This window comes from Tachysurus fulvidraco, chromosome 1, assembly GCF_022655615.1.
Source record: "Tachysurus fulvidraco isolate hzauxx_2018 chromosome 1, HZAU_PFXX_2.0, whole genome shotgun sequence".
Classification (NCBI taxonomy): Eukaryota; Metazoa; Chordata; class Actinopteri; order Siluriformes; family Bagridae; genus Tachysurus; species Tachysurus fulvidraco.
The window spans coordinates 28,916,362-29,038,257 of record NC_062518.1 but is presented as its reverse complement, the minus strand read 5'-3'; the positions used below and the strand labels follow the sequence as shown (position 1 = coordinate 29,038,257).

General features: G+C 36.4%; 5 protein-coding genes, 2 long non-coding RNA genes and 1 pseudogene across 22 annotated transcripts in view; 6 read left to right on the top strand and 2 right to left on the bottom strand.

Annotated features, from left to right (window-relative positions):
* Positions 1–954: 954 nt before the first annotated feature.
* LOC113657367 lies at positions 955–2,859 on the bottom strand (annotated as a pseudogene).
* Positions 2,860–5,282: 2,423 nt separating this feature from the next.
* Positions 5,283–9,355, top strand: LOC113657542. Its single transcript, XM_027169470.2, has 6 exons — positions 5,283–5,352; positions 5,487–5,852; positions 6,367–6,405; positions 6,826–6,936; positions 7,069–7,100; positions 8,847–9,355. The coding sequence occupies exons 1-6, from the start codon at positions 5,304–5,306 to the stop codon at positions 8,967–8,969; spliced, it is 720 nt and encodes a 239-aa protein (XP_027025271.1). The 5' UTR covers positions 5,283–5,303; the 3' UTR covers positions 8,970–9,355.
* A 1,582-nt stretch (positions 9,356–10,937) lies between these two features.
* On the top strand, positions 10,938–12,180 carry LOC113657578. 2 transcript variants are annotated; one of them, XR_003444187.2, is made up of 3 exons: positions 10,938–11,352; positions 11,468–11,522; positions 11,766–12,180. It is a non-coding gene; the product is annotated as an uncharacterized LOC113657578 (long non-coding RNA). The 2 variants fall into 2 exon arrangements; XR_007144404.1 differs by having other exon boundaries at positions 11,657–12,180.
* Positions 12,181–15,538: 3,358 nt separating this feature from the next.
* Positions 15,539–49,564, top strand: pde5ab (phosphodiesterase 5A, cGMP-specific, b). Of its 5 annotated transcripts, none has more exons than XM_047817502.1 (21): positions 15,539–15,708; positions 29,862–30,480; positions 32,344–32,433; positions 32,530–32,601; positions 32,752–32,841; positions 32,944–33,081; positions 36,109–36,176; positions 38,051–38,168; positions 38,300–38,384; positions 39,412–39,587; positions 40,318–40,377; positions 41,693–41,839; positions 43,749–43,874; positions 44,350–44,444; positions 44,580–44,667; positions 45,085–45,185; positions 45,485–45,562; positions 45,753–45,816; positions 46,899–46,973; positions 47,080–47,163; positions 47,280–49,564. In XM_047817502.1, exons 1-21 carry the CDS (start codon positions 15,704–15,706, stop codon positions 47,400–47,402), a joined length of 2,502 nt encoding a protein of 833 aa, XP_047673458.1. In that variant the 5' UTR covers positions 15,539–15,703; the 3' UTR covers positions 47,403–49,564. The 5 variants fall into 5 exon arrangements, with proteins under 5 accessions (XP_047673458.1, XP_047673466.1, XP_047673452.1 ...); XM_047817510.1 differs by lacking the exon at positions 15,539–15,708 and adding an exon at positions 25,192–25,338; XM_047817496.1 differs by lacking the exon at positions 15,539–15,708 and adding an exon at positions 27,701–27,989 and having other exon boundaries at positions 40,318–40,368.
* Positions 49,565–49,891: 327 nt separating this feature from the next.
* On the bottom strand, positions 49,892–52,645 carry mad2l1 (MAD2 mitotic arrest deficient-like 1 (yeast)). Its single transcript, XM_027169300.2, has 5 exons — positions 52,471–52,645; positions 51,788–51,934; positions 51,454–51,574; positions 50,982–51,085; positions 49,892–50,206 (listed from the first exon to the last, which is right to left on the bottom strand). The coding sequence occupies exons 1-5, from the start codon at positions 52,532–52,534 to the stop codon at positions 50,034–50,036; spliced, it is 609 nt and encodes a 202-aa protein (XP_027025101.1). The 5' UTR covers positions 52,535–52,645; the 3' UTR covers positions 49,892–50,033.
* Positions 52,646–52,650: 5 nt separating this feature from the next.
* Positions 52,651–73,339, top strand: LOC125145346. The gene is made up of 4 exons (XR_007143711.1): positions 52,651–53,487; positions 57,510–57,515; positions 63,232–63,235; positions 73,329–73,339. It is a non-coding gene; the product is annotated as an uncharacterized LOC125145346 (long non-coding RNA).
* An 8,083-nt stretch (positions 73,340–81,422) lies between these two features.
* arsj (arylsulfatase family, member J) lies at positions 81,423–93,536 on the top strand. Its single transcript, XM_027169067.2, has 2 exons — positions 81,423–82,167; positions 91,453–93,536. Exons 1-2 carry the CDS (start codon positions 81,875–81,877, stop codon positions 92,852–92,854), a joined length of 1,695 nt encoding a protein of 564 aa, XP_027024868.2. The 5' UTR covers positions 81,423–81,874; the 3' UTR covers positions 92,855–93,536.
* Positions 93,537–103,011: 9,475 nt separating this feature from the next.
* Positions 103,012–121,896, top strand: part of camk2d1 (calcium/calmodulin-dependent protein kinase (CaM kinase) II delta 1) — a 71,984-nt gene continuing 53,099 nt past the window's right edge. For 7 of the 11 annotated variants that reach the window (XM_027169194.2, XM_027169191.2, XM_027169189.2 and 4 more), the window contains exons 1-2: positions 103,012–103,345; positions 106,596–106,690. In XM_027169194.2, the coding sequence (XP_027024995.1) occupies positions 103,284–103,345; positions 106,596–106,690 (157 nt within the window). In that variant the 5' untranslated portion in view covers positions 103,012–103,283. The remainder of the gene's footprint in view (positions 103,346–106,595; positions 106,691–121,896) is intronic. The other 4 variants (XM_027169196.2, XM_027169193.2, XM_027169199.2 and 1 more) reach the window with 3 other exon arrangements.

Sequence of the window (121,896 nt, the reverse complement as noted above, 5' to 3'; positions counted from 1 at the left end):
GCATGTAGTCACTTGCTATGGCACACAAGCTTCCATTTGCAGACTGATTTGTCAGGCAAGTCAATGCCACTGACCTCAATTTTTTAATCTTTGACAAAAGGGACCATGACTAAATCTTGACCAAAATATTTGAAATCCTGTTCTTTACAAAAATAAATTTGTTGCATGCTGCAGTACTTGACCTGTTTTGTGGCAGAATGTCTACAAGTGTAAGATACAATGCAAGCATCTTGTGTTTTTTCTTGCCAGATCTAAGTAGGTTTACAAGTAACTTGTGGGAAGAAAATACCAATAAATACTATGTATTTGGCTTGAAAATGACTTATAAATATTTTATTATTATAAAACAATTAAAAACAAAATAGATTGCTCTGTTATCACTGGGAATTTTATCATAAGGCAGTAAAATAACACAATTTGTACAAACTGGATCAACGAGGATCCAGTTAATTTTTTTATTTTATTTAACACACAGCTATAAAAAAAAGTGATAAACACATATACAGTGCTTGAGTTGTAAAAGCACTATGCCCACTTTCTAGATTTATTTTTTTCCCAAATTTGATTTCATTATAACATCTGGATCTCTAAATATTAATAGATTCCTGCACTTTGTGTAATACACATTAAGATAAAATCATACAACACATTGTTGTTGTTGCTGTTGTTTTTTTAATCGGCAGCTTTATTTCAAGTTTTGTCTCAGAAGCTTCCTCTTATATTTACAAGCACTAGACAGCCACTATCTCTGGAAAATTGTCGTGAGTGTGTGAGTGAATGAGAGTGTGTATGTGCCCTGCGATGGGTTGGCACTCCGTCCAGGGTGTATCCTGCCTTGATGCCCGATGACGCCTGAGATAGGCACAGGCTCCCCGTGACCCGAGGTAGTTCGGATAAAGCGGTAGAAAATGAGTGAGAGTGAGTGAGGAGACAGCCACTCATGGAAAAATAAAATTCAATGAAAATATATTTTATTGGGTACCATAAGTTGTTGTGGAAATGTTACATTAAATAAGTCTAAAGACAGATAACACAGAAACAATGTAATTGCTAATAAAAAGGTATTTTTTTGTAATAAATTTTGTTGACAATGAGCAAATACACATGAACATTGAACATTTAAACATCCACTGAGAAATTAATCACTATTACTATTAAACAGACATTCTCTTTTTCTGTTTGGGCAAGTGTTTTTCTTCCAAGTCTTTTTATATGAAGATGCTGCTTTTCTGGCCATACAAGTGTATATCATAATCACAATAACACAACACAAAAGAACAGAAGATCTTATGACAGAAAAGAGAACCAACATGTGAATGTTTTCAGAGCAACCCTGACCTGAAAAAGAGTCGAAGAAACAATAAAAACAGGTTTTAATTTAAAATGACAAATTGTACTTCAATTGTTTTGAAGAAAAAGCACAAAAATCCCACCTGATATGTTCACATCCATCTGAGTTCCATTTCCAAACAGGATCTCTCCACACGCAGCTACAGCGCAGTAATATGTTCCAGCATCGGCGAGACTGAGGTTTGTCTTGGAGAGACTGTAAACACACGTCTGTGTAGGAGAATTATCTGTAGGATTCTTCTTACACAAACCATTGCTGTCTTCATTAGTGTAGATGATCCCTGGCTGAGATTTTCCGGAGTTATATTTGAACCAGTAGACACTATATTTTCCAGCACAGCGATCCGCAGTAACAAAACAGTTCAGAGTCACAGAGGCTCCGAGATTAGTAAGTCCTAGCACAGGTTGCTGTAGCACAGAAAGACTATGCATCTGTGAAGCTAAAAAAAATTTTGTCAGTGAAACATCAATTTTTACTGGATAAATTACAACCATTATTATATTATTAAATTATTTGAAAACCAACAGAAAACATGTGTAATATGTTTATCTTCATTCTATCAGATATTATTTTAGGAATGATTTTAAAAATGGACTTATTTACCACATTTGTCAAAAGCCCTAATTAAAATTAAAATTTTATTGGTCACATACACAATCATACACACTGTGACATGTAGTGAAATGGTTTTTATAACTGTCAGTGTAAAAATTGAGTCAAAATAGTGTCAAAATGTCAAAAGGAAAATAAAATAAAAATAACTGAAATTAACTGTACAGAACATGGGGAAAAGAACTTCGATCAAATAGCTTCACAATGAGTTTTCCCCCCATATTAGTATATTTGCAAATGCATTTAACATGAATCAATCAATTAACCATCATTACCTTGTACTACCAGCTCAGTTCCTTCCCCAAACTCCACTATGTTGGAATGAGCACTTCCACAGTAATATATAGCTGAGTCAGAGAACTGTATCTCTTTTATTTCCAAATGAGTTAAGCCTTTCTCGTTCACCATGTTAAAACGAGCATTGTCCTGGAATTCATGATGAAATGTAGCCTTTTCATCATATTTGTAGAAATTGGAAATGAGTATAGGCTTTTGACCAAGTTTGTGCTTGTACCATGAGAAATGCATGGCCATTTCACTTTGGTAAGGACAAGTAATGTTTACACTGTCTCCTTCATTAGCAAAAATAAGATTGTCATGTGACTGAAAATCTGTTTGTGTTTTGACAAGATCTGAAAAACACACACATACAAAACAAATGACTTGTTAATTACATTTTATGATATGATATGATTTATATAATTTATAAATAATAAGAACTTACGAACTGGACAAAGGAATAAAATTAATCCAACTGTCAGCATTTTTCAGTTTCTTCATATAGTTTTTTGTGACTTCTGAAGAAATGAAGAAAATGTCTTAGATAAACAAAATGTTGTGGGAGGATATGCTAAAAGTAAGTGAGTCTTATATAGAGGTACTATTTGTGCTAGTTGTGGTTTTGGCCCTTCATATATGTGGTAACATGACCTTCTTGTGTTCCAAGTAAATTTCACACATGCATCATAGCAGATGTGTGAAACAAGTTAACGGTATGTGTGAAACAAGTACAGTTAACGTCAGCTGTTGTATGCTTCTGTGTATCTTCTAAGTTTCTCTTTCCTTTTTAGGTTTCTATTTAAAATAACTGCAAATAAAAAAATGTAAATTAAAAACCAGAAAAATAGATATTTTAAGTATATAGATTACTACACCTGTACCATTTAAAAAAAAATGCAAACAAGCAAGAACAATACTGTTAGATTTCATTTGATTTTATACATATGGAGATAGAATAAAATGAAACAAATTCCTGAATATCTAAGTTAATGTTCATGAGACTCGTTATGGGATGTGGTAGCTCAAATTTAGGCACACTTTTACTTTTTCATATATATTTTTGATGCTATTTAGATGATCTATCACCAAGGCAAAAAGTGTAGTAATATAATCAACCATCCAATGAGTAGTTCAGCACCTTAGACACTAAGCTCCCACACCAAGCTGTGATGCACTGTGTGTTTCTTCGCTCCCCACAGCTTTAGAGAGCCTTGGGTGTCCATGAACCTGTCACCAGTTCACCATTTGTCATTCCTTGGACTATTTTTGATACATGCTCTAACCAGTCATATAGCCATTACAGTTTGCCAATTCAGATAACTCAGGCTCTTACACTGTTTTCTTATACCATTTTTAGCCTGCAAAAGATCAATTTTGTGAACTGACCATTCAAGTTCAGCCTAATGTATACCACCTCTTTACAGGTGCCATTGTAACAAGATAATCAAGGTGATTTGCTTCGCCAGTCAGTGGTTTTATTTTTATGGCTGATCAGCATATATGGTAACTTGACCATCTGGTATTCGAAGTGTGATCTCCAGGTCTGCTAAATGGAACTAAAACATAGACATTTTACAGAAGACACCTGAAAGTACCTGAACAATTACATTAAACATCGCTGTGTAAAATTTAGATGATCAACATACCAACACCAACAACTTGGAAGAGTCTAGCCTCTAAGACTGAACGGTTTAACCACCATAATAATAAGACAGCAACAGCAGCACTGACTACTTTATTTAGATGGCCAGTATTCTTATCTGGGAGCAGATTGAGTATGCTCAGTTGAAGTAAGAACAATGTAAGAGCTTCAGAGACAGCCTCAAGAATACCCACTGAGGATTTCAACTCAAGATTCATCAGTATTAACAACTCGTAAGAAAATAGAGCCACATTTTATGAGCAGAAAATCTGCAATGCCCCAGCGACAGCAGCTGGTTCATAGGAGCTGATATTCAACAGACATCAGCTACAGTGTATCCACCACTCATACCTGTACACAGTGATCCAGAAAATGCAAATCATCAGACTCTAGCACCACCTGCAGACCAACCAATAGTTGACAATGGGGCAATTTTCCAATATGAAAAAGTCTTCCCAGTCATACCAGTCATGAACTGATTTTGCACGAAATTTAGTACTAAAGTCTCTGCTGGTTGTCTTTTGATGCAAAATCTAACTAGCACTGGAGACAAAGTATGTTAATCAAAGCTAATGGAGCACAGACTAGCTAGAAGGCAAAATTAACACCTTTTCGATGATTGCAAATCTTACAATATTTTCATTATATTTCTGTTGATGTCACAACCAATTTGTTCATCATCGCACTATTAAGAGATTTGTGCCACAGATAGGTTCGTGCAGATAAAAGCACATTGAGGAAGATTTCTGCCAGATCCATGCATCGGATCAAGAGAACAGCTGCTAAAATAGCATTACATATCAGCAAACATATTTGAAGCTGCTGGTGCCTCTGGAGTCCCACGGACATCAAGGTGTAGAGTCCTCCTGAGTCTTGAAACTGTGCTGACTGTTATTTACATCAATTATTTAGGTAAATGAGAAAAACTTCATTTGCATAATAATTTGGAACAGGGTGTATATGCACATATACTGTTATATTTAGCTAATATAACAGCATTTAAAATGGTTGTAACTCTGATTAAGATGATACCAGTTAGTGTATCACTAAACATATCAGTCCTGTTGAATCAGTACTCCACAGACTCCCTATGGTCTGTACTTAAATCTACATCAATGTTAAAAGCACATTTAAATGCTATGCACTAGGTTACAGCAATATATTTAAATTTTATAAATATACAAATTTTATATTTTGTTTCATACCCAAAACACATGCACAAACAATAAAAGATAAACTCAAGATATCAGATAAAAATAAAATACACTCTTAAAATCAACTGAAAAATTGCCCAGGAGAGCATGACACATTGGCCCAATCACATAACTGGTACAAAAATCCCCGCCCCTGTATTTTAAATCAGGTTTAACTTTGCAATTTTTTTCCACCAGACAACAAGCCAGTTCTCTTAAACTCACAATGCATATGACTCAATTATTATATTCAACCTTTCTGCTCTTGACTCTGTGTGAGTATGAAACTATTGTTCAATTAAAAATGGCATTAATATTATTTATAAGATATGTATAAGATTTTGACTAAATATACATATATATTTTGATATTCCTTGATAATAAAAGGAATTCAATTTGAATATTTTAGGTGGATTTGTCAGTGGATATGCGATCTTACAGCCACATTCTTCAGTGAGGATACAGTTAGGATCCGCCACAACTTTGCACTGCCATTTCCACTCAGAAGGCTACTGTGCATTACTTTGGTTAAAAGTTCCTCTTCAAGGAGCTCCTGTCCATATAGCTAATGTACATTCACAGAGATGTGATATGAAAATGTTTGGGGAATTTAGAAATAATTCCAGAGTCAGAGTTATTTTGAACGGAAGGAACTTCAGCTTGTCATTTTTGCGTACGGAAATTACGGATGTTGCAAAATACATTTGTGGAATTCAATGTTATGATCACATACAGTTTGGAAATGGGAGTAAGCTGATTGTTGAAGAAACAGCTGGTGAGTTTGAATCAATACAGGAATCTGTGAAAGCTTATCATTCTCTTTAATCTGATTAAATGTATTATTATATTTAAGTATGTGAATAAAGAAATTATTAAAATTTAGCATGTAATGCCAGAGTAAAGACAAAAAAAATTAAATAAATGTTCCAATAATCTTTAGATAAAAATATGATTTCAGCCATTAGACTGACGATTTAAGCTTGCACAGAGGCTATAAACATAAATATTAAATGTGTCTCAGCTGGTTTTATATATAATAAAAGCACATAAATAAAATTATATAAGAACTAAATGAGTATTAATCATTTTTACTATTAAACAAAGCCTGAATTTAACATTTCAAATATTGTGTGCCTGTGTGCCTGTGTGTGTGTGTGTGTGTGTGTGTGTGTGTGTGTGTGTGTGTGTGTGTGTGTGTGTGTGTGTGTGTGTGTGTGTGTGTGTGTGTGTGTGTGTGTGTCTGAGAACATGTAAAAAATATAGTGTACATTGTTGTTGATTTTTTTCAGGAATTGAGCCAACACTTCCAGCTGAAAATGAAGAAAACAGTGAGTATGGTCTGATGTTTTTTTTTATAAACAAAAGCTAAACAAATTGTTAATTGTACAGTATGTAAATCAATACCAGGACAAGTGTTCACATAAAGGAGTAAAAATAAAGGAGTTCCATATTTCTTGTGCATAAATGCATTATTATTCATTTCATTGGTATATGGCTGCAGTGGTTGTCTATTTTTGAATTTGAAGTGAAATATTTATCATTAATTTTATTATGTGCTGTTGTTTTTGTACTTAATGAACAGTTATGTAGAAATTCACAACTATTAGCAATTTGCATGAACTTCTGAACAGACTTCCAAAAAATCTATTATCAAGCCATGCTGTTGAGTTTCACCTTTTAATGTAGCATATTAACATTTTTTAAAAAGGTTCTTGTTATTCTTATACTTCTTTTTCTTTTGTTTTTAGTAAAACGGTGCATTTATTACTATGCCGTGCCAGTACTATCAGCGACAAATGTGGCATTAATTGTAATCACAATTGCTCTCATTTATCGCCTAATAAAAAAGAAAAAATCAGGTAAGAATGAGAATGTACAACTATTGAGATAGAAAAGAATGAACAACATTTTTTCAAAATTATTTCTATCAATATTAATAATAAGCCCAGCTTCCTGGATGAAGAGATTTTGGCTGAATTGTTATTTTTCAGATAAAAAACCAATCCATGGTGAAGATAAAAGGGTACGTAGTATTTAATTATATACTGTATTACATGAACAATATTAAGCATTCAAAGACAATTTCCAAGCTACACCAACTGGCTTGATTTGATTCGGTTAATGGGCTTTATTTTAGTCAAGTTAATTGATCGTTAATGTTGCACACCTAATTGAATGGTCAAGTTCACTTGCAAACATAAAAAGTTTTAAATACTTCATTAATTAATAGTTAATGTTGCACACCTATTGAATGGTCAAGTTAAGCCACAAGGTTCATTACATTTTCAAAAGTTAAGATGAATGCTCTCTTATATCTGAGAGATGTAAGTTTGTAAAAAAAAATTTCTGGTGTGAAGTTTAAATGAAAGAGGTTTAATCTTGAGCATGAGACATATTTGTGCACATTATACTTAACACAGTGTATTGCTTATTTGGTTATTAATATGTTATTAGTCAGTTGTATACCATGTTGTCACCTAGTTGATATTTTTGTGCCCAGAAATAAAGCTCGTGAAGGGTTGGTGCGGTGGGGGGTGGGGGTGGGGGTGGGGGGGGCTGCAAGGGTTTGACATTTGAAATTTACAAAAGTGCTTACCTTCACAAACACTGACCCACTTTAGTCCACAAGTTATAAGTGGAAATTTCCTACACCAAGGGTTGAATGTCCAGTCTCATTTCTTGTAGTTGTGGCCACTTAACCTAGTTACTGAATAAGCATATAGACATTACAATGTCACTTACGCAAGATGTTAGGATGTTATTCGTTCATCTTCAAAGTGCAATCCTCAGAGCAGTTGTTGCAAGAAATAAATACAAGTTCTAAAGGTTTATAATTTATACAAGTTATAAATTCTCAAGGTTTAAAGCCAATACATGTATTATATATATGTATAGAAATGTATACATATATGTATTCAATGTATACATTATGTATTCAACTACATAAATATATATTTATACATGTATAAATCGTGTCTTATAAAACACTGCAACTTTCCGCTGAATACAATTTTACATTTATGCTTCAATAAACTTTTTATTGTTACATTTTATGTTGTGAAACATTTGTGGCAGAAGGTAGTTCCTGTTCTCACACCTGCTCAAGTGTAGATTGATGTTTAAGAACCTAGACAGTGTAAAAGTCAACTATTCAAAAGAGTTTTCAGTGGTGGAAAATCTAACGCTTTCATAAATGTCACCCAACAGGAAACTAATTATAACACATTCAAACAATAATACAGTATTAGAACAAGTACATTAGTCAAAGTTTAATGTCATGCGTATACATAGTGCTTAAATATCTATATACAGTACAGTATACATATGGATACTTTGTACATTCAGCCAGTGCAAAAAAGGTTGAAAACAGTGTTTGAGGATATACAAATGGATGATATTAATTACAACTGCTGTTATAGAAGATTAATCACCAACCTTAACTGATCAGACTGAAGAATTTAACAGCACTGTAACTTGCTATCTATATATATTAATTAATACTAAATATTTTTTAGCCAAAATATTTTTTAAGACAAAATATGTCATACCTGCACTTACTGTAGATGATTTTATTATTGTTGTTTTTGATGTTCTTGTGGTGGTGGTGGATAACATAGTGGTGGTGGTGGTGTGTTGGTGTTTTTGCTTGTATTATTATTTATTCTTGTGTATGTTTGCCCTACGATAATGAAAATGAGGCTCATAATCACATTTATTGACTAAAAATAATAATGAGAATAATCAAAAAATGTCTCTTTCATTTACACAGAATACAGATGATGTGATCTACAGTAATCTAACATTCTCAAGCAACTTAGATTATATCCCAGTAAGACCACAAAGACTAAGAAGAACCAGCGAGGAAGTCGTATATCAGGCTTTGAAAATCTGAACGAGAAATCACTTCCCCCCCTTAACTAATCACTAATCAATCATTCCATTATTTATATTCTGTATGTTAAATGAATTTGAATTTGAATTGATAAATCAATTACACATTATATAAGTAAATTGATAAATCAATTACATTATATAAGTAATAAACATTCATCTTCAAAAAGCCAAGCTGACTTTTCACATTTATCAGCATGAATTGCATTACAACATAGAAACAAAATGTTTAGTTATGTGTTAATAATTGGTTATCTTTGTTCTACTGTGTCTATTTGTATATTAGCTCAAGATTTTAACTAATATTTTTTGTTATTTTATTTGAAGGAAAGTGGTGATGTGTGCTTTTTAATGACTATGTTATCACTGTATATATCTTATTTTATACTGCATGTATTTTCTTCTTCCTTGTTTCTGCAATAAAACTATTGCATACACTTTTTGTTAAGATTGTACATGAGAAAAATAATATCACCAAAACATATGGAGGCCAAAGTCTCCTCATTTTTTATTTTATTTATTTTTTGTGAAAGTAGAATAATTTTACAAGGAATCATTTTCATGAATGTATAATGAAATAATTTATCACTGCATCATATCTAGTTTTTGCTCTGATCACCTGAAAGTCTGTCTGGGGAATTAACTATATCCCCATAATTAATTTAATCTCACAAGACTGTTACAGTCATAAATGTCATGAAACATTTTACAAAGACCAACTCTTTAGAAACATCTTTTTTGCTCTTTATGTCTACAACAATATGGAATCTCCAGTGGCCTATTTTACAAACAACACTCAGTATTTCATGCTCACTTCTACAAGACTACAATTCCAGTAATGGCCAGTAAAGATCTGTAATGTCTGTTTATCAGGAAAAAATGCATCACTGAGCTACACGTGTTGTTCCATTTTATGATCAAATTCCTTTGGTCTTGTCGAATTGCCACCAAATTATTCCAACCACATATAAATGGATCCAGGCTGTTGGAAACAAACACACACACACACACACACACACACACACACACACACACACACACACACACACACATACACACACAGGGATGCTTTTGCAAATTGCATGGCAGTTTTATTAAGACAATTGTATAAAGACAATTTACAAACACATCATTTATGGCTATGAAAACATGAAAAACTAGTGAAGATAAAAAGCCTGAGGTAAAACACTGAATTCAGTCACACTAGATCAAAGGTATTCAACTAAAATTTAAAGAGGTCCAGTAAGAGAAAATTTCTTGAAGCAAAGGTCCGGAAGATCATAATGTCTTACTAGTTAGTGTAATATATTTAAGTAGCCTAGTAGTTGTTTCAACATCAGCAAGCAATCAATACCTGACTGTCAAATGAAATAAATTCAGTACAATTCAAAAACCTTTTGACAATATTTATTGTCACGTAACATAGAACTGAACATATGTATGATTGTAGATATGTAGAGCCAAGCATGATATAGGGCTACTTTCCTCAGACCTGGGAAAGCTGTCTCGGAGACGCTGTCTTCAGATTTGAGTGGATATGTTTGTTCAAAACCTTTATGTTTTGTCTCATGGCGTTTCACATTGCCACTTTTAATAAGTGCCACGGTTTCTGAACATATGATACACACTGGTTTAGTGGGAAATGTGAACAGAAATGAGTCTGTCCATTCTGGAGTAAATGTCTCCACTTTTCTTTTTTTGGAGAGCGTCATTTGTTCTTTATTCTTTCTTTCTCCGTCTCACGCGTCTGTATTTCTCTCCCTTTCTCCGTCTCACTCGTCTGTTTCTCTCCCTTTCTCCGTCTCACTCGTCTGTTTCTCTCCCTTTCTCCGCCTCAGTCGTCTGTTTCTCTCCCTTTCTCCGTCTCACTCGTCTGTTTCTCTCCCTTTGTTTTCTACATGTACGGCTATCTTTCTTCCATGTGTAACTTTACTCTAATTCTCTCTCATCTGTCTTGCGCTGTTGAGTCGCAGTGTTTACTTCAGGAATGCACAGATTTGATTGGCTAAGTGGTATCACGTGGGATGACTTAACTCGCATGCAATTGGTCTGTGCGTTTCCACTACCACTATTGTAAAGCTTGCAAAAGCTGCGCCGGTTAAAATAGAAGCGTCCCGTCAAGTTTTAAATCATAACCTTTTGTTTTGGCTCTAGGTCCGGGTCCGTATTGCACAGCTTCTGGGTCCGGATCGCGGTCCTCCTGTTAGTGACCTATGCACTACATGAATGAGTTTGGGCAATTTAAAGAAAGAAAGAAAAAAAAAACCTATCATATCCATATATAGAATATATATAAAGTGAAAGAATAAATACATTGTCCAAATCCAATCCACATACATAAATGCACGTACACAGTGAACAAATTGCTGGGAGAATTGTTCAAGGTATTTAATTCAGAATTTAAAAGAATACTACCAGTCTTATGTCAATAAGGTTTTATTGTCATATCAACCATATAGCTGATGCAGTACATAGTGAAATGAGACAATGTTTCTCCAGCACCATGGCGCTACATAGAACAAAGGCAGAGCCATAAAGAACAACAGAAGGAGAGGTAGGTCTTTGGAGATAATTTAAAGACAGCCAGTGTCTCAGTTGTTCAGACATCTAAGTGAAGTTTATTCCACAGCTTATGTGTCGGAACAAAGAGTACTGATGTGTATAAATCTCTTTCTTGTTCAATGTGAGACGGTGGGAGCAGTCAAGCAGTGCTAGAAGATCAGGGGGAGCATGTTGCAGTATGGGACAATTTAGGAAAGACATTAATAACAGCCTACAACATGTGTCTTTGAATTAGGGGAGGAAACCAGAGTACCAGGAGAAAACCAACAAAGCAAAGAGAGATCAAGCATACAGGGCAAAGGCAGGAATCCAAACCGTAACCCTGGATTTGTGGGGCAAATATGCTAGCCTCTAAGCCTCCATTTACCCATTTAAGTAAAATGCAAACAGTTGGGTTGCAGATTGACAGTAATTTCAGAGCAGCTGAGAGCTGAAACACCGAGTGGTGGGCTGACGGTTTCAGAATATGTGGCTATTTCAGTATAGTCATGGATTAGATTTTTAGAGTTTTTGTAAAATAAATCTTAGTGGAATAAGCAGGAAATGTCTTCACTTCATTTAAATGTTGTATGTCTTTGTTCTGTAATATGTACTACTGATCAAGTTTTAGCACAGAAAAGCCTGCTATGGGAATTTATGCTGCTGTACTAATACACCAACAGCAGGAGGTGTGTAACACTAATAAATCTTACATTTATATTCACTATATGCATTATTGTGCCTGTAATTTTATCACACCTAGTAAAGCAAGAACACACAGGTCTTACTGTCATGCTATAACTACATAAAATCAAATTTTGCAAGATTTATGTTGTCAAATTGAAAAATCCATTACTTTATCAAAAGCTGAAGCTGAATATTTGAAGTCCCTGTGTGTAATATCCTCAAATTGCAATTTTCACCTTTAATTCTGATCACAATAATGTTTTTACCTTGTTACTGAACTGATGAAGTGGATCAGATGAGTTTTCAGCAACCAACATTACATAAAATGCAAAGTTCTGCTACCTTTTTAATGCTAGGATTATGTACTGTACTTTGTCAAGATTTGTGATGGGTTTGAGAACAATATACAAATTTATACAACTGAGTTTTTACGAAATATTCCCACAAGGTTGCTGCAACATTTTCAGTAGAAACATTATCAATGATTTGAATGATGGTCATCTGTGTCTAACTGGGAACATTGTGTGACAGTATTTTACTGTAAAAACATTGTAAAGCTGTACAGTATAAGAAACATTATTTTTATAATAATACTGTTTGTTGTGAAACATTCTCTTTGGATAAGACACGGAAAAGACATTGCTCCTCAGTTTATTTCAGTAATTTTTAAAATTTTTTAGAATCTTTACAAGTTTAGCCTAATTAAATCCCATGTGGGCTAAACCAAATGGAATAGCACATTTGCCTCAAACCTCTAGAGTCAGGAGCTTGATTAGAGTTTCCATGTTTGTCCAAAACTACATTTAAAATGTGTAGATGACTGTTTACAGGCAGAGAATAATAGAGAAAATGCATTTATTCAAAGATTTTCCGGACAAAACTGAGACCAACTTCAATATGCATGCAGCAACATGTTATAATGAAGCACTGAAGGTGATCTGCAGTGTACTGGAAAATTTCAGCATGTTCCAATTCAAACCATCATTACTCAAATTAGACACTATTTTTCCCCTGCAAAATTCCTGACAGCAATAAAATCTATCTTGGAGAGACAGGAGATTTAGAGATTTACCTGAAGGATTTTGATTGTTCTCCAAATCCTGCTCTTCTGTTGAATATGGAGTTTGACATATGAGGATCCCCAAATCCCATTTTAAGTCAAGAAATATATAAAGAAGGGTTTGAATATTTATAAAGAATAACCTTTAATACTCATTGATTCAAAGATGTTAAAATCTTCTCTATCATATGCATTTCTTTTAGTCTTTCAATACCCAGTTATCAAACCACTCTGTCTTATTTACCCATTTCCTGCACAGTAATAATAATATTTCTAATTAGTACATGGTGGTGTATATATGCAGTTAAGGGACATGTTCTCTTCATTTTCACATGATTCCTCTACATTCTATGGTCTGACCCAAAAACATATTACCCCTAGATTAAAAGTTTGTGCGTTTGTGTGTGCATGGTCCCATTTGATTAATTACTGTCCCATCTAGGGTATGTTCCTGTTCCACACCGAGCCTTCCTGGGATAGGCTTTGGATCCACTGTTACACTGACCAGAGTAAAGTGCTTACTGAAAAAATTATTACATATTCCCACCTAAATCAAATTATTTTTCTTTGAATTGTGTGTTTATTTATTTATCCACTGTATACATTATTTATCTGTCTCAAAATGCTTTATTTTGCATTTAAATTAAAATTTTAAATTCTAATTTTAAATCTCATAGCATCTCCAAACATGTCAACGTCATGGTTCATTACAGATTTTTCTGATTTTTGCACACAATATTTTTTTTACAACATATCCAGTTCCTGATGGATTTCAGTAAAAGTACCTCTGCTTGGTAGTGTTCCTTACGCACATAAACCATGATGAGAGTCAGTATAATCACATTATTATTCTAGAAATTTGTGTTATCACAAAGAGCAAATTCACATACTCATATCATTTTTACTTACATCTACATAACCTCCCACTTGTGCGCTTTATAAACTTACTGGATATTATCAATTTCTAAACAAATTAATAACTATATTATTATTTAAGTCTGATGTACCTTAGAATATACATTAATATAAACAGTTACATCACAAAAAATATTTTCACAAAGTCTGCTGCTTCAGTGTTTTTAGATCTTTCTGAGGTTTAATTACAAGCATTTTATAAGTGTCAAATTCTTTTATTAACAAATACATTAAGTTTATGCAAAAAGTCAATATTTGCAGTGTTGACCGTTCTTTTTCAATACCTATTTAATTTGCCCTCGCATGCTGTTAAGCCATGTCCTGACTGATAGCAGCACATTCTTGCATAATCAATGCTTGGAGTTTGTCAAAATTGGTGGGTTTTTGTTTCTCCACCCATGTCTTGAGGATTGATCAGACGTTCTCCATAGGATTAATGTCTGGGGAATTTTTCACCAAACATTTCTTGGATAGTTGGGAGTAGTTGCTCTCTGAGGATGTTTCTGTACTATCCTTCAGCCATGGCTGTGTTCTAAGGCAAAATTGTGAGTGAGCCCATGTAATAATATGTGAAATTACTGAAAACCACATTTTAATTTTCACATGTAAATCATCTAAGTTTCATGTGACATTTCAGCAAAGTTGACACCATGTTACATGACTACTACACTAGAATGATTCACTTGTTGAGACTTGCACTTGCCCATTAGTAGTCTCTTCCACTCTAACGAGCCATGTTTTATTATGCATAGGCTTATCATAAGGATTAAACTCTCTTGAGTTCATGGCCTAGCTGTTTTCTCCCAACATGTTTACATGTCTTGAACCCAAGAGTCTAGTTACCTTGAGGTGCTGTGCGCAGAGGGAGCCAAGAGTTTTTCCATCCTGGATACCAGTGGCCAACCTGCTTTAGAGTCCACTTACTGAGAGCTGTGTCATGTTTTCTTGACTTACAAGAAATCTGAATAAAATTATTTAAATAAAATGTGAATAATCCTTGGGAGGATCTTCCTAAAGTTTTTCTTTTTCTAAATATTAAATAAAAAGAAGTGTTGTTATTTTGTTTGAAATTTACTGCAGCATCTGAGAAATTCACTGTACAAAGACGCTTATGACAATAAATGTCTTCACACACGCACGCACGCACGCACGCACGCACGCACGCACGCACGCACGCACGCACACACACACACACACACACACACACACACACACACGATGCCTTAGGACAGAAAGAGTTCAAAGACCCTACACTAGGGGAGTTTACTTCTCTCTAATATCCCGTGAGTAATTCTGCAACTCTCCATCTCCTCCAGTCCCAAAAAAGGACATAAATAAAAGCCAGGCCAGCAGGAGCCTCTGTCAGAGAAGGGAAGTTTAAAGAAGAGAGAGCAAGAGAGAGAGAGAGAGAGAGAGAGAGAGAGAGAGAGAGAGAGAGAGAGAGAGAGAGAGAAATATTATAGAGAGGCAGAGATAACGTGTTTTATTGCAAACACTGTGCTTTCTGTGCAGCACTGATGTGAAAATTCATCATGGGGTAAGTCCAAAAAATGCGACTGCTACAGATTTGTTTTGGGTACCTGATAGTGTGATAGTGACGTGTGTGGGTGTTTGTGGGTGTGATTGTGCTTATGCCAATGTGGCTTACAGGAAGGAACAAAGGATATTCATGCAAAGGAAATCCACAGAATATGAAAAGCGGTCTTTCAGAAGATTGCTTCAGTGTTTTTTTTTTTTCTTCTTTTTTTGCAAAAGCAGTAATAAAAAAAAACTTAAGTTGGCCTGCTGCAATAACAGCCTGCTAGTTATTTTGCAGCATTATTTTAAAACATATATCTCTTGTATGTGAATGCTTACATGCAAGAGTATTTGTGTAACTTTGCGCACATCAACATTATCATAAAAAAGAACTCCAAACTCCCACGATAGCCAGCTTCACTCTAGGGAGGTCTAGGTCATGAGAGTGTTTACGTCTGACTTAGAAGAACATTCGTTCTAGTCTATTGCACTAGTTTGGCACATGTTAGCTTTGAGTACACACTACACTACTGCCAAAGCTTGTTATGTATCAGATGCTTTCCTGCACCGGAGCCTATATACTTATTACACAGTGTGCATGATCTTGCATTTAGATTGGACATGGAAGGAAAGTGTGTTTATTAATGACTGGATAAATATTGTGATATTTACACATAAAATCCAGATATCACAAGCATAAATTTAATAATCAAAATGTTTCTTCTTCTTCTTCTTCTTCTTCTTCTTCTTCTTCTTCTTCTTCTGTGTAAAGTTTTAGCTGGTATTTGAAATGTTTTGTCGTGTCCTTGATTTTGTCCTCAGCTTTTTTTAGCTTTATACAAATTAGTTAACTATCTTGCAGCAAGACTGTAGAATGTCAACTGCAGAATTATTGAAGGAATACTTGCATTTCCCTTCTTTGGTACCCTTATTAGATTGGGTAGGATGTAAGTGATGAAAGCAATGAATCAATGTCAGCTGACATGCTCTTGGTGTTTATATGTTGAATAGTTTGAGGGCTAAAACAGGTGGTATTGTTTAGTTTGTGCCCAGGGAAAAGACATATTATGAAGTATGAGGAATGGAGATCGCTCTTGATTGTGCTTAACTTAAGCAAGAACTTGAATATTGTTCAACTTTAACATGACGTTGTTTTTAAAACAGAAAAAGGTTAAAAAATGTGCATGTGCATAATTCATTAGTATGATATCTATAGGGATTTGCCAAATGTACTTTAAATCCAAACATATGATCATGTACATGGATATAAGAGGACTTTATTAAACAAAACATTTGTCATTAAAATAAAAAACCCATGCTATTTCTGTCACCATAGAGGATTAAAAGTTATTTGATGTTAAGTCATACGCTTTTCATCATCCGGACTTGAGAACTGTCCAGGAAGACAGCAAAAGTGAGGATGATGCATATCTTAGTCCCCTTAAGAAGATCTCATGCTTCCTTGTATTAGTATCTGGAGTACTTTTATGATAATAGTGGACATCTTAAGCTTTCAGTTCTTTTTTTTTGAGTCATTAATTCCCTTAAGGGGAAATATTCAAGTTCTCATGTTGATCTTTAATTTCCATTTCAGGATGTAAGCCATACCAAGATCTCGTTTCTAAAAATAACAGCGAGAATGTGGTGTGAAAGAAAAGAAAAGACAGACCTGAAAAAAATTCACAATTCCAAGATTTAGCATCATCATTCTCTGTTTGCATATGTATTTTGTTTTTTTTTCTATTATTTAATTGTGTTTAAGACAACATGATAGTAATACCATACATTGTCTGAAGCTGATGTCCTTTCTAGGGTGCAGCGAAGGCAATTAGTATACAGTACTGACACAAAGTAACCTACCACATGCACTTTAAATCTGAATCTGACAAGAGAAATTTGGGTTGTAAGTCTATCAAATACGGCATGAAGATATGGCATGAAGGTCCATGATAAATATAAATATGGGGGAAATATTGTTGTAGGTTTTTTAGGGTTGCTTAGAGAGAACTGTGTATAATTGCCTAAAAATAGTCCAAAAAATAAAGTAATCAGATGAACATTTATCAGTTCAACCCATTAATACTGCATGACAAGGAACAGACTGATGTTGAGATTTCTGGGGATTTGGGATTTCACTTAATGTAGGAATTTCAGGAATATGATGTAAGTGACATCAAGAGACACAGATCTGCTATGGCCTCTTTCTCTCATTCATCACCTAATTAGTGCACACAACAAAGCAATTGAGCCACCATACTCAATCTGGGCAACCAAATGCATTACTACTGCAAAGAATTGACTGGACATTTACTTTTGACATTCCGTCAAAACAGAAATGATTCACGTGAATTTCTGTAATAGCTTAAATATTAGTAGTGATTTGTAATTACTTGCTGATTGTGTAACTAAGCAATAAAGGTGACTGGAAGCAGAGAATTCCTTTTTACTTTAAACCACACACAATAGTAAAAAGCTCCTTGTACCCATTATTTATTGGGAATGGTACATTATTAATGGGTATATTTACATACCATGTTTCAAAATGCCACTTCTGACTGTGGGTTTTTTCTTCATATTTTGTCATTTCAAGTTAATTGAATTTGACTTACATGGATTTTTTTCATGTGTGTTTTACACAGTATATATTGAAGGCACAAACAATTTTTTATGAAACAAAGGTTTTTTTTCTTCTTCTCTCTACACTGACATTGATTAACTGGAAACATCTAGAACTTAGCATATAGAAATACATTTTATTATATATGTACATTTATTATAGGAACAGTGGGGTTGAATTTCTGTGTGTAGAGCAACTTAATGCTATGTTTAGCTTGCTGTGAGCAGGGTGATAGGAAAAGGAAGAGGTGTGAGCCCCCTGCTGGGCAAACAATTCAAACAATTCATCTTTACAATAACATTGCTTTTTGATGTTAGCAGTGAATGTAACTGGCAAATTTATATAATAACATTTAAACCTAGGTTGTCATTATTAACAGCCATTACCAACTACTGTGAAGTGTGACACAACAAATAAATTCAATACTGAATACAGTAAAAAGAAATAGTAAAAAATGTTAAAGTCTTTGCTATAGATTTTGCAAGGTAAAGTCTTGCCACAAGTATCTCAAATGGATTATGTTATTGTCTTTGATTTGTCCATTTCAGTACATTTGGGTTCCAGGTTTTGAGCCACTCCAATATGTAATATGCTTAGGGGATGTTGTTCTGTTGAACAGTGAACATCCACAGCAGGCTGAAGTGTTGTTGTCCTGTTGATGAAAAGCTTCCCCACATGATTCTACCACCACCATGCATCACTGTGGGGATTGTATTCTCAGGATGTTTAGCAGAGTCTCTAAAAAAAATGTATTGTGCAAAGGCTTAATTGTTCAGGGCTGGTCTCATTGGACAAGAGAACCTTTTACTTATGGTTGCATAAAGTCTCAGAAATGGCTTTTTGGATTTTGAAAGTCAGCTTAGTAGCTTTGCATTGTAGAATGTTATGTGCATTTGAGTTTTCTCTGGCTCCATCAGCATTATCTTTGTCTTCTTGGATGCTTCTCTAACTAATGCCCTCCTTACTGACTATTTGCAGAAAATCTCTAGGCAGAGCTGCTGCTCTATCATATTATTTCAACTTTTTAATAATAGATTTAACAGTGTTTTACATGCTGTTGATTTAAGTATGATGCTGTTGGTTTAAGTATGATCTCTGACACCTTTTCATGAACATTGAATATTTATACTGTTATCATAAGACACTTGCATTAAATCCATTCAGCTGTTTCTGACCTTTGATAGCATTATGCATCATCAGGGATAATTTGAGGTGTCACAGCATGGCAAGTATAAATCCAAGACAATGAATATAGCTTATTAATATTTGTAATGGGTTCTGAGTGTATTCTACTGATGCCCCTATAGTATTACTGTCATTTCACGTCGGATCAATGAGCAAGTGCTTGAATTTCGATGGATAGAAATTAGGCCACAAATGGTTACTTATGGTAGCTTGTGTATCTAGAATTATTTTTTATAATGGCTAATTTTAATCTTAACACTCCTGTTATTTTAATAATGGACATGCAGAAACGTGGGAGATTATGCTACAGTACAATACATACCATATTTTGATAAAACATACTATAAAATACTATAAAATACAATACACTGAGTGGCTACTTGATTAGATACAGCTATATAGTGTCAAAAATTAGCCATTTTTAAGGTATACTGTACATACATCCATAGGTAGTATTGTCTGTTGTTGTAAACAAAATAGCAGGTTCCCCCATCCATTACTAATACAATCAAATAAAGATCACATTTCTGATGAATTGTTGCTTCGAGGTCATACTCATACATGCATAAATAGCTTGTTCATGCTTATTCTTATTTTCTGTTACTTTAACAAATTAGATAATTTCACACATCCAATACTAGAAATGAGTTAGCAGCTAGCTTATAAATAAACATTTTTAGATCGATTATTAATAAAGCAAAACAATGTTCAGTGCACTTTTGAGCCGATTTACATTGAGTTCAGCAGTTCAATTATTAACAACTGGGAAACTCTCCTTATTTTGAAATGTTTTGTACTTTTTTAACATTACTCTGATATGTTCTGCACTCTTGTGTTGTCATGGCACAACTTGTAAAAAGTCCTGTGGTTTCCTCTTTGTGTGTGTGCGTTTTTGTGTGTGTGTGTGTGTGTGTGTGTGTGTGTGTGTGTGTGTGTGTGTGTGTGTGTGTGTGTGTGTGTGTATGTGTGTGTGTAAAGAACATGATGTGACAAAGCGATCAGGTTGCCTGAGGGAAATCAAGGCTGTACACACACACACACACACACACACACACACACACACACACACACACACACACACACACACACACACACACACACACACACACACACACACAGAGACACACACAAAAAACGAGTGTCTCTGTTTGTTCCACTGACTACACAGTTGGGCTATTTTCACTGTGTGAACAGGTTGCACTGAGGAATACACACTAAGCCCCTAGAGTTTATATACAGAGCAATAATCATCAGATGGAATATGTTGAGATAAGGAGAAAGGTGGAATGAGGGACAGGACTGTATTATTGCCAGACTGCTGTGTTTGCTGTCAGTGCTAATTTTGTCTAAAAGCAAATTTTATGCTTGACTTCTAAAAGCAACCAATAAACTGCAGGATAAGTGGTGGGTAAAAGGCTACAGAACTAAATTGCATTTAAAATACCTTATAAATTCACATTAATTCGAACTCAGATCAGTAATGGAAACTGTAATACACGACACATAATGGATGAACCATTTTGTGTTGGAAGAAAAAATCTAAGTATTAAAGGGTTCAATCAGAGTTTAAGCTCTGGTAACTACAATATACTCAGTCAGCTATGTGACTGAAAATAGCTACAGTTATTACCTTTGGTTGAGAGATGAGTTCCAGATGGACCCCCAATATGAGCATGAATCTGTTTATCCTGAATTACTGTTACTTGTTATATCTGCAAATGTGTAAATCCAGAGGGTCACTGAGAGGCTTTAATAAACATCTTTAATAAAAGACGGATTACATGGATTGTGTATTGCACTCGATTTGATACAAGTCCATTGCCATAGATAACAAAAGCAATGCACGCAAGCAAGGCATGCCTGTGAGTTATGGCTAAGTTGCTTTTGTTATGTAACAGCAGAAATGCATTTCTGGACTTTGCAACAGTTTATGTGTTTTAGCTCTTTATAATACTTTTTTAATAATGTTTTACAGCCTGCAAGATACTTTAACATGTGGTATAAAGCTGCATAGCATGTATCTACAAGAGGTCATGGGGAGGTAAATAATCAGTAGAGGAAGTGGATCTCTGGTTTTTACGACTTCTAAAGTTAACAAAAAGCTATCAATGCATTGCCAAATGTAATCATAGTTGTCTGCTAACAAGAACATAAAAACTATGTTGTGGACTGTATAAACATCAGTATTTATTCAGCTGCAGGCCAATTTATTTATATCAGCAAGTGCTCATAATTAGTAGTTTGCAAACTTTTACCAGAGTTGTGGCAACCCACAGCAGTGACCAGACAAGTCCTGGTTTCTAGGATTAGCCCAAAGGTAAACAGTGGTGTGTATAATTTCAACCATTTCACAGTAACAAAATCTTTTACATAGCATTGTACCACACAATACACACAAAGTGTCACATAAAATGCTTCTAGTCACTTGTTTAAAAAATGTGGACACTTTATTTATTTAATTAAATGAAAATTATATTAAACTAGTTAAATATTTTAGGAATCTTTTATTTAGTTCACAAAAACTTATGTACAGTGGCTATAACCTCAAGCTCATTAGTGAACTCTTTTAATAAAAATTATGGTCATTTTGTCCAGTATTTTGTATTAGGTATGTGCTGATGTTAGATTATCGAGATTACTCATCAATCCACTGTTTGTATTGCTTATCTGACATGGGTTCACAGGGAACCTGGAGTGTATCCAAGGGGTCTCAGGGCACTAATCAGGGGACACCATGGATGGGGTGCCAACTCATCACAGTTCACAATCACACCCACACACAGCCGGAGTACCTGCCAGAAGCCCAAAAGCTACTGGGGGAACAGGTTAACTCCACACAGGACAGGCGCTGGAATCAAACCCCCAACACTATACCCCACACCCCAAACCCCCAATCACCAAACACCATCCACCCACCACCACCACATACAAACACAATCTATATCTCTAATCAAATTCAAATTTTATTAGTCTCATACCAATTCATAAACAGTATGACATGCAATAAAATATTTTTACAACTGTCTGTGTTATAAATCAAGTCAAAATAAAAATAGCATCAAAATGGAATGTAAAAGTAAAATAAAAGAAATTAAATAAAATAAAATAACATAGAATGCTGTACAGAACAGAGCTATAATAAATATGATACAAAAATGGCATTTTAATACAATACAATGACCGATGATATGAATACGGTAATATGAATGTTCTGAGGTGCAAAGTGAATATATCTGAAGATCGAAATGTCTCAGGTGTCATCTATTAAGTACACAAAAGTAGTGTACATCATTATTAAAATGTTTATTAAAATGTTGGTATGTGCTTGGTTTATCTAATATTTAATATACCAAAATGTCAACTTTTAATATTGTATTTATACAGTAGTGTATATAATACTTTGTAAAATTCTTCTTTAAAGATTTTTATTTTTTATGCTAACTTTGTTAGGTTTTATGTTTATATTTCAGCATATGTTTTTATGTTAGTACTGTATAAAGAAGTCAACATATTCAAAACAAAAAATGGGCTGTCACAGATTGCCAGCAAAAACAGATGCAAGCATGACATTCAAAGTTTCCAGAAGCACTGTGACTGATGCTTAGAAAAACCTGTCCTAATGTCCTTATAAACATGTGCTAAATATACTTGAGACTAATGACACATTTTAAAGTTTCTCACGGGTTCTCATGGCAAATATTAACTTTTGATTAGTTTATTGCAGTTTACTGATCTTTATAGAAGTTTTTTTTGCAATTATTGTCATTATTTCTGAAGACATCTTGCTTTAAAGCTTTTCTTTATATTTGTATAACACTTTTGCAAGTACTTTGATTCCTCTTTTATCTCAAATATATTTGTCTTATGTGAATCACATGACTCACACAGATTTTAAAGGTTTTTACACGTTGTGCTTCAGAGATTCAAGAGGCTTCAGTTTTTCCATGTGCTTTTCTCACACGGATAATTCTATTTCATGTGATCACATATTGTTACCAAAAACCTTATAATAAACTTATGATCTTGTGTGTAATATATGTAATTTTTCCATAAGGCCTGGTTTTCTGGCATTAGTACACATTAGATTGCTCATAAAATATTTCATCCTGCATAAAGTATCATATAATCTAAACATGTCCTAGCAAAACAGGCCTGCTTGAAATTTATGCAGGATTTGACCGAGAGGAAAGTGATGAGGAGATTAAAGGAAATGTAGTGTTTTCTTTTGCTGCAGGTGTGCAGAGAAATGCAGATATCTTCCACCCCATGATCAAACGAGCCCATTTGCTCAGTGACCATTTACATTGTGCTTTTTAAGTACTAATCACCAATGCAAATGTATTAAAATCAATTTTGCATCAGAGCTTTTTCCTGCCAAGAAAAAGCTGTCTTGTGTTTGTAATCCATCACCCTTGAAGATGACAAAGAAAGTGCCCAAAAGTATAAAAGGCTCACCTACATGGACACTTAAATACACATGTATGGTCATAATCTTAGAGTATAAGATAATAACAGGTTATTCCTCATCTTTTGTTTGGTTACACTGTTATAGGATTCTACATAGAATTTAAGTGTTCTCCAGTGGGACAACTAAATAACCTTCATTATCCAATGAATGATCAAAGAACCTTTGAATTCTATGTAGAATCTTACAACAAAACCAAGAGTGTTAAAAAGGATTCCTTAGAAATCGAAAAAACGAGAATTCGATGAATTTTAAAGAACCCTGTTTTCTAAAAGTTATCTGTGCATGCATGATACAATACTTAAAAGTTATCTGTGCATGCATGATACAATACTTAAAAGTTATCTGTGCATGCATGATACAATACTTACAAATAGAAATAAATATTTCTCGTAAATCAGAACCTTTATGGGTTCCTTGTTTGGACAAGTAAAGAACTGTTAATGGTTCAAGTGGTACACATTTAGAACTATTTTGAAAGATTGAGCTTCAAAGTTTTATCAAATGAAATTTTTCTTTTTCTTTCCTTTTTTTAAGGATTCACCAACAATTTATACAGCATACATTTTTAAAATGTGTCTAAAGTAGCAATCAACATTTTTTTATCAGCTAAAATGTTTTCTTTTACCCTTGAATACTTGAATATGATTAAGTGTATATATTTGTTTGACTTATATTCAAGTATTTTGTTGTCTCCATAGTTCCACTTTAAATTGAATATAAAAAAAGTACCAAAGTTCCACAGTACCACAGTGCCAAAACTTTGTCAACCCTAAAGGGTAGATGGGCTGTTTGGGGTCAGCAGTCAGGTAAAAATCAAAGCTGGTACTCTCACTAGGACACTTCCTACACATCCTACCCTTAAGCCTTAAGATATAAACATCCTTGCACTTGAGCCAGTTGTAAGATGGTACTGCAGAAACCCTTCAAAACAGGGCAAGAAATTTTAGACTTGAAGGTAGAATGGTTGGATTTTCTTTCATGTACAGAAATATGAATACAGAAGCTCTATATATACACAAGCCATGAAGCCCCCACCCTGCCCCTGGTCTAAATTTGTATTTATTTCAAGTCATGCTGTCTGAAGTTTAGCAGGGATAGCTCTGTGTTTTCTCAAGTTCAGAGAGAAAAAAGGAGACAGATAGAGCGAAAGAAAGGAAGAGTGAGAGCACAGAAGTGTTTGTTACCCCCTCCCACACCAAACCTTACCTCCTTCTCTACTTCTCTACTTCCAAACACCACAGCATATCAGCCATACTGGCAAGCTGCTCGCTCAGGATATTGTCTTCTTTAATATATTTTCTCCAGAACAGGCAGCTTGTGACCCCTGTAATTATTTCCAAGGAGACATGATGCTACAGAAAATGAGGTGCCAGCTGGAGGTAACTGTATCTGGAAACGCATGCTTGAGGTTGGGGTATGCATGTCATGATTCAGAACAATAAACGGCCAATGCATGTAAAGTGCATGTTAAATTTGCACAATTATCCATATTACTAACTTGGAGGAATGAGTTTATATATTCCAATTGTAATTCATTCACCAACAAATTATGTTTAAGTAGTATCCTTATCTTGTATTTTCACTTCACTGGTTTCAGAAAAGCGGTTTAATATTACAATTATTTTGGAGATTCTCTTCCACTTTAATGCCTGCGAAGTGTAAAGATCAGATATCAGTTTATTATGTCTTTGTTATATAAAGGTTGTGGCATTGAGTAGTTTTCAAAATATTAAAGTTCCTTTTTAGGTCCACATGTTTATTGAAGGGATCATTTCGGAAAACAGCTAGAGGGCAGAGGGCCTGACCGAGGGTGTAAGAGCAGGCAGAAGCTAGTTAAATTTCTTCAGTGGAGCAGTGTTTGCATGAGTGGATTTGTCCGAGTCCTAGTTCTTCAGATAATAAGTAAACCAACGCAGCTGGTTACAAGAAGACACACATACTTCAGCAAATTTTATTATCATATAGAATATCTTGCACAATAGTCACTTTTACAGAGCATTTTTACTTCACGTAAACCCATTACACTCATGCCTTTAATCTTCCCTTCAGCCTAATCTTTATGTAAATTGTATCTTCCAGTAAAATGACCTTGTTGAATAATGCTCATTGCTGCACAAAGTGTGCACCAGATTTTTCCATTCAAGCATTGTGTATAGGGACTTCTCCTTTGCTGTTATCTTCCCTGGCTATGCCTCAGGACTGGGTTTACAATAGCACGTTGAAATGTTTAATCTAGTCCAGAGGGATTTATACAACAGAATAGAGCGTTGTTTGATTTGTGACTGAAAGGACACCGGAGAAGTTTAGTTTAGGTTAAAATGAGTGACTGTATCTGGACTGTGTTTCACTGCAGCGCCATGGCTTTCTTGTGCTCATGTATGCATGCAAATGTATCAGGTGAATTTGTGACGGATGTTGCATGGATGTTGTGGCCATCAACTCTGGTGGCAAGAAAGGAGATGGATGGATGGATGGATGGATGGATTGATGGATGGAACAGATTGGAAGGAGAGCGAGTAAGAGAGAGAGAGAGGGGGGGTGACCCCAAATTTATCCTCATCATGTTCTGACCTGTTTCTCAATGCAGTCATTAATCAGCAAAACTTTATAATGCATCCTGAAATATAAACGTTTACACACTTCACTGCATATTATTCCACCAATCTAATCACATTACCTAGATGTTCCCTATACTCCCAAAGAACCACAATTATCTTACTCCAATCAAGTAAATTTGGAATCACATTTGTGCCCAGGAGAGCACATATGTCTCCAAAGTTTCCCCTGTTCCCTCTAGGGAAAAGGAGGCACCATCTGCTTGTAAGGCTACACCACTGACTATAGATACTGGAGGCGGGGTAGCAGAATCAGGTTATTGAACACACTCACAGATAACATATGTCACTGATCTGGTTCCCTTTTTTGGTTTTCTTTTTAGTGCATGATTTTCTTGACAGTACAGTACTTCTTAAAGTCATTTAATAATATAACATTCCTGGAGAAAATGGTTGAAATTGTTGACTAAAAACCTCAGTGCAGTATGTGTTTGAAATGTAACTATAAAATAAATGGTGACTGTAATTAAACCACTAATCAACTTTATTTTGGTTGATTCAAATACATGCCCAGCCTGAGTAAAGACTGAATAGATACTCACTGTCATTATGTGTGATATTGTTCTTATTAAAGCTTTAAGCTGAATACCAGCTCCAAATATATCATTATTCATTTTTGTGTGATTCAGTTTTACAATGGATTCATATTGAATAGCTAAGTATTTTTGCAACATTTATTGTAACTATATATTGTGATCAATTCTGTGTACCAATAAATGGTATCAAAATACTTACTCGAACAACTCGCTTTACACAAAATTCATTCATGCATCCTCAGTATCAGTATCCTGATCATGGTCAGGACACTATCCTGGGAACACATGGTGTGATGTGTGAATACACCCTGGACGGGATATCAGTTCATTGCTTTTGTGATTTTTTTTTGTTTTGTTTTTAAATAATAGGATATAGTACTATACTCGTGATTGATTTCAAAGGTTCTAAAGGAATACAAGTGTGTGTATGGGGGGTTGAGTGTGTGTGTGTGTGTGTGTGTGTGTGTGTGTGTGTGTGTGTGTGTGTGTGTGTGTGTGTGTGTGTGTGTGTGTGTGTGTGTGTGTGTGTGTGTGTGTGTGTGTGTGTGTGTGTGTGTGAGAGAGAGAGAGAGAGAGAGAGAGAGAGAGATGCACGGAGGCGCGTGCGTATAGAGGTTAGTCACCTTGTGTTTGGGAGGCAGCAGCGTGCGCTTGCGATGTTGTCAAGTGCCAACGGTTGTTCAGCGGGTTTGTAACGCGTTAGCTTCGCCATTCCCATTCAGCCGGAGTCTCTGAAGCGAAGAGATCGCGTCCATGCTATTTAACGGCTGATTTTTAGCGCGACATGGAGGTGTTTCCTCCTGAAAGCGAAAGGATGGAGGCTTGGCTCGACGACAATCTGGACTTCGCTCACTCGTACTTCGTGCGAAAAGCGAACCGGTGAGTGAAGCAGCGACGTGGTGGTGTGTATCCACTTTGCAGTATTCGGTGTTCTTTTGTAAACTTATGGGTGCGGTAACTAATTTGCAGGTTTTAGATACGCGAGACTTAGATAAACTTAGATAAATCTTTAGACACCTGTGAGAAAATTTATTTGTGTTTGTGCTTTTTCTATTCCTAGTTTGTATTAGAAAACAAAACATGCAAAAATCCTTAATTAACCATCTGCCAATTAATTAATTAATGTATTAATATATTAATAAAGTATCTATCTATCTATCTATCTATCTATCTATCTATCTATCTATCTATCTATCTATCTATCTGCCTGGTTTATACAAATACGCTTTAGAAAACAAATAGAATAAACTGTACCTTTCCTTGTGGCTCGGTTGCTTCCTTTATTATTTCTTTTACCTTTAGTATGTATCTTTGTAAATAAATGTATTGCACCCTAATTATTTTTTTAAAGCCTTAAAACTACACTATATGTAGAAAAGATGTGCAATAGGTGGTTCCACCCTAGCAACCAGCAACTGTTTAGTTTAGTAACCATCTTTTGTTTACAGATCAGTGCGTGAAATCAGCGTTGTGCAGAAATGAACACTTGCACATCATGCATTGGTTTAGCACTGTTGTTAATTTCTGTGCTTTATTTCATGTGTTGTGAAAAAAAAACACACACAAAAAAGCTGGAAAAAGCTGCTGTCTAAAACGCCCAGTTACAATAAAAGTGACAGCATCTAATGTTCACTCATGTTTTATATTTGACTTTTTGATTCATTGTATAGTTCATATAATTAGTAGATTTCTAGTACAATAGCACATCTGCGTTATCTTGATATGGAGATACAACTGCAGAAAGAGTGAAGACTATTTACTGAAAGCAAAATCGGAGTTACTGGATTTGTTCAAATCCTTTTTTTTAAATATCATATCAACCCGCAACTCTTGTACTTGTGCAAGGTATACACTATCTACCCACACCACGCTCCATTGCCTGTTTGGTTCTGCTGTTCTCTCAGTTAATAAACTGTCGTGTGTGGGTTGTGCTCTCCTGCTCGAATGGTTGTTGTGCATCACCCATATGCAATACTCTAAAGCTTTACTTTTTTTTTCTTCACATTTGGGCTACTGTTGTGCTTGTAGCTTTACTGGATATCAAATTGTAAGATTCTCAATGCAGGATCAAGTCCAAGAACAAATCCATGGCTAGTCAGTCTCCATGTATTGACATGTTTTATGCATGGAGGGTGCAAGTGATGTTCTTCTAAGTGAGTCTATCGATTTAGCTCTACAGACCGAGGACACTTGCAAAGTCCATAGAGATTTCATTGACGTTCTCATTCTCTCTCTCTCTCTCTCTCTCTCTCTCTCTCTCTCTCTCTCTCTCTCTCTCTCTCTCTCTCTCTATCTCTCTTTCTCACACTGGATAACCTACATATACTGTCATTTGTAACTGGAATTAAGTCAATTTTATTTAGGTAGAATTAGATGATTAACTGCCAGCAGATTTACAGCACTGAGTTTTATAGCCTCTGGTGTTTTCCAGTTGACTTGCAGAAGTCAAGACATTCGGTTTTATATGAAAGCACAGGGACTTTGGACTTTAAGCACTTGAACAAAGGAGTGTTACTCTGTAAGAAACAGAACAAACCAATCACTTCAGGTTCTCCTCATTTTCATCAGTGCACAGCAAATGCTATTATGCAGTTGTGAATACAGTAGTATTTTAGGCTAAATCTTTACTGCTGAATACTGCATCATTAGTTGTAAAGAAGTGTTTCACAGAAACTAAAAATAATGGGTTTGAGTACACACAGAAAGAAAGTGTCTCAATCATTCTTATGACTTGTTTTTAATTGTTTGTAGGGAAATGGTCAACGCTTGGTTTGCTGAACGTGTGCATTCCATCCAGCCATCCCGTGAAGTGTCCAAGTCACTTACAGAGAGCTCCAAAATTCATCCAGAAACAAGTAGCTTGACTGCTTCAGGTTCCACAGATACCTCTTCACCCAGTCCAGTTCCTTCTACACCCACACGCAAGATATCTGCATCTGAGTTTGATCGGCCACTACGGCCTATTGTGGTAAAGGACGCAGAGGGCTCGCTCACCTTCCTCGGAGACACGGAGCGGGTGCCCATGCCACCTCCAGCTCCGTCACACAAGCTGGAACAGACAGGCGGGGACCGTTGCGCCCGTCTTCTTGAGCTTGTGCGTGATGTGTCCAGCCACTTAGACCTGACTGCGCTCTGCCATCGCATCTTTTTACACACACATGAGCTAATTGCTGCTGACCGCTACTCGCTGTTTTTGGTGTGTGAGGACAGCTCCAACCGAAAGTTCCTGGTTAGCCGACTGTTTGATGTTGCCGAAGGCTCCACACTTGAGGAAGCATCCAACAGTGGTATTCGCTTAGAGTGGAATAAAGGCATTGTGGGACATGTGGCAGCCACAGGCCAGCCATTAAACATTAAGAATGCCTACGAGGTAAGCCCACTTCAAACTTCTATATAAATTTCTTCCACTTAATAATTGTAGTGCAAAGAATTGTGATTTAATCACTATCACAATATTTGCATTATTCACTTAAATAATTATAACTGACAGCAATATTGACTCAGTGAGAATTAGCTTCTTTGTCAATGTTATGCTTCAGATTTTATTGACTTTGGTACTTTAAAGTGTCAGGGAACCATGAGTGCTTTCTAAACTGGGACCCTTTTACCTCTAAAATATACTTCCAACTATTGAAATAGTAATTTGTACAATAGTGTTCTTCTGGCTATTTATTGGTACAATAAAGCATTTTATTCCATATGATCTGGAAATCAATTCGGTTCATATAGCCAGTTAAATATATTACTTAAATATACTATTACTCACAGCAGTAATAAACTCATTGCATATTCCACTTTGAGAAACCCTGATGTACAAAGAATAATTAACTGATGAAATTCCAAGTTGTACAAAGCTACCCTGACTTATTCTGTTCCAGTCGGTCCAGGCTTTAAGAGCAGCGTAGAAGCCTTGCAGCCTCAAACAAGATACAAATGTGCTCAGTAGAATCTTAAACCATGCCTTATAATTCTCAGATCAGTCAGATATTTATCATGGTGTCCAAACATTTTACTTTTCTGCACACAGCTATTCATTCATATGTTTAAAATGCTTGATTGTAAATGGCAGTGATGTAAGAAATTACTAAGAAATGCTTTTTTTTTCTGATATGTTTAGGCTATAGAATATAGTGTTTATAATACATAACGTGAGAACTGATTTTCATTTCTTTTAAATAATAAAAAACAACACTTTATAAATGAATAACTGAGATATGTTATCAATGTTAGTCATTCTGGCAACACACTACCTTGAGTATGTGTGAGTGGATGTATTTAGCAATTTAAGGCATTTTTAAATCACATATCTCACATGTCAAGTGTCTCCTGATGATAACTGATCTGCTTGTGGTATTGACTTGCCTTGTTATGTGTCGTTTATGCTATATGTCTGTCTTGTCATATATGCCATAATGCCACCTGCCCTCTATTAACCTTTGACCCCTCCAACGTCTCACTGTATCTTTCTACACAAAACAGCTCTATTTAATTCCATGAGTTCCTCAAATGATCTGGAATTTTTGTGTAAATTATCTTCATAACTCTTAAATATATTCTGTGGTTATTATTACTGAAAACATATTGGTCTGAAAGTGAAGGTGCACTGTGTATAATAGTGTTATAGATATCATGTTCTTGGAATAATATAAACATTATCTGTTATGTTTACTTTATACATTGGTAGTTACGCAAGCCAGTTGCTAGCCAACAGTTTAAATGAGCTCATAGCTGGTATTTTTAGGCATTTATAATTTAGATAAATTGCAGCTCTGCCAACACCAAGTCTATGGAGAATCATATGAGAGTGAGACAGAGAGAGAGAGAGAGAGAGAGAGAGAGAGAGAGAGAGAGAGAGAGAGAGAGAGAGAAAGGAAGGAAGAGAGATTGAGAGAGAGAGAGAGAGAGAGAGAGAGAGAGAGAAAGGAAGGAAGAGAGATTGAGAGAGAGAGAGACAGAGAGAGAGAGAGAGAGAGCGAGAGAGCGATAGTACTTTATTAATGTTAATGAGTTGTTTGTCTGAGGCAGGACTAATCTTTTGCTTTAGAATTAAGACTGTGTTTTTGTATTGGCAGTAAAGCAATATATATTCAAGAGCAAAACTGTAATGTGGAAATTACAGACTTTACTGGATGGTGTTTATACAAGACACAAAGCCAACTAGTATAGATAAAAACAAACAATTTTAGATTTTTTTATTTTTACCAAAGTATCTAAAAACTTTTTTTTTGTCTAGGATCCTCGATTTAATGCAGAGGTGGACCAGATCACCGGCTACAAGACACATAGCATCTTGTGTATGCCCATAAAAAATCACAGAGATGAGGTTAGATCTAAAAATTTAAAGTGATATAGTACTTTTTAAGATTTTTAGTATTTCATCCTGTTTAAATTGCTCATACAGTGAATAACTTTTTCAAAGGTTGTTGGAGTGGCACAAGCAATCAATAAGAGGTGTGGAGTGAACAGCACCTTCACAGAACAAGATGAGAAGGTGAAAATTTGTGCGAATGTTTGCTTCCTTAATTAGTTGTAATAATGTTTATATGAAATGTCCCAAAATATTAGGACTGTTGTCATTTCTGTAGTTATGAATGCCATTTAACCCTAAACCAATACTTGTTATATTTGTATTCATACACAGGACTTTTCCTCCTACTTGGCATTTTCTGGGATTGTTCTACACAATGCACAGCTCTATGAGACATCGCAACTTGAGAACAGAAGGAATCGGGTATACCATTTAAATGAAATTAGCTGAAATATTTTTTAAAAGGTAGCTTTTATGCTCTTTGATGCTTATGATGTCACAATTCCAATCCACCTTGTGCTTTAGGTGTTGTTAGATTTGGCCAGTCTTATTTTCGAAGAGCAACAGTCTTTGGAGGTCCTGCTGAGGAAGATTGCAGCCACCATCTTGTCTTTCATGCAGGCTCAGGAATGCACTATATTCATTTCTGATGCTGAAACATCGGTCAGTGCAAAAATTCTAAAAAACTACATTTGTGGAGAATTGCTAATAGAAGTTGTATGGAATTGGAGACAATGAAGCTTATGAAAATGAAAATTGTTGTGCTACAGTTTTACACTCCTACCCAGACAAAGTAATACACAGTATTATACAGTAGTACTTAACAGATAAGTAGCTCTTTAATAGTACAAAAAGCAATCAAAATAAGCTAGGGAGAAATAGTAAACTGTAAAAAAGTGTCTAAAGTTATAAAGTGGCATATTGGGAGATATGTATTTTAGCAAGTAAAAATGATTATATTCTTTAAACAATTTAAACACTATATACAGTCCAAAATTAAATTAAAATAAAATTTGATTTGAAAATTGATGTAGTGGGAAATTGCACATACAGTACATACAGTACATAAACAGTTTTATATCAGTTCCATTTGTCCAGTTAGAGTGCAGTGTATTTGTGAGTAACAGATGATAAATTAAGTGTATGGTACATACAATCTTATCATGTACATGTCTAAACTTAACACAGTTTTAGACACTGGTCAGGTCTCTGTGGGCCTTTCTTGCTTCTTATACTTCAAGCCTAAAGCTAAAAATACCTGCCTCTTAGCTCCATTGAAAAGACTTGTCATTAAATGTCACAACCTATGAAATAGCATTATTGAAGCTATTATGTACCAATATAGCATCTGCTGAAAACGTTTCTACTGAATAAGTACCACATTCTATTAAATACATTATGCTACATTCATCTGATGTTAGACCCTATGTACAAAATAGTGTCCAGTTCTGTTTCAATACGAGAGGCAGTGCTGGGTATTTGGATTGAGTTGAGTCATGTGAGAAAGTTACAGTCTGTAAGCAACACTGGTTTCATTTATAGTAGAACCACAAGCAGAAACCAGCCTGAATTACTTCCTTATTCCACACTGCCAAAGAAGCAATTGCATGCAAAAACACACATAAACACAAGCAAAACAGTTGTTTCTATACAAAAACATGTAATGTTAATGTTAAAACATACTAAAAACCTAAAAATATTGCTACAGCATAGCAATAGGTACTAAGGTCATGCATTACATTAAAGGTTTTTAAGGAAACCTTTCTGAAAATACTGGTTGAATAGGTAAGTCTCTGTACAGAATACAGTAGGTTACTCATGTAATTAACCTGCTACATAAGGAAAACACTTTCAGCTTTGTATATGTTTTGTTAATATAGAAAAGAAACTGTCATAATACCAATCTTTACAAAAGCTTAAGCACTGCTAAGCATGGCACAAACTAAAATAAGTAGAAGTCAAAGTTCATTCATTCATTAATTTTCTACCGCTTATCCGAACTTCTCGGGTCACGGGGAGCCTGTGCCTACAGTATCTCAGGTGTCATCGGGCATCGAGGCACGATACACCCTAGACGGAGTGCCAACTCATCGCAGGGCACACATACACTCTCATTCACTCACGCAATCACACACTACAGACAATTTTCCAGAAATGCCAATCAACCTACCATGCATGTCTTTGGACCGTGGGAGGAAACCGGAGTACCCGGAGGAACCCCCCGAGGCACGGGGAGAACATGCAAACTCCACACACACAAGGCGGAGGTGGGAATCGAACCCCCAACTCTGGAGGTGTGAGGCGAACATGCTAACCACTAACCCACCATGCCCCCCAGAAGTCAAAGTTATTAAAAGTATTTTTTTATCATTGGTATTCTCTGTGTTGGAGAGTTATTGGGGTACTGCCAGAGTTAAGACTTAAAGCAGTCATGAAGACCTCAGCAGACCTGAAGCAGGTAATGTCTGTTGGTGGTTTTGCTTAGAGACATTGAAGCCAAACTTTTTTGGAGGTTTGAATAGAAGACAAGGTTTTTTAGATTCGGACAATAGAACATGATTTATTTTGATTATTGCAGTCTCAACTGTGTGTATATGCTGTTAATATCCAATTATATGTTTTTGATTCATGCAAAGTAAATAGTGTTTAATGTTCCACAGTGGGTTCAGATTTTAAAATGATTGGTTCTGTATGGTGAACTGGACATTTATTAGTTTAAAAGGAAAGTTATAGTGTACTTATTCTCGTTTTACAAGAAAACGTCTTGATGTTTATTAAATAATGCTTGTCAAAGTAGAGGGCAACATTTAGCATGATACCTGATTACGGTTGACATTTTCTTTCCTCTGTGGAGGTCTGTTTTCCTCTACAGTGGTCTCCTGTCGTGTTGACCAACTTACTAAGATGTTATTTGTTCGTTGGTAAGAAACCTACTTAAACAGACTGATGCACAAAAGCCCCCCAAATAAAAATCAGCAGTTTGACAGTTTTTGTAGGCCAATGGCACAGTATTGTACACTTTAAAAGAAGGTCCATCTTTTTTTTCTTCTCACCAGACAGTGATTTATAGTGAGTGTTACAGGCAGAGGTCAAAATGTGCTAAAATGGAAACATTATAAAATGAATTAGCATAGATTACTTCCTCTTACATTTAATCAGGATGGCACCCTGGTTTGTTTTATCTACTCTTCATGGTCTCTTTGAATTTGGAAAAGGCAGCTTTTTAGAAGTGAGTTCAGGTTTGCAGACAAGTCCCTATAAGGTAGTAACCCTGTGTCAAGGAATGCTGAAATAAACTGAACTTCTGGCAGAGCTGTTAGATAGTATATTACATTTGTTCCCTGTTTATTGTGGGGAGTCATTACAGGTTCTTCCGACATGTCTGCTTGACTAAAACCATTTGTCCATAGCCATGTTACAAAACCTTTTAAATGTTGAAAGTGAGAAACTTGAACCAGTCATTTATGTAGCTGCATAGATTCTATGGTAGAATCAGTATGGTATTTACACAGGTGAATAAATAATAGTATAATCTTAGGCCCTAATAAAAGAGATCTTTTATTAGGGCCTAATAGCATTAAAAGAAAAAAGCAACAGAGTTCACTGTCTTTCTCTCTTTAAAAGTTTGACCCAGGTTACCTTAGCAAATAGTGCTGTTAATGAATTCTATTTGTTCTTGATATGTCACAGAATGGATTCTCCAGTGTGTTCCACATGGAGTACGAAGAGCTAGCTGGATCTGTGGACTTTCCTAACAGGTAAAGAGAACACCTATGATTGTGTACTTATTTCTCTTCATGAAACCCACAACCCCCTCCTCTGAAAAGGTAATTTATAATATAGCATACTGAATTCACCAAATATGTGTACACTACCACGACACTGATACTGCAAACATACAGCACACACATGCCAAACCCTTGTGAAAAGAATAGATTATAATAACCAATATTTCACCCCATAGTTTATTTGTGTAATTTTTTCATTTAGAAACCATGGCATTTTTGTTTAAATGAAAATGTTCTGTGCAGAAACATTTCTTGACGGAACAGTATTAGACTGGTTAAAGTGCATGAGTTATTAAGTGCCTTTGACCGGTGCTTAATCAAACCTTTATTTAGGAAACCTGCTAAGGATTTTAGTGAAGAATGGAAAATGTTTGTGCTCCCAAACTGCACGTCAATGGCTGTTTTTAAACGAGGGAACTCCATAAAATCCGCAAGTTTATTTTGACAGATATTACTTAAACATGTGGCTAATAATCCACCATGGGAAATAAACAATGTGGTGATCGTTTATTAAGTGATGTAGTATGAAAATTCAAGTTGTTCCTCATTGAAAACGCAATAATTTTTAGAAAAAACGTAATGACAGCAGAATTTTTTGTTTGTTTGATTCAGTTGGTTTTTATTCAGACACATGTCTCAAACATAATATTTCAGATTTCAGAGAAACCAAGAAGCAGATTTAAATGTATTAGCCAATTTGTAAAGGACCCCACCAGAATTTTTGATTTGTTATTTCATTTACACTGACATAAAGAACAGATACAATATAAAAAGTTTGCTTTTGTAAAATTGTAGAAAAAAACAAAAACATTTAACAACTGATAAAAAAAACCTGGCTGCACAAATATGCATGCTCCTTGATACAGCACTAGTACTGCCTATAATTTTCATTTTGTGTGAGCACATAGTGCATCTTGATCTGGAAATTATATCATCATTGCAATGCATCCTTGCACCAGTTTAATTTGGTGATATCACTGTGTGATGCCCATTTTCTTCATCATTGTTGATGGTGCTCCATAGTACATATTATATTTTGGAAATTATTTTGTACCCCTCTCCTGAATATTACCTTTCAACATTTCTTCCCCTAAAATCTTTATTTGTTTGATCATTTGAATTTTGTTGGTTGATATATATCAATAAATCTTAGCTTTATGTTGTTGTTTACATAACAGAAACCTGCAGTTTTAACAGGGGTTCGTGGCTTTCTTCTTGTGGCCATTTACATTGAATAAATTACTTGTATTATTATTGCATATAGGATCGCAAATATCTACAATAAATTAAGGGCTAGGAAATCAGTATACAGTATGTCACATATACACATTAGTGAAAAATGTTGAATGGTGCCCGTGTTGGCTTCTTTTTTTACGATTTTTATACCTTTAAAAGTTTTTTTTAATGCTCCCAGTTAGAGTACCAAGCTTATGAAAGAATGCTTGTGTCAAATCTACAGTTATTTGGAGAACCATTTGTATAACTGATTGGAATGCTTCAGGGAAAGTTCTCATTACGAATTCCAGTAGCATAACAAGAACACATTTCATCCAGCTGCTTGCTTTTGGATGCTGTAACTTCCTGACTACATCATCAGTCAGACTATTTTTTTCACTGATTAAGCCTCTTCATGCCTTATGAACTTGCATGGTATAAATGCATGTTAGTCTATTGTCAGAAATTGCAGATTATAATTCTTGGCAGATCAGCTGACTCAGATATAGCTGTTTCAGTAAAGTATGTTGTAACAGGAGATCTTCATTCTAAATGATATTGTACTCCACAATGCTGTGTCAAAGTTGGTAAGTTGAAATCATTATGACAATGTTCTTTTTCTACTACAGAGACAGCGATGTAAGTAAGATCAACTACATGTATGCTCAGTATGTGAATAACACCATGGAGCCGCTGAACATTCCTGATGTCACAAACCTGATGTCAGTTCAGCAATTTCCTTGGACTGTGAGTAATCACAAGAAAAGATTCTTTGGAAAATGATAGAAATGGATGTTTCCATTCTGGGGTCAGAAGAGTCTAATTCACAGCTCACTTAAAAATGAACGAATCACTCTTAAAAATATCTCTTGTTGCAGAGTGAAAACCCAGACTCTCCAACCTTCCATGTGAAGAGTTTGTTGTGCACACCAATTAGGAATGGAAAGAAGGATAAAGTTATAGGTAAGTTTAATTTTGTGGCTTATTTAATTTAATCTGTCTAATGGACTATGGCTACTGGACAATTAATAATAAAAATATATTTTATACATGGTGCCTTGTGTGTTGTATGGTACAATAAAACATAATATGTTCTGTAAGAAACGTATGACCCAATTGAATATGAAATTCCAATTCTAAAATACTAAAACTATTATAACAGTCATATTCTCAAATTATTATTACATTCAGACCTCTGTTTCTCATGCTTTTTCAAGTGACACATGATTAACTAGCTTGAAAGACACCAACCTATTGGCCATCAAGTGAAACACACTTGAGCAATACAGCTCCTTCTAGAAGGCTCTGAATAGATTTTAATAGCCCTCATTTTCATTTCCTTGGAAATTTCTGTGGCTGCCCTGCTGTGAAAGATCTGTCTGCTACATTCACTATACTGACTGATTGTCTAATTACTCTTGTACCATTGAAATGGTGGGATATTTTAAGCAGCAAGTAGAAAGACATTTATCAGAGTTGATAAGTTGGAAGCAGAAATGTGTGCATTAGAATTGGACCCTGGACAGCCGGATGCATGTGTGTCGCTTGCCTGGAGTAGAGAAAGCACCAGGATGTACTATGAGAAGAAGGGCATCAAACTCTGGGGCTTCTCCACTCTGTAACTCTCCTGGAGGTGGGAAAGACAATGAAAGTGGCTCATCAGAATGCAATATTTGTTTCACATTGTACACAACACAAGATCATTTGGCATTATCACAATTGATCAAATGTTTGGCTCTAGCAGTCCAACAATGAATATTGACCCTGTGTAGCTTCTTACGAACAGTTTTGGTGTAAACATGTTAGACAAGATGCACAATTAATTCTGCATTGTGCTTAATTTCATGTTCTTTTTTTATACAATAAGGGTTAGCACAATCCAGACATCCCTTTCTGACAGCTTCCTTATGCTTCAACGGTTACTATTGTTGGATGTGGTTTGGTTTTCATGGTGCTTTCCATTTTAAGTCACTCTGGTGTTTTCACACAGGGGTTTGCCAGCTGGTCAACAAGATGGATGAATCTACAGGTGAGGTGAAGGCCTTTAATCGAAACGATGAGCAGTTTCTAGAGGCATTTGCTATCTTCTGTGGGCTCGGCATCCAGAACACTCAGATGTACGAGACTGTGGAGAGGGCCATGGCCAAGCAGGAAGTTACACTTGAGGTTTGTGCAAATGTCATTATTAGTTAGCATTAAAAGTAAAACAAACAAAAAATAAAAACGTACAAGCAGTAAAATCCAAAGGCTGTCCCAGCAAGGGTGAAAGAGGGAATGTTATAAACAGCTCCTTACTTTTATTTAATTATTTGTTTACTTACAACAAAGCATTTTATTTTACAGGGAAGATTACATCCTCCTACTGTGTAATATTATAATCTGATCATATACTCTCATTCACATTCAGCTCACTTAAGGCGCTATGCCTTTTTCTCTTATTGCACTGTTGCTTCTCCTCTGTTCCCTTCATTCTGGAGCTGTCAGAGTCAGAGGTACCTTGATGACAAGCACTCGCCTGCAGCTGACAAAATGGCGAGGCTGAATTTTAGACCTTCCCCTTTCAGTCCCAACACCATTCATTTTCTATTGTTTCTCTATTACTAATAATTTTTGCAGCAGCAGCAAAATATATCATCGTTGGCATCAACAGATGAAGAGGACAGTTTGACAGTTTAGTCAGACTGAACTCATTATTCAGGATAGTCAAAGGAAAACATGTGATTCTAAAGGCAGCAGGTCCAGTGTCATACAGTGTATACTCTGAAGAGAATTATGCTGAGATAAACATTTCTATAAATAAAATCAAATTAAACTACCTAAATTAACTTAAATCTGAATAAAAATTATGTAAATATGTGTGTGCTTCTATATGCATTGCTGTGTGTATGTTTCTCAGGTTCTATCTTATCATGCCTCCGCTGGAGAGGAGGAGACTCAGGCGCTCGAGGTAACAGCGGTAAATTACAATTTATTAATTTCCTTATAAATTTTCACTCTTACGTAGATTTATTTTCAGAACGTCTGCATTTATTCTTGTATCATTATAAAGTTTGTTATGCAAACTTTCTAATGATTATTTTCAGAAATATTTCTAACATTAATAATTAGCACAGTATTAAAAGATCACACCTTATTTATTTCTTTTTTTTTTAACTTCTGCTTGCGAAAGAGGTTTTCCACAATTTCAAAAAAAAATCCTCATTTCTGAGGGCTTGATGATAGCACCAGTCTCCCAAAATGAAAGCTGGGACACTTGACTTGTGTCACATGAGGAACTGTGAAAAATTATTATTATTATTTTTTTTTTTTGATTATTTTCTGCTAGAGCATTTGACTGATAATGTCAGCTTAGTCACCAAAATCCATCCTATATCAAGGTGTTATTTACATCTGTTCACTTGACAAGTTATTCTCTAAAACTAATGTCAGATTTAAAAAAAAAAAAGACCCTGCCAGCCATAGTTAACATGCTGAGAATTACATTAAAAAAAACCTCACACTTTCAGCAGATACATACAATTTGTTCCTACACACACTTTTTTATGTGGTGAAAATCTTAAACAAGATTTGGTACACTAAAATCTACAGTGCTGTATAGCCTATAACTAGAATAACATTTATTGTACACATCATTAATAAATAAGGAACACTGCTGGCTTTAGACACATTTGAATAAACATATTTGTATTAAAATTAGGCATCTACTGGTAACTTTGATGCTTTCGACCAAGTTTTGACAGGAATGTTGAACTCAAGATAAACAGGCTGCAGAACATTATAATCTTAAGTTTATTTTTTTTTTAACTTAAATGTTAGAGTAAATGTTAGTAGTATTGATAAGAATTCATAAAACCTCTTGTTCTTTAACTGAGGACTGACCACCTTTGCTTTGATTGTGCACAATTATGACTTGTTTTTCGTAATCGACATATCCACAGTCCTCAAATTTGGCTTATTCAATTCAGGGCTTGTGATAGAGTTTAGGCTTTTTCCAAGTCCTCTTTCTGGAATAGACAGAAATGCATTCAGCATTCAGAATGCTGGAGTAAAATGTCCATTAAAAGCACCATTTGTACTTACTGTACATTAAATGCTGAACTCATTGTTTATTAATGCTTTTGTTTGTCTATTTAAACAAACAAATGAGTTTGTTTACTGGCAGCAACATAATCTTAGAAAACTGTCATTTTAGTTTCAATGTGTTTTATTCAGAAAACCTTACAGGCATACATTTGTGTTAAGATGTCTGTTATGTACGTTTTTGTCCAAAGGCAGGCACTGTTCCTTCAGCTCAGTCTATGAGGCTACTAGACTTCAGCTTCAGTGACTTTGACCTGACTGATGCTGAGACTACCCAGGCCACTATTCGTATGTTTGTGGACCTCAAGCTTGTGCAAAACTTTCAGATGAAGTACAAGGTACATGACCATTAATGCAAACCACAGAATGAGTTGCAAATAATTATAAATATACTACGTAATACTAATATATCGATCAGTAGCATACATTCATAGCATTCAGCATATCTGAATGACTAGCAAAGTGTTGAATTTTTTTTTTGGTCAAGTATTAAAAGAATCCTGTCCATTCACTAAATGTCGGCACTGCTCTGGCTCAGAACAGAAAGTTAAAAACATAACCGCCTCCTTTAATTTAGTTTATCATTGCCAGATGAAGTCCATACCTCTGGCTATCTGAACACAGGTACTGTAAAAATGACTGTGTGGTCAAATGGCTCTCTAGAACAAACTCCTTTTATGGTGTTTGATGCCAGCAGAGGCGGCATACAGATGGGGCCAAAGACAGGCTTTTTATTGATTTCCTAGGCAGCGCTTACTCTGAGCTGCGTGAGGGAAAGCAGGCACACTTTAACCACTCTGGGATAGAAAACTCTGCTAACTGTAACTGATCACCCATATAGTTTACACACAGCAAATAAGAACTATACACAACTGTGATGTACTAACATTTATTGAGGTACTGAAATTATCAGCAAGCAACTAACCCACTTTCTGTCTGTTTAGTATGAAATGATCTATTTTGGATCTCTAACCCTCATTTTCTCTGTAATTTGGTCAACTTCTGATTCTTACCCACTAACTAGACATGTAATAGCCAGCCAACTGCATCTTATCTGCCCACTTCTGCCTACACACCTCACAGACAAATATGATTTATGAGTATCACTATGATCGAGGTAATTTCACCTACAGTAAAGAGACTGGCTCCAAAGATGGCTGTGTCATTGTCTACCTCATTAACTCATGATGCAACAGTAACATGCATTGCTCTTTTAGTATCTGTGACACTGCATATGTATTTTTATTCCTCACACTATGTGTAATATGGTGCATGTCTCTTATTTCTAAGATTGTATTTAGAATTAAATTAGTAAGTGGGAGTGTTGACCTCTACTGAGGGGATATTGTTTAGTAATGGAAGGAACTAATTTCCAAGTGGATGTGCCCTTCCGTTAGGAGGCTGTGCCAGAGGAATGTTTCCCTGTGGCTAAGGTTAAATTGAACTTCGATGCAGCAGGCCTGCATGGTTGGATGATATTGTGTCATAGATGTTGAACGACACTGGGTGAGGTTACATTTGTGTGGTTAAAACTTACCTTCAGTGCTTCACAGAGGGCTTGGGCAATGATTGGGGATTGGCAGTTTAGGATAATGGTCCTTATTTTCAAGAAAGCAGAACCACAAAAAATGAGAATCACACTCCAGGAAGATGGATATATATGATAGTTGAACTTAGGATTCAGGAGGAACAGTGTGGGTCCTGCCAGGCATTATATTTTACATTTTATATTATACACTAGTCTATATATTTTGCTATATAGGCCATTTTTGAGATGGCCTATAACCTTATAGACCTATGATTTGATATTTGCTGTTGGAAGTACTGTTGGGAGTATGGGGTATCTGGATTTCTACTTTGTGAGGTCTGGTCTCTCTTTGTAAACCAAGATTCTTTGTAGAAGCAACACACATTACAATCTTATTATATATAACCAGATGCCATGCTTTGTTTACAAAATTCTCTTTAATTCATACGGAAGGGAGTTGACAAATTTGTTCTGAAATGCATCCATGCTTGCTGTGTTGTGTTATTATTTTGCCTACTTTCTTATTGTCAGGGTTAAGACAAGCTCATGATGTAATTTAATTTTCAATTTTCTTGACAATTGAATTATAATAACTAGAAAATTCAATTTGTCTTATTCCGTTAAGGATGTACAGATAATCCAAGATCTACTGCCATAATATTTTATTACTGACTATTTCTTTTCTTTTTGTCTCTTGTTTCTGGGTCCTTCTTTTTTAGAGCCTCTGTCAGTGGATCCTGAGTGTGAAGAAGAACTACAGAAAGAATGTGGCCTACCATAACTGGCGACATGCTTTCAACACGTCTCAGTGCATGTTTGCCATTCTAAAATCTGGGAGGTTACAGGTCAGTACAGCTAACTGATGACCCAAACAAAAGGCCACGGGTAATTTCCTACTGAAGTTTAGTGTAGCATGAAACAAAGCACATACTGTGTATGAAACCCATTAACAGTGTTTATAAATAGGAACTAGGATGCAAATACTTGTTAGAGAAATGGAAAATACATAAAATTCTATGAATTTTTTTTCTTAGTTTTTAATACTTTTTGTTACTTTTTATTTTATGTAGTGAACTAACCTGATTAATGAAATCATGAAATGTAAAACTTTATTATTATTTTCTTAATAATAGAAAATATTTCAATTTATGTCCATTCAGCCTTGCATTTTAATTTAGATATTACTGTATTTGGAAACCTTTATGACCATAAAGAAGTACATTTAGTCATCAGGAAAAGGTTTCTGCTTCTGAATAGTAAAAAAAAACAAAACACTGATCTCACAAAAGTAAAGTAATGCTTCTATTTTAAAACTGGCAGAACAATCTAAATGATTTGGAGATATTAGCCATGATGATTGCGACTCTGTGTCACGATTTGGACCATAGAGGTGTCAACAACTCCTACATCAAGAGGTATGTTTGTATTATTTTTATTAGTGTCCAATTTATAATAAGCAGGACAGACTGTATGTTTCACAAGGGTATACAGAAACAGCACACAAAAGATAGAAAAACAAAGCACAATTACCGTCCTAATTATGTTGATAGGAGTGACCATCCTCTAGCCCAGCTCTACTGCCACTCCATTATGGAGCATCACCACTTTGACCAGTGCCTAATGATCCTCAACAGTCCAGTAAGTAGAAATTCTATATTGTTGTTAGAAAAAATGTATCATATTTAGTGCTAAAACTGTATCATATACAATTTGTTGTATCTTGACAGATACATTTATCCGAAATGAATGCTGTAGTGCTGTAGAAATTAGAACCCAGTTCATCATTGCAAAACATTTGGTTTAGGTGTATCATAAAGAACAAGACTGAGAAGTGATATTCTGACATTTTGGACATGTATTTTAAAGAGTTGTTGTGTTGGGACTTTCTTTGATTGAGTGATCTATATCTATCAAATTAATTAGTTAATTAATTTTAGAAATACATATAAATTTCTATTTAGGTTAAGAATGAATGAGAGCTTAAGAGTACTAAACGTGATTCAGTGTCTTGTTCCTATATTTTAGCATTAAAAGTTATCCATTCTGCTTTCTCAGGGCAGTCAAATACTAAGCGGTCTTTCACTGGATGAGTATAAAACTACACTGAAGATGATTGAAAAAGCAATCCTGGCCACTGATCTGGCCCTTTACATGAAGTATGTACCAGACATCAGTCATAGCTGAGATAATACAAAATTAAATCCTTATTAGTAGCCCATTTTAACACATCTAACCTGGTTTAGCACATATTCACATTTAGTCTATTACCTTGTTACATAATTCTGCAATAGAGGCTTATGTTTTGCTGATACCATACCAAAGCAGTGTTTTTGTTTTCTGTTGCTTACTTATCCAGCAAAACAACAATAAAAGGTGTCATTTAGCTGTGGGGTGGGGACAAGATGTAAATCACAGTTATCGTGCAATAACCATGGGGTTTTCCCTGTTACCCTAGGAAACGAACTGAGTTCTTTGAACTAACTAAGAACAACCAGTTTAATTGGGGGGATGAACATCACAGAGACTTGCTGAGGTGATTTGTATATACTGTATATATATATATATATATATATATATATATATATATATATATATATATATATATATATATATATATATATATAATACATATAAAAATACTGTATGTATATATACCTCATATACACACACACACACACAAACACACACACACACATAAACAGAGGGTTTTTTTTCCATTGCAGGTCCATGCTAATGACCGCATGTGATATTTCTGCCATTACCAAACCCTGGGCTGTACAAAAGAGGGTAAGAGCTAAATAAATCTGCAAACTTATGGCCATTGATTGCACATCCCTTCATGTCTTACACTACCTAACTCTTCCTCTTCTATCACTACTCATTCAATTTGTGTATCACTGTTTACAGTATAGGTAGAATTTAGTGGCCAACAATTAGACACTGCCAATAATACATATAAAACAGAATGGTGAATAGAGTCCAGATATCTTTTTCTTTCTTTTCTGTAAACAAATAGCAACAAAACATGTACAACATACTGTATACTGCGTGCCTTTATTTTGTGTATAAATAAGAGCTGAATTGTTTTGGGACACACTGTTTTAGAAGTCTTAGACATGAAAGAGAGCTGCTGACTTCCCAAAGATGATTATTTCCCAATAACAGCATGCCCTGAAGCGTTAGTTTTCCCATATAGAGTAGAAATTTGTGTAGGATTTTTTATAGTTGCATTTATTGTTATGCAAAACAAGCTCCTGCCTTCACATTATGATATACAGTATACTGTAATGTCAATAAACTGTCATCCCCAACCAGCTGCTTTCTCTATTTGAGAAAAAGATCTATCACTGACTTGTGTATCACTGACATCGGACATTGTTATTATAGAAGGCGCAAGATATAAGAATAAGTGCATTAACCTGAACCATGCAATCGTCATTATTGTTAAAGCTAAGCTGTTACCAACAATTAACCAACACTTCCCTGGAATAGGCATTAGAGTATTAGAGTATTAGAGGCTGATTGTGGAAAACCGATGGGAAGTCAAAAGATTATTTCATACAAACAGATAAAGAGAGATGTGTGTGCACATAAATTTAAAATGATTACATAAAATGGCTTATATGCTGTACTAAAATTTAAGCTTTGTAAAACACGTGTGAATGTGTGTTAAGTCCTTGTATGGACAGTGTGTACTCATAGTAGAATTGGAAATCACTAAAGATGGGGAGAAACAAGGTGTGAAATCTCAGTGATATAAGAGAAAGACAAAGAAGGGAAGTGATATTGGTTCAAAGGTGAAGGTTTCTCCCAAATGCTGATGTCTAGTTTGTTTTCAATTTAACACTCATTTCTGTTTGTCTTTGCAGATAGCTGAACTTGTTGCCACGGAATTCTTTGAGCAAGGGGACAAGGAAAGAGAAGAACTGAACATTGAACCTATTGTAAGTTCACTTCCTGCGCATTACATCACACTATCCGAACAGCAGGGCCATGTCAAGAGCAGCATCAGCTTTCACAACTTGTAAAGAGTGCCGTTGTCTCTAATAGGATCTGATGAACAGAGAGAAGCGTGATAAGATTCCCAGCATGCAAGTGTCTTTCATCGATGCCATTTGCACACAACTTTATGAGGTAAAAGGCTCAGCAATTTATCAGTCTTTATCTTAACTTATAGTTCTATCAAAAATAAGATGTTAGAATAATAGTTTGTAAAATAATATATGGTTATGATGTACGTGTGTTTTTAGACACTGGCCAGTATGTCAGATTTCTGCTCCCCCCTACTGGAAGGCTGCAGGGAAAACAGGCAGAATTGGAAGCTGCTTGCTGAACAGGCTGAGGAGGCGAGTTTACTGAATGGAGGACTTTAAATGGCTAATCCCTGTCAGCACAAGATTAAGTTTACCCCTTTCCCTTACCCCAGGTTCTTCTTCATACAACACAACACACCCTGAAGCATTAAGCAATGAATTCTTTCTAGCCACGATTCCTGCTATGAAGAGTTCACAAACCACTATGAGGCAAAATGTAATTTTACCTTTGGGATGTCGCTGAATCATATTGGTTCCATTACACTTTGGGGGGTGAGGAAACAAAATACTAAAGCAATATGGTCTAAAGTACAGACATGTTCTGAGTCATTTATGTGTAAAAAATCACAAGCTCTTGTTTCCGGTAAAGAAAGGGAGTGATGACAGTTATGTTTTATTTTTACATCTTGCTTTGGAAGTTAATATTTTTTGCCTGTCTAAGTGGGTAGTTGTGAGTAAAAGAGATATTACTTGCTTACGTTTTCAAGTAAACTTGGATTAAAAGAGCCGATTGGAAAACCAAAAGATGTGATCTTTTTGTAGTCAATCCAAACCCTGTATAGTATGCGAGGATATTTGCAGTATACAAAGTTTTATTTATTGTTTTAGTCCCATGTCAGGGTTTTCTGTAGCTCACTCAACAATATGAAGCAGAGGCACAAAGATAATAATTTATTAATCACAGTGCACCGAACAACCGAGGTAGTATACTTTAAAGGAACACACCCACTTCAGATATGTAGAAGAATGTCATTTTTTCCCCACATTGTTTTACTGTTTTCACTTGTCTTTCATATATATATTTATTAACTTTATATTGTGAGAATGTGGTTACTTAAAATGTAACTCTAAAATGTAATGAAGGAAAATACATATATTTAATTGTTCAAAAATATGTCCTTTATTTGAGTTTTCAGATGTCTTGGGTATATGAATGGCAAATGTTTACTGAAACAATTGAAAACAACTGATTCAAAGGCATCGATGATATCGATGATTAAGGCATATGGCATATTCCATTGAAAGCATGTCTATTCCTAAGCTTCATCTGTCAGGAATGTGCAAATATCAGCAGGTAATTTACTACCTGCCATTGTTGCGTTTTGTTAAAATGCATTTAATCTTCACAGTCTAATCTTCCTATCAGCCTAGTGAGTGGGAACGCTGTCAGCTGTGTTCAGCATTGTAGTTTTTTCTATTGCCCCAAATCTGATGTTTTTAACTTGTTCAAACTAGGGCAGCCAATTTAATTATGGTAATACAGTATTGTGCATTCTGAGATCAGCAATGACCAATCAGCCTGCAAGCATGAAAGATGAATAAAAGTACTTTAGCTCCTTATTTTGTCGACATGGTAATCACATACTGCCTTCAGTACACAATTAATTGAAAACACTGCCATTGGAACTGAATACCATTTTATTATGGTATTCAGTTCCAATGGCAGTGTTTTCAACTAATACAATATTAGTATGTATGATGCTCAGGTGTCCACATTCTTTCGACCTTATACTTTTTATATTTGTTATGGTACAGAAGGTCAGTGATTGTTTCACTACCTGCCATTGTTACAGAACGTATAGACTCCATGCATATGAGCGCTTGTTTTCATGTTTGTAGTGTTTCACCTCACTCTAAAACAGATGTTCTTCTCTAGTCATTCAGTCACACCAGTATTATAATTTCAAACCAGAGCTTACTAAACAAGAAGGAAATTCATAAGTGCTCTTACCAATTTTGTACACTTGAAGTAAATTAGTGTCTCTGAGTATGTTATTTTGGTGTACAATTTGAATGTATTGCTGTGTTTTGTAACCCTGCCAGATTGATGTCTATTCAGAAGCTTCACAGTAAAAGCAACACTTTGGTTCATTCTTATGCTTATCAGGTCAGCAGGTGTCAGGGAACCCAGGCTTTGATGTGTATAGAATGAACATTTCAAAGAGGACACATTTTAGCTGAACAACATTATTTCTTGATGACCTAATGCCGGCATAATTAGTATAAATGAATACGGACCTTATGGACAGTTACAAGATATATGCTATTAGGTCTGCTTTCATGAAAATGAAAAATAGACTAACTTAACGTGCAGAATTTCGAATTCGGAGCTTTACCAAATGTCTCAATTACTTCTCACAACTTATGCAAACTTAACACTACCTTTTTTTTTTAAACAGATGTCCAGGTTGCACAATAAAATGATCTAGAATTTTCATACATATGAAGTACCTCATTTTTGTAAATCTGTGTAGATTTTTGTGTCATTGTCAGTCATAAATAGGAATGGCTGTTGTAATGAAAATGTTCCCATTAAAGCTTTGAGGGCAAAAACAACCCTCTTTTTTGGAGAGGAACTACATAAAGATGCTAGCATTTTTATTTTTATTAAACAAAAGCAGCTGTCAGTAGGATGTGTGCTAGACAGAATGTATGTACTGGTATCTCTAATCTCATGCATGCTTTTAGGCTGTACTACAGCTTTGGTGCCACCTATTGGCTAGTGGACACATTGATTGTATCCGCAATGGTAAAAAGACTGAAAACTGTTAAACCAGAATTGTTCTTTTAATTTTGAGAGATACAGCCATAAAACCCTCAGCAAATGAGAGATCTGTTTTGGGGAACATGAAAACTATGTACAGAAAATAAACAGAGAAAGCAAAAGAGAGAGGACAGAAGAAAATATGGTTACATGGAGTTTGTCCTTTTGAAGGCCACCATACTGTTGACCTTATGGATGGATGTGGTGAATGAGCGAAGCCGAACCTCCTCCGATTGGTCAATAAGCTGTGGACCAGACTCCTCCCACTGCTCAGGGACCTCCAGATCCTTATCTGTATAGATCAGGAGGTCGAATGCACCTGTTGTCAGAGGGTGAAAAACATGAACAGTAGCACGGCTTTTATTTTCAAATTAGATTAATTTTATTTATTTGGGAAGAGAAAAAAAAAAATCACCCACAGCATGATTTATGAAATATTTGTTTAGTCACATTTAAGAATTAGCCAAATCTATAGTGAACACACTGCTGAAAGGATTGATTTAGTCTATAAGGCTTAGAATCTAATGTAATATCAAGCTATTGTTATTCCTTTGAATGCAAACTGCTGCCACATACTGTACGTAAGCACACAATTGTAAAGGATGTCTTCGCATTCTGTAGCATAAATTTCCCTTCACTGTAACATATGAGGTGGAAGCTCTGGACAGTCCTGAATAGAGCTCCGACATTAACCCCACTAAACACCTTTTGAATGAACCAAGGCACTGTCTCTATCACAAACCTAATCACTTGTCATTAATGCCTGATCTCAAAAATGCTGTTGTAGCTGAATGAACACAAATTCAAAATCTAGTGGAAAGTCTTCCCAGAATTGTTGAGTTTATTATAACAAAACACGAGAGACTAAATATGGAATAGGATATTCAGCCATCACATATGAGCGTTATGGTCAGGTGTCCATAAACATTGTTGTCATAACCTATACACTAGTCTGCTTGTTTATCATTGTTTTGTAAACATAGGCTAAATTTCAGCACTTACTCTTAAAAAGACATTACATTAAAAAGACTAATTTTAAGTATGATCTGGATAGTTTTCATACTCTTAAATGCTTTTAGCAGTGGTATACTTACAGGCTGTGTCCAGTAAAGGTAGGAAGGTGACTGTGGCTGTGATCTGCCTGATAACGGAGCGGATTTCCTCCTGGATGGCTTTCATTGACTTCTCTCTGGGAGCGCTGTAACACAGAACACAACTTACTACATACAAGAACATGAAGGAGCTAGAATTATATTTTTTAATACAAATTTGAAACTTAATTAAACTTCAAACTATTTTACCACAGACACCATATGCACATGTAGCCTTACTCCACTGATGCAATCAACACAGTAATGCAGACACATTATGATTTACATCATTCATGATATATTGTGTATTCCAGCCAAGACTTTGTGAAAGACCTGCATCTGCATACCTGTAACAATTTTTTTTTTTTAGATTTACCACACACATATATAAGGGGGAGGGGAAGGGTGGATGGCTTAAAGGTTTTTTTTTTTTTAAAGACACCGTGCTTTCAGATAAACCATTTCATGAGAATACCTGCTCTCCTTAGCGGTCTTGTCACACTCTATATCAAACTGCCATCTCTCCAGGACTTCATTTGTCTCAAGGCATGTGATCACCACCACCAGCTTTTGCACTGTGCAGTCAAACAACCACTCTGCAGGGGTAAACCATGTGCAGCAGTGAAGGATGTGTGAGAACACAAAAATAAAGAATAGAAGAAAAGGAAATTAAATGACACAACTGCTAATAATATATTAGAACAGAGGTCTGATGAAAGAAAACTACCTTGATTTCTATTTTAAAAATACTAGAACAGCTGTGTAATATCTTTGGTTTGTTCAAAACTGAAAAAAAAAAAACCCCAAACCTTTGAGTTGTGTCACCACGTCGGTGAGGTAGTTCTTCAGCTTGGGGTCTGTGGTGAGCTGGAGACTCATGTCATACTTGGTGACTCTGGTGAAGGTTTCTGCAGGATAAATGCCTCGCTGGTATAAAATGCTGTTGATCCCAAACGCTGCAAAAATAATACTCACAATTCAACCACAGCAGAATACCTGAACCACATCTATTTCACAAGCAAAGTACTAGATGTGCTTTAAAAAAAAAAAAAAAAAAAGACAGGAAATGAACGTGAATAATTAACTAAAATGTGTATGTCTAAATGTCAAAGCCATATTTCTCAAGTTCCATCAGCACAACTGCATCAACTGGAAATATTCCGTTTTCAAAGAGATGTAGCTGCGTCAATGGTTGATCTGGATGATCATCAGTACTCGATGCTTTACATGGACGAGTTAGCTAATGCTAATAACCATGGACAAGCTGGCTAACAGGGCGAATAAAAGCGCTATAGAAGCTAAGCGTTAGTCATACCAGGTTTAAAAGCTATTGTACACACACAAAAAAAACTCTTTCTGAATTGGGATAACGAAATAAATATATTTTCATTTAAGCTGGCCACGTGACTGTGAAATGCATAATCTACTACGTGCTAGGCAGCTAATATTCATCTAACTCAAAAATGAGCAATAACACATCATTTCCACTTACAGAAGAACTCAGCAACGAGCTCGGCACTTCCTTTCAAAGTAATTCCTTGCAAGGTTTTGGACATTTTGTCGTGTTTTTAACTCTGTTCAGGAATACGTATGTCGCCTTGAAGCTTCTCACTTGTTTTCTTTTTACCCGCCGCTCAGTTTGAATTCTGAGCGCGTTTGAACGTTTGCGCATGCGCACAATCAAAACAACGGCGCCGTGCTGATGACGTCAAACTTTTGAACGCGTTAAACCCCATAGATATATACACTAGAGATATTCAGCATGTCCTCGACCATCAGCATCGTCCAAGCCTTTACTGCCACTTTTTCACCGCATTTGCTGATGATTGCGACAGTTACTACACTATAGGTGGAATTTACAAGGAATCCCAGGATTGTGGCTCTTGGCAGTTCTGCTGTGGTACCTGTGATAATCGTTATTGCTGCTCAGATGCCTTCAGCAAAATTACTCTGATTAGCAGATTTCCAGTGTAGGGGTCTGAGCTTGATATCCAGGGGACTTACAGGCAGTGATATTGTGCTCTGAGCCCTTTTGACCTCAAACTTGGTTGATGTAATAAGTAAACTTTTTCTTTTTTTTTAATCTTTTGAAAATGCCTTACTTTTGGTAAATGTGGGTAGAGTGGGATACTTCTGATTCTGATAAGTGTTGCAAAAAGTGTGAAAAAGGAAAAAAATAAGGTGAGGTGATAGTATAGAAGTGTAACATGGAACATAAAGTGAGATGTAATTACACAGATTTACAATTCACATTCATAACACCAAAGGTTTAATTCTCTCTGTATTTTGGTGAATTTTACACACGTGTATAAAGCTAGGTCTGTTTTTTTCTTTTCTTTCTGCCATATATTTTTAAATGTTTTTCATGGCATCTTTGATGTTTTTCATGGCAACAAATGACACAATGTAGGAACAGACTTTTGTGGGTGGTAATGTGTTTTCATTTCACTCAGCCCGATTATTTATCAAGGCACGCAGCTCATGTCACAGCTTATCAGGAAAGAAGCTTGTGTAAACAGGAAAGAGCTGTACAACAACATTCTTCCACTTGAGTAAACTTCAAATGAACAATCGCCACTTCCCTTATAGCCTACTGCATGCAACACTGTTACAATGGTGTGACTACAAATGTTAATTTAAAAATTTAAATTGTATTGGTTTATTAAATATGATACACAAAGCAATTTGCAGGTGGAAACAAATGACAAATTTGAGAGGAACATAATGTGAACGTTAAATAGTTGAGGTGCCAAAAACTGTTCAATCTTTTATTTATTCTTTTCATGCAATACTTTTGCCAAATTAAATAAGTATAGTCACATAAACAAAAACAAAAAACGAAATTTGACTTTGATGCTGAACTGCTAACCTAACTGGTGACATCCTTCCAGGACTGTCAGCTGAATTAACCATTTAAAAAAAAAAAAAAGGTGTTTATTGTACCTGCAACTTGTCCATGACTGACGTCTCTGTTTATCACTTGGGAATCTACAAACAGATTCACTCACTCATTTTCTACCACTTATCCGAACTACCTCGGGTCACGGGGAGCCTGTGCCTATCTCAGGCGTCATCGGGCATCAAGGCAGGCAACCAACCCATCGCAGGGCACACACACACTCTCATTCACTCACGCAATCACACAATATGGACAACTTTCCAGAGATGCGAGGCACGGGGAGAACATGCAAACTCCACACACACAAGGCGGAGGCGGGAATCGAGCCCAAAACCCTGGAGGTGTGATGCGAAAGTGCTAACCACTAAGCCACCGTGCCCCCAAACAGATTCAGATTTTGATTAATTTATTTAATGCCATGTCAACAATCAAAGCTATTTTCATGGCAAAAATTCAATTACAAAAACACATATATTATATAAATACAATAAAAACAAAACAAATATAAACAGCAAGTCATATTATACTTTTTTTTTAAATCCAAAACCTTTTTAGGCATAATGTCATTAAATGTCACTTTACCTTCTGCTCTATGTTTATGTTCTGTAAAGCTGCTTTGAGACAATGTCTATTGTAAAAAGCGCTATACCAATAAAATTGAATTGAATTGAATTGAATTAAATATGTCCTTAAGTGAAGTCACCTGATAAAAGAGCATTCTGCTTGTGTTAAGTCCAGGACAGTCTAATAAAATATGTTTGACAGATAAGGGAATCTTACAGAACATACATAGAGTTGGGTCTTCACCTTTAAGCAAAAAAAGCATGGGTAAATTTTTAATGTCCTAATTAAGAGCTTCGGAATCTACAAACATTGTCGGTTTTCCTAATTGAAACAAACCAACGTAACCAGAAATATAATGTCGTAACATTCAATATCATAAAACACATTCTCACTTGTGAAATGTAATCCTTGCTGTCTGGTTTTTATATTTCTTTCGTTTGAACATCCAAACGCAGCACAGAAGTCTGTCATTGTCCATGCATTTGAAGTACAAGAGCACTGTACAAAGATGGCAGCGGTTTTGACGCATTTTTAAGACCCCAAGGCGACATCTATATCTATGGTCAAACCACTTGAACGCGTTAAACACCTTTTAAATTCATCACATTATAAGACTGAAGAGTCGGCTGTTTTTTGTTTTTTTGTCATTTAATCAATCTTTTAATCACACGTGTAAATTTAGTAAGAGTAACCCTTTCCTTGTGGTCCTAAAACTTTACATAAATTTAATATCTGATGCTTCTAACCAGAAATCTGTGAGAAAGCTGTAAATCTTTTAACAAGGCACAAGACTTTATTTATTTTGTGTTCTTTAATAGAAAAATGCAGGGCTCTCAAGTTTTGAAGACAGGCAAGAGTGACATGTTTTAACTACAATGTAGTGCTGGTGGTTAGTAGCTTATATGACATATATAAAATGTCATAAAGCCGGGGGCCCCTAGCACCTTCTCAGGGCCCCCAGTTTGAGAACCACTGGACTAGACTACTAGCAGGTGTTGTCAGTGAACAGGCTGTAAAACTGTTGGCTAAGTTACAGACATGAAAAACTGATGCAGATTATCTGGGAAACTTTCTCTGACAGCAGTCAAAATGTCATTGATTGTGTCAAACAAGTTGTGAATTTGTTGTAACATTAAAACAGGAGATCATGACTTACTCTGTGCTCAAAGTAATGCTCAAAGGATATGCTTTTTTTTCATTGGTTGCTTGATTCCTGCCCGGTTCCATAGAGAGCGGTGCGGACAGATAAATTTTGGTCGCTGCAGCATATTATATATATGATAAATCGTAAGTTTTTCTGTGTGAGAAATACAATGTGTGGTGGGAGAACATGACAAAAGACCAAAATGAGTGACCGTTTCTCAATGCGTGATACGTGATAGACCTGAAAATGTATTTTTGTTATGTGAAATATTTGAACATCTCATCTCTGCCTTCATTTAAAATAGCAGAATTGAAAATAAAATGAAAGAGAGAATTATTACAACATTTACAGACATTTAGTATTAGGTTAATTGAAATATTTCTCTAATATGATTAGATATTTCATTCATTCATGGTCTGTACTTACTTGATTTATATCGATCATGGCTGTGGTGAATCTAGAATGTGGCCTTTACTAGTAATACTGGGTGTGAGGTGGGAATGCGTCCTGGATGGGATGCCAGTGCATTTCAGCATACCGTGCATACTCACACACGTACTATTACTGCATTTTATGTTTTGGGGAACAAAGAAACTGGAGAACCCAGAGGAAACCCACACGGACAGTTAGCTTGGGGACATACTAGTGACCATGAAGCTGTGACGTAGTGACACTATCTTACCTGAGTAGGGTCTGGGCACCGAACCCATTTTTGTGACCTACTGAACCTCTCAGGTCCTGCAGAAAAGATGATGTTCTTACTTTAATTGTTATTTACTGTGCTGGGATAGAATTGCAACTAGAGCAGCATCAGTTCTGCAGAAAGTTTGAACATTTTTCCTGTTGAATTTTTTAACCAGTCTAAAATAGACTAACTATGCTGGAATTCTGTAAATAAATATATAAATGTGTGTTGTTGTACTTCTAAATGCACAACCAAACTACAACTGTACACATACAACACTCATAAATATAATTATAATTTTTAAAATTTCAAATCAATTTCTTGACAATTTCTTGAAAGCTATAAAAGATGGCCAGTAAACTTCCAGTGTACACTGTCATCCATAAAAAAAGACTTAATTTCTTGATATTGTGATGGAGGTAGCATATTCCCTTTGCACTCTCATGCCCAGTATTCTCAGGATAGCATCTGGATCAAGGCATTTACTGAAGATGAAGGAATTAAAAAATCTGCAAATAAAAAACATTTTTGTGGGTTTGAAGTGTTTGGTCATATGAGTTTCAAAAATAATACATTTTGGCCATATCCTTTGAATTTCCAACCATTTGAGTTCTCATGATTGAATTCTATGGTTAGAGAAGATGAATAAATTTAAAAGAGGTTTTAAGTCTATTTAGTTAATTATAGTTGCTGAAAAATGTTAATTCTGCAACACTTCCTGGTGCTTCATACCTTATGCACCTTATGCATTATGTTTATTGTAAGCATAAACATGAGTGATGCAGTAGAGTTATCAGATACCCCAGCTCACAGCATGGAAATTGTGAATACATACTGCAGTTCATTTTCATTGTGTTACCATTATTTTCCTCTCATCAGCTGCTTATATTATATTGTATTTGCATGCTTGCCTTGTCCCACTGGTGTTCGGGTTAGATTCCTGTCTCCATCCTGTGTTTACAGTATAGGTTCTGGATTAAGGTGTTTACTGAAGATGTTCTCCCCATACTTTGTGATTTCCTTCAGGTACTCTGGTGTCCTCCCCAGTTCAAAGTGACCCTGTGTAGGATAAACGGTAAAAAAAATTGGCTGGATTGATTGATACATAGTATACATTTATAACAGTATTTTGTTATCATGGACTTTTTTACTTCATTGTGATTTTTTTAGATCCACATATTTACACAAAACAGATTGCTATAAAGCTTATAGATTTTATGTTTTACAACAGGTTTGTAGAAAGTTGTTTGTTTTTCAATAATTTTGTCCTTACAGCCAGGTTTTGCTTACACATTACCAGAAAATAACATTATATTATAAAACCTTCTATTCCAGACACTTTAATGTTTTATGGACAGACTGTGTCTCATATCTAAATGTCAAAATAATTACGTTTATCAAAGTAAAACTGACACACTACCTTGGCACTAGTATGCTGTTTCCATATGTTTCCATTCCATGTAGGTTTATATTATTCCTGGAAAGGGAATGTCTGACGGTGACAGTGTCATAAAATGCTAATGGATTTTAGAAACACATCTGTTATACTCTAGGGGTACAAACTGAGAGGTGTTAAGAATTTTCCTCCTCTCCACCATATGTGCCTTTCTTTATTTATTAATCATATAAACTATATTTTAAAGTTGGATCACATTTGTTTTGCACAAAAAAGCACCAAGTACAACTTAAATAGATTTTTATGTAAGAGCTATAAGAAAGTATACTTTTTTTCTGAATGATTTTTTTTGGAGGCATAAATAAATAACTGGAAAATGAGTCCTATATGGGTCCTATATTTAGTAAAATAAATAAATATAGAAAGAAAGAAAATGAATAACATTTCCACACTTCTGTGCAATAGTAAATTATATAATTTACCTGAACTAAAAGCTAATAGAAAGTTTTCAGTCTATTTTATTTGATAACAGTTTTCAGGTTTTTTTAGGTCCACATATTTAAACAAAACAGAGTCTATAATCCAGTCTGTACCATTCAGTAAGGTAGAAATGATCTTTTCATTGACTCTATGTACTGTGAAAGAGAACTAGTGTGTAGCTAAAATGGTACTCATTCATCTGGTGTCAGAGGTGTATAGCCAAACTCTGCTGATTATTGTACTTACTCAGTGTACCTCCACTTACCAAACATCAGAAGGCTTTTTTTTGTTTGTGTTTTTTAGGCTTAGTCAGTAAAATCAACTGATACAGTAGTTAATTTGGGAAAAGAGGCTCTCAGGGTGCTGGTGACTGCACAGTCCTTTCACTATAATTACAAATACTAGATACACAGCACATGCTGCACACAGAAATCTATATACATGTATTAAGTACTTTTCTTTTTGCCTTTCCTTTCTGTCTTTGCATTTGCAACAGATTGGTTTTAGACAGTTCAGGTTTTAAACATTTTATCAAGCCATTGTAGCGATTTTGGCTCGCGAAGCAAGGTAAATATTTATAAGTAACTATAACGTGTTATAGTGACTTCTAAATATTTTAACCTAAGTTGAAATTAACGGTGATGGAATTAACGTTACGCTTATTTGGTCAGTTCGTCCGGCGAACAGGCCGTGTAACCTTTATTAATTCTATGAAGGTGATATCTTCCCGGCCAAGAAAGATTCGCTTCCCTTTACTTTATACAGTAATTTAAATTAAATTAACTCAACAGAGCATGTAGTTCAGACCAGATATTGCAGGTACCTTAATTTGTGGAGATACTCAGAGACAAATCACCTGTGGCTCAAAATTATGACATTTAATGAATGAGACAAACACAACATAAAACTAACTATACAAACAAACAAAAGAAATAGGGAAAACGAAAATGAAAATAAAATAAAACAAAAGAAATTAAAATTGGGGAAAGGGAGGAAGAGACTGGAAAGAAGAAACTAGAGAAAGGAAGGAAAGAAATGGCAAGCTTAGACTTAAAATTTAATCACATCCTAACTGGGAAATCGTCACAGAAACTTAAATTCACCTTAAGATTCAATGAAAGATTCCTACTTAAAATTACGCATTTAAATTGGTTGGTAAAGGAAACGGTTACTTGCATTGGCTTACTGAACAAGAGTACGGATGCAACAGAGAAATCTCTGAAAAGTCAGTTAGGGTGGGGTCAGACGTTCTTCCAAGTTCTCCTGAAGATCAGAGCAGTTGTCGTTCTTGGAAGTGAAGCTTGCTGGAACTTCTTTGAAGGAAGATGGAGTCGTCTCCAAGCTGTTCCGAAAGTCTGACCACGGATTAGTGGTGTTTGTCACAATTTAAAGGTCGCGAACTCCACCCATCTTTGGGAAGATGACCAATACTTCGGTCAGGATTTTGGAGGGAAAAACTCCCTTTGTTTCAGGTGTCTGTGGGCGTGGTTTAGCTATCAAACTTTTAGATGACTTTAAAGTTTGATCCAGGGTGTATTAAGACGGTATGGCGCCTTTCGTGCTCAAATAAAATACACCAGTGCTTGAAAAATGAGTAACCGATAATTTTGTGGTCATTTGGATACTAAACATGAAGGGTAATGACGGTATGAAGGCAGCGGTACATTACATACATAGATCATTAATCAAAGGGTAACTGAGGTTAATACGATATTGTGTTCTTATAAAGGCAAAGAAACAAAAATGAGACATAAAACAAGATGCACTTTCATTAGGGAAGTAAAAAGAAAACGATAGCTTCGTATACATTCTGACATCAGACCTTAAAGGGTCATACGGCATTAGAACAGGTATACATTAACATGCCATGATCAGTAAGATATGATGATAGAGTATAACGGATTTTAAAATACAATGTTGTTTTCTGACACATGAATAAAATACACCCTTGTCAGGAAATTAAGGAGCAAATAATTTTAAGTCAGGCAAGCATTAAAAGAAGAAACACATTACAAAAAGGGTTATAAGAATGAGAACCTTAGAGTACCTTATCTTCGGGTTTTATTAGTAAAAGGAATGTCTCATTGTGTGTATGTGTTGAGGGCCCCTAATCAGAGAAGCCGCAAGGGGTTATCTGGTCTTTGTGTAGGCTCCAGTCATTCTGTAGCCAGGTGCATGTGTAAAACTGGGTTGCTCATCGGTTAATTGAGGAGTAGATGTTGAAATATAGGGTGCCTAGGACATGAAATCTAAAATGACCGGTACAAGACGCTACACCATTAGCCAAAAATCAAGCCATTACATCTTTTCTGCCAAGGTATATCTAAAGCATTCAATGTTGCCAGCAGCACAGTCCATTTACATCCATCTATTTCTATACTGCTTTTTTATACTCATTTCGGGGAACCTGGAGCCTATCCCAGGGGACTCGGGGCACAAGGCAAGGTGCACTTTATGGACATTTTAGTGGTGACAAGCTAACTAAAAGGCATTTCTTGCACCAAAGCATGGGGAGAAATGCAAACTCTAGACACACAGGGCAGAGGTGAGAATCATCCCCCCAAAGTTGGAGGTGCAAAGCAAATGTGATAACCACTGAGCTAGTGAATTTAGTGAAGTGACATACAGCTAAGTACAGTGACCCATACTCAGAATTTGTTTTCTGCATTTAACCCATCCAAAGTGCACACACACAGCAATGAACACACACTGTAAACACACACCCGGAGCAGTGGGCAGCCATTTATGCTGCGGCGCCCGGGGAGCAGTTGGGGGGGTTCGGTGCCTTGCTCACGGGCACCTCAGTTGTGGCTGGCCCTAGACTCGAACCCACAACCTTTGGGTTACGAGTAAGACTCTCTAACCATTAGGCCACGACTGCTAATAAGCTAATAAGAAATGGAAGAACTTTGGAAGCACCAGTACTTCTACAGCTAGTCATCCAGGCAAACAGAGTAATTTGGCTTGAAGGGGAGGGCCTGGGAGATGACGCTCGTAGAACCCAATGGCCCTCTAGCAGAGCTTTTGAAAACCTGATTTTACAGCTATGTTTACTAAAGTGGCTTCTTATTTAGGACTTTTAGGAATTTTATCCTTTACAAGAAAATTATTTTGATTAAAAATATTGTTTGCCGAATAAGATTGTGTGTGTGCCCTGCGATGGGTTGGCACTCCGACCAGGGTGTATCCTGCCTTGATGCCCGATGACGCCTGAGATGCCTGAGCAAAATTCAGTCAATGGTTTTCCCAAATTGCCACACATATTATACACAGCTTTAGCATCCAAATACCTGTAGAGGAGTGTAAATAGTACTGGGGTTAAACACTTGATGCTTATCGTATATACGGTCATCTGTCTTACATCCAGAGGTGGGTAGAGTAGCCAAAAATTGTACTCAAGTAAAAGTACTGTTACTTCAGAATAATATGACTCAAGTAAAAGTAAAAAGTAGACATCTAAATAATTACTTGAATAAGAGTAAAAAAGTACTTGGTGAAAAAACTACTCAAGTGCTGAGTAACTGTTGAGTAATGTCTGATTTATTTTTTAACACAAGACAATCAGGCAGACAAAAATACTAAATTATGGCTCACCCAATCAATAAAATAAATTAAAATTAATTAATTACAAAATAGCTTACATTAAAATAATTCAGGTAAATTCAAGTACTTAATAAATAAAATAATAAAAAATAAATACGCACAAGTAACACAACTTTCCAAACCTTTATACTTTTTTACCAGGCAGAACTGTGTGTGTGTCTCTAGTGACAGAACAACAGAAGGAAACACACACACACATTTCATACCAGGCATGCTGGTATGATGTATCTACACAAATAATAGGATGAATAGTTGAGGACTGACGCACTGCTTGTGCTAGCGGCTCTACTGAAAGTGTAAAAAGAAGAGGCGATAGTGGACAGCCTTGACGGGTGCCACGACCCAAAGTAAAGGGGCGGGATATCATAGAGTTTGTTATTACACTGGCTGAGCAGTTACTGTAAAGGGTTTTGACCATATTAATGAATCCATAGCCTACTTCTAGGTGTTCAAGGACCGCCCATAGGAACCCCATTCAATTCTATAGAAGGCCTTCTCCGCGTCTAGTGAGATGACTGCGGAGGAGACCTGATAGGAGTCCGATCCGTGGATGATGTGAAAAAGTCGTCTGATATTATCGAAAGCAAACCGGTCTTTAAGAAATCCGGATTGATCATAATTAATAACCTTAGACACATTTGTTGAGTCTAATAGCTAGGGTTTTAGCGAGAAGTTTTGCATCAGTGGCAATTAGGATAATGGGCCAGTAACTAGCACATTCTATGGGATCATTTCCTTTCATAAGTAGCGGAGTTATAAGAGCTGTGTTTTGGTCTCTATGCAGAGCATTATTTTTAATCGTGTAATTTAGGGAGTTAAGAATAAGTGCTGATATTATGTCCAATATAGAAGATATTAATTCAGTCATTACCCAGGGCTTTGTTCTTTGCCATAGAATCAAGGGCCAGTTTTAACTCTTCAGGGAATATGGGATGGTTTAGTAGCTCCTGATGTTCTGCATCAAACTTAGTAAGATGAAGCTGTTGAAGGAAGGAGATATATTGCTGGGGACTGCTGGAGGAACTAGAGGTATATAGTTGCTCATAAAAAGATTTGAAAATCTGATTAATATCTCCAGGCTGTGTGTAAATAACATCATTTTTCTTCACTGCTTGTATGATTGCTTTAGATTCTACCTGTTTGATCCTTGCTGCTAATAACCTGCTTTGTCTCTACCCATTAAAATAATATGACTGCCTTGTGCGATGCATAATGAATTCTGCTCTATGTAAAAGTAAACATTTCAACTCAGATTTAAATGCTCACAGTTCTTCTGCCTTACATTGACTATGAGTATTTTTAAGTTCTCGTTCTGTCACCTGAACTAAATTTTCCAGCACGTTTCTGCGACTGTTCTTTATTTTCTGATGATGGGAAGAAAAAGCGATGCATTTTCCTCTTTTAAAACATTTTGTAACCTCCCATAGAGATTGAGGATTATTTATTGAATTGTTATTTAATTGAATAAAATCAACTAAAGAGGCACGTAGTGTGATAAATTTTTGATCGTGAAGTAAGGAGGTATTGAATCTCCAGCGTTTATACCCGGTTAGGAGGGGGTATGGAAGAAGGCTTAGGGTCACAGGGGAGTGATCTGATGCCTCTTTTCCACCGGAAAGAACCGGGTGCTGGTTCAGAGCTAGCGCTAGTTCTGGTTCAAAGTTGGTTCCACTGGCGAACCTTCTAAGAACTGGTTTGCCTTTCCACTGGCTAGAGAGCCATCACAGCGCCGAGTGTGTCCCAGCAACGTTAGCGCAGCAGCGGCAAACACAAACACAACAACAATGGCGGATGTTGCTTTACTGTTAATGCTCATGGCTTTGCAAACCTACATTGGCATCCAAACGCGGCAAATAAAACGTGTACGTGCAGCTCCATGTAATCTGTATAAACGGAGGTTGTAATTGATAAAGTACATAACGTTATTTTATCGTTAACACAGAAAAAACGTTAGCCTTAACATGTAGCTACCTACTATCATGTGTGCTGATAATTTATCATATCGCGGTAAAGTAAAAGTGTATTAAACATTAGTATACTTAAGGTACATTATCAAACGCGCTAATAGTAGCCCCGCCCACAGCTCCCGCCCCAAGCGGTTCTTAAGTCTAGACCAGCAATGTTTTGGTGCTACTTAAGAACCACTTTTCCTGGTTTGGAGCCGGTGCTTTGGCGGTCGAAACAGAAAGAACTGGTTCTAAATTAGGCTCTGGCTCCGAACCAGCACTCAAACTGCCTCGGTGGAAAAGGGGCATGAGAGAAGAAGAGGTAATATATCGGTGCTGTCAATAAATGGAATATAAGCAGGCAATACCAACAGGTAATCAATACAAGAAAAGGTTTTGTGGCGTGCTGAGAAAAAAGTGAAATCTTTGACCTTGTCATTTTTCAGTTGCCATATATCATATACATTAATTTGTTTTATAAAATCTTTAAACATCTTAGAAGAGGCTGGATCCGACTGTGACATATGAGACCTATCAAGGATGGGGTCATGCACCGTATTGAAATCACCGCCTATTATAAGGTGATAGCCATTAAGGCTTAATATCATTTGTGTGAGTTGTTGATAAAATACATTGTAGTATTCATTGGGGACATAAACTGAGATAAAGGCGTATTTATTATGGGACCAAGAACCTAGCACACATGTAATACGGCCGTCCGTATCACTCCTAGTATGATGAATATGTAAAGTGAGATGACGGGCTATAAGTATCATAACCCCCTTTGTTTTCTTAGTGGAGGAAGAAAAGGAGACTAATTTATAATGCCTGTTTTGAAATCTATTAACGTCACCTGCTTTCAAATGAGATTCTTGTATCAATGCAATGGACACCTTTTTAGATCTTAAATAATCTAAGCACTTTGTCCTTTTGATTGCACCATTTAGACCATTGAGGTTCCAAGAAATTACTTTAAGAGCCATAGATCAAAAACAGCATTATATACATTTTAAATGAAAAACAAAACCATGTGGGCTTACGAAAACATATTATGGCATCTGGAACAGTAAATGAACAACAGTGAAAACAAAATGAAAAGGCAGTAAGCAGAGAGTGAAAACAAACTCTCCTATCCGATTGGAAATTAACACATGTGGGATACGTGGCCAGTATAACAGTTGATCACCAGAGCCCAGGGGTTACCTCGGCAACACAATTTATCCAAAACTTTCCTGACACAGCCGCCCCGTAGACAGTAATGCCATCTTTACCTTCGATATCACGGACTGGCTTCCATTAACGCTTCAGCTGAGGTGTTATTACGAGCTGATGTGGGGGTGGCGAGAGCCTGTTGTTGAGCGAGATACGTTTCCACCTCCGACGGCATTTGAAGGAGTGCGGTTGATCCGTGGTGCGTTACCTTTACTCCGGAGGGGTAGATCATAAAGGAGGAGATCCCTATCTGCGTGAGCTTTTTCCTGCATAAGTTCATCTCTCGTCTCTGAGCGGCGGTCTGATTACTGTAATCCGGGTAGAAGTGAAGCAGCTTGCCTTTGTATGAGATTTGCCTTTAAGGATGCCGTTTCTATTTTGGAACCTTAGCAATTTAAAAATGAGTGTTCGCGGGCCCTTTCTTTTGCCATCTTTTGTAAATTCGATGCGCTCTTTCTATTTCAAACCTGCCGTTTTGAAGAGCCGGAATCCATATCGGCAACTGAGCTTGTAGATAGCCGACAGGATCGCTTCCTTCTTCTCCCTCTTGTAGTCCGACAAGACACAGATTGCTCTGTCGGCTCTTATCCTCCAGTCTCGACATCTTGTCTTGTAGCGTAACCACGGCCTGTTTGACTTCGACCGAGTCTTGTTTCACTTTTTCGTACCGCGGATTGGATGTTATCGAAATTGTTGCTAATCGCTCTCATCTCTTTTTCAAGAGAGCCGATTCTTTCCGCCATCGGTTGAATCTCCTCCCTGAAAATTTCTCGAACCATGCCGAGCTGTAGCTTTAGCTCGCCAGCCACCATATTGCGCAGCTTCTCATCGTCCGGATCTTTCATCCGTTTCTTCTCCAGGGAACGATAGTAAGAGTTAAACACTGGAGGTAAAGGTGTTAGGTTTGTGTCAAGATTGTAGCGTTGCCGGATGATTTAATAATGCCGAAGTGAAGAGCTCCAAACTCAAGCGGCCATCTCTGTCAACAGGTCACGTGGATCTCCGTGATGAATCAATCTTAATACTATGTTTTCCTTCAAGGAATCTAAATCCATTCTCTGTTAGGTCATTTGCCAATTCTCAACTTGTTCTATCCTTTTGCACAGTAGAATGGCTAAATTTTGTCAACTCTCAACTGCCAATCATCAGAATTAATCTAAACATTCATCAGATAGTAGCCTATAGTCAGAGAAGTCTGGTTCCTCTAACTTTTATTTTATGCCCCAACACGGTCCAAGCCACTGCTATCTATTACAGAAAGAAGGAATCAGCGTACAATCAGACTAAAATTTTGGTTAATGTATTACAACAAACATAAAGGGGGACAAAAACACAGAATCACTGATATAAATTAAGGGCTTTTCTGAAAACTAGAGACATACAGTATATCTCATTGACACTGAATTTCATAATAGACTAAATATTAAATTTATATACTGTGTTTCGCTGTGTACAAACATACATACACGTGTGAATGTGTGTACTCTTAATAATCTTAACTGCAGCTATTGTTCTGTTTGGGTGGAAAACCTTTTTACTAAGACCTTGGCATTATAATGGAAACTCCTCATACAAAAAAGACTTAGCAAAATAAATGATGAAAAATGGAAATTGGAACTTTTGGCACTGACATACACTTTAGCAGGGGAAGCTATACAGAATTACCATGAAAGCTGACAGTATTTTAGGTACAGGACAGTCTGACTGAAACATTGCACTTATACAAATAGTAACATTTAAATAAGATAATCTTATAAAATATACTTGTACACTCTAATCTAAAATAAAAATAATAGTCACATATTAAAAGGGTGTTTTCTGAGTGTAACATTTAGGACAATGGACTCTGACCACAAGAACGCAAGTTCAAATATCACAGAAGGCTACAGAGTGAAATTAGTGCAAAGGTCTGCCAAGAAACACTTTTGGGCTAGTAGTAATCTGCCACTAATAAGACGACTTTACAGTACAAAATCAATGTAATCTATAAGTCACAGAGCAATAAAAATAGATCAGTATAAACTTAATAGCCAAACCCTAAAGAGGTGCCCTTCAGGCTATAATGGTTAGGGCAATGGAATTTGACCACAAGGACCCAAGTTCAAATCAACTTGAAGGCTACCAAGTGAAATTGCAAAACCCTTTTGGGATAGTAGTTAAAGAACAGAACCACTCTACAAAATGAACTTAATTGGCACATACTACAAGGTGCTTACCTGCTACAATGGTTATGTAACAAAGAGTCGTAAGGCAGATTATCCATATGCAGCTTTTAATAAAGACAAACTCATAGTCATACAGGCAAGGTCAGGGCAAGTAAACACTATATAAGAGAGCAGACAGAAATCGGAAACCGTAAGACAGGCAGAAGGTCAGGGCAGGCAGCAAACAATCACAAAACGAAAACACAGAAGCAGAAACCGAAACCAGAACAGCGGAATTGGTCAGAATGAGTGCCGGAACAGATCAAGACTTCACACTGGTGTCTTCTTCTTCTTCTTTTTCGAGTTTAATGGCGGTTGGCAACTCAACTTAAAGGTGCATTACCACCTCCTACTAGACTGGAGTGTGGGCACTAGAATGACTTCAAAGGATAGGGGGAGTTATAAAAAAAAAAAAACACCTTATATTCTTTCACTTAAACCAGTCTTTTTCAGAAACAAAATTACTAACTTGTGTATTCTCGTAGCCATTTTACCTAATAGATGCTCAAGCGTCATGCTTTGTCCAACTATGTGTGCCTTTAACTCTGCTCTATCTTCTTTATATTTTCCACAGTCTAACAGTATGTGCTGTACCGTCTCTTGTACATTACAATCAGTGCATAATCCAGTGGGATGTTTTCCTATTCTGCACAGTGTATTTATACCAGTGTGACCCATTCTAAGCCGTGAGATTAGCATCTCTTCCCTTGGGCTTCGACCCTTCCTCATGCTTGTGGCTACTTGATTTTGTATACCGTATAAGTGACGTCCTGTTTCCGCTGTGTTCCAATATTCCTGCCACATTTTAAGTGAGTGTTGTTTTATGATAGTCTTGACCTCTGTTCTACTTATTGGTATGTGCACATCAACTGTTTCCTGCTTTGTAGAGTTTTTCGCTAGTGTATCAACAATTTCATTTCCTTCCACCCCTACATGGGCAGGGACCCAAAGGAAGGAGACACCTATTTTTTTTTATTGTGAAGTGTGAGAAGCAAGTGGAGTATTTGATGAATGAGGTCTTGTCTACATGATGCTCTCCCAGACTGAATGCTTCACACTGGTGTCAAGTTCATGTTCAGTCTTTATAGGAAGTGGTTGATGAGGAACAGGTGGTGGAGTAATCAGAGTCAGTTGTGGATTCTGGGAGGTGTCATCTGGGAGAGCTAGTATTCTGGAGAGGCTTCTCTGTGTTGGTGTTCTGTGGGCGTGGGCGGTGCGCTGACCGTGACAGGTTAGGACAATGGACTCTGACCACAAGGTCAAGTCCAACAGAACCCCAAATTCAAATCCAACAGTAGGCTGCAGACTTAAATGGCAAAAATTTATTTTACAATTTCATTCTGTAAGGATTGAGTTTGGGTTTTTGTGGGCAGAGTCCAATGTACTAACCAATATGTGTGTTTATTTCTCTTTGAATAGCCCAAAGAATTTTGGCATTATCCACTGTAGTATTCTGGGGGAATTGAACATGGGTTCTTGCAGTCAAAATGCAACATCCTGACCATTACACTAGGAGGTTACCTCTACAGTAGTTGACTATTAAGTTTATACAGTATTGATCTATATTTATTTCTCTCCGACTAGCCTAAAATAATTTTCCTATTTCCCTCTATGTTAATAGAACTTGGGTTTTTGTGGTCAGAGTCCACCATCCTAACCATTACAGCAGGATGTCATCTCTTTAGTAGTTGGCTATTACGTTTATTTCTCTCTTACTAGCCCAAAGGAATTTTGCCATTTCATACTGTAGCCTTCTGTGGGAATTGAACTCTTCTTTTGTGCTCAAAGTCCAATGCCCTAACCATTAAATCAGGTGAAGTTTCCCATTTCCCTCTGTAGCAATAGAACTTGGGTTTTTGTGGTCAGAGTCCAAAGTCTTAACAATTGCTCTACTAGTAACCAGTAGGTTACTACTTTAGTACAAGGCTATTGAGTTTATTTTGATCTATGTTTATTTCTCTCTTACTAGGCTAAAATATTTTTTCCCATTTTCCTCTATGGGAATACAACTTGGGTTTTTGTGGTCAGTGTCAATATCCTAACAATTACACCAGTTGGTTACTCACTAAGTACAGGGCTATTAAGTTTATTTTGATCTTTGTTTATTTCTCTCTTACTAGGCTAAAATAATTTTCCCATTTTCCTCTAAGGGAATAGAACTTGAGGTTTTTGAGGTCAGAGTCCAATGTCTTAACAATTTCCCTACTAGTAACCAGTAGGTTACTACTTTAGTACAAGGCCATTGAGTTTATTTTGATCTATGTTTATTTCTCTCTTACTAGCCTAAAAGAATTTTCCCATAAGGGAATAGAACTTGGGTTTTTGTGGTCAGAGTCCAATGTCCTAACCATTTCACCAATAGATTACTTCTTTAGTACAAGGCTATTAAGTTTATTTTGATCTATGTTTATTTCTCTCTTACTGGCCCAAAAGAGTTTGGCATTTCATTATGCAGCCATATGTGGGAATTGAACTTGGGTTTTTGTACTCAGAGTCCAATGTCCTAACCATTACACCAGTTGGTTACTTCTTTAGAAGACGGCTATTACGTTAATTTTGATCTATGTTTATTTCTCTCTTACTAGACTAAAATAATTTTGCCATTTATGCAGCCATATGTGGGAATAGAACTTGGGTTTTTGTGACTGTCCTAACCATTACACCAGTTGGTTACGCGATAAGTACATGGCTATTGTTATGAGAGCCATGAGGGCTCCCTCTGCTGGCTCTCAAACGTCCTGTGGTGTGCTCCAAAGAGATTGAGCCGAAGTCAGAAAAGCATCCAAAAAGAGCTGAGAGCCAAGACAGTGTCAAGTCTCAGACCAAAGAATCCAGTACAAGCAGTGGCACGACAAAGGAAAAATCAATAAACTAACAAGGAGCAGCAAAACCAGAAGCTCTCAAGTGATGTGGGTGCAGATCCAAAACCCTCAGAAACCTCTTCACCTGAGGATATAACAACAGAGTTTCTGGAAATGGAGCATGAGCAGTTACATGAATTGTCTTCTAGTATCCCACCGAGGAAGGAATCGGGAGGTGAGGTTGATCCAAAAAACAGCTATGAGAGTCCAGAGAAGTCTACAGATGACATACTGAATCCAGCCAAGTTCACTGAGGCCTCTGGAAATATCAAGAATCCCAAGACTGAGCACAGTTTGAATCTGGACCTTACATCCACTGAGTTTAGTTGGGTTGACGGCGCTCTGAGGGACAATCCACCTGCTGAAGGACAATCCATCCAAGTCTGCATTAGCCCATATGAAAAGACTTTGGAGTTGAGTTCTCCAACATCTGGTCCAAACATTGCTGGTCATACGCCTTACCACATACCCCCTGAGGAGACTTGGGCCTCCAGTGACCGCAGCAGCTTAACGGCTAAGATGTGCTTGGGATCAGACAGTCAGCAAGGAGCATCAGAGTCTGGATGTCCAAGGAGTACATGAGAGCAACTCCAGTTCTTCTAAGGAGAAACACTCAAGTTTCCTGTCTTTGAGCTGTTTCAAGGACATTGTTCCTGATATATCACCCACAGTGACCACCACCACCCACTCAATGCCTGCTGAAGTTAGCTCACCACAGTCCACTGAGGTTGATGAGTCTCTATCAATGTCCTTTGAGCAGGTGCTTCCTACGGCGAGTGAATCCACGAACGAGGACGAAACGTCCTACTCTAATGGACACTATGGAGATCCTGATTTTAAAGTAGGCATGTCTTTATCTTTGAAGATGGCCAACTATGAACTCTCTGCCTGGCATAAGATGTTCGTTTCCGGGCTCCCTGAACTCTCTGCCTGGCCCAAGATGGTCGTTTCCGGGCTCCCTGAACTCTGCCTGGCCTGACCCAACCAATTTTTCTGTGTTATTTGTCCTGTGTTTTGTTTCACTGGCTTTGCCAGCCCCTCTACCTCCTGTCCCTGTTTACAGGCTCAGAATACCTGCAGCGCCTCCTTGGATGGCGATGCCGACCAGTTTACTGAGTTACTCTCCGGCACCACCCTGGCCGCCAATTCTGCTATGGTCCCTGGCTCGACCTGCGGCACCACCCTGGCTTCCAGCTCTGCTCGGGTCTCTGTCTCCGCCTGCAGCACCACCCTGGTTGCCAACTCTGCTGTGGTCCCTGGCCTCACCTACAGCATCACCCTGTCTACCTGCTCTGCCGGGCGCCGCCTGCTCTGCCGGTGCTGCCCGGGCCGCCTGCTCTGCTAGCGCCACCCCGGCCTTCAGCTCTGCCGCCTCCACTCTGCCCTTTACCGCCACATGGACCTGGCCCGCCATCCCCGCCCCCTGTTCCGCCTCTGCTCCACCACCCTCCAAATCTACGCAGGAGTGTCTGGAAGCCACTCCTTATGAGAGCCATGAGGGCTCCCTCTGCTGGCCTGCAGAGGATGTGCTGCACTTTAGCATCAGCACTCTATTTCCCACAATTCCCCAAAATCACCTGGTCTATTTAAGCTCACTCAGAATTCTTGGATATTGCAAAGTATTGTTAGCATTGTCTGCATTCTGAGCGTATTATCGGTTCTGTCTATTGCCTTGTTTTGACCTTGATTGTTTTTCGTGTTTGTGAATGTTTGCTGCCTGCCCTGACCTACGCCTGGATTATTGACTACTGTTTTTGGATTTCCTTTGATGTTGTTGTTTGCCGGATGTTTGAACCTTGCCTATTTTGGATATCGCCTAATAAACCAGCATTTGGATCTAACCTGTTTCACATGCATGACAGCTATTAACTTTATTTTGATCTATGTTTTTCTTTCTTACTAGCCTAAAAGAATTTTGACGTTTCATTATGCAGCCATAAGTGGGAATAGAACTTGGGTTTTTGTGGTCAGAGATCAATGTCCTAATAATTACACCAGTAGGTTATTTCTTTAGTACATGACTATTAAGTTTATTTTGAACTATGTTTATCTATATATAATATATAAAATATATTTTTGCATTTCATTATGCAGCCACATGTCTAAAATACTTGAAAAGGTTGTCTGTTCAACTGAGAACAATATCTTCGATGAGTTTCAATCAGGTTTCAGGCCCCATCATAGCACAGAAACTGCACTTGTGAAAGTCACAAATGACTTGTTCTTAGCTTCGGACAAAGACTGTATGTCCCTATTAGTTCTACTTGACCTTTGTGCTGCATTCGACACTATAGATCACAACATTCTCCTAGATCGCTTACAAAATTACACTGTATCCATGGACAGGCTTTGAGTTGGTTTAGATCCTACCTGTCTGATCGATACCATTTTGTGGAACTACAGATCTGGCCTTTAATAACGTGTGTCTTCTACATTCAGCAATTCGTGCCACAGCGTACCGCAGCTTTCTGCAGTTCTGTTCTGGGGGGGCTATCTTAGCAATCACCTTAATGTGTTTTGCTTCACAGAATATCCACAAGGTGGCGCATAAGAACACTTTCTCTTAAACCCTCAAAGGTTTTTTAAGATTGTAATATGTTTATATTATTAATTTACATTTAAAAATTTTAGATTTTTTTATTTTACTTCACATTTCATCAGAATTGTGAGAAATCATCCACAGTAAAATATAAAGATTTATGAAACACTGTTGGCTATGAGATTTTTTAAATTAACATTTGTTCTGCTTCTTCTTATTATTATTATATGTTGCCTACATTTACTCAAATAAAAGCAATGTAAAATATAAAGGAAATCACAGTTCAAGTTAGGCATAACATAACATAAGTGACAGAATTTTTTTTAATAAGTTACTTTAATCATTTATTTAAGAGATATTTATAGAAATATCTCTAAAATCATTTATTTTACATCATTTATTTATTAAATCATTTATTTTATTTTAATTTAATTTATATCATTTTTACAGTGGTACAATATGTTCTTACTTTTTTAATTACAGCTGCAAATCAACATTATCTGCATGAAACATTATAAACGTGGCTTTTCATTCACTCCGCGTGAGCTAAACGTTTTTGATCTGTACTTTTTTACCCGTATATATTTCTACATATTTTCAACCAAAAAACACACACGATATAATGTAAGTTGTTATGGGTAGAAGTTAAGCTTTTTTGAAATGATGAAATGATGACCTTGGGGTGAAATGTCTTTGCCTCCATGTTCGTTGAATTAAGTTATGCAATATCGAACCATTTTTTTAATAAGTTATAAACATTCATCTGAAATACCCTTTAGGTTATGCAGTAATAGCATTTAAACAAAGGAACTGCAAGAAAAAGCTTGTGCTTTGTATTAGCCATTTGTTGATTATGTAAAACTTTCCACTTATTGCTGTAAATTTAAGTTGGTTATATCAACATATGTCAAATTAAGTGATGCAATATCGACCCATTTTTTATAAGTTATAAACATTTATACGAAATACACTTTAAGTTATGCAGTAAAAAGCATTTAAAGAAGATCAGACAACGTAAATGTTTTGGTCAAATATATGCTCAAAATGGTAAGCCGGCGGGTCAACGTACTTTTGGGCGAAAATGGACCCGAATTCCGATTCTCACCAAATTTACTATACGTGTCAGGAAACTCAATACTAACTCGGGGTGAAGTTTTTTTTAGCCTATTATGCATAGTTTCTGCGATATGGCATTTCAAAATCTTCGCCAATACTGAACTGTGGTGTGAAAAGCATTCCAGCTAAAATCTCAGCTATGGAGCATGATAAATACACATTAGTTATACCAATATGCTAGTTTTGACCCCCCTTTTCACATAGTGAAAATTTAAAAAGATCAGACAACGTAAATTTTTTGGTCAAATAAATGCTCAAAATGGTAAGCTGGCGGGTCAATGTACTTTTGGCCGAAAATGGACCCGAATTCCGATTTTCACCAAATTCACTATACGTGTCAGGAAACTCAATACTAACTTGGGGTGAAGGTTTTTTTTTTAGCCTATTATGCATAGTTTCTGCGATATGGCATTTCAAAATCGTCGCCAATACTGACCTGGGGTGTGAAAAGCATTCCAGCTAAAATCTCAGCTCTGGAGCATGATAGATGCACATTAATTATACCAATATGCTAGTTTTGACCCCACATTTCACATAGTGAAAATTTAAAAAGATCAGACAACGTAAATTTTTTGGTCAAAAAATGCTCAAAAAGCTAACCCGGCGGATCAACGAATTTTAGGCCGAAAATTTTCCCCTAATCCGATTCTCACCAAATTCACTATACGTGTCAGGAAACTCAGCTCTGGAGCATGATAGATGCATATTAATTATACCGAAATGTTTGTTTTGACCCCCCTTTTCACATAGTGAAAAATTAAAAAGATCAGACAACGTAAATTTTTTGGTCAAAAAAATACTCAGGATGGTAAGCCGGCGGGTCAACGTAATTTTGGCCGAAAATGGACCCGAATTCCGATTCTCAACAAATTCACTATACGTGTCAGGAAATTCAATACTAACTTGGGGTGAAGGTTTTTTTAGCCTATTATGCATAGTTTCGGCGATATGGCATTTCAAAATCGTCGCCGATACTGAACTGGGGTGTGAAAAGCATTCCAGCTAAAATCTCAGCTCTGGAGCATGATAGTTGCACATTAATTATACCAAAATGCTAGTTTTGACCCCCCCTTTTCACATAGTGAAAATTTAAAAAGATCAGACAACGTAAATTTTTTGGTCAAAAAAATGCTCAAAATGCTAACCTGGCGGGTCAACGAATTTTAGGCCGAAAATTTTCCCCAAATCCGATTCTCACCAAATTCACTATACGTGTCAGGAAACTCAGCTCTGGCGCATGATAGATGCACATTATTTATACCAAAATGCTAGTTTTGACCCCCCTTTTCACATAGTGAAAATTTAAAAATATCAGTAAACGTACATTTTTGTTCAATATTCGTGTCAGGAAACTCAATACTAACTTGGGATGAAGATCATTTTTAGCCTATTATGTATAGATTCTGTGATATGGCATTTCAAAATCGTCGCCAATACTGTACTGGGGTGTGAAAATCATTCCAGCTAAAATCTCAGCTCTAGAGCATGATAGCTACATATTAATTATACCAAAATGCTTTTAACCTCCCTTTTCACATAGTGAAAATTCAAAAAGATCAGAAAACTAATTTTTTGGTCAAAAAAATACTCAAAATGCTAAGCTGTCGAGTCAATGTTTTTGGTGTTTTTCAATGTTTTGGGGTTAAAACTAGCATTTTGGTATAATTAATATGTACCTATCATGCTCTAGAGATGAGATTTTAGCTGAAATGCTTTTTTATACCTAATACAATATCGGCAATGAGTTTGAAATGCTATATCGTAGAATCTGTGCATAATAGGATGAAACTAATCTCCATCCCAAGTTAATATTGGGTTTCCTTACACATATAGTGAATTTAATGAGAATCGGATTTGGGGGGAAAATTTTCGGCCTAAAAGTCGTTGACCCGCCGGGTCAGCATTCTTTGAATTTGGGAGGGAGATAAGTTTCAACCATTTATGCAAATATTCTGCGATATAACTGCAAAATGTTTGATAATATTGTATTATAGTATTAAAAAGAATCCCAGATAGGATCTCAGCTCTCGAACATGATAGAAACATATTAATTGAACCACAATGTCAGTCTTGTCCCAACAATTAAACCAATAGTGACTATTAGCCAACGTCAATTTTGGTCAGATTTGTGCCTCACTATAAGGTGCTTGCCTGGTGTAATGTTTAGGACAATGTACTTTGACCACAAGGATAAAATTCAATTCCCACAGAAGGCTACAGAGTGAAATTGCAAAACAATTTTTGGCAAGAAGTGACAAAATCAATGTAATTTTCAAGTCACAGAGCAATAAACATAGATCAATTCAATTCAAGTTTATTTGTAGAGCGCTTTTTACAATTAACATTGTCACAAAGCAGCTTTACAGAACATAAACATAAAACAAAAGGTTTTTATAAAGAATAATATAAAGATTAATATAATACAAAATTCAAGATCACAGATATATTTAAATGTGTTTGTTTTTATCCCTAATGAGCAAGTCTGAGTTGACCCAGGCAGCAGTGGCAAGGAAAAACTCCTTTGAATGGAAAGAAGAAACCTTGAGATGAACCAGACTCTAAGGGGGACTCATCCTCATATGGGAGACACTGGAGGGTGTGATTATAAATATACAGTCTGACAAATGTTGTAATGATGCAAAAGACCACATGGAGTTGGCATCTCCTCTTTAGTATCACAGAGTATAACTAGAGCTGGTAGATCTCTAGATGCCTCAAGATTCTCACAGAGTTGGCCTCATCTGAGTGGAGGTCCAAAATCTTCGTTGCATGGAAGACAATCGGAGCTGGTACAATTTCTATTAAAATAAACTTAATAGCCCACTACTTAAGAAGCGCTCTTCTGGTGCAATGGTTAGGCCATTGGACTCAAGGACCCAAGTTCAATTCCCACAGAGGGCTACCGAGTGAAATAGGTCTGCTGTGCAAAAGACTTTTGGGCTGGAATTGACCGATCAAGATCAAACTACAGTACAAAATAATTGTTATTTATTTATTTACATTTATTTTACCAGGAGGTCTCATTGAGTTTAAAAATCTCTTTTACAAGAGAGACCTGGCCAAGGTAGCAGCCATACATAAACAACATATTAAAATGCTACATACAAAGTAACAGCCATACATAAACACAACATAGTAAAAACATACATGCATACAATCATATACATAAAAGGACCTCTCAAGAAAAACAAATACATGTCTCCTTTACCACATTTTTTATGGTGGTCTTATTGTATTTATTGATATACACGTTTCTAATTTAAGATCTTTTTGCAAGTTATTCCATGCCCATGGTGCATAGCATAAAAATGCAGTTATCCCCAAATCTGTCCAAACCCTGGGTACATTAAAAAGCAACCACTTGGAGGAGTGTAGCTGATAACTAACAGAATTGAGACAGAGGAGGGTACAGAGGTAAGGTGGAAGTTTACCTAGCATGGCTTTATACTGTATATAAAAATATACCAATGCTGTTTTCTGCGAGTGGCCAGTGATGTCCAACCCACCAGAACATAAAGAATACAATGGTGAGTAAGGGACTTTGCCGTAGTAATAATATGCAGAGATGCATGATAAACTGAATCAAGGCTCCGTAATATGGAGGAGGCTGGTGCATATATAATATGCCACCATAATCAATCACAGACAGAAAAGTAGCTTCTTCAGAAAAGTTTTTTTGGCATTAAATGTAAAACTAGATTTATTTCTAAAATAAAAGCCTCTCTTTATTTTGAGCTTGTTAACTAAATTAGCAATATGTACGTTAAATAAAAGTTTGTCATCTATACATATACCCAAGTACTTGTACATATATACCCTTTCAATGGAAATGGAAGCACATTGGCCCCACCTCACCCAGGGTCCACAGGTTTGACAGTTAGTGTGCTAATAGGCCTTAAAATATTCAGCAGGAGGAACAAGCCCCCACTTAAAAGATCTGAAAAATGTTATGTCCTTCGTAGGAGCTGTACAGTAGCAGGTGGATTCCAGGTGTGTCTAGGCCTCAAACAGACCAAAATTCCAGGTAGGTCTAAGCCTCAAACAGACCAAACGTCCAGGTACTGTAGGTCTAGGCCTTAAACAGACCAAACTTCCAGGTAGGTATAGGCCTCAAACAGACCAAACTTCCTGAGTTCTATAGCAAAATGAGAAGATCCACAAAATGTTATTTCCTTCTTAGGAGCTGGTAAGCAGCAGATGGATTCCAGGTAGGTCTAGGCCTCAAACAAACCAACTTTCAGACAGGTCTCTGTGGTAATCCAAATGCATCTAATAAAAATGGACCATCAAAAGATCAAAGATGAAGGAGAAAATGTTTTTTCTACTCATTCAGACAAAAATGACAAAATATCTTGCATAAAAAACAGATTTCACATACTAACACACAAAAAATGAACTGTCTTGGCTGCAATCTTGTTATCTATAAGTCACAGAGCAATTATTTCTCTTTCACTGTGTCAGCACAGCCACGTAGAATATAGCACAGGTCCATTTTTCAAAGAGATTGACAGGGTTAAGTGGCAAACATTCCCAATGTCTGACCTACTCAGCATGTTAGTTCAAGTCCAGCACAGTCACTTGAAATTATATTAGTTTAGGGTTAGTTGAGTATAGTGGGTCTTCTCTACTGCTTCTTGTACATATAAAAGGACAGGACATGCCAGAAAATTGTGTTCTATGTCACTATGTTTACTTGGTGTACATAAACACACGTACAGCACTTTCATTTTTGTGTGTGTGTAAATGGTAAACCAGGCTCTCCTGTTAATTCAGAAGGCATGCTAGCAAAAGATGCTGTTGTTGATTCAAGCCATTCGAGCCACCTGGATAACACATCATATGGTTGTAGTCCACAGGCACAAGAATGGCGCTTATGCAGTCAAAAAAAATGAGGAAAAAAACAATCACTATTTGATCACATATAGCACCAGAGTATATAGAAGTCCTCAAGGGAACATAAATAGTTTATCAGTTTGGAGTAGAAGCAGATGGGCCCAGATTTCAGCTTTCTGGTTCACAGACGTCTTCACTTATACTGTAATATCTGTACAATTATGACAGATCAGGCCACTTAATATGATTTCTTGGAACGTTGCTGATGAGTCAAATGGGTTTTTGTCAGTGAGCACATGACCACAGTGACATAAATAAGTTTTATACAGATTTATAAGCAGCTGAACAAACTGTCAGTACGAGTACCACTTCTAAAAGGATGCAGGATTGTGCTTCAAAACAATAAAATGCAGCTAAAAGATTCCTTGTATGTTTTCCCATTTGCTAAAAATTATAAGTATTCAAAGAATTTATCAAAAAAACTCATTCTGTTTTGTTCTGTATGCTTCCTTGTTACAGCCTGCCTTTAATAGACTTGGAAGGTAAACAAAAACCTGGCTATATGTCATGCCATTTAAAGTCCCAATGCAGCTGTTCCTCAAGACATTACAGCTGAGCTCAGTCCTGACTATGAATTCAATTACCTCTGCATGATTACTTTTTCTGTAAGAATATACACACTCGCATTCCAGAGTCACATTCCTTGTGATTGGCAGGTGTAACAGACTGTGTGCTGCTCTTTCTCTCTTTCAGAAGGCCAGGCATGAAAAGTCACATACTTTGCATCATTAGTATATAAGAAGAAAGTCCATCCTGCCCAGACATGCTGGATATCTACACTGTTATAGTGGGTGTTGCAATAGTTAGCTGAATGTGGTCATCAGGACTAATTGGATGGTTGTTTAGAGGTTAGAAGTATTTTAGAAGTTAATAATCATTGATGTGATATGAATTGACACTTGGTGTGCTTGGTATAAAGGTATTATTAATGATAGTTACACCTTATTCTATTTCAACATGGTAATTAGTACCACTATTAAAGGTTAAAGGTTAATATTATAGTATTATAATATTCTGATCAGCTTTTAAAGATTGGGAATTTAGAGTAGCTTATGTCTATGTATAAAGGTAGTCTAACAGTTTTGATAAACAAATAATATACATCCACTTGAGGTCTTATCAAGAGACATTTTTGCCAATAACAAGTTTACATGTTATGCTGGATGTGGTTTTCCCTACAGAGACATATTTATTGGCCCATATGTGGCCACATCATCTATTACATGATCTTCCACCTCTACTGCTTATTGCTCCAGTGTTCCACAGATTTCAGCAGAACTCATGGAATGAACAGCAACACCTTGGTTTCTATTACAGCTTTCGTTAATCTTTTTTCTAAATACACCCTTAATATGTTTGCTCTTTACTGTCTTTATAAAGGATAAGAAATGTTTAAAAAGTATTACTATTCCTTACAGCTGCGCTAACATCTGGTAATGCCTGCAAAGTGACTCACCAGATAATGGGATGGAAGTAAAAATTTGCTCATTGTTCTATTTTGTCTTTTAAGGTAAAAAAATCTGCAGGGGATGATGAAGTAAGATCAACGGAAAGGGGAAATTCTGGTCTTGAGCCTTGCAAAACAGCAGGATAGCAGCCTGCATGAATGTGCTGAGAAGCCATCTGGCAACCAGTACGATACTGATCGAGTCAGGCAACAGAGGAAGGATGCCTAAAAAAGTCTTATATTACTGCTTATAGAAATAAAACTGTGCCTATGAGATTGGTCGTGGTTCACGATTTCACTTTACAAAGGTAAAGGACAGGAAAAGCCTATGGCCAGCAATCCTCAAATGAAGAGGATGTGTTTGAATGGAAGACACATTAAGCATGTAGTGTTGTAGGTGGTACAGTGGAGGCATACAGACAAGGCTTTGAAAGATTTTATTGTTTTAGGAGGGATATGTAAAAAACAGATACATGTAACATCACAAAACATACTGGTGTGCTGTAAGCATTTTGTTTTAGTTACTGTAAGCTTTAGTTACTAATCACCTGTATCCTGATCTATCAGTGGGGGCAATGCATTATACCTAAAACCCCTATTTGAACTTGTTTTATCAACTTATACATAAATGCCAAGTCTCTGTTTCCTTTCAAGTTTTCACGAGAAAAGTGTAAGTATGCAAACGTATCCGGTGTTCCCACATTCCTTTGGCAACCCCAGCTCAATCCTAAATGTGAGTCACACATAAAGTGCAGGAAAAAAACAGACACAAAGTGGCAGGACTATGTATGAATTTTATTGGTTTATGTCAAATAATACACCTATTGTTCACATTATCGCCACATCACTGCAACATATATTGTGGTATTTTGTAGTATTTCTTCCATTCTGTGTTTCCTCTAAATAACAAACCAAAACAACACAAACCAAGAAAACACTAAACATTACACATATGTTATGTGGCAGTTCAATCGCTGCTGTTGATGTGCTATGGGTATGTCAGTAAAGAAGGCTGAAAAATAGCTCAAATGGAGATAAAATCTAGACCTGAGATTCATTCATGTTATCACTAGACATGACACACTGACAGTCTTCATGAATTTACATTCTGTGCTAGAAAATCAGTCCTAGTTTTTGTTTCTTTGTACCATCCCATGTATGTTTCTTATGGCTAATTTTGGTGCTGTTGTGTCGCTAGTCCATAATAATCTGTATTATCTGTCAGTATTATAATCTGTCGATAATCCAAAATAATTTGTCAACAGCAAGCACACTGAAACCTTGTAGTTCATTCATACTGTATGTCCTTGTTTCCAACAAAGTTCAATACATTAGTTTAGCCTTATCACAACCAACTTCAAGAGTTCTTTGATTACACAGATAATCAAGGTTTTTTCTTTCTTTTTCTTAGGGTTGTACGCATGCTAGTTTTAGACCAGCTGGGAAGCTAATGCGATTATGTGGTCATTCTTATTTCTTTTCTCCAGAGAGAAAAAAAAAAGAAGATATAAAAACACAAAACGTACATGGACACGCCATGAGCATTAACAGCGAGGTACGACGCTAGTGTTATTATATGTAACAAGAACTTTTAAATGGTCACATTTCGATGCGTGTTCGTCATGTTTCGCAAAAAAAAAGTTTTAAAGACGCTAGAGGAGATAAAATAGAGTAAACCTAATTGCCAAGCGCTTCTGCTCCACCCGCTGGCGCGCGCCGCCTCTTGCTGTAATACACATGGAGCGCTCACACACGTACAGTACACGTACAGTACACGCTCCGACCATGTCGTGCAGACAGACAACGTGCAGTGAAAGAGGTAACAGTATGTAGACCTTCATGAGCCACTTGGGCTTTCGCAGTGAAGGCGAATGGTGTGAGCTGCGAGACGCGCTGAAGAGGCGGCCATGTTTGTGCTTGGGGTTTTGGCCGGATTCTGCCTCTGCAACGCGGCCGCCTCCGGATACGGTAGATGGACGAAGGACTTTCGCACCAGCTCAAATGAAGTGGACAAGCCCGGCTTGCAGCCGCACATCATCTTCGTCATGGTGGACGACCAGGGATTCAGGGATGTGGGATATCACGGGTCCGAAATCAAGACGCCGACACTGGACTGGCTCGCGGCTAACGGCGTGAAACTGGAGAATTACTACGTGCAGCCGCTGTGCAGCCCGTCCAGGAGTCAGCTCATGACCGGCAGGTGAGCAGGTTACAGCCACTCACAGTCATGTCATAGCTGGTTATGCTAGGCAAGATGCATAATGACAATACCTGTGTATATAGGGAAGTGTACACTTCCCTCTGCATCTGTACATCAAAAAATAAAGCATAGCAGATAGGAGAGTGACATGTAGAGAAATAATTTTTTTTAACATGCTGGTGCAGTAAAGTCCACAAAGTAAAGCCTACAAATTTGCATAACAATTTTGTTCTGAAATGTGAAAATAAAGTCTTCAGTAAAGTACTCAAATGTACATTTTACATTTTAAAAGACCTATTTTTTTTTAGGGTTCATGATGTTTTGACTCGCACCTCAGGGGCTGTGGGTTTGATGATCATTAAAGCAGATGCATGGACAGATGTTTGCACTGTTACATTACATTTCACACATTACATTTCACAATGAAGTCCTCAGTTCTGTGCCATAGTACTGAAATCTGTCCTAAAGCGTGCATATTTTACAGCAGACATCATTTCTGGTCTATAGTTCTAAAATCTACATTATATAAAGTATGCATGTCTTACAGGTAAGTTCTTTCCTTTGCACCAAAGTACTAAATTGCTGAAATCATTAGTGTTTACATTCTGTCATAATGAACTGGAAGGAAGGAAGCCTGCATTCAGTACAGTATATCCTTGTTACACAATATGCCACAATGTGAATCATGCTAAACACAGTGCACAAATATTCAACACCTTAAGGATTGCACATACATTGTGATAGTATTGTTTATATTATATATAAATTAAATTATGTATATATTCATATAAAAAATATTTAATTTTTTTTTTTTCTATTAACTCATACTGTGATACACTTTCCAAGCTTGTGTCCCTTCAGGTCAAATACGTTCATTAAGTAAGGAAAAACATGGCAAGCTGTGCTGTTAATATAATTCACCAGGGGTGTTGTGATGTGGCCTGATGTCGAACATTTTCCTATGCGAGCATAGCCTAAACTTTTTTATTCTTTTCATACTACAGAATTTTGCCCACTCATAATACTTAATTTAATAATCGTCAATGGATGTTTTAGAAGGTGATAGGATAGCTAAAAAGGAAATCTACACAGACATTAAGGTGTGGACATCAACATAAACTCCACACGGTCACCTGAGCTTGTAACCATTCAGATTTATAGTTAATGATATGGAGTATCCACAAGACACGTTGGTTCTTGTTATCACTTATGTTGGAACAGATGTGAACAGTTCCCTCATCAGCCCCTTTAGTCTATCCCTCTCTTTCTCTTAAAGTTAAAAGTTGCTTACCATGTTATTCATTCTTTAATCAGTTTTTCATTGGTAAACCCATTTTAATCCATTTAGGATTAGATTTGGATTATGTGAAGTGGCCTCCATAGAAATACCTGTTATTTATTGTAATTTTACTATTGAAATTCGAGCTAGATTAGAGTTAGAGCTAATGAAAATCCTGGCATTTAAGTTACAGCCTAGAATATTGTCTTTGCTATTCTGTACTAGAAACTTAATCAACACTTTCTGATCCATCAGATTTGAAAGTTCAGCAATGTTTTGGTACAAAAAACCTTTAATGTAGAGTAGAGTGTTGAAGGAGTGAACTCTTTAAAGGCCTCCGCAGGACAGGAATCTTATCCAGGCTCCTGCTTTGAAGGTAATGAAAAAGAGGCTCCACTTTCACAATCCTAAAGGACTACAGAATAAATTGCAGAGTCTACTGCCCATGTTTAAATCTCTTGTGATGTTAATAAAGTCTTATCTTAGATTAAAAAAAAAAGTAAAGAATCTGCAGGGCACAAGATATATAGAATAAGGGGTGCTGTTGTTTTGGGTGTGCTTTTGTGCTTTCTGCTTTGCACTGTGAACCAACAAGCGGACATTTCATTTTATTTAGGTATAAAATAAATGAGTGCACAATGACTAAGAGAATAATTTATGGCACCAGTGTTAGCAGGTATTTAAACAACTTAATAATGTAGGAAACTTTTTACAGAAGTGATATTATACCACCATGTTAGTGAAAGAAATTTAAACCAAAAAAAGTCAACTCAATTTAATTATAAAATAAATCATAAATGCAGGTGAAGATCACATTATTATAAAGAATAATGATTCCTAAGTCATTCAGAGTGGATTTTGAGTTATGCCTTAAGTAAAGAATTGTAAAATGTCTCAGCAAGTGATGTCTCTTTGACTGAAATAAAGTAAAAAAAACGCGAAAGGAGAAATGCAGCTTGTCAGAGGAGTTGGATACTTTTATTGAAAAAAGTCTTTGGAGGAAGGATCTTCTACTTAAACTAAAAAACAAAGTGCTTGTACAGTACATCTGATATGCGTGCTTTTGAAAAATGCTGAAATATCTTTAACCCTAAACAAGAGCAAGTGCAAGGCAGTTTGTATCATAAATCAGCTAATAGTAATGGGTTAAAAGAGTCAATTCAAACCTTTCCAAATAAACTGAATTATTTTCTTATCTTTGTGTGTGTGTGTGTGTGTGTGTGTGTGTGTGTGTGTGTGTGTGTGTGTGTGTGTGTGTGTGTGTGTGTGTATAAATATGTTGACAAGAGGTTTTACATACCTTTTCCACCAAGGCAGTTTGAGTGCAGTTTTCAGAGCCAGAGCCTAATTTATGATCAGTTCTTTCTTTGTCGACACTTAAATCACTGGCTCTAGACTTAAGAACCGCTTGCATCAGGGGCTGGGGGTGGGTTTACTGTGACCAACAAGACAATGCCAATGTAGGTTTGCAAAGCCATGAGCATTAACAGTAAAGCAACATCCGCCATTGTTGATGTTGTTGTTGCGTTTGCCGCTGCTGCACTTACGTTGCTGTATAACGTTGTATATAGTGATGTAAGACTTGGCTCTGTGATGGCTCTCTAGCCCATGGAAAGGCAAACCAGTTCATAGAAGGCTCTCCAGTGGAACCGACTTAGAACCATCAATCTGAACCAGCACCCGTTTCTTTCTGGTGGAAAGGGGGCATTAGAGATCCTGTTTAAGCCAAGACCACATGCTTTGAGGGGTCCTCAGATTTGGGTCCCATGTTTAAGTTTGATTTCGATTCAGTGTGATTCAAATCCAGTTGGTTGATATTCATATCATACAAGAACTTCAGGTTTGATGACAATTTACTAATGTTACCAATTTTCTGTCAGCAATGTCCATAAAAATCTGCAAAATCTGTGATTGGTGATGCATTACTATAAGTGAAACTGTTTATGGACCACTGGCCATAGCACGTATATGTGAAAATTTCCCAAAATGTTGGCTCAAAGCTATAAGTAAAACATTCCCAGCATATCTGTGTAGGCTGTAGCATTAATATTCAATTTAATTGGAACTAAAAGGCCCAAACCTGTTCCAGGATTACAATACCCATGTGCACATTCCATTCCATGTGCACATTCCTAAATCCATTTGGTTTTCGAATGTTCAACAAGCACCTATTGGTATTATGGTCAGGTGTCCACATACCTTTGGCCAGACAGTTTCCATTGCATGCCCAACTTTATTCCAAAAAAAAAAAAAAATCAATGCATTTCAAGACAAATTATACTAGCTATTAAGCTTGGACAAAAATCTGTTTAAAGTGTTTAAGAATTTAAGTGTCACTGGCTTTCTTGTTTTTTTTTTCTTCATTCAGCATTAGCACCTGGTAGCCCCACCCCTCTTCTGCTATGTAAACAAAGCTATTAGTGTCGAGTGCACAAAGTGTCCAACTTTCCACACTTTCCAAAAGTTTTTTCAGTTAAATAAGTGTATCATCCTGGCAATTGAAGTCCACGTTTTCTTTTTCAGTGTGAACACAATAATCACATTATTTATACTACAAAATGGCATAGAATAATACATGTGTATCCAATTTGGGACACCAAAATGGATTTAACTTTATGATAACATTATGCAATGTGTTTGCAGATTTTACAGTTTTGCTGCACTGACACTTGTAGTTTAATTCAAAAGAGCAAAATGCTTTCGACATTGTAGAATAATGTAGTACATTGTTCATGTAGTGGAAAACATTGAGAGGATTAAAAAGGAGGAACCAAGCAGATTGAATTATCTGTTTGGAGACTCAGGAACGTGAAGAAGGTGTGACTGAATAGCTTAGTGTGAGGGAAAGATTGAGCGAGCAGCTTTTGTTGTTTCAGGGTCTGTATGTGATTAACTCTGGAGTGGAGTTTATTATGTTTATTTAGACCAGATGTACTGTAGGAGGAACACTGTTATGAGGAAGAACATGGGGCTGGCAGAGCTTTCAGCACAGATTGGGTAAGGATTTGTAGAGCCAATGGCTGTGGTGGTCAAAAGACATATGTCATGTGGATTATTTTGATTGTATACAAGGGGAAACTTTTGGTTTTACTGGGTGTGTGATAGGTTGGAAGTATGCTCCAGCGGTTACGTCAACATGTTTTGGAGGACGCCTTGATTGGAGAGCATGACAGGATTTTGACAGCAACTTTTAGCAGTAAAAAGGGAGCTTGGATCTGTTTCCACTTGCCTGTGGTGCTGTAGTGTCTCTGACCACAGTTATAACTCCATAAAACAAACTATTAACTATAAAATGGATTCAATTATATCTTGTTAAGCTAGTACTTTTCTGTTTAATGACATATTTGCAGTCCTTTTATAAACACAAAGACAAAACTTATTCTGATGAATCTATTTTTTATAGCTATATTGGTCACTGGCCCTAAAGTTGTACATGTGACCCGGAGGTTGCTTTTGGAGATTTATGACTTTGGTCACATGTCAATTTATTACCTGGACACTTTGATTCACTTGACACTTAATTCTACATGTCTGTGATACTTTACTTATTTACTTATTCTTGTGCCTTGTTAGTGAGTGTCATGTTGGATTTCTGTATTGCAATTTGTTATGTCTGAAATTGCTGCTGTGACAAAACTCCTGCTGTGCCTCAGGGTTCAAAACATTCCTTTAAATCTTTATCTCTCTCTCTCTCTCTCTCTCTCTCTCTCTCTCTCTCTCTCTCTCTCTCTCTCTCTCTCAAACTATAAAAATAATGAAGCTATGAAGGCACTTTCTGTGCAGGAATGCCAATAATGCTTTCATTTAGGGTTAAATGAACTGAAGTCCTCTTCATGTTTGTAGTAGACAAAAATTAAGTGTTTTAAGGTTTAATGAATCAGTACAACCAGAAACCTAAATAGATAATAATGTAAATGTATTTAAAATATGCATTTATGGCAAGTAAAGTATTGTTGACATCTTACAGTTTTAGGCTCTCAGGCCTGATCCTGATTTTTCTCTGGTTTCCTCACATTCTCCACTTCATAAAACATGCTTGTAGATATATCAGATAAATAGCCCCTTTGTACTAATGTGCATGTGCCTTGTGCCTTGCAGTGGACTGACATCCTATCTATGGTGTATTCCCACTTCATGACGGGGTCCACCACAACCCTGAACAGGATGGAATGTTACAAATGAATGAATGAATCACATTTACATTTGTTGATGCACTTGTGCAGTTATTAATGGCACACCTGGATTTAGGAATCTTCTCACAGAACCTCTACAGTTTGGATAGAGATATATTAGTATTAGTCTTTTCAGCTATTCAAGGACATTTGCAGAATTTGCCAAATTTATATTGACTGAGTAGCTGTGTGTGTGTTGATCTTTAATCAAACAGTAAACCGTTCCCCACTTTGAGACCTTGGGTATCTTGGGGATGTTTTCCTCTTTTCCTCAATTCTGACAAGCCTGCCAGATCATGCTACTGGAAAACATGTCTTTTGTCACACACTGTATCTCTCAGTTTCATGCATGCTTCAGACCCTTCCCATTTTTAAGAGCATTTTCATAATTGCAGGAAGGGCAGGGACAGATGATGTAAATACTACTAATAGAGACAGTCTGCAAATTTTGTGTTATCACTGCCCTGACCCATGGTGTGTTAGTTTGAGGTAGTTTTGTATGGGCTCACTGTATGGACAATTTAGAGCCAAATAGAAAACCAGCCAAGTGTGTTGGCAGAACTTCTAATATAGCAGTTCAAGTTTAAACACACCCATGGCAAGGATGTGTTTTTGCAGCTAAGACTGGAAGAAACTTATGTGAATCGGCCTACACAGATATGTGACTACAGCTAAAGATAAACATCTTTTCAACGGTATCTTTCAGCATGTCTTGTTTTCTGTTGTAGCTCACAAAATATATATGATATACTCTATGAATGTTTATTACTTTAAGATCAAGTTATGTATGCAGTAGTGTAGTATATATAAATATTTTGTACGGTAGGGTTTAGATGCACAGCTGTGCCATGTACTACCCAACATTTTCTATTCTCTCCAAAGCTCATGGCATAAATAATCTGTAAATTATCTGAACAGCTGTGTGTGTGTGTGGGAAAGAGAAAGACACAGATATTTGCACAGTTAAAGAACAACACCTTACTTGCATCTTTTTCGTATTCATAGTTTGCATGGCTCTAAAAATACATTATAAAATGTAAGATTAATGCAGGCATTTTTTTTAAATAATTCTAATTTAATTGGTCATGGATTTTAAGCATTTTAAACATTTAAACCGGCACCCGACTATGTTACCACTACATACATTTCTTGTTAGTTTCAATTTAGTTACTGAATAATTCATAGTAGTTACTGAATAATATGCTCCAAGTTTAATTCCTTTAATATTTCAACAGGTTAAAATGAGGTGAACTTTATCTACCTGCTGTTAAGCTAACACAGAGACATAGATATGAGGAAATCTAATAGGAACAAACTAATCAAATAGAAGTTGCTTTATATTTGCTGTACAAATATTGCAAAGTTGGTAAAGGTGACTGAACGTTAAATTGCATTCCATTTGTTGAAGTGCTTCTCTAGCCCAATCATTGAGCTTTTTATTCATTTCAATTCAATGAGCTTTATTAGCATGATTTTGCCTACAATGTTGCCAAAGCTGGTAACTAAAGTTTTTTAGAGAGAAAGGTAATTAACAACAACAACAACAACATAATAATAATAATAATAATAATAATAATAATAATAATAATAATAATAATAATAATAGTAATAATTATTATTATAATTATTATTAATACAATGTTTGTTCCTCAGATTGTCACACATTTGTCTGCAACATTCCTCCTTTTATTCTTTTATTATATTCCAACCCAAGGACGATGTTTCCTATTGATTGAAACAAAAGTTGCCAAATTTCTTTGTATTTTGTGCAATGGGTAAGGAAATTCATCACAGTCTCTACAGCATTGTGAGGGCACAGCCTGTCTTTTCTAGGTCACCAGGTTCCTCTATATATATATATATATATATATATATATGTGTGTGTGTGTGTGTGTGTGTGTGTGTGTGTGTGTGTGTGTGTGTGTGTGTGTGTGTGTGTGTGTGTGTGTACACACACATATATATATTTATCCCAGTTTATCCCAGAACCATTGTAGGCAAGAGGTGTATATATATATACACCTCTTGCCTACAATGGTTCTGGGATAAACTCCAGGTCCACCATGAGCCTTTCTGGACAATTATTGTTTCAGCAAAGACACCAGAATATTGTGAAAGCATACAATATTTACATGTTGCCTGTTGCCACAAACCTTTCAGGAAAAACTAGAGTTCTTATTTTACCCCATCTGATGAGAGAATGCCTGTTTGTTGGGCACTGAAAGACAGGAGGAGGGGGTGATGGAGCGATGGGTAGATGACAGAGATGAAGGGAAAGAAGAGTTATTGAGAAAATAATGAGGGGAGCCTGGTTGTCTATGGACTCAGAAAGGCAGACAAGAGGCACCAGTTCCAATTTTTGTGTGTTTTCCAGAGGAAAGCAGTAAAAGTTTTTAAAGTAATTTTGTGCCAGCTGAATGTTAAATAATTACATTAGATTAACACCCCACCCCATGCTGTAGAAAACCATGCATATTGGTTTCTGATCATTAATTCTAACATATCATAATTAGATCATTGTTTAAGCAAATGTTATTACATTTTATGAGGGACTTTATAGAAGAGTTAAAGCAGGATAAAAGCTATTGGCTCTATGATATACTGGCCTTGATTAAATTCTTAGTAAATGTCTTAATTTAGGCAATCTGCTAAGATAGATAGGGTTATTGTGGTAATGTAGTTGTTTGTGTTTGTCTAAGATGCCATGTGTAAAACATTAGATTGATTTGAAATTATGTCACTTACCCGAGTGACCAAGGTGTCTGTAACAAAAAATATTCTGTTAAAATTAGTTGAATATGACACAAGTTATACCTTTGTCTCTAGTAGTACTGACTTACAGTATAAACATGCAAATATAATGAGGTATACTAAGTTTTTTTTTGTGACCATGTACTGTACCATCTAGTTTATGATCATCAAGTATTTTTTGCTCAGATGGAACTAAAGTTTTTAACTAACCAGAAGTATAAGTCGTTTCTTAGTCAATGGCAAATGACATCAAATGCATGCAAATCAATAGCAGTGATTTTTTTTAAATGTTAGGGGGAAAAATACACAACAATGTAACTAATTTAATTTAACTAATTTAAGGCGAAGGTCTTCTCACCTTAATTTCTTTTCATCTATTGTAAGCACCTGGTAGCCCCACCCCTCTTCTACTACATAATCAAAGTTGCGAGCTTTGAGTGTATGAAGTGTCCATGAGTGCCCTACTCACACTTTTTATATTGCACAATGACACAGAATAGTTCATGGGCATGTGACGCACCATGGCACAGTAGCTTCAGCAGTTTTATACATCTAGTTTTTATACATCTACTCGTTTTTCTTCAATCTGTCAGTTTGATATAGAATGGATTTACCAATTTACCAATTCTTGCTTACTATACAAAACACGTGTTAAAACTGTGTATTTACTGAGTGTCATTGTGGACCTTTGATTTACAATTAGGCTATCTGTAGTCTGTGTTATTCATCTTAGTGTTTTTCTTCTTAGTAACTGGTGTGTGAATGGAACCATGCATGGCATACACACGACAACGTATTCCAGACAAAACAAGACATGTTTACATGAACTTCAAAAGAAAAAGCTTAATCAAACAAAAATCCATGAAATTCCAGCTGTTGTAGTGATCTCATATGTGTACTGTAATGTATGTGGATTTCATATTTTACCCATGATGAATAGATTCCTAGATATGACTGTTATAGAGGATTTTTAAATTATTGTTAAAATAAAGCAGTAACTTAAAGCAGTCTTAAAGCAAATTTGATTTAAACTTTTGTATGTAAAAATAAATTGTAATTTGTTTATATTTGTTTGTACCATAGGTATCAAATCCACACTGGGCTTCAACACTCTATAATCCATGCTTCCCAACCCAACTGCCTCCCCCTAGAAAACATCACCCTCCCCCAAAAGCTCAAGAATGCAGGATATGCTACACACATGGTTGGCAAGTGGCACCTTGGTTTCTACAAGCGTGGCTGCATGCCTACACAGCGTGGCTTTGACACTTTTTTTGGTTCCCTTCTAGGGAGTGGTGACTACTATAGCCACTACAAATGTGACAGCCCTGGAATGTGTGGCTTTGACTTACATGAAGGCGAGGAAGCTGCATGGGAACAAGACCAAGGCATCTATTCGACTCACATGTATACTGAAAAGGCATTGCGTATTTTAGCATCGCACAACCCCAGACAACCTATTTTCCTGTATTTGGCATACCAGGCAGTACACTCACCTCTGCAAGTTCCTGCTCGCTATCTTAAACGCTATAAATCCATCCCAAATCTGCAACGACGCAAGTACGCAGCCATGGTCAGCTGCTTGGATGAGGCTATGCGAAATTTAACTCTTGCACTCAAACGATACGGCTATTATGACAACATGGTCTTTGTGTACTCTTCAGACAATGGGGGTCAACCTCTGGCAGGTGGCAGTAACTGGCCTCTAAGAGGTAGTAAGGGAAGCTACTGGGAGGGTGGTATACGGGCAGTGGGATTTGTGCACAGCCCTCTACTTGTAAGGAAAGGTATTTGTAAGGCTCTAATACACATTACTGACTGGTACCCAACCCTCGTAACGCTTGGTGAAGGAACACTTGATGAGAATCAGAACCTGGATGGCTATGATGTTTGGGAGTCAATCAGCGAAGGCCGCCCCTCTCCACGTCATGACATTCTCCACAACATAGATCCCATTTTCACTAAAGCTAAGAACGGCTCCTGGAAGGCAGGATATGGAATCTGGAACACAGCTATCCAGGCAGCTCTCCGTGTTGGGGACTGGAAACTCCTGACGGGTGTTCCAGGCTACAGTGACTGGATTCCACCACAAACCTTTTCCAAGCAGATGTTGAGTAATCGCTGGCACAGGGAACGTGTGCGCTGGGATCGAGGCAAGACGTTATGGCTTTTTAACATCACAGCTGACCCTTTTGAGCGTGTGGACCTGTCGAGACGTTACCCACAGATAGTGAAAAAGATGCTACTTAGGCTTTTGCAGTACAACAAGACAGCTGTCCCATGCCGCTACCCATCCAAGGACTATCGGTCCAATCCTCAGTACAATGGAGGGGTCTGGGGACCTTGGTTCTCAGATGTTAATGAACGAGAGAATGAAAATAATAACATTCTTTTCAATAATTTACAGAAAATCAAAAAAGAGAAAAAACTAAAGCATAAAAAAAAGCTGAAAAGGAAAGCTGACGGCTTCTTGGTTTTCATTTGAAGTGATTTGTTTTAATTTTAAAGACCCCAGTACTCAGGGACTGACAGGCAGACTTGATCTGTTCACATTATATTTCATTGACAGAGTTTTATATAATATAAATTTACCTCTAGTTAGATATTTTATGCATCTGTTATGCATCTGATTCTTATGAAGAATCCCACTTAAACACTGCTGTTTTTCCAGCTTAGAATTGGACAATGTTTGTTAGATTTTTTTTTAATGAGAGATATATTTATTTTTTAGATTTTATTGCATGCTCAACCTTCCTTGTCATCACATTGTTTTATAATTTGTCTTTTTTTTCTAGGGTTTCTTTACTGATAAACCTATGTTCAATACATGATTTTTCACACATTTAGAATTTCTCACAAGAGATTTTTTCTTTTTTTTGTTGTTTTGTGTTGTTTGGTCCATTCTTAGTTAAAGTTGAATGTAAAGCAATAAAATAAAAAATGTGAAATGTGAAAAAATATCCTTCCTTTTGCTTTTTGGTTTTTGTCCATCTTCATCCTGTTTAGATATATAACATCTGTCGGGCCCTTGTGTGCTTATATTACAGGATTTGGAAAGATGTATACCATGTATGCATCCAATCATACAAAGCATGATAAACATTTATCAGAGTGGTTGAAGAGTCAAGTCTATCTGCACAAGAAATGAAACTATTCTATAAAATGAACTAATATTGTCTGTCATTTTGGAACAAAAGCATTATCAAAAGCATTATTTTTTGTTCTTTGGCTGTCTGTATCAATATGTGTTTTCTTTCAGTTAAATGGATCCCAATACACAGGGAACACTACCAAAAAAGATCAACAGTGTTAAATCTTTAAACAAGTATGTACTTAAAATTGCAAGACAGATGACTACCACTATACAAACAGCTGCATGGCACATTTTAATCAAACAACATGATTCATAACATTGCATGGTTACTTTAATTCATTCGTGTAATTCATTCAAGGTCATCGTTATGTGTAATAATAAGCATCTGAATTTTTCCAACAAACCCAGCTGTCAGAAAGCTTACTAACAGAGATGATGGGAAGTTGTGTATTACTCTTTCTAGACCACTGTAGATTCTGTACGTTTGTATGTAGGTTCTATGGTGCAAAAAATTACATTTGTAATTCAGAATTAAAGTCACCACAAAGCTAAAGTAACTTCTGACAATATGCAAAAGCACAATTTTGTCATCCTTTACTGATACTGGCTTATAAGCCCAACATATACAGTATTATTCATGTTTGGTCTGACCAATGCTTAATCTGAAAAAGTGGAAAAGCATAGTTTTAAGATTGCCCATGTCTACAAACTACAGCAAATCTTTAGTTTTTGGCACCTCCACTCATGTATAAATAAAGGACTGAAAGTTGTGCAGTAGGAGAAAAGTTGGTTGAGTGGTTAAGTCTGTGTTTTGTTCATCAGAAGGTTGGGTTTCAAAGTCCCCTCTGCCACTGCTGGGCCTCTGAGCAAAGCCCTCAATCTTCCCTGCTCCAGGGGCATTGCATCATAGCTGCCCCTATACTCTGACCCCAACATCCTAAGCTGCGAAATGAGAAGAAAAGTGCTCTACTGTGCTTCAATGTGTGCTTGTACTGTGTTTTAATGTGTGTGGCCATAATAAAATTTAAAATGTGGTGGGTGAGCCTCATATTCTAATAGTGTTTTTCACGATTATGATTGCAGTGAATTTTTCATCCTGTTCCACATCAGACCACATTGGAGTATCATGCATTTCACCCACCTCTTAAATATACACATAAAGACTGCAGCCAGGCATTACTCATGGTGAACTATTTCAAAGGACCTCCGATTCAGGTGCAAAATCTCTATAAAGCTTCTGAGGTTTTAGGGGGACAGTTCACCCTCATGAACCTCTTGAAGGTCTAGCACATTTGTCATCCAAGAAAAGCCAGATTAGTTTCAGAGAGAAAATATTAATGACACATTTGGGTGTTGGCCGCAGAATATATGTGCAATTATGTAATGTTTCTGTTGTAGAGCTATATCTGTTAACAAGCTCACTCGACCTGCAGAAGGATTGTAATCCTGATTACTGAAGAAATCTATGGCAATGTTTTACAAACCTATCTAGAAACCATTTTTATGAGATTATTGTAGAACTATACATCAGCACATGATATTTGGAAGAATTAAAGTAATGAAAAACAAACCAAATTACTTTGTAGAAGTAATAAACATCTAAAGAGAATTGGTTCAAGAACCCTTATTACTTTCATAAGATTTTCCCCCATCACATTCTCACCCCCTTTCCCCAGATTAAAAATAAATACTAATCTAGCACTGATATGACAAGGCCTTTTCTTTGACAAAACACTTAAATATAAAGCCACAGCATTAACAAAGAATACAGCCAGGATTGCAACCAAATACAAACTTACAGCCAAAAAGCAGGGAAGACTTTTCCATGGGAAAAGTCACAAAGTACTTTTGCCTCACAGCGAATCAAAGCTTGGCCACCTCATATGGGGTAAATCATGGCAGACCTACAACTGAGAGTATCTAGCGTAAGTGTTTTTGGTAGGTGTTCAAATGCATTACTTAATCCCCATCTGTTCAAAGTGAGAAATATTCTATAGTGAGAGGCCTGTGTGCTTTTTAATAAAATGAGAACATTCTTTATATTTAATGACATGTATCATCTACTTTGCACAGCTCACATTGCAGAACACACTGTATTAACACACTGCTCTGTATTTAATAGTATTTAATAGTATTTCACTCCTTTAACTTATATCCTTATTTCTTTATCCTTGCTCCTTGATTTTGTCTATTATTTTACCTTGTACAGTCTCCAACTATTGTTTATGTCTTTATTTGTTTGATACAGAGTCATAAAAAAAACATTTCACTACATGCAGTATTGTGTTTATAGTGTATTGACAAATAAAAGTAGATGTTTTACTTAGTACATAGCTACTATTCTGGTATACTGTACAGTATATGTGTTTCTAAGATATAAAGTTGGGAAAAGGTTAGGCAGTGTTTTTATTTTTTTAAGATAAATTGGGCATCAAAATCTGTTGTTTTGTGTGTCAATTAATATCATATATCCACATATCATATATTCATACTATTTAATATATATTAGGGATTTAACACATATTAGACTTATTAGATTTTATACAGAATGGTGTAACAGACTAAAACATTGAGTTAGTGGCAGATTGGCTATGGGTAGAAATGCCTTGGGTCACAAGAAATTGGCCAAATTAGTTTGAACTGACAGGAAGGATATAGAAACTCAAATGAATCTTTTACCCCTATGAGCAGAAAAGCATCTTAGAATGTACAAAACATCGACACTGAGGTAGATGGATTACAACGGCAGAACACATTGAGTTCTGTACCTGTCATCCAATAACTTTCATATCATGACTATCATGGGCACACCATTATCCAAAAAATTAGCTGAAAATTAGAAAAGCTTTCTTGCTTCAGATCCTTGTTCTTGGCTGGGAGGAGTAGAACCTAAGGTCTGCTGTATAGCCCATCCGCATGAAGGTTTGATGCTGTGCGTTGTACATTCTGAGATCCTGTTCAGCTCACCACGGTTGTACAGTAAAGTATGTTTTTTTTAGTTACTGTAGATGTTCTGTAAGCTTAAAACAGTCTGGGCATTCTGCTCTGATGTAACTCATCAGCAAGGATTTTTTAGCCTGCATTCAACATACAGGGGATTTTTGCTTTTCACATCATTCTGTGAAAATTCTACAAACTGTTGTGTGTGAAAATCCCAGGAATTTCTACTTAAAACAGCCTATCTAGTACTATTATATTTATGCCATGATCCAAGTCACAGAGATCATAGTTTTTCCCATTTCTGAAGTTTAAAGTGAATATTCACTGAAGCGCTTGACCTGATCTTTTGATGATTACTGCCTGATTAGATAACTGTTTGGATGGTCAGGTGTAACTGTGTTGTTTATGAGTGTTTTCTTATGAGTGTTTTGCACCATTAAAAAAAAGTAAACTATTAATGCTAAATGATTGATGGGATGGAAAAAGCTAATTTTTTATGTAGTAGTTTTATGTCGTAGTATCTGCAGCAATTTCATGGTCAAATGAGGTTAAAATGCTGTTGAAAACGAAGTGAGTTGAGTCTGTTTTAGTCTTTTTAAAATTAATCAGGACAAAATTTCTATTTGTATGCTTGTGTAAAACAAATGCCTTATTAATTTCCTAATTTGTATTTTCCTGGTTTATTGTTATTGAAATGAGGAACGATCATTAGATTAGCACTAGAAGATAAGGTCAGCACAGTAACATGATGTTAAAAGGTTACACTTATTAGTAATAAAAAATAAATTATACTAAAGGCTAAAAGATATGTCATTATATGTTGGAAACCATTAATAATCAAATTAATGGATTATATACATTTCTGCTGTACTACCAAAGAAAAATGTAGTTTTGTAGTTTTGTATTTTAAAATGTAAATTGAGGTTTGATGACAGAAATATAATGTACATAACAATAGAGTTGGCTTCAGCGATTACAACAGCAATGAATTAGCACCTTTGTAAAAAGCTTCAAAATCACCAAGACATGAGAATTATCCTGGTGGTGTAATATAAAATTCCTCCTTTTCTCAGCAATATGATGGAATTACAGTTGAGGAAATCCAGCGGCTACATTTTACCCACAATGCATGCTGCCCAGTGTTGTACAAGGAGTTGAGACCTTTAGGATTTCTTGCTCTGTACTCTTTTATAATAACTATGAAACATGACCATTTTGCTACAAACACTGTTGCCTTCCTTACAAGATACTCCTATACACAAGACTTAAATTATTATTATTATTTTTAAATTGTTAAATGACCTCAAATGCCTTGCCTAATAATCAAGTCTAAACATCAGTGAGCTTTTCTGGAATGTTTCACTTTTTTGTTCCTTAGACATTTCCCTTTCCTTAATCTCTACAAGAAATGGAAGTTTATTTCAGGCATTATTCCGCTACATATAGTCTTTTGAACTATATGTAGCGGAATAATGCACCAAACTTCTATTTCTTGTAGAGATTAAGGAGCGGGAAATGCCCCAGAAAGGAATGCCTGCAATCCAGCAGAAATCAAGGAAGTGGTAGACAATACTATTTTTGAGGGATTTGGCATTGACATTGTTAGTATAGATTATAAAAGGCGAGCAAATATTTTATAAACGTACAGACTTGCAATTTTCCCAGATATCAATCAAATCTGTGGGATGTGCTGGAAAAATCCATCTAGACTGCAGTGGTGTCCAATCGTATCTGCAAAGGGGCTATATAGGTGCAGATTTTCATTCCAATCAAGTAGAGCATCACCTGATTCTACAGAAAAAACAAGATCAACTGATTACACATTCAACAGGTGAAATCAGATGCGATTACTGCTTGATGGGAAAAATAACCTGCACCAACACATCAAATTCGAGAAGGGACTGCTCACTTGCTGCCTGATGTATACTTCCAATCTATAAAAGTGCAGATTTAAATACAATCTAGTATAACAAGCTTAAAGCATCTTACATCCAACATGCATACGTCATACTGCCAGTCTCCATTCCATGGAGATTTTACTATAATTCACCACAGCTGTCCATGAAACACAAACCTCATGTGAAGCAACAGTGGTATGTACTAAAGCTCCAGCCACTTAATGCACAAAAAGACTTGCAGACTGACACACTGGTGACCACACATGGAACCGAGCCACAGAGCTTATTCAGGCTTTAATCTTTTCACATTCTAAGTTGCATAACATAAGTGTGTGTTGGTGGCCTGGGAAAACCCCTTACTGGTGGACATTTTCTACTGTACTATATGTATAGGACTGTTCTTGGAATCTGTACATTCATAATTCAACCAGAAGTAATGTTATAGCATTTAAAAAATCTGGTTATCAAAATGGAGAATCGTCAGCTGTTCTGTCTTTGTTATCTCTTCACTATCTGTGAATGAATAATTCTTTGTTTTAATGATATGACAATGCAACTAATCATGGAAATTTTGACAGCTGGTATTTGATTTCAAATTAATTTTGGCACATACGTTGTTTCACTGTGGCACACTGGGTTTTTACAGAAAAAGCTTGACAGCTTGACATTTATTGCATGACAAAAGCACAGTAATGTTTTAAGACATCTTTAGGCAAACGACTGCATTGTTGAACTGCCTCCTTACTAGATTGATTTTTCCAGACATACAGTCAAGTCAGGGTTACAAGGTAGCCTAGCTAATGCCTAAATTAAAACATTTCAGTGTCTGAATGAACTGATAATTATTTTTTAAAGACCACATTTAGTATGCATGTATGTATGTATGTATGCATGTATGTATGTATGTATGTATGTATGTATGTATGTATGTATGTATGTATGTATGTATGTATGTATGTATGTATGGAAGCATGGATGGATGATGGATGGATGGATTGATGAATACAAGCATTTTTACCCCAGGAAATTTCACAATTGCATCTATTGTCATTTGACTTTTTGCATAAAAAAAGCTTTTTAGAAGTGTTACTTAGCTCATGTGAGAATGCTACACATGCATGTACAGGTGGTTAATAAAATTACACTGTGTAGTTATGATTACAGCTCCCATGGTCAAATTTTATGTCAGGAAAAAATAAGATTAATTCTGATGATTGTGGTCTCCCATGAGAGAAGACATGGAAGACATTTGTGAAACAAGGGTGAATGTCTATGTAAGTCTGTGTGTGAGAAGAGAGCAATCCTCCCTATTCATGTTGAGCAAAACAAGATTTTATGAGGGATACATTTTGCTGAATCACCCTTGTTTCCGATCCAAAAGCACAGACATGGGAATATCCTGCAGTGAGCAATTTCCCCATGTGTAACTGGAACTCTTCTTGGCAGATGGCCTTGATTCACTCCTTCCTACACTACTTTCTAATGCTGTATCAGTCTCTCCCTTGCTCAATCTCCCCCATTTTTCCTGTGGATTAAAACTGGTTTTAATCAATTTCACTAAACATGTACATACATCTCAGATTTTAGTAAGTCTGAATATAATATATTATATAAAATATAAAATTATAAAATATATTAGATGAGAGAGAAGGGGAAAGAGAATAAAGGGTCAGTCTGCTGCCAAATCCACTGATGGCATGAGGTCAGGAGGTATGTTTGTTATCACACTACATACATTTTTAATTTTTATATTTATCAATTACCACTATTTTACCACACACACACACACACACACACACACACACACACACACACACACACACACACACACACACACACACACACACAAAAGTAAAATAGACAAGCTAATTATAATTATAGCTAATATATAAGTGTAGCTAATTAATGCTAGAATACATAATGATCTGTATTTGGCCAACAATTACAATAAAACATACATAAAGGTAAAATATGGATACCACAACCCTTTTTTTTTAAATTAATCAAATGATCTTGTAAAGACTTCTATCTAAGCTATCTAGCTAATGTTAGTAACACAGATAATATTAACAAATATTTAATTGTGTCTAACTTGACTTGAGCTTAAATGAGAGGCAGACAGGAGAGGAGAGGGGAGAAGAGAAGAGAAGAGAAGAGAAGAGAAGAGAAGAGAAGAGAAGAGAAGAGAAGAGAAGAGAAGAGAAGAGAAGAGAAGAGATACTCAAGGAAAAGAGAGAGGGGTGTGGGAATGGCAGCATTTCAAATATATCACAAGCATGGGTGGTGCAACAGATCATTCTCACCACAAACATGCTGTCTTTTTATGCATTCTTTTCCATTCTTTTCCTTTTGTTAATTCCCTCATAAATTGCCTCATAAATCATAAATCTCCCCTCTCTCCAAATCTATTGCCTCAATTGTTTTTGTGTAATCCAAACATGAAGACAATCCAAGTGCACATCAACACAATATAATCCTTTAAACAATCTCATTAAAATGAAATGTACAACCAATTTATATATACGCCTAAGATAGTAGGTTGGATTTTATGTCTACCCCCTTTTCTGTGGGAATTTTTTCTTGAAATATGATTCAATTCTATAGAGAGGATCTGGCCAGCTGCTGGTTTCTGTGTTTTTCTTAAGTACTTAATCAAGTGGAAAAATTGTTACTTATAATTCCCTTTATGGGAAACAGGGTGTCTTGTGGGATGACGACATAGTTATGGAAGTTTGAATTTCAGGGATTTTTATTATGGTCTCTTATCAGCCTATGTATGTGAAGTGGAAATAATGTAGAACAGATTGCTTATGGTGATCACTGAAAAGTATCTGGTTTATGATGGATGGTATGCTTTTCAGCTGATCGTATTCAAGATTAACACAAAAACAACAATAAAAATAGGTAGGTTATGGCACTGAACAGCATTAAAAGTACTATGTAGATAAGCTCTTGTACAAGTGCAGACTGGAGTCTGACATCTACAATTATTCTTGACTGTCTGAGTTTCCTTAAGCTCGGAGAAAAGACAAGGAGAAATAGAACTAACTAAAAGTTAGTGGAGAAATAGGACTGGCGAGTTTTTAAAAGTTAGATTTCAAGTTCTTTCCTATCCAGTTCTATTTCTCTTTCTCGTTCTATGTCTCTTTTCCTATAAAAATCACCAAACCAGGATTTTAAAACATCTATCCCTCCAGAGACCCTCACTGACCTGATTACTGGGTGTAAAAATAAGTTACAACTATATAACTATTTTGAAACTGTTAATTGGTGCAACTATTTTATTAGTTCATAAACTCCTATGTAGTGTGATATATATATATATATATATATAAAATAGGATTAGATAAAGTTAAATTGGCTCAACTGGATGCTGATCTGTGTATATTGTTAAAATAGATGTGTCCAGTCATCAAGTTCACTGTTGCCACTAAACATGAGTAAGTGTACTGTGCAATTATCGTCCAACATTTTTGTCACATAGAAATTCTGGAATTATTGCTAATTATATGGTGGCAACTGGCAAGCAGTAATGGTGGATAAAGGTGGCTTGATTTATACACAGGGGCATTGTCATGCTGGAACAGGTCTGTACCTCCTAGGAAAATCTCAATACTATAGCACACAACACCTTACTTTCAACACTTTGGGGCCACTATAGGGTTTTTGCTGAATTTTGTTGTGTACCTAAAACAAAAACGAAATAACAGTAGTTTGTGGACCAGGGCTTTTGCCCATGCCATCCTATAAAAAAAAGGTGCAACAGTTTCTTTTCTTGTCCACTAGATGGGGTATGGGGTAACAGATCTGTCCTGGTTTGATGGTCTATCTTTCAGTAACCATTAATGATCAGGGTGTAGCTGAACCCTATCCTGGGAACAGTCGACTTAAGTCAGGAATACGCCCCAGATTGGACTTCATCACAGCACATCATACGTACAGTACATACACACATTCACTTTTAGCCAGTCCATCTTCTGGAACAGTCGACTTAAGTCAGGAATACGCCGCAGATTGGACTTCATCGCAGCACATCATAAGTACAGTACATACACACATTCATTTTTAGCCAGTCCATCTTCTGGCAGGTTTTTGTGAGGAACACGAGAACCTGGAGGAAGCACAGGGAAACATGCGTAGAAAATACACAATAAAACTCCATAGACAGTCTGGAATATGCTACTCTCTGTTCCAAATTATTATAAAATAAATTCTAAATTTTAAGCACCACTAGATTAATACTTCTACGTTCGGCTAGTAGGTGTCACCTCTGACCTTGTGCTCATTCCTAAACCCTATCCATCCTCATCACTTATAAAGAAAACCTCAACATCCTCATCTCTGCTACAGGCTCTAACCCAGGACCACTAGATTTATTACATAACCTATAATTAAGTTATAAAGAAGAACAAGGGTCCATAACTCGGTCCAGATTCATTAGAGTGATAAAGTGACTGAGAATATTGTCTTTCTGATGCTTCAGCGTCAAAGCGACTGAAGCAAAACCGTTGATTTTAAATTGCAATTTTTTAAAATTATAAACCTGGCGACTTTCGGCTATGACCATTAATGACTAGATGTGGGCGCCAGAGGTGAGACAAGACTGGACTGAACTTTACGCAAATATGGCTGAAGTATAGAAGTACTTCCCGTGTTTGCCGCGAGGGGGAAGTGTTGTATAAGCGGATATTCAGGCTCTCTATACCTAAGCAGGAAGAGGCGAAAGCGGATCATTTTACGTCCGAGCAGCCGCAGGAGCAGAGGTACGGTGTCGACGCTCCCAACTTCACTTAAGAGCGAATCACCTGCAGAACAGAAGCCAGAACGTGCAGAGAGCTGACCTGAAGCTCACACACTGGACTTTCCCCCCACCCGTTCTCACATCATTTAGGCGTTTACTTTCATTTTGTGAAGCTCAGCTTGAGGAAGCGAGACAGAAGACTTGATTGCTGCTCAGATTTGTCCTGGACGTCTCGCTCAGCATGGCTGCGACCACCTGTACCAGGTTCACCGACGAATATCAGCTCTATGAAGAATTGGGCAAGTAAGTTAATGAGCGCACTTTAAACGACATGTGGAAAAAAAACATCTGGATATGAGGTTAATTGCTCAGGATGCTGATTTATCCTTGATCTATTTGGTTACTTTCTACTTGCATTTTTGTCCTTTAAACTCGCGCAAAAAAAAAAAAAAAAAATCCTGTGAAAAATTTCTGTCGTTTTGCAAGAAACATATTTTTTATATGAACTCCGAAGCTGCACTGTCTTAGTGTTTATTGGATTATTGCCTGAAGCACTAAACACCCCCATTGCTTAATAAAACATCAAACCGAGGATTTCTCCACACGTAGGTTACAGTGTTTAGGATCCGTCGCCCAATCAGAGTGAAACAAGCTCTGCTGTGCTGCATTCTGATTGGCCAGCACTGAATGAAATCGTAGGATTGTTATTAATGTATACTGTAGCCTACATGAGAAGATATATGTGAAGATATAATATATATGTAGAACTATTTATATAAATGTGTGTCGGGATTTTTTTTGGAACAAAAAAGAAATCAGTAGTCAGAAGTACTTTTACATGACAGTTCAGCTTTCACTTAATTCTATGTGAAATACAAATTGATATCTTTGTACAGCCAATTGTTTAAATCCCACGAGCCTAACAGATATGTTAGACAGGTAGGTTACCTCTCCAGATCGGACGGCTTACATTAGAGAAGCATACACACACTTTATATAACTGTAAATTCAAATAAAAATGCATTGTTGGTCAGGCAGCACGTTGGCAAAAGGGGTTACATGGGGTTTTCTGGTTTCGACTGACGTTGCAAAAACAAGAGAGTACGTCAATTGGCAACCCTAAATTCCTGATTGAGTGAGTGAATGAATTTTTGAATTTGTGTGAGTGACATGTGTCTGTGTGCCTGCATTGTAATGTACCATGTTTTCCAGGCCTCATGCACAGTATTCCTGGGATAGACTCTGGACACACTATGACCTTGACCAGGATAAAATGCTCACTTAAAAACACAAGAGTAACCTTAGATAAATCACTGATCTGAACCTTTCCGATTTTTGATACCATTCCCTTATGAGTGTCTGGTGAGTACTGGCTGATGCCTGATATTGGTCTAATACTGACATCCTTATAGTAAGGTGACTCTCAGTGGGTTTATGGTGATATGCTTTAAGAAATATGTTTGCTCTGATTGGATGACAAGGTCTCTTTCCTGTATTTGTCTCAGTACTGTTACTCATTATAAGCCTGGTGAACTGCTATTTCTTCAGACCTTTTGAAATAACTATATGCTTAAGTAATCTTAAACATTAATGGATTCATCATGTGCAGAAAAACAAACAAAAAGGAAAACAGACTACCTGGGGGTATACTAGAGGGTGGTGGATAGGGTTTGGCTTTGAGTGGGGTCAGGGGTTAAAATAAGACAGTATAGAGATGTGGAGAGAGACCGAAGTCCGATTTGCATTACAAGAATACATTAACTGAACTGTTCAGTTCAAAATGACACTTAAATGATCCATGAGGGAAACTGTAATGTCTGTGTAGCAGTGCAGCACTTCTATATTAGAAGTGTTTCATGCAGAACTTTACAAAAGTATCAACCATTATAGTTATTAAATGCCCTTTAAATGATCACTTTAAAGCCTTTGATTCTTACTAATGGCTTCAGTTTGTGCATTAACGCGTATTATGCTTATATCTATCATATTAAATTATGTCTATCTTTGCATTAGACACAAAATTGCTTTTTATTGCAAGTGTCTGCTTTCCATTATGAGACGGAGTAACTGACCTCTTCGGCTAGACTATTATAAGCCTATTTATCTATGCATTAAGCAGTTGTTGTGGATTTCCCCCCTAATGTTAATGCTTTTGGGACATTAAAGAAAAGTTGAATGTGATGCCGCGAGGGTTTACAAAGGCAGATTTGGCAAAAGATCTGCCGAAAGAATGTGAGGTTCAAATTAAAGTGTAGAGTCCAGAAGAACAAAAGATTCAGACAGTCTTGGTTTCTGAGACTAAATTGTTTAGTAATGTTGATTCTCCATTAAAAATGCTTCAGAACAAATATTCAGTTAGGAATAAGGTTGGAGCCAGTTTTACTTCACCGTAAATATTTTTTTAACTTCTTGTTAGTTTTTTAATGTCATTAAAATTTAATTTAATGTAATAATTTATGTAATAAAATTGAGAGGGGGATTCCTTTTATGACATCTAAGTACATTTAATTATATCTAATGGCATGCGCATCATCAGACACGCGTTTGCTCCCAACTGATTGATTGAGCTTTTCACATTAGATAACTGAAACATTTTCAGTGCCAGCGTTTATAATAGGGGTGCTTTTCGAATTCCAGACCACAGTCGAATCCTTGAATCTGATTGATCAAAAGCTGTCTGTAACAACAGGACTCTGAAAATAGTGCCAGCTAATAGGCAAATCCCAGATTTATAATGATGTGCTCTTTTTACTCTGATCAGTGCCATAATTTCCATTTATTCATATTATATTATATTATATTATATTATATTATATTATATTACTAGATCTGCTAACTTTTACAGATATGGTGAAGGAGTACCACAGTTTAACTTTGGAGCACATTAGTCTGTGGTAAGACACCCCCCCCCCCCCCAAATAAAGCCTCACCACAACTCCACACCACAAAACCTCCACACTCAACACACTGAAGAATCACAAAAGCTTCCTAGCTTTTTTTACCAAGGAAAATGGAGAATGTTCAGAAAAACGAAATAAAATCCATCCATCAACATGATATTTATAATATTTGTATCATTAATTTTTTATTTTTTTAAGTTGGTAAACAGATAAAAAGTACATGTCACATACAGTACATGCTAATAAAAAAAGAATTGTACTGTGTGATATGGTGTTACTGCAAGATAATCAGCTTTGTGACAGTTTATGCTATCTATACTTTGGACAGGCTGTATTAAATCCTACCAAGGATCATTTTCCTATAAAGGCATATCTGTTTGTTTAATTTCTGACTTGAATCCTAGTCTATCTGAATTCCCAATCCTGATTGCATGGAAGGTGTGTGTACAAACCGGTGACTGCTTATATCATTCCGTTCAGTTTAATCAATATTATAAAGTAATGTGCTGCTTGGAAACAGTTACAGTTGCATAGACAGAGACAGCTTTTTTTTTGTAAAAGAAATATGCATGAATGAATATTGGTCTTTTTTATTGCTTGGTCATGAGTATGAGTATCGATGGTTTTTAAAATGGCTTTCTTATGCATTACAGAGGAGCCTTTTCTGTGGTGAGACGATGTATGAAAATCTCCAGTGGACAGGAGTATGCTGCTAAAATTATCAACACCAAGAAGCTGTCTGCCAGGGGTGAGCTCTGAAATCTGATTGTTTAAAGCTTTCATTGTTTGGAGCGATTGTGAGCGTTGTGATGAAGCAAAGGTTTAGCCTTTAAGTGGTACGGAATAATCATAAATATGACTTTCAATCCTAAGAGGTTGCATGAGTGATCCAAGTCATAATTACAACTGGGAAACTGGCGGGAGAAGATTACGTTTTCTCAATTTTTTTTAAAATGCAGCTAAATATTCATGTATGTCAATCAACAGTCATTCTGTGTATTTTGTACAGCATTAAAGTAGCTATATATTTAGCTAATAATAATAATAGAATAGAACGGGGCATAGAAGCCTTTATTATCGCCACATATACATTACAGCACAGTGGAATTTTTTTCTTCACATACCCCAACTAAGGAGGTTGGGGTCAGAGTGCAGGGGCGGCTATGATACAGCGCCCCTGGAGCAGAGAGGGTTGAGGGCCCAGCTCAAGGGCCCAGCAGTGGCAGCTTGGCTGTGCTGGGCCTTGAACCCCGATCCTCCGATCAACAACCCAGAGCCTTAACCAGTTGAGCCACCACTGCCCCATATAGCTAATATTTGCCCAGATTTCATTTAAATATAATATAAATATAATATAAATAAAATAAATATTCATTTCATATAAAGGTAGTGGTTTAAAACAGTGTCAAAATGAAAAGTAAAAGAAATATGGATGAATACAAATGGCATAGTATTAGACCACTGAGAATTATTTTACTTTAACAACCATGTTTTGTTTAATTGCTGGGGTCTACAGTTTGTAAACAGAGAAAAAGTACATGTTACATAAATGTTAATAAAAAAAAAAGAAATTGTAATCATTGGAAAAATGGCAAATATACTGTGTGATATGGTGTTACTGCGGGATAATAAGCTTTGTGACAATAAATGTTATCTATACTTTGATCAGGCTGTATTAAAGCCCATCCAACAAGGATTACTTTCCTATAAAGGCATATTTGTTCGTTTCATTTCTGACTTAAATCATGCTCTTTCTGAATACTCAGTCCTGATTGGCTGGAAGGTGTGTGTGTACAAACCGGTGTATATAGCCTACATGTCGCTCCAGTCGGTTTAATCACTATTCTAATGTAATGCGTTGGCTTGAAACAGTCGTAACCATAGTAACATACAGTTACAGCTGCATACAGTGTGAGACAGCTATTGTATAAGAAAAAAGAAATTTGTATGAATAAACCTTGGTCATGAGAAACAATAGTTTTAATACAGGTCTGTCTTGTATAGGGAGACTGGGAGCAATATAATATTTTAGATTATATTCTCTTAATTGCATCAACCCAGCCTGATCGAGAAGAATTGTTTTCTAAGCAAGAAATGCTGTAATAAATTAAATCACACCTCAGACAGCATACAGAGTGTGTATGCAAACAACGATCTGTTTTAAAAATGTTTTGTTTTGCTCACCAAGTCTTGGCCCACACTCCATCACCCACACCATGAGCTGTCTGGACAGCTTCCTCACCTCTCTGGCACACAGTGACTCAGTATGCCAATGTCATGATGAGGCTGAGCACTGAATTTCCCTGCCTTTTCATGTGTGTCAGGGCTTTCATTGGCAGCTGTTCATCGAGTGTGGCTGTCTGTCTCTCTGTGTCTCTGTCTGTCTGTGTGTGTATGTCTGTGTATCTGTATGATGCCTCTTGGTTGACTCGGTGTGAATCCTTAGTAGGCTTCTGAGAAACTGAGGTCCTGTGTGCAAGAGGAAGGTGGCTCATCTGCTTGTCTTTTATTTTGCAAGAGAACAGGGGTAGAGTGAGTGAGTGGTGTGTGGCAGGTGGAGTGTGTGTGTGCGCAAGTGTGCGAGAGACAGATGGAAAGAGTGCTGGAGATGGGGAGAAAGAGAAAGGAGAGGTGTAGAGAGGATAATGGAATAGATGAGAGATATAGACAGAGAGAGATGTTCTAAAGAGGGAGAGAGAGAGTGGGTGATGGAGATAACGGAGAGTAATTGACAGAGAGATTGAGAAGGATATAAATCTCTCTCTGTGTCTCTGTGATGTGTTGAAGGTCAGCTGAGGGACTCAGTGTAGGGATTCCCCTCATTTCCCAGCTCTGTGATCTAAATAGAAATGAAACTCAGGTACAGAACCTGAGGGAGCCTTCAATGCTGAGCAACAGAGCTGAAGCTTGACATTACTCTCATGCCCTGTGTGTGAGAATTAATGACAGAACAGTAACTGAATCTTGCGTGTGATTTAGAAAATAATGACTTATGTGGACCAAAATGCAGCTCCATCAGTGAGCTGAAGCATTACTGAAGTAATTTACACATCCTTCCAGACATGGTTATTGCCCAGATAGTAGAATTGACATCTTATCTAATTAGGAAAGTAATTCCTTATTTATTTATTTTTTTTGTTTACCATCGGTGCTGTGTGTAGTTTTGTGGTATTCTGACAGGTAGCTTATGTTTGGTAGCAATGCAAGGTATACGGCTGAAAGCCTTTTCCACACATACTGATTTATTTTCTGACCTCACTTTTAGCTATTGACTATAGTTGATCCATGATGTTTTACTGTTATCACATCACCACATGCCGCCATGGCTTCTCACTCCCAGCAACCACCTGCACTCCCACGATCAGTCATCATTGCTCTAATTGTGTTCATTTGTGTTTAGTTAATATCTATTATTCAGTTTGCCCTATGCAAAGTATATTCAGATCTCTCCCGTTCATTATGTTTAATCAAGCCTGTTTCCTGCTCTTGAAAACTGGTTTATTGGATTTAGTATTTTCTCTGTTCTCACTTGTTTGGATCCCGTTCATTGCTGGATTTACCTGCGCTTGTTTTGACCCTGTTTTCTGCCTGACGTCTGTTGGATTTTTCGCCAAGTCTAGTTTTGCTTTTGTTTTTAGTTTTTTAATGTTTCTAATATTTTTTTAAACTGTTCCTAATTATATGACACTAATAATTCTATACACAACTTACATTTGCACCCTTCCCCAAAGTATTTACCTTTGTGAAAGCCATTATATATAATGCCTCAAAACCAATCCAGCACAAGCAATAAACTTTAGGGTACAATTCAGCACAAATTGGAATAGCTTTATTTAATCTAATACAACAATCATTTTGATGTAATTCAATTCAATTCAAGTTTATTTGTATAGCGCTTTTTACAATAGACATTGTCTCAAAGCAGCTTTACAGAACATAAACACAGAGCAGAAGGTAAACATAATTAATGATAAAGGAATTAATGAATAATAAAAGAAATAAGAATTAACAGAATAAAAATTCTAGATTATTATTAGATGTATATAGTTCACAGTGTGTATGTATTTATTCCCCTATGAGCAAGTCTGAGATGACTCAGGCAGCAGTGGCAAGGAAAAACTCCCTTAAATTGGTAAAGGAAGAAACCTTGAGAGGAACCGGACTCAAGGGGGAACCCATCCTCATATGGGTGACACTGGGGGTGTGATTGTAATATACAGTCAAACAAATGGTGTATTGGTGTGAGGATCATGGACTTCTGATCTCCTGAGTACCACAGAGTCTAACTGGAGATGTCTCAGGATTCTTAGAGTCGGCCTCGGCTCAGTGGACGTCCAAAGGCTTCGTCCCACAGAGAACTGTTGGGAGTAATACAGTGCTATGTTCTATTCACTTGTAGTGTTGAATACATAAATGACATGGATGCTGTCTGCTTAATCTTTGGTGTGAGGTGGAATAAGAACGTTGTACTGTGAAGTCGCGCTTGTGGATTTGAAACTCATTTGAAAGCATGATGAATGATCGTAGGAATCATGGAAGATGCTTTTATAGCTAGCATTTTATCAATTTCGGTTCTGTACAAAGGGGCTGTATTTGGCATGATAAATTGAATAATGCATTGCTGAAGCATTTATATTTGCAAGGAATAAAACATGAAGAGCGAGCAAATGATTAGATGAACAAGTGAAGATGATTAAAAAAAGACAAAAAAAACAGAACAAAGTTGATGGTGTGTGTGTGTGTGTGTGTGTGTGTGTGTGTGTAATGGAGAGAGAAAAATGGCTAGAGGGAGAAATAAGACAGAGAAGATGAAGAAAGGGAGCCATAGAAAGTTAGAGAAAGAGACAGATTATTTTCAACTATCCAGTGCAGAGCATTTGACTTATTATTTTTAAAAGATTTCGTTAGCAGAATATTAAGCCTCATCCCATAATCACTATTACAGTATCTGTTAAAAGACTTGTTAAAAGTCTTAATATGTGATTGGGAAACAGTGAATGAAAAATCTGTATAAAGTCTCCTCGTCATGTGCTTGTGTCTTAAATCACTTTAAGTTATAAAGCACTTTGAAATCCATAGACATTTATCTTTCCTTCAGGGAGCTCAATTTGGGTCACCACCTGAGAATGGTGACTGGAATTGAGAGCAGCTTCAATCATTTTTGTTAGCCTTTAGGGTAATTTGACTCACTAACCTAGACTACTTTTGGGGTTTTTTTGGTAGAACTTAAGAGGATTAATCACTTTCCTTCCCCCGAGTGTTCTCTAGTCCTCAGAAGACCCATTGGTGCCCCTGAGGTTTGTAAACCAGTAATCTTCACTGAATCTTGGCTTTGGTTTTAGCCTCAAAATTTTTGTGTGTGTGTCAGTATACGTATGTACAATTATATTACTTGGATTTGTGATAACACTATGTAGCCTGTTAATGAGGACTTTTTTTATCTGCTTAAATGATAAAAATGATTGTAGTCAACCTAGTTAAGACTCTCAGGGCAGTGGCTCACATCCCATTGCTAGATGCTGGATGATCATATAGAAGCTATGGACTGTAAACTATAGTGGCCTCATTAAGTGATGTGAACATATTTTTTTCTCTTTAACTCCAGTTGTCATGAAAAGTTTTGGATATTGAATTCCAGTTTAACAATTTTTAATAATTCAACTCCAAATAATCCATTGTCTTGACTGCTGTAACTAGAAACGGAGCTTATCTTCAAGGTGGGCTTATTTTCATTCTCAAGGCAACTTTCATTTGAAATCTATAAAATCTGTTATTTAGAGTCCTTGCATTTGTTTTATATAAACTGGCCAGACATATTGCAGCTTTCTTCCATCTTTCCGAAGAGGCCTGGACGTGATGCTCAGTATATCTAAACCTTTTTTTAATCAATAAGCCTCTACTACTACTACTACTACTACTACTACTACTACTACTACTACTACTACTAATAATAATAATAATAATAATAATAACAAAAGCCAACAATGTGGCTAAAATAGAGATTATTTGTAAGTTGTATTTATATTTAGGGTGCGTGTGGAGATCTTTTAATCCATTAGAGAAGCCTCTGGCTCTGTCCTCATCAGAAGAAGGTTATAGACTTGTTTGATTAACAGTGCTTCGAGTGATTTTTGTGATTACCCTGCTTTGGTCAAAGTATTTTTGTTTTAGGTTCTATAGTTCAACCCAGTCCTATCTGCTTGGGAGCAAGAACCCTTTTTAAAAATCCATCCAGTATTACTTACATTTCCCAACCTCTCCTGGCCCAAACTCTTTTGGGTTTTCATTTTCAGCATTGAATTCTTTTTGTCATGTCACACTCCACAGTGGGGTTTAATGGCTCATATGAAAGTAGACATTCTGGGATTTAAGAGCTTGTATTTGGTAGGGGCAGTAATTTGATCATTACTGAAGGTACAGAAAGCATCTCTACTCTGAGATTTCCCTAGTGCTTGTTGATAAAAGTGTAAAATCAGAAGCCGTCATCTTCAACCACTTATATACTGTGTAAGGTTATCCCATCAGAGGGAAAAACATCTCACATTCAAAGCCAACACTGTCCTGATTAATTTTATATCAGACCTGTGTCAAGCAAATAAAGCAAGCCAGTAATTGTAAAAAAGGGTTAGATTATTTACAACACAACAATGTATTGTTCAGTCTACTTGACATGCTCACAAATCGATGGCCTTATAGTGTGTGGCATTCTGAATTGTGTACAACTAGAATTGTGTGAACTGAAAAGACCAATCACAGTTTTGTTAGAAATTACACAAGTGTGTGCATCAGATTCCATTTTCCTACTACATGTATAATGAGTGTTCTGTTTCTCTAAACATTTTAAGATCAAAGAAACTGGAGTATGGGCTCTTGTTCTAAATAAACTACAGTTTGGACAATTATATCAAACATGGAATTCACACCAATGTGACCCACAGCTTTTTGCCTGGATCCGGAGAGCTGTCAGATCAAGTCACAAAGCACATGCTACTGAGACATGCACCGATAGCACACTTCAATGTTATTAATTAAAGTAATGTCTTTGGACTTTGAATTTGGACTTTCAGTAGAAATGTGCCATGAAACATTTGGGTAGAGAATAACCAGCCTGTTCTGCCCACCATCACCAAATTGCCCTCTTACTGCATTACACTGTTATGCTTCCCACTGCACTGAACTGCCTCTACTGCACTGAACTGCCACCCCAACATTCTGTAGTGCCGTCCATTGCACTTTATTACACCTGCTCCTCTACCAAACAGTACTGCCCCCGACTGCACTGTACTCCACGCCATTGTGCTGTACTGCTCCTCTTCTGCTGTACTTCCCCCAAGCATGCTGAATTGCTTCACATCCAAATCAGGTGTGTTCATTTTCTGTGCCGTTTCTTACTGACAGCTAACCAAATACCACACATTGTCTGTGTTGACAGTACTGTACATAAATGACAGCACATGCCTACATGAAACAGGCCCCTGTATTATTATTATTATTATTATTATTATTATTATTATTATTATTATTATTATTATTATTATTGAAACGTACAACAATATGATCAGATCAGTACCAGCTCACATTTTGGAGGGAGTTTTTAGCAGAATCATTTAAATGATTAGCATCTTACATCTATGTGTGGTATTTAATGTGACATTGAACAAGTAGAAATGTATGTCTGTAAGGATATGAGGCTTTTTTTTGTCCAGCAGTAAGATGAGTCATCAGACAGTATGTCAAAGAGGACAGCAGGATGAAGCTTTTTCAGTATCCATCAGTCATGTTTTTTTTTTCCTGGCTGGTTAACAAATACAATTGCAAGGAATTTGTGAACTCTGCCGATGGAACGTGTCTGTGCACATCGTAAATATACACATCTTGAGATGCGAGCTTTTATCCATGTATGCGTTAGATGTTAGGTCAAGATGAATGCTTATACCCAAGAACTGGTGCTGTAATAAAACAGAATAGTAATATGTAATGCTTTAATTAATTAGATTTAGTATTGTTAAACCTGATGGTGTACACCTAATGGGAGATTAAAAGAGTATTTAACTTCACTCATTCTGAACACAAAAGTCCTGCTCACTTTTGAATTTAAACATTGGAGGCAAATCTTTGGTTGATTTTTAGAGCTTATATTAAAAGCAGAATTCAAGCAGACACTTTTTTCTTTTTCCATAACAGTAATTTGTCACTTATATAGCTGAACTCGTGCGAATCAATCACAAAAGCAACACCAAACATGCTGACTTTCTGAGTTCTCCTTCCACAAGCATGAGTTTCCTTATATACACATTCTCATTAGCTCTATGCATAGCTCATTAGACTGGAAACCACAGCTGGACCTACGCATGAATGAATAAATGAAGGCCTCGTATGTACAGTACTGTTACAGCAAAGGCAGGTGTACTCATGTGATGTTTTGTTTCCCAGGAGAATTCAGTTCAGGAACAGCTTCGCGTCTGTTCTTTATTTTCACAGGTTGTGAAAAAGAGCACACTGCTATTCTTCCTTATTCTCTGTTGCCAACTTTCTCTCACTCACTCACTCACTCACTCACTCACTCACTCACTCACTCTCTCACTCTCACACTCTCACACTCTCACACACACACACACACACACACACACACACACACACACACACACACACACACACACACACACACACACACCAAGCTCAGCAAGTGCACAGAAATAAAGAGAGACAATATCTGAAAGTTAATCTGCATCCCTAATAAAAGGTTACTTGGAGTTCTGCATAGACCCCTTAGGGATCGCGAAGTAAAAATGACCACTAGGGGATGAGCCAGAAACAAGCGTCAATGCAGCTTTAAAGCATTAAATCCTCTAAAAACACGAAAAAACTTATGTTTCTAGTAAAGTTTATACTCTCAAGATTTTCTTAAGCCCACACACAAAGAATAATATGATTCATAGCCATCATACTATTTGAAAAATTTTTTGGAGTAAACTGACCTAGGTGGCGCTAGACCAGTTTTTCCCTTACCTTTAGACACTTCCCTTTCTTCACTGGGGTGTCATGACATAATTTTTGGGAACCCTCTTTTGACTGACAATTGCTCCTTCCAATAGCAGTGTCCAGGACCTCTACAGCTCTTTAGCCAATAAGGAGACGATTCCAACGGTATGCAACATGCCACATCTCCGAGGCCTCATGCTGCGCAAAAAAGTTGTGCAAAGGATTTAATGCGCGATCCTCGACTATTTCACACTCGCACAGCTCAGGGTGTCGGGTTACAGGCCTTTTTTCACAGCAAACTTGTAGACAGAGAGGCTCTGTTTGTTTTAGGCCTTTTAAACTGAGCATGCAGTCTTTTAATTCAAAGTTTTACAGTAAACAAGTAAACAAGAAACACATGACCGGATGGACATGTCCGTAGAAAAATATTTTTATTGAAGCCATTTTTGGGTCTTTTGACTTGAAATTTTTTTGGTGAAAGCCAAGACATGTGGCTATGACCCTCAGTTGTTATTTGGTTCCTAACATGTTCCAGAGAAATAAGATTAATCAGTTTATCAGGTAAACAACTCGGGTGGAAATCAAAACCTTCCATTCTAGCCTCTGTAACTTTGTGTCAGTAAGGCCTAGAATCAATCTGTATCTGAAACTAGAGAATCTCTTCTTTCCAATGAGACCAGGCTCACCCCTGTGTGTCAAAGTATGTGGGAGCTGTACCACTGTTTGTTGGGTAGGTCATGTAGGCGAAAAACCTGCAATGGGGGCGAGATCCCTAAGAGGCTAGGATTCTGTATTTGGCCAGAACAACATTATTCCAAAAAAAATGTTTCTATGTAGAATTCTTCGAGAGCAGCAAAGCTTTTATATTAAAGCTGTTTTCTATCCTAGATGCTACAACACTGTGAAAAGTATGTAGACAATGCTGCAAGATGTTCTGAAATTACATGTTTTTGAACAACCTGTTTAAGAAAGATCAAAAAGTTTATTATATTTGTGAATTAATTCAGAATGAAATGCTAAACTCTTCAATAATATGGAGGAGTTTTCCTGTTATCAATTCTAGAGTTTTTATACCTTTTTATGTTTTGTTATTATCAGTTTATACTGTGTTTGAATTTGCTGTATTTAAGATTTGCATTTTGCACTATTAGTAATTTTGGAATTGTAAACTTGAAATTTATGCCTTATGTATTCTATTCTTTCTTTTGTCTTTAATTCATGTCATAGACTGCAGGAGGATTCACAATTAATGGTGTAATAATTAACAATTAACTCTTAAATCTTTAAAAATAATAATGAATTTCTATTATTAATTATTTGTATTGATTCAATAATAATAATAATAATAAGAAGAAGAAGAAGAAGAAGAAGAACATATAAATGATTCCATAAAGAACCCTCTGTAAGAGTTATTTTCTTTGAACCCTTTAAAATGGTTCGATAAAAGATTTATTTTAGGTTCCATGTTTGAAGCAAGTGAAAGAACCATTTTATGTTCAGTTTTAGGGTCTTGATAGAACCAATCGGTTTAAGAGCGTGGGAGTGAATTTTAAAATGACTCAAATTCTTTGTGTATTGTGAGTGGGAACAAATTTGTCGTAAACAAACATTGGCATTTCCAATTACTAAACAAACTCTGACTCTGTGTGTAAATGGGGTGAGTGAGTCATGTGTGCACATATGCTGCCATGCTCAAAACTCATCTGTGACACATTACACACAGCACATTTACTAAGAGAAATGTTCCCCACTAGTAGTTTACACCCTTGGCACCAGAACAGAAAGACAGACTAATTATTTAACTGACTGTTAATGTCGATGGTTTCCTTATAAATTTGCAAAGACACAGCAAGCTCTTGACAATCTAATGTGATTTGAAATCTGTTACTACTTACTGTAGGACTTCACGTATAAATCCAGAAGTGCTGTTTATTCACAAATATCTGCTAGGAAGTGATAGCTACTACTCTCTGCTACAGTAACAGATGAGTTGAATAAATGTAAGCAAGGTAAGAGCATTTATTGTCATCGAATAGAATGTAACAAAATTTAGTGTGGCGACTCTAATATCTGTCAGCGTGTTATGTTTAATTGTTACTCGTTGCTGTCTTAAATTAAGAGAGGCAAAAAGAAGACCTAAAAATAAGTCAGGACAGCACACTGTAAATATATACAAGACCGAGCATAAGAGTAATGCCTTGGTTACTGACGTGCATATTGAAGTGTATGTTGTGTATAGTGAAAAACATCCTGCACGTTGTGTACAGACACAAAGTGTTCTGTAGTGTATACAGTGTGTATTGTAGTGCATATAGCCGCAAAGGCTAAGCTTAGTGTAAAGTGGATCTTAACAGCTTTGCAGGACTGAGAAATTACTGGGGTTGGGTCATGGGTGCACGGGTACAGCTTTTGGTAAAGAAGGTAAATTCAGCAAGAATTCAAGCAAAACCCCTGGACATATTCATCAATGTCTTTCATTCAATGCATTCTCTAGATTTAAAAGAGCTATTTTTAGTGAAATAGAATAATCTTGAGTGAGAATCTTGAACTAAATTTGATGACAAAAAGATGTGATTCCTGAATTTCCTCAAGAATTACACAGCAGCCCCAGTGCAACGCTAATACCGCATTGTGTTTGCGTTCTGCGACGTTCAAACCTACCACAGTGCCCCATGGCTGAGCACAGCATGAGCTCGCTAAAAATAGCTCTTTTAAGTCTAGAGATTGCAGTGAAATGAAAGACACTGATGAATATGTACAGGGGTTTTGCTCGATTTCTCTCTGAAGGAATCCTTCACGCCTTGTTTGCATCGATCTCCCTCCTCCTGTCTTTCTCAGTGGCAGATCACATCTGTCTGAGTGGGAGTCTCGTATGTGACAAGACATTCTTCAAACAGCGGGAGCATAACAAATGTATTCCCATTACGCCTTTTTTCAGTTCCTTTCCTCTTGAAGTGTTTTTGCTGAATTTGGAAGGTTCAATTTGTAATATGAAATTTAATGTTCAGACGCTACCACTGAAATATTAATGCTGGATTTTTGTGGATTAATGTTAAGGCCTGATGCAGTACAGAAATAAGTCTTATCATTTGTCTCATTTTAGATTCTGTCTTTCTTTTTATGGATGTCGAGTCCATGGAGAGATCCACTTAGCCTGTCAGTTGATGGAAAGAAAGAGAGGTGTATTATAGAATTAGAGATTTCTCTCATTCATGAATTCAGCAGTACAGTATGCAAAATCATAGAACTATTGCAGTTTAACAGTCATGCTTTTTTTCACTCTCTGTGTTTACCTGATAGAAATAGACCTACAGATAAGCTGGAGATTATAAGAGACCTGTAAGTCTGTTTAATTTGAAACAATCCAAATGGAAAAGGCCAGAGAGTGTTTGTTTTTTTCTATGGAGCCATCTCTACTCTGTAAAGAGTTACACATTGTCTCTCAGATTATGTTATGAACATTAATAAGGGAGACTAAATGCCTGGCAATTGTTGGTTATATGTTTCTGTATTTAAAATTATGAAGTGCATCATGTTCAATAACTTTTTCAGCTTTCTGTCAAACAGCCAGTCAGCACTTGGAAAATTTTTTTTAAATAATTTGTTGGGAAAATGTACAGTACATTAATTTCCTTTTCAGTCAAACAGCGATGCTGTAATTGGTTGATAAATGTTTACAAACAGATTTCCAACTGTTTTCTGTTAACTCTTTTTGTTAAAATACATTCTTCCAGTGTTATCTTGCTATTTTTCCATATTTATATTGTTCATAAATCACACAGATGTCATTATCAGCTTTACTGTATGTTATTATTTTGTTACTGTATGTTATATTATTTTGATAGCTTCTACTCATTAACTTAGCATATAGTCAATTATATTTCCAGGCAATCAGGTCATGGGACTGAACAGCACACTTTGGCTTTTACTTGCCCTGGGGCTGTGCAAAAGCAATGAGATAATTCACCTTCTGAACAGGATGTACGTTTCAGAATCTTCATTAAGGAAAATCCAGTAATTGTTGTCACGGCATGAGACAAGACATAGGATAAGGGAACCAATTAACAGCACAGCAAAGTGGGGAAAACAGGAAAGTAATCAAAAACGGAGTAAAAAGTTTTAGAAAAGACAAAAGTACTTAGGCCATCCTTAAAATATTCTTGTTTGCCGTAACCCGTCAGACCCTGTCAAATTAGGACTGACTCAAATTGTATTTTTTTTTTTTGCTTTAAGTCCGACCGACTTTCCGGTTTTAAATTTACGTTAAGACCGACCTTTTTTTTTTTTTACTCTTCAAACAACTAATACAAAAGAAATAAAATAATATTAATTATATTTTAGTAAGTATTGTAAATATATAAATTGCCTTGGCCTACATACAAACAAAGGCTTCGTTCTTTCTTTTAAATTGAAACCTGCGACGGCATCTATGTTTACACTATTGGTTAACGGATGTCACACTATTGCCTGTGCGTTCACTTCTTCTCATACTCTCAGTCACTGTCTGAGTCAACGGTTCATGCTTGATAATGATAGCTGCGGCTGCAGTAAACAATGTTCGCGGTCACTGTTCTAAGTCATACGGGCTCAGGCACCATAGTACATCTAAAAAATTCATTAAAACAGCTCGACACTGCTTTAACTTGGCACGAAGTTCTGGAAAAACTGTGTCCAGCATCAAAATAAGTTTTGAAATGATGTGTCCGAAGGCACGGGTTGAAGACCCAGTCTGTGACGTCACGATATGCTAATTTGTTTAAAGTCATACATACGTAATCACTATCACCAAAATTGTATCTTTTTTTATTTTTTTTTACATTGAAACTTCAAAAACAAATATACTGTATAGACCTACCTACTGACCTTTTTTTTTTTTTTTTTACTGTTACTGCAAACCAAAATATTTTTAAGGATGACCTGAGTTGAAGGTGCAAGACAATGCACCTATGCAACATAACAAACTTTAATTGACTAATAAGGACACAATTAAAGAATATTTTAAACTAGTTAGACAATTAAAACCAGAGATGAGCTCAAAATTAAAACTGGAATCCAAGCTGCAGAAGAGTACAAGTACATAAATATTTGTACAATTCTTGATTTTCATGAGTTTTGGTGGATTTCATGTGTTTAATAGCAATCAGATGCTTCTAGATACTAGTCTGATTTTTCTGAAGGTTGTTTTTTTTTTTTTTTGTGGAAACATGGCAGCAAGGTGAAATGTCTGATATCTAACAAACTGTATCCACAATTAAATAATTTCGACCACATTACTAAGTGTTGCTTCATAAGGTTTTGGTCAGAAAGAATATTTCATTACATCAATTGGATAATATTCAGAATGAGACTTTAGTTATAACCCCTTCAGATGCATTTACTTTTAAAGAGTAACTAGGTACACTTTCTGCTGTCTAAAGCAAAAGTGCTGAGCGAATTATACAGTTGTTTTTCTAATCAGTATTAAATGGTTTATCAGCATTGTCCTAGATGAGGAACTATGGATGGACCACAGTGTCAACAATGTCAATAGTAAGTCTTTGATCATTAGTAAAAAATCACCAAATCAGACTCCTCAAGCTGATAAGCTGCATAATCCATAACCATGTGTCCAGCTCCAAGAGTAGAAATAGGTTTGATATCACCATTTACTTTGAAAGATAAATTAAATTTTTTTTTTGTCTCTGTTAAAAAGAGTTAAGCATGCATCCAGATAACAAGCAAAAGTGGAAAGAGGGGATTGATCCCTTGAGTGTTCAGTTGACATCCTAATTTCCACAAGTAGGCCAGTGGCCCTGAAGAGAGTTTAGCTTGGCTTAATTAGAACCATTTTGTCTTTCAGAGTATCTATGTATCAGTCCAGAGATGTAAGTCCACTTTACAAAAAACAATGATCTCTTCTTTAATTCCAACTTCCTCAAGAGGCTAGATGTTTGTGAACTTGCACAAGATTTGAACAGAAACCTACACGCATTCTTATAAAAAAAAAAATGTCTACAGTAAATGTGTCAGTTTAGTACTAAAGTCACATGGGAGAAGAAGATCACTTGATGATAATGATGATGAGGATGATGATAACCATTGTAACAGAATGATTTCATGCCTAATGATCAGAACGAACAGGTCTGTAGGCTCTTTGACTGTAGGCTTTACAGATTCTCAGTTAAATATTGATGTATATTCGACAGATGGTTCATGTTAAGAACTGGGTGGTCATTTGTTCCTCTTTTATTTAGATGATTACAATGTAAACAGAAGCCACCATGGTGCTTACATAAAGGCATGACTTTTATTATTACTGAACGCAGTATTGTAAAATTTTTAATACAGATGCTGCTGTTGAGATGGTGCATGGTGTTCCGGGAGATTTCCACCCAGACCTACATTAGGGCATCAGTGAGCTACTGGACAGTCCCAGACAGATTTGTTTTCTTGCTGTGATGCATAAAAGTAACTAGGGTTTGTGAAGGTATCAATCCTAGTTTAAAGCAGAAATTATATTAAATTTCTGATTTTCCAGCAAGGACAATAAATTCAATAGCAGAACATCAGTTTTAGTAAACGTTTTAAGTTTAAACTCATAAGGTATAACTTTGTTTTTTACTCCTTTCTATACTAATTAGTTACAGGTTTTGATTATTAGCCACCTTGTACAGAACATGCCTGAGCTTCAATTGTGAACATGACGCACCACCACACTGCGTACTGCAGCTTCATTCACTGTTCCACCCTTACATGTTGTTGCTTAAAATATTAGATCAGCTTGTGCTTTACACTCTGTCTCTTTTTTCTTATTTTTTAAAGGATCCGACTGTTTTTTTTAATGAAAATAAAAATGCAGTGCTTATTTATTGTTTTCTAAAGTAATACAGCTTCTACCTGTTAACATCAGATCAATCTTCATTCCTGTACATGTACATTTACTCTTAAAAGAAATTATGACCCTTAAAGTTTTTTGAGGATCATTTCTTCTAG

What these genes read in the sequence shown, in the direction of transcription:
- arsj (XM_027169067.2), top strand. Translation starts at nt 81,875, where the DNA reads ATGTTTGTGCTTGGGGTTTTGGCCGGATTCTGCCTCTGCAACGCGGCC. An exon ending in AGTCAGCTCATGACCGGCAG is followed by an intron (nt 82,168 to 91,452) that starts GTGAGCAGGTTA and finishes TTTGTACCATAG; the next exon opens with GTATCAAATCCACACTGGGC.
- LOC113657542 (XM_027169470.2), top strand. Translation starts at nt 5,304, where the DNA reads ATGCATATGACTCAATTATTATATTCAACCTTTCTGCTCTTGACTCTG. An exon ending in CTTTCTGCTCTTGACTCTGT is followed by an intron (nt 5,353 to 5,486) that starts GTGAGTATGAAA and finishes TGAATATTTTAG; the next exon opens with GTGGATTTGTCAGTGGATAT. An exon ending in AGCTGAAAATGAAGAAAACA is followed by an intron (nt 6,406 to 6,825) that starts GTGAGTATGGTC and finishes TTTTGTTTTTAG; the next exon opens with TAAAACGGTGCATTTATTAC.
- mad2l1 (XM_027169300.2), bottom strand. Translation starts at nt 52,534, where the DNA reads ATGTCCAAAACCTTGCAAGGAATTACTTTGAAAGGAAGTGCCGAGCTC. An exon ending in GCTCGTTGCTGAGTTCTTCT is followed by an intron (nt 51,935 to 52,470) that starts GTAAGTGGAAAT and finishes TTATTTTTGCAG; the next exon opens with CGTTTGGGATCAACAGCATT. An exon ending in CGTGGTGACACAACTCAAAG is followed by an intron (nt 51,575 to 51,787) that starts GTTTGGGGTTTT and finishes TTACCCCTGCAG; the next exon opens with AGTGGTTGTTTGACTGCACA.
- pde5ab (XM_027169299.2), top strand. Translation starts at nt 27,895, where the DNA reads ATGGAGGTGTTTCCTCCTGAAAGCGAAAGGATGGAGGCTTGGCTCGAC. An exon ending in AACAACTCCTACATCAAGAG is followed by an intron (nt 44,445 to 44,579) that starts GTATGTTTGTAT and finishes TTATGTTGATAG; the next exon opens with GAGTGACCATCCTCTAGCCC. An exon ending in CATCACAGAGACTTGCTGAG is followed by an intron (nt 45,563 to 45,752) that starts GTGATTTGTATA and finishes TTTCCATTGCAG; the next exon opens with GTCCATGCTAATGACCGCAT.